Below are 144,179 nucleotides of genomic sequence, written 5' to 3' on the forward strand. Positions count from 1 at the left end.
CAGCACAGGAAGTGGCCACAGAAACTTTGCCCTTCCAAGACCTGCCAAGAGGACCAATGGAATGTGCTGCAGAGCCTGAGCACATGACCCTCGATCTCCAACGGGAGATCTTGCCCTGGGCATGCTCAGTGTGTGCAGACAAGGACTTAGTCCCAGAGAAGTCCGCTCGCTGCTGACCAGCACTGGCTTTAATGGCAGAAGCTGAAGAAGCAGCAGTAACTCTCTGTACAGAGTGAGACTGAGCAAGACGCTGGGAACGACGTCCATGCTGAGCAGACTCCACTGCGGCTGGATAAGAATGGGAGACCGCAGCGGAGATGGCTCGAGATTCCCCCTGTGCAGAAGCGGGAACTCGAGACCTAACATTACCCCCCCTCCTAGGGCCTCGCTACGCTCGAAGGCAGCAATGAGCTGTAGGGCCCGAATGTTTTCAGCAGGCTCTCATAACATGTCCTCTGGGCCATAACCCTTCCAATCCACCAGATAGAACTTTTTGCCGCGTACCACCTTGCACCCCAAAATAGCGTTCACCTCGTAATCGTCCGTAGACGAACCCGATGTCCCGGCAGATGACTCGGAAAACCGGGACATGTATACGGGTTTCAAGAGGGACACATGAAAGGTGTCGGTGATACCCAAGCGTGGAGGAAGAGCCAAACGGTAGACCACAGGATCAACCCGTTCGAGAACCTTGAAGGGACCCAAGTAGCGAGGAGCAAACTTAGTGGACTCAACTCGCAGCCTGATGTTACGGGCGGAGAGCCACACCAAGTCGCCAGGAGCAAAGGTCGGAGCGGGGCGCCGATGAACATCGGCGGAGGACCTCATTCTCTCCTTGGAGGCCCGAATGGCATCCTGCGTGCGGTCCCAAATGTCCCGTGCCTCCACAGCCCAATCTGCCACCCTGGAGTCAGCAGAAGACACAGGCATGGGCACAGGAACACGCGGATGCTGGCCGTAATTTAGGAGGAATGGAGTCTGACCGGTGGAGTTGGCTACGGCATTGTTAAGTGCAAACTCTGCCCACGGTAGCAAGGATGCCCAGTCATCCTGCCTGGCAGAAACAAAATGTCGTAAATATGTGACCAAGGTCTGGTTGGCCCTCTCTACCAACCCATTCGTCTCGGGATGATATGCCGAAGATAGATTCAACTCAATACTGAGTAGATGACAAAGCTCTCTCCAGAATCGAGACGCAAACTGGGGACCCAGGTCACTAACAATCTTGTCTGGCATACCGTGTAGGCGAAAGATATGCTTGACGAACAAGACAGCCAACGCCCGTGCAGAAGGTAGCCGTGGAAGAGGCACCAAGTGCACCATTTTGGAAAAATGGTCGGTGATCACCCAGATAATGGTGCAGTTACGAGACTTGGGTAAGCCCACCTTAAAGTCCATCCCGACCATCTCCCAGGGCCTGTCCGCCACCGGCAGAGGATAAAGCAAACCAGCTGGCCGTTGCCGAGGAGTCTTGTTCTTGGCGCAAGAGACACACGCCCGAACATACTCTGCGACATCACGAGCCATATGCGGCCACCAGTATGTCCTCGCCAGTAACTCAGATGTCCTTTTGGTACCAAGTGTGCCCAAGAGAGAACCTCCGGTCGCAAACTGGATGGAACAAAAGTCTTACCCGGGGGCACAGACTCTAGCGAAACCGGGGCCACAGTTCTCAAGCTCTCGGTGGGGACAATAAGCCGAGGCTCCTCCTCCTCCTCCGCAGATGACACAACGGAGCGAGAGAGAGCGTCGGCCCGAATGTTCTTCTCCCCAGAAAGAAAATAGAGGGTGAAATGAAACCGGGAGAAGAATAAGGACCATCTGGCCTGGCGAGAATTCAACCGCTGGGCTGTCTGCAGGTACACCAAATTTTTATGGTCTGTGAAGACTTGGAAGGGAAAACGTGCTCCCTCCAAGAGATGTCTCCACTCCGAGAAAGCCAACTTCATGGCTAGCAACTCCCTGCCCCCGATGGAATACTTCCTCTCTGCTGGTGAGAAGGTCTTGGAGAAAAAGAAGCAAGGATGCTTCCGACCTTGAGCATCCTTTTGGAAGAGGACTGCTCCAGCACCAACAGAAGAGGCATCCACCTCCATGATAAATGGCTTATCAACATCGGGGCGATATAGGATGGGAGCGCTAGCGAAGTGTGACTTTATAGAGTTAAAGGCCTTGGAGACCTCCTCAGACCACAATTTGGGATTCGCCCCCTTCTTGGTGAGGGCAACCAAGGGAGCTACCAAAGTTGAGAAGTGCGGAATGAACTGGCGATAATAATTAATGAACCCCATAAAGCGCTGCACCGCTTTAAGAGAATGGGGTTCCTGCCAGTCCATCACAGCCTGTAGTTTGGCAGGATCCATAGCCAATCCCTGGGCAGAGATGATGTAGCCTAGGAAAGGTAAGGACTCCTGCTCAAACATACACTTCTCCAACTTGGCATAGAGGGAGTTTGCCCGTAGGAGGTCGAAGACTTTGCAAACATCTCTCCGGGGGAGTCAATATCTGGAGAGTAGATGAGAATATCATCCAGATAGTGTTAGGAGTCGAGTTTCCTCTGCTGCACAGGGGGAATCTCGATCCGTCTCCGCTGCAGTCTCCCATTCTCCTCCAGCTGCAGTGGAGCCTGCTCAGCAGGGACGTCAATCCCAGCGTCTCGCTCAGTCTGACTCTGTGAGAAGAGTTACTGCTGCTTCTCCAGCTTCTGCCTTTAAAGCCAATACTGGTCAGCAGCGAGTGGACTTCTCTGGGACTAAGTCCTTGTCTGCGCACACTGAGCATGCCCAGGGCAAGATCTCCCGTTGGAGATCGAGGGTCATGTGCTCAGACTCTGCAGCGCATTCTATTGGTCCTCTTGGCAGGTCTTGGAAGGGCAAAGTTTCTGTGGCCGCTTCCTGTCCTGCAGCTATATAAACTGCGCATGACCGCACGGCCATGCGCTAGTGTACAACTTTATACGTGTGTTTGTTGTGAGTGCAAGTCGTCCTTTAAATACCCCTACCCCTACCCTACTGTATGATTGTTCGCGTATGGTGTATGGCTGCTATCTAGCGCCCAACTTAACACTCAACGTGTCACACACTTGTCAGCGTCTTCTGCTGTGACCGCCAGTGCGGCGCCACGCGCCTGTGTGCGCTTCCTGACCCATGTCTGGGTACTTAGTGGTGCCTGCCAGCACGGCACAGTTTGCACTTCGGTGCCTCTATTGTATATACTTTTCACACCCAGTTGTGGTGTAGTGCCAGCAAGGGTCTAATCGGACTACTATCCCTGTTGGGGTCTAGTTCGCTGACCACTTGCTCGCGCTCTATGTGCGGTACCGCGATCCTGTGACGCAACAGGATCGCTTTCTTCACGCTGGGTGAGGTTTAACCCACGCGTGTATACTTATGAGTACCGCCATATCGTCTGTCATGTCCTAGCAGCAGGTTTCACCTGCACGGTGGACCCCGGACTGCGAACGCATCCATTACATCTCTCTTGGTGCGTTCCGCCAGTCCTAACATTACACTAGCGCCAGGGTCTGGCTAGTGATGACAGACATACAGCAATCTCTGCGGCATATCCAGCAGCTGGAGGGTAGGTTGGCGGCTCTCGAGAGCGCGACCTCAGCTGTGGATGTTACTGCAGTAGCTGTACAGGCTGCCAGCGTGGCTGCAGCTACTATGTCCATTGCCACCCCTGTTCCGACATTTTCTCACCTCCCGCTGCCAGAAAATTTTTCTGGTGATAGCAAGTTTTGTAGGGGATTTGTGAGCCAGTGCTCTATTCATCTCGAGCTCCTGGCTACACGTTTTCCCACAGAGCGGGCTAAGGTGGGATTTATTTTGTCTCTATTGTCGGACAGGGCGTTGGAATGGGCTACGCCGCTGTGGGAGCGTGGCGATCATGTGGTGCAGAGTGCTCCGCTGTTTCTGAGCGCTCTGAAACAGGTCTTTTTAGGACCTCAAGTCACCCATGATACTGCGCTCCAATTGCTGGCATTAACTCAGGGTGAGTCCTTGGTCAGTCATTTTGCCGTCCAATTCCGCACCTTAGCATCTGAGCTGGATTGGTCGGATAAAGCTCTTATCCCCATATTTTGGAGGGGCTTGGCTGACCACGTAAAGGACGCTCTGGCCACTATGGAGATTCCTGCCACACTGGAGGAGTTAATAACTGTCTCCACTCGAATTGACCTCCGTTTTAACGAGCGGAGGTTAGAGCGAGCCCAGTGTAGGCAGAGGTTTCGGCTGGCTCCTACTTTTGCCAAACCTCTTGAATTTCCAGTCCTGGTTCCTGAGTCACATGAGGCCAGGGAGGTGTCACAAGCAGGATCTAAGTCCCGGACCGCTTGTGCACTCAGGGTCTGTCATGTTTGCCAGCAGTCAGGACATCTAGCCACCAGATGTCCTCAGCGGTCGAGGAAACGTCAGCGTCTAGTGGTAGTTGGTGGAGGTACACTAGACACGGCGACGTTTGCCTCTAAGTTGTCCTTTAAGGGGACAATTACTATTGGCTCATTTTCCCACTCGGTAGAGCTCTGCGTGGATTCTGGGGCGGAGGGCAACTTTATGTCTTCTGCCTTCGCCCAACGTCACGCAATACCCTTGGTTATGCTTGCTCAACCAGTAACGGTGCGAGTGGTGAATGGGTCGACATTGCCCTCACAGATAACACACCAGACCATCCCTTTTACTCTGTCCATGTCGCCATCTCATCAGGAGATAATTTCTCTGCTCGTCATTCCGGAAGGAATTGATGAGATCCTGTTGGGAATACCTTGGCTACGGTACCACTCTCCTCATATCGAGTGGTCCTCAGGCAGAATTCTGGGTTGGGGTGAATCTTGTGGGGGTAGGTGTCAGAGGGAGTGCGTTCAGGTTGCTACTACTGAGGTATCCGCAGATCTATCCTCTCTCCCCAAGCAGTATTGGTCATATGCAGACGTATTCTCCAAAAAGGCGGTGGAGACCCTTCCGCCCCATCGCCCCTATGACTGTCCTATTGACCTCTTGCCTGGTGCTGAGCCTCCCCGGGGTCGAGTCTATCCGCTATCTCTCCCGGAGACGGAGGCAATGTCACAGTACATACAGGATAATCTGGCAAGAGGGTTCATCAGGAAGTCAGTGTCACCTGCTGGGGCAGGATTCTTCTTCGTGCAGAAGAAGAGTGGGGAATTGCGTCCATGCATAGACTACAGGGGTCTTAACGCCATCACCGTTAAGAATAAATACCCTTTGCCTTTGATATCTGAACTGTTCGATAGGCTTCGGGGAGCAAGGGTATTTACTAAACTAGATCTGCGGGGTGCTTACAACCTGATTCGCATCCGTGAGGGGGACGAATGGAAGACGGCTTTTAACACCAGGGATGGGCACTATGAATATCTGGTGATGCCCTTTGGGCTCTGTAATGCCCCAGCCGTTTTCCAAGACTTTGTGAACGATATCTTCCGGGATATGCTTTCCACCTCGGTCGTAGTCTATCTGGATGATATTCTCATCTACTCTCCAGATATTGACTCCCACCGGAGAGATGTTTGCAAAGTCTTCGACCTCCTACGGGCAAACTCCCTCTATGCCAAGTTTGAGAAGTGCATGTTTGAGCAGGAGTCCTTACCTTTCCTAGGCTACATCATCTCAGCCCAGGGATTGGCTATGGATCCTGCCAAACTACAGGCTGTGATGGACTGGCAGGAACCTCATTCTCTTAAAGCGGTGCAGCGCTTTATGGGGTTCATCAATTATTATCGCCAGTTCATCCCGCATTTCTCAACTTTGGTAGCTCCCTTGGTTGCCCTCACCAAGAAGGGGGCAAATCCTAAATTGTGGTCTGAGGAGGTCTCCAAGGCCTTTATCTCTATAAAGTCACACTTCGCTAGCGCTCCCATACTTCATCGCCCCGATGTTGATAAGCCATTTATCATGGAGGTGGCTGCCTCTTCTGTTGGTGCTGGAGCAGTCCTCTTCCAAAAGGATGGTCAAGGTCGGAAGCATCCTTGCTTCTTTTTCTCCAAGACCTTCGCACCAGCAGAGAGGAATTATTCCATCGGGGACAGGGAGTTGCTAGCCATGAAGTTGGCTTTCTCGGAGTGGAGACATCTCTTGGAGGGAGCACGTTTTCCCTTCCAAGTCTTCACAGATCACAAAAATTTGGTGTATCTGCAGACAGCTCAGCGGTTGAATTCTCGCCAGGCCAGATGGTCCTTGTTCTTCTCCCGGTTTCATTTCACCCTCCATTTCCTTTCTGGGGAGAAGAACATTCGGGCCGATGCTCTCTCTCGCTCCGTTGTGTCATCTGCGGAGGAGGAGGAGGAGCCTCGGCTTATTGTCCCCACCGAGAGTTTGAGAACCGTGGCCCCGGTTTCACTGGAGTCTGTGCCCCCGGGCAAGACTTTTGTTCCATCTAGTTTGCGGCCGGAGGTTCTCTCTTGGGCGCACTCGTCCAGGGTGGGTGGACATTTTGGTACTAAAAGGACATCTGAGTTACTGGCTAGGACATACTGGTGGCCGCATATGGCTCGTGATGTCGCGGAGTACGTTCGGGCGTGTGTCTCTTGCGCCAGGAACAAGACTCCTCGGCAGCGGCCAGCTGGTTTGCTTTACCCTCTGCCCGTGGCTGACAGGCCCTGGGAGATGGTCGGGATGGACTTTGTGGTGGGCTTACTCAAGTCTCGTAATTGCACTATTATCTCCCTAGTGGCCAGAGCGTCCTTAACGTGGTCAGCCAGGCCCCTCCAAAATATGGAGATAAGAGCTTTATCCGACCATTCCAGCTCAGGAGCTAAAGTGCGGAATTGGACGGCAAAATGACTGACCAAGGACTCACCCTGAGTTAATGCCAGCAGTTGGAGCGCCGTATCATGGGTGACTTGAGGTCCTAAAAAGACCTGTTTTAGAGTGCTCAGAAACAGCGAAGCACTCTGCACCACATGATCGCCACGCTCCCACAGCGGCGTAGCCCATTCCAACGCCCTGTCCGCCAAGAGAGACACTATAAATCCCACCTTAGCCCGCTCTGTGGGAAAACGTGCAGCCAGGAGCTCGAGGTGAATAGAGCACTGACTCACAAATCCCCTACAAAATTTGCTATCACCAGAAAATTTTTCTGGCAGCGGGAGGCGAGAAAATGTCGGAGCAGGGGTGGCAATGGACAGGGTTGCTGCAGCCACGCTAGCAGCCTGTACAGCAACTGCGGTAACATCCACAGCTGAGGTTGCGCTCTCAAGAGCCGCCAACCTACCCTCCAGCTGCTGGATATACCGCAAAGATTGCTGTTTGTCCGTCATTACTAGCCAGACCCTGGCGCTAGTGTAATGTTAGGGCTAGCGGAACGCACCAAATAATAAGACAGATAGAGTATGGTGCGTTCGCAGCCCGGGGTCCACCGTGCAGAGATGGAGCCTGCTGCCAAGTAATGACGGACTCTATGGCGGTACTCATAAGTATACACACGTGGGTTAAACTTCACCCAGCGTGAAGGAAGCGATCCTGTTGCGTCACAGGACCGCGGTACCGCACATAGAGCGCGAGCAAGTAGTCAGCGAACTCAACCCCAACTTGGATTGAAGTCCGATTAGACTCTTGCTGGCACAACACCGCAACTGGGTGTGTAAGGAAACCAAATAACAATATTAAGGCACAAGAGTGCATGCGGTGCCGCACTGACGAACGCCACTAACCACCCAGGCTTGGGTAAGGAAAGCACAGAGGAAGTGCACGGCGCCGTACTGGCGGTCACAGCAACTGGACGCTGTAATGTGTGATTCGTGCTGTAGGATAAGTCGGGCGCTAGATAGCAACCATACACCTTCCGCGAACAGACATTCAATAGGGTAGAGGTATCCAAGGACGACTTGCACTCACAACATACACACATTAACAATTGTACACTAGCGCATGGCCGTGCGGTCATGCGCAGTTTATATAGTTGCAGCACAGGAAGTGGCCACAGAAACTTTGCTCTTCCAAGACCTGCCAAGAGGACCAATGGAATGTGCTGCAGAGCCTGAGCACATGACCCTCGATCTCCAACGGGAGATCTTGCCCTGGGCATGCTCAGTGTGTGCAGAAAAGGACTTAGTCCCAGAGAAGTCCGCTCGCTGCTGACCAGCACTGGCTTTAATGGCAGAAGCTGAAGAAGCAGCAGTAACTCTCTGTACAGAGTGAGACTGAGCAAGACGCTGGGACCGACGTCCATGCTGAGCAGACTCCACTGTGGCTGGATAAGAATGGGAGACCGCAGCGGAGATGGCTCGAGATTCCCCCTGTGCAGAAGCGGGAACTCGAGACCTAACACACAGCCCTCCTGAATGCAAATGTGAAACCAGCCTTACTACTATTTACTTACTACAGGGGATTTATTTATTGCTTTTATTCTATGTTGTACTTGTCTGTTTAGGACCAAAGTTTGAAAGTGCACCTACATATTAAACTTACATTAGTAGGTATTCTGGCACATTTTTCTGGCTCCCCCCACACCTTTGGCTATGCACCTTGTCTTTTTATTTTTCCGCAGGAAGGTGAAAAACACAGTCAGGCTAAAATCTTTCTCTGCCCCCATCTACACTATGTGCCTATCTGCCATAGTGTAGTGATTTGCTTGAGTTAGGGCTCATCCCGATATGTAACACCTTGTTGCGGTGCGATGACTTTTGCGCTTTTTTGATTAAAAAATATCAACCAAGTTCACAATTACTTTTACATGTATTAATGCTATTTTCTTACTTCTTCACTTCTTTTATTCTAGACTAGCTGAAGAGTGACTGTGCAAAATTTTGTGGCTGTAGCTGCGACGGTGCAGATGCCAATCCCGGACATACACACATACACACATTCAGCTTTATATATTAGACTAGCTGAAGAGCCCGGCGTTGCCTGGGCATAGTAAATATCTGTGGTTAGTTATAGCACCTCACTTCTCTTATTTTCCCATCACACCTCTCATTTTCCCAATCGCATCTTTCATTTTCCCCCTCACATCTCTCATTTTCTCCCTTACTCCTCTAATTCCCCCCTAACACTTGTCATTTCAACCTCACATCTGTCATTTTCTGATCACTCCACTATTTTTCCTCACTCCTCTCATATTGCACTCACACCTTTTCATTTTCACCTCACACCTCTTATTTTCACCTCATCACCTCAGTATATACATGTTTGTCATCTCCCTTATATATAGTATACATCTGTATGTCATCTCCTGTATATAGTATATACCTGTATGTCATCTTCCCTGTATATAGTATATACCTGCTGTGTGTCATCTCCCCTATATATAGTATATACCTGAATGCCATCTCCTTCTATATATAGTATATACCTGTATATCATCTCCTCCTGTATATAGTATATACCTGTGTGTCATCTCCCCTGTATATAGTATATATCTGTGTGTCATCTCCTCCTGTATATAGTATATACCTGCATGTCATCTTCTATATATAACATATACCTGTAGGTCATCTGCTCCTGTATATAGTATATACCTGTGTGTCATCTCCTCCTGTATGTAGTATATACCTGTATGTCATCTCCTCCTGTATATATATGTACCTCTATGTCATCTCCTCCTCTATATAGTATATACCTGTGTGTCATCTCCCTTGTATATAGTATATACCTGTGTGTCATCTCCTCTGGTATTAGACCTCGTTCACACGTTATTTGCTCAGTATTTTTACCTCAGTATTTGTAAGATAAATTGGCAGCCTGATAAATCCCCAGCCAACAGGAAGCCCTCCCCCTGGCAGTATATATTAGCTCACACATACACATAATAGACAGGTCATGTGACTGACAGCTGCCGTATTTCCTATATGTTACATTTGTTGTAGTTTGTCTGCTTATTAATCAGATTTTTATTTTTGAAGGATAATACCAGACTTGTTTGTGTTTTAGGGCGAGTGTCGTTTGTCAAGTTGTGTGTGTTGAGTTGCGTGTGGCGACATGCATGTAGCGACTTTTGTGAGATGAGTTTTGTGTGGCAACATGCGTGTAGCAACTTTTTGTGTCGAGTTGCATGTGACAGGTTAGTGTAGCAAGTTGTGTGCAGCAAGTTTTGCGCATGGCGAGTTTTGCGCGTGGCGAGTTTTATGTGTGGTGCCTTTTGAGTATGTGCAAGTTTTGTGTGAGGCAACTTTTGCATGTGTTGCAACATTTGTGCATGGGGCAATTTTTCCGCGTGTGCAAGTTTTGCGTGTGGCGAGTTTTCCATGAGGTGAGTTTTGCGCTTGTGGCGAGTTTTGCAAGAGCCTAGTTTTTGCATGTGGCGAGTTCTGCGCGTGGCGAGTTTTGAGTGGCAACTTTTGTGTTTCGAATTTTATGTGGCCAGGTTGGTGTATTTGTGGTGAAATGTGTGCTGAGGGTAATATGTGTTCAAGCACGTGGTAGTGTGTGGCGCATTTTGTGTGTGTTCATATCCCCGTGTGTGGTGAGTATCCCATGTCGGGGCCCCACCTTAGCAACTGTACGGTATATACTCTTTGGCGCCATCGCTCTCATTCTTTAAGTCCCCCTTGTTCACATCTGGCAGCTGTCAATTTGCCTCCTACACTTTTCCTTTCATTTTTCCCATTATGTAGATAAGGGCAAAATTGTTTGGTGAATTGGAACGCGCAGGGTTAAAATTTCACCTCACAACATAGCCTATGACACTCTCAGGGTCCAGACGTGCGACTGTGCAAAATTTTGTGGCTGTAGCTGCGACGCCTCCAACACTTTTCCTTTCACTTTTTTCCCCATTATGTAGATAGGGGCAAAATTGTTTGGTGCATTGGAACGCGCGGGGTTAAAATTTCACCTCACAACATAGTCTATGACGCTCTGGGGGTCCAGCCGTGTGACTGTGCAAAATTTTGTGGCTGTAGCTGCGACGGTGCAGATGCCAATCCCGGACATACACACATACACACATTCAGCTTTATATATTAGACTAGCTGAAGAGCCCGGCGTTGCCTGGGCATAGTAAATATCTGTGGTTAGTTATAGCACCTCACTTCTCTTATTTTCCCATCACGCCTCTCATTTTCCCAATCACATCTTTCATTTTCCCCCTCACATCTCTCATTTTCTCCCTCACACCTCTCATTTTCTCCCTCACTCCTCTCATTCCCCCCTAACACTTGTCATTTCAACCTCACATCTGTCATTTTCTGATCACTCCACTATTTTTCCTCACTCCTCTCATTTTGCACTCACACCTTTTCATTTTCACCTCACACCTCTCATTTTCACCTCATCACCTCAGTATATACATGTTTGTCATCTCCCTTATATATAGTATACATCTGTATGTCATCTCCTGAATATAGTATATACCTGTATGTCATCTCCCCTGTATATAGTATATACCTGCTGTGTGTCATCTCCCCTATATATAGTATATACCTGAATGTCATCTCCTTCTATATATAGTAAATACCTGTATGTCATCTCCTCCTGTATATAGTATATACCTGTGTGTCATCTCCCCTGTATATAGTATATATCTGAGTGTCATCTCCTCCTGCATATAGTATATACCTGCATGTCATCTTCTATATATAGCATATACCTGTATGTCATCTCCTCCTGTATATAGTATATACCTGTGTGTCATCTCCCCTGTATATAGTATATATCTGAGTGTCATCTCCTCCTGCATATAGTATATACCTGCATGTCATCTTCTATATATAGCATATACCTGTATGTCATCTCCTCCTGTATATAGTATATACCTGTATGTCATCTCCTCCTGTATATATATGTACCTATATGTCATCTCCTCCTCTATATAGTATATACCTGTGTGTCATCTCTCCTGTATATAGTATATATCTGTGTGTCATCTCCCCTGTATATAGTATATACCTGTGTGTCATCTCCTCCTGTATTAGACCTCGTTCACACGTTATTTGCTCAGTATTTTTACCTCAGTATTTGTAAGCTAAATTGGCAGCCTGATAAATCCCCAGCCAACAGGAAGCCCTCCCCCTGGCAATATATATTAGCTCACACATACACATAATAGACAGGGCATGTGACTGACAGCTGCCGCATTTCCTATATGGTGCAATTGTTGTAGTTTGTCTGCTTATTAATCAGATTTTTATTTTTGAAGGATAATACCAGACTTGTGTGTGTTTTAGGGCGAGTTTCGTTTGTTAAGTTGTGTGTGTTGAGTTGCGTGTGGCGACATGCATGTAGCGACTTTTGTGAGATGAGTTTTGTGTAGCAACATGCGTGTAGCAACTTTTTGTGTGTCGAGTTGCATGTGACAGGTTAGTGTAGCAAGTTGTGTGCAGCAAGTTTTGCGCATGGCGAGTTTTGCGCGTTGCGAGTATTATGTGTGGTGCCTTTTGAGTATGTGCAAGTTTTGTGTGAGGCAACTTTTGCATGTGTTGCAACTTTTGTGCATGTGGCAATTTTTCCGCGTGTGCAAGTTTTGCGTGTGGCGAGTTTTTCATGAGGAGAATTTTGCACTTGTGGCGAGTCTTGCAAGAGCCTAGCTTTTGCATGTGGCGAGTTCTGCGCATGGCGAGTTTTGAGCGGCGACTTTTGTGTTTTGACTTTTATGTGGCGAGGTTGGTGTATTTGTGGTGAAATGTGTGCTGAGGGTAATATGTGTTCAAGCACGTGGTAGTGTGTGGCGCATTTTGTGTGTGTTCATATCCCCGTGTGTGGTGAGTATCCCATGTCGGGGCCCCACCTTAGCAACTGTACGGTATATACTCTTTGGCGCCATCGCTCTCATTCTTTAAGTCCCCCTTGTTCACATCTGGCAGCTGTCAATTTGCCTCCTACACTGTTCCTTTCATTTTTCCCATTATGTAGATAAGGGCAAAATTGTTTGGTGAATTGGAACGCGCGGGGTTAAAACTTCACCTCACAACATAGCCTATGACACTCTCAGGGTCCAGACGTGCGACTGTGCAACATTTTGTGGCTGTAGCTGCGACGCCTCCAACACTTGTCCTTTCACTTTTTTCCCCATTATGTAGATAGGGGCAAAATTGTTTGGTGCATTGGAACGCGCGGGGTTAAAATTTCACCTCACAACCTAGCCTAGGACGCTCTCGGGGTCCAGACGTGTGACTGTGCAAAATTTTGTGGCTGTAGCTGCGATGGTGTAGATGCCAATCCCGGACATACACACATACACACATTCAGCTTTATATATTAGATTTTACTTGTCTGTTAAGGGTCACAGTGTGAATGTACACTTTCACATTATCCTGACACCAAGTGCGCTGGCTCATGTTTTCGGTTTTGTTTTCTAAATTAAAGCAGCAAAACTCCTTGATAAATTTAATTAACATAACAATATATGAAAATAGCTAAGGCTATAAATATTAGTTAACTTTATTGATAGTATCCAAAATGTTTTTGTTCATTAAAAATTATAAACGCATATTTATGACTACCTTATAATATGTGAATGATGATTGATTTTGCTCAGGGCAGCAATTATCATACAGTAGGTTCCCAGCAACAGAGGTAACAAGCTTTTATTTTTCCTACTGTGCAATTTAGTGAAAGGCTATTACAGGTCTAATATATTATTCATTTTCATTAAAAGTTTGGCTGCTTAAAAAAAGAAATAGTCAAGGAAAATATTTGTTACTTTAATATTTCTTTGTCTGGCTTCTTACTTGATAAAGGAAAAATCTGGACAAGCATTAGGTTTGTGATAAAGAAGATCAGTTTGGGGATTTGTGCTGAGAATCATATGCAAGGTTGTGTCATTAAGGGGGGAAGGCCTACTCTCTTTGGAATTACCTATTGCAGTTAGTGAAGAAATTGGCAGTAATCAAACCCTGCTGAGCTGTCGTGAGTGTTGAAAATAGACTACGTGAACTAGACTATCTTTCTCCTAACATGCTGAGCCAAAGCTTTTATTGCACATTCCAACTTAATTTCCACACTTTTTATTGTGCTTGGTTTTCTCCTGCGTGCCTGAAAGGGGTAGCAGAAAAATGAAATACGCTTTTCATCCTCTTGAGACAGATAAGAACACAACTTATGAGGCTAAGAAGCTGAGCTGCAAATCTTCTCGGCACATGACAACAGAAATAAATAATATGGTAAAGTCCATATACTATATATTCTGTTTTTCGTGTGTTGGGGAAAGGTGATTTGTTTCTTAAGATAGCATCATCAAAGGTAACCTTTCTTTTGTGATAAATATGATAAATATTAAATATTAGATGCAGGTCGCATAGATATTTTCTTGTTATCCAAGGGTTTCTTTAGAGTGACAGAAATGTCATAAATTTCCGTAAAATGGTGATGCAACTAAAAAATACATAAATGCATAACTGTATGGTGTTTTAAAAAAAATGAACTGAGCTTGTGTTTACATTTTACTGAAATGTCACTTACATAAACTCCTCAATCTTGAAATTTCAACATCAAGAAGGAAAAGTTGTGGAATTATGAAAATGATAGGATGGAGACTTGTTAATGATATGTAAACACTGAAAAAAAATTCAAAATATCTTGTTTTTTAAAAGTATTGAGATTGAGTGTCAGGTGCAGAAATACATGCATTTACAAACTTTGGCTGCTATTAATAAGGTTAATAATGGAGGTCTAAGGAATGTTCGGCCACCCTGAATGCACTTTGGAGGGCAAATCATCAAGATCTACTGCTGGCAGCTCTCTTAACAATTGCTGACCAATGATGACACAGATGTGTGCACTAGTAGACAAGTCCACAGATGCTGCAGGCCTTCAGTGTCTCTGGACTTGTCTCTCATCAACCACATCTGGCATATCATAAGTTGCAGTTGAAAAGGGAGCTACAGTGTGGCAGAGCATTCTTCACCATTAATAACCTCAGTAATAGCAAGCAAAGGCAAAAAGTGTGTGCATTTTTGTGTTTGCCAAGAATACTTGATACTAAATAAATAAAAATGATTGGAAAATTTTGTTTAATTTTTTTCATAATTTGAATATCATTAACATGTTTATTAACCTTGTTATTTCAATAATTTTGCAACTTTTCCTACTTGCAGTTGCAATTTCAGGAGTGTTTAAGAAATAATGATTAGTGATGGGTGAACCTGACCAGTATAGTGTCCTTTACATGGACCCCAAACATGGACTTTTCCAGAAAGTCCGTGGTAGTGTTCTTGTTTGGCAGCCAGAACATTGGGTCTTTCCCATGCTGTCTCTCATCAGCCGATGCCTGTGACTGGAAGTAACCTTTTTATCATCGGTCACAAGTGCTGGCTCACATGCCGTCATCTGACAGGGCAAGAAACACCTGTGGCTTGGATCGACAGAAAGTTTTTTACCACCGGTCATAGCACTGCGGTTACCACACTGTCAATGTGAGCCAACAATTGTAATCTGTGGTATAAAGGTTTCAGCCAGTCACAGGCATCGGCTGATGAGAGTACTATTCTCATCATCCTACAACTGCTCTCGCTGATAACAGTGAGAGCAGGTGAGGCTGATGAGAGTATTCATCAGCTGGCGCCTGTGCAATAAATAAATAAATTAAAAAAATTCCATGGGTTCCCCTCTATTTTTGTGCACATCAAGCTGACAGCTGAGAGCTGCAACCCCCAGCTATTAGGTTTATATTGGTTGGTTATGAAAAATAGAGGGGCCTTATGCAGTATTTTTAAATATGTAGAATAAAGACTTTTCTCACAATGTGAGCAATGCCATAAGTAAGGTGACAGGAGTTTATCAGCTATGAACACCAGTGACCTTCCTCACGTCAGCGCTACACACTGCAAGAGCATTATCATGCTCCTGTCTCAGTGCGTTCAGGCTGGCATGGGGAGCTGACACATCACTGATGTGACCGCTATCCAAATCATCCAGATCATTGTGGGACAATCTATTAATGGATTTTTTTTGTCTTTTACAGTGGGACATGGACAGCAATGGATTATCATCAGACAGGTGAGGAATATGGTGTTCTATTATTTTTTTGTTTGTTCGGAAATGGGTATCAATAGATTATTGACAGAAAGGTGAGTATAATTTTGCTTGTTTGCTTTTATTTTTTGCGAATAAATGGGTAATAGAGGGTGGTGAATTTTAATTTAAATTTAAAGAGTATGTTTACTTTAATTAAAGGACCATATTCTGGCGGTGTTTTTTACAATATGACTATGGGGTTAGTAATGGGGTTATTTCATAGGCACCTCTCCATTACTAACCCCTTGGCTTAATGTCAATGTCAAGTAAACAGCTGACATCAACCCCACAACTATTACCCCACTTGCCACGGCACCAGGGCAATTGGAAAAGAGATGGTCAAAGTGCCAGAAGAGGCGCATCTAGTAGATGCACATTTTCTTAGGCAGTTTGAGGCTACTATTTTTAGGCTGAGGAGGGACAATATCCATGGCCCCTTCTCAGTATGAGAATACAAGCCCACATCTGTCTACTTTAGCTTGGCTGGTTGTCAATAATGAGGGGGACACCACATCATTTTTCAAAAATATTTATTTACGGAAGTAAAAAAACCACATGCGAATCTCTATATTTTTGATAACCAGCCAATATATAGCCAAAAGTTGTGGGTTACAGTCCACAGCTGTCAGCTTTATCTGCGCTGGTTATAAAAAACTAGATAGTGGCCCGATTCTAACGCATCGGGTATTCTAGAATATGCATGTCCCCGTAGTATATGGACAATGATGATTCCAGAATTCGCGGCAGACTGTGCCCGTTGCTGATTGGTCGAGGCAACCTTTATGACATCATCATCGCCATGGCAACCATTATGACATCTACGTCGATACTGTGCCTGTCGCTAAATCAGAAATGTGGGATTTCTACGTCCTTTATGACATTATCATCGCTGTGCCCATTGCTGATTGGTCGAGGCCTGGCGGCCTTGAACAATCAGAAACGCGGGATGTCTACTTCCTTTATGACATCATCGTCGCTGTGCCCGTCGCTGATTGGTTGAGGCCTGGAGGCCTCGACCAATCAGAGATGCGGGATTTCTACGTCGATACTGTGCCCGTCGCTGATTGGTTGAGGCCTGGAGGCCTCGACCAGTCAGAGACGCGGGATTTCCAGGACAGACAGACAGACGGAAAAACCCTTAGACAATTATATATATATAGATAGAGGGATTGCCATTTTTTTAATTAGTTTATTGCACAGGTGCCAGCTGATGAATACTCTCACCAGTCTTGCCTGCTCTTGCTGCTATCAGCGAGAGCAGGTGTAGGATGATGATAGTATTACTCACATCATCCGGTGCCTGTGGTCGGCGGTAAATTTATTACCACCGGTCAAAGATGCTGACTCACATGCTGTCATTTAACAGCATGGGAACCGAAGCGCTCTAACTGGTGGTAATGATCTTACCGCCGATCAGAGCCATTGTTTCTCGCACTGTTATGCAGATGGGAAGCAACAGATGTTTGGGCCTCTAATTCATCTGATTGGGGTCCGAGTTCGGGTTCAAGTTTGGGTACCTTTCTGGTACACAAAAAACATTTTTTTCAAATGTTCAGCCAAAGCTGCCGGACCCAAACATCTATGGTTCGCTCATCACTAATGATAGATAGATAGATAGATAGATAGATAGATAGATAGATAGATAGATAGATAGATGGATAGATAGATAGATAGATATGGAATAGTTAGATAGATAGATAGAACAAGTGGGGTCTATGAATCTTTGTCCTCAAGTGAAGTATAGTCTAGTACGCATACATGTTGCACTGATAGATAGCCCCACAAATTATCTTTCATTTTCCAACAGAAATACAGTTAAAAGAGTCTCAACTGCTGCTTTAACACAACAAATTATAGCCCATTCTACGTGGTATTATATTATACTAGCTATTGAACCCGTTCTACGCCCGGGTGGCGAGCATTTAAATTGGTATATGGTCTCCATCATGTGCTGCTGCCATCCTGCGCCCGTTCTGTCATGTGCTGCTGCCATCCTGCGCCCGTTCTGTCATTTGCTGCTGCCATCCTGCACCCGTTCTGTCATGTGCTGCTGCCATCCTGCGCCCGTTCTGTCATGCGCTGCTGCCATCCTGCGCCCGTTCTGTCATGTGCTGCTGCCATCCTGCGCCCGTTCTGTCATGCGCTGCTGCCATCCTGCGCCCGTTCTGTCATGCGCTGCTGCCATCCTGCGCCCGTTCTGTCATGTGCTGCTCCCATCCTGCGCCCGTTCTGTCATGCGCTGCTGCCATCCTGCGCCCGTTCTGTCATGTGCTGCTCCCATCCTGCGCCCGTTCTGTCATGTGCTGCTGCCATCCTGCGCCCGTTCTGTCATGTGCTGCTGCCATCCTGCGCCCGTTCTGTCATGCGCTGCTGCCATCCTGCGCCCGTTCTGTCATGTGCTGCTCCCATCCTGCGCCCGTTCTGTCATGTGCTGCTGCCATCCTGCGCCCGTTCTGTCATGTGCTGCTCCCATCCTGCGCCCGTTCTGTCATGCGCTGCTGCCATCCTGCGCCCGTTCTGTCATGTGCTGCTCCCATCCTGCGCCCGTTCTGTCATGCGCTGCTGCCATCCTGCGCCCGTTCTGTCATGTGCTGCTACCATCCTGCGCCCGTTCTGTCATGTGCTGCTGCCATCCTGCGCCCGTTCTGTCATGTGCTGCTGCCATCCTGCGCCCGTTCTGTCATGTGCTGCTGCCATCCTGCGCCCGTTCTGTCATGTGCTGCTCCCATCCTGCGCCACTATTGTATTATATGCCCCCGTATGCTGCTGCCATATAAAAATAAAAAAATACCATACTCACCTATCGTCCGGCTCCACTGCAGGTGTGTCTTCAAGAAAATGGCGCCGGAAAGCGCGGACTGCGCAGGCGCAGATTCCGGCAGCAGGAATCGGAGCCTGCCCAGTCCGCGCTCTCCGGCGCCATTTTCTTGAAGACACACCTGCAGTGGAGCCGGAGTGTGTCTTCAAGAAAATGGCGCCGGAAAGCGCGGACTGCGCAGGCGCCGATTCCGGCAGCAGGAATCGGCGCCTGCGCAGTCCGCGCTCTCCGGCGCCATTTTCTTGAAGACACACCTGCAGTGGAGCCGGAGTGTGTCTTCAAGAAAATGGCGCCGGAAAGCGCGGACTGCGCAGGCGCCGATTCTGGCAGCAGGAATCGGCGCCTGCGCAGTCCGCGCTTCCCGATGCCATTTTCTTGAACACATACTCCGGCTCCTCTGCCTGTGACTGGACTCTGTCACAGCAGAGGAGCCGGAAGACGGAGCCGCACGCAGCGCTGGAACGGAGGACAGGTGAATATACTTACCCTCCCTCCTGGCGCGTCCACGGTCCCTGACTCTCCGGTGGAGATCGCGGTATGCGTTCAGTGCTTACGCATACCGCGATCTCCTGGGAGCGTCACTCTGTGGGGGCCAGACTGCGCCGTCGCTTGCGCCGGCGCAGTCTATAAAGGCTTCGGACAGAGTGACGCTCCCAGCGTTATATTATAGATTTAAGAGCACATACTCTTTTATTCCCATGTCTAAAGAATCACATAGTGATGCAGGATTTTCTGTAGAGCCTAATTTTAGGCTTTTCCCTCAGTGTTATTAAATAAGCAGCAGAAAAATCTAGAAACCTATATATTAGTGATGTATTCTGTTCTCAGTATCAGAAGAGTATTCGTCTGGCAGTCAGTGTTGACGTCACAAACAAGTCCAACAGGTAATCAGTTTTGACACCTCTATCATCTTTCAGTCTGATAACTGTTGTGACATTACTGCTATTTCAGGTATTGGAATTTTTGCAATATCATAACACTATTTCATTTATTACTGCGCAATACCCCTTTCTTCAACTTGTTAATTAGTTAATGATAATTTCTTTTGCTATCCAATTAGTGAGGTAGGACATAACAGGTAGGGTACAGTAAGGAAAACTTCTGTGTATTACGTACAGTATGTAGAGGGCTGTTACTCATCATTCACCATTCCAGTATTGTTCTATTGCTGCATCTATAATATATTGCTAGTTAACCAGAATGCACCACTTACATAACTGATGGGATTCCCTTAAATACTGGTGGTCAATTCGAATCTGGCTTTTGTTCTTGAAAGCAATAACTAACTCTTCTAGGTCATCAGTTTTGTTGCAGTTATTATTCAATATAGGGATCTCAAGAAGCAAAGTCCAAACTTTATTTTGAGGGTTATGGATGAAAACCATGGGGATGCCATAGATGACACCACAGTAGGGTCAAAAGTGGGTACCAGGCAGGTGTAATATTATTCCATCTACAATGTATGCCACTTATGTGGGCTACTGTGCCAAAATAATAAGTCAGGTAAACTACTGTGATATCCCAACTCTCCATCTCTCAACTAGGCCCTGGTTTGAAAACAAGCAGCCTGTATGCCACTCTTGTACAGACGGAGCCATAGCTAAGATTCTTTTCTTCTGTGGCAAAAGTTTTGTCCTAGCTTTGAGCCCTGCATCTAAATGCTATCTCAAAGTGAAAATGGCTTGTTTGAAAACCGCCTAGCACTCTTGCTACATGCCCCGATACCCCTATCCCTTAGGTATGAATTTATAAAGGAAGTTTCTATTAGTCTTCACTCCAAATATTGCCGGTTGGCATTACATTGACACTGGAGGAACTATTAGCTATCTTTGCATGTCGTAATATGAGACATTAATATAGAGTTATTAATGTTCTCATTATGTTTCTTACCATACTCCTCCTCACCCGAGTGTAGCTGCTTTAATCTTACATTTCCTTTTTATCAGAAATAATTCTTTGCTGATCACTGGAATTCTGTATGATAGCTCAGCAAGTGATTTGATTATTCAGTCTGTTAGCTATTTTACGTCTCCTATATCCTTTTTTGTATTAATTTTTAATGTGCTTACTCGAGTTTGCTCTAGGTGGGTGGTACATCTAGTATAACCAGGACAGGCAAATTAATGCACTCAATAAATAAATCAGTACAATTTTCCGCAGCCTGCTATCTTAACTTCTAATTATATGAAACTTTTCATTGTAACAGTTCGTTCAGACTTTTTACACACTATAAAAGGTTGCTGAAATGTGTTACATTAATATTTTAAATCCATTTTTGTATCAATGAATGACTAGCAGTCTGGTTTGACTGGGCAGATTATCCTTCTTTTATTAAGATAAATGTTTAGTTCTTGTCAAGGAGAAGGAGAAAAGGACAAAGGAAAGTAGCCCACCGAATTAAAACTCCATTTAACTAATGCTTTCTAATTTGCATGTCATGAAATAGAATACAATTTTTTCTCCTAACTGCATACCTCGTCATTACTAATTAGGCAAAACATTCTTTATCAACTACTCAGTGGTCTAATTGAGATGTAAATTCAAAGATATACCCTGCTGAGTGGTAAAGAAACTATTATTGTCCAAGAAATCTGTTCAATTGCCTTGTATTAATATTAATGATTTTTTTTTTCTTAGAGCTTGACTATATGTGGACCACGGGCATAGTCTTGGGCTTAAGATCTTAAATGTTGCATTGTCTCCAATTATTTCTCACAGCAGATTCAAAGCAATGATAAAAGATGTGACTGTAGATTGTAGATTGGCAGCAGAAAACACAACTATGGCATGCTGGCACAATAGTTATCTCTGCTGGCAGAATGTGGTCATACACTTTCAATAACTGTTAACTGAACAAACAGAACAGCTATTCCTAATGAAAACCCTGCCAAAATTAGCAGATTTTATCATAATAAGTCATCTGATTTTTGTTCTACCCCATCTGAGAGTAGCATCATGTAGGGGCAGAGAACCTAGATTCCACTTATGTGTCACTTACTGGGCTGTGTATTGTTTTATTTGCCATATGCCAGTCTTTCAGTACTCTGAATGCTGAAATCTGTACAACACCACCTACACCACTGATTGTCAGCTTTCTGTGTACCCTGTGCATAGGCATAAAGCTGCCAATCAGTGGTGGGAGCAGGGAGATATACAGCTCATATATATGAAAGACTACATGGCTGCAGGTATACTACTCCTCTAGTGATAATATCCTGCTGATAAAATAGTGAACTTATCAAAACTACAGCAAAGAGACCAGTATGTGACCCAGTGCAGGAATAAGGGACTCTGACACTACATGGTGACAGATTCCCTTTAGACTAATCTGATAAAGATAGCTTAATGGCATATTGTTTCTGTAATATTTTCCATCAATTCTAATGCACCTACCAAATGTACCAACTAGGCAACTGTGGAAATGATGGTATTATGGAAACTCCTTAATACAACACAACGTGTTTTGTGCATTTGAGAGGAGAATGTGCACTCAGGTCAAAATAATGGAGGTGCTGGTAAAACGGACTGTGTGGCCCAAAAAGTCATATACCAAAAAAATTACCGCACACTCAGACTCAATATGATGCAAAAAAAGTTCAACAAATTTATTGTCATAACAAAAAAAGGAAAGGTTGCCACAGGGTAACAAGAGCAGTACGTGTAAGACAAAACCAGTCCAACGCTTCGACCCACCAGGGTCTTATTCATCGGGTTACTGAGGAGATAAAGAGACAGTGTAAATAACTCATAATAGTAAAGCAACAATTTCAAAAAGAAGAAAATATACAGTGAGAAGTGGATGAAAGAATTAAATATACGCCAATGGTATCGCTGGACCGGAAGCCATATCACAGCAGCGTAACGTAATTTCCGGTCTAGAGACCGCACTTCCGGTCCAGCGATACCATTGGCAGCATATAAACCCGCCACCTGTCCCCATCCCAGCACACCACTTCAAGCAGGGCACGGGAGTGCCACTACTACTTGAGATCCAGGACACCGCAGGTATCCCAGCTACTTATTTTCGCTGCGCCACCACTGCTTTCCCTCTCTTACGTATTATGATCTCACCTGCAGGTCCAGTACTCCTGGTACAGAAATACATTTGGGGACACATAGAACCGCTATCTCCCTTCATCTATATGAACCAAATCTAACTTGGCACATATGGGCCACTATTCCAGGATACCGCAGGTACCTCATTTATCCATCTACGCTGCGCCACTACTATTGTCTTTTATCTCCTCACTACACATAGTTGTTTAGATATATCCTAGCTACCTTTCTACACTTTCTCTCCCTCACAATGGATACTGGAAGCCTGTGCTAGTATTTCTTCTGCAGTGTTGCTATCAGTGTGTCAAGAGAGGCAAAAGAGGGTTGCATTGACAATCCAACACAATGGGCAGCACTTTGAACACATTTTATAAGTGGTCAAAAACTTGTAGTTAACTCATGAAAGAATAAAGGTACATTAAAACCAAGCACACCATTGTTTTTCTTGTGAAATTCTAAATAAGTTTGATGTGTCACATGACAATAAAGTTGGATCCAAAATTGTCAACTTGAAAATGGCTGCCATGGTCACCACACATCTTGAAAAGCTTTCCCCCTCCCTTATGCTAATGTGCCACAAACAGGAGGTTGATATCACCAACCATTTTATTTAGGTGTATCTATATAAATGGGCCACCCTGTATATATATATATATATATATATATATATATATATATATATATTTAGTACAGACCAAAAGTTTGGACACACCTTCTCATTTAAAGATTTTTCTGTATTTTCATGGCTATGAAAATTGTACATCCACACTGAAGGCATCAAAACTATGAATTAATACATGTGGAATTATATACTTAATAAAAAATGTGAAACAACTGAAATTATGTCTTATATTCTAGGTTCTTCAAAGTAGCCACCTTTTGCTTTGATGACCTGCTTTGCACACTCTTGGCATTCTCTTGATGAGCTTCAAGAGGTAGTCACCGGGAATGGTTTTCACTTCACAGGTGTGCCCTGTCAAGTTTAATAAGTGGGATTTTTGCCTTATAAATTGGGTTGGGACCATCAGATGTGTTGTGCAGAAGTCTGGTGGATACTGGGTCAGTCACCAGACCTGAACCCAATCGAGATGGTTTGGGGTGAGCTGGACCGCAGAGTGAAGGCAAAAGGGCCAACAAGTGCTAAGCATCTCTGGTAACTCCTTTGAGATTGTTGGAAGACCATTCCCGGTGACTACCTCTTGAAGCTCATCAAAAGAATGCCAAGAGTGTGCAAAGCAGTCATCAAAGCAAAAGGTGGCTACTTTGAAGAACCTAGAATATAAGACATAATTTCAGTTGTTTCACACTTTTCTGTTAAGTATATAATTCCACATGTGTTAATGTGTGTGTGTGTGTGTGTGTTTTAACCACTGAGGCTTATTTTTTAGGCTCTACCTGGCTTTTTTCCTGTCTTCAAGCATAATGGTAAAGTTTCTGTGACTTTACCACTTCTTGGCTTATTTGCTTGCAGAACAACTTGTATTTCACCTATAGATTTTCTTTAATTTGATTTGTGCACAGTGCACACAGAGGAAAGTCACCAACCAAGTCAAAACAAATGTTAATACAATATAAAAAGCAAAATCGAATCCATATATTGTTTCCTTGTGTGCATAAATGAGGAGTTTGTTTAATGATGTATTCTAGCATGGCAGGGTACAGAAATATGCAAACACTGGATATTTATAGACTAGGCTGGAATTGCAGAGATGGAAATTATACAGTAATCATTAACCTTCACATCATACTGAGCCTCTCAGACACACACTGTATATTGACGTGGAGGATTTTACAAAGGCGCGCTTTGCAAGCAGGTTTAGAGCTATATAGAAATCCTGATTTTATTTGACTTTATAAAATGTATGACATCTTTGGGAAAAAAGGAGTAAAATAGAATTGCATTCTCCTCCACTCGCTAAATATACTCAGCCTAATGAAATCATCATTGACTTTATATTGGATTACTTTAGCTTGAGAAAAAAAAGGCTTAGAAGAAAAGTCAGGGTTGATTGTCATTCCGAGGCTGCTCTGCTAAGCCTTATCAATTATCATTTCTCAAGGCTATTGAATATTAATATATGGCAATATACTGCAGTGATTCCTGGGAACTAAAAATGGGCATCCACAGTTATTAGGCATTTCTTTATTTAACAATGTAATTGTGTAAACTGAGCTATGTCCTTCACATTTCAGAGCAAGATCATTTGTCTACTCAGTAGACTCTACTGGCTATAATAGGAACATATAAAGTGACCATATATGGTAATAAGCAGTTATCAATTACTGGATAGGTTATCACTTCAAAACAGGTGGGGGTCTGCCTCCTGAAGCCCCTGATCATCAGAACAGGAGTCTCATGTATACTTATTTAAATGGAGGTGTGCCTACATATGTGTACGTCAGCTCTATTCAATCTATATGGGACTGATGGAAATAGCCAAGCACTACGGTTGGCCATCTCATCAATCCTACAGACTATTTATGAAGAAGAAATGTTACGGATCTGCAACACAGGACTAAGGTAGAAGGGGAAAAACTGACCCTGCACTATGACTAGGCTGAAACCCTACGATGGAGTGGGCGGCACATTCCTTGCGAGAAGACCCACCGACGATCCAAGTTAATCTCAAATGAAGACCTATAGATTAGGGGAAGAGGTTCCCTAAAATAACTAAGGACTGGGTACAAAAAAGGGTCACCTCCTAATAGAAAATACAAAGAAGGCTGCAGAAACCAATAGAAAACAGAAACTAAGGCTAGCAGAGCCAAAGGTAAATGGCACTGCACAAATAACACACACAGAACACAAAGCAAAGCACCAAGCTAGAGCTCAAGTAGATTAACACTGTTGTCCAGCAAGGACTGGGAGGAAGGTGCTGGTTAATAAAGAGTGATACAAACATCTGACCCAAGACAAACCCAGCACCAGAGGAAAAAGACCAGCAGCCAGAACTCCACAAGAAAATAGCGGATAGTCACAAACTAAACAGATTCTAACAGTACCCCCCCTTTAATGAGGATCCCCCGGATCCTCTAGGCTGGGCCTTATTTGAAAATCTCCTGTGAAAAGCCTTAATTAACCTTGAGGCTGAGACATCCACAGCTTTCACCCAGGAATTGTCCTCGGGACCGAAACCCTTCCAGGACACAAGATACTGTAACCCTCCTCTATGCCACCTGGAATCAAGAATGCGTGAAATCTCAAACTCGCAATCCTCATCAATTGGAGGAGCAGATGGCATAGCCACCTTATCTGGCGTGTCAACCTTCTTCAGCAAAGATACATGAAAAACCAAATTAATTTTCCAGGATGAAGGAATGTCTAATCTCACCACTGCCGAGTTGACAATGTGAACCACTTTGAAAGGTCCTACAAACTTCGGCTCCAACTTTTTAGAAGGGATCTTTAAAAGCAGATTCCTAGAGGACAACCAAACCATGTCCCCAACAACAAACCTCGCCTCCCTTCTTCTCTTGTCAAAATATTTCTCAGACCTCCTATTAGCCTGTTTAAGATTATGGTTCACACTGGTCCAAACCCTTTCCAAATTTCCAGAAAAACTCTCCTCCTCGGGCATGGCTGCCCCAATCTTAGAAAAAGGACCAAAAGATGGATTCTTCCCAGTACAACAAAAGAAAGGAGAACACCCAGCCGAAGAAGACATATGATTATTGAGAGAAAACTCAGCTAATGGTAAATATTCCGACCGCATCTCCTGATTGTCCGCTACAAAAATCTCAAAAACTGCTCAATGTCCTGGTTCTTCCTCTTGGTCTGTCCATTGGACTGTGGATGATAACCCAACGAAAATGACAAATGAATCTTAAGTCTGTCACAAAAGGCACGCCAAAAGTAAGCCACAAACTGTGGTCCCCTATCGGAGACAATGTCCGTGGGAATACGAACGGAGTCTGACAATCTCTTTCACAAATGCCCTGGCAAGTGTCTTAGCGCAGGGTAATTTATTGAATGGGACCAGATGACACATCTTACTAAACCGGTCCACAACAACCCAGATAACAGAAAAACCCTCAGAGACCAGCAGGTCGGTGATAAAATCCATTGCAAGAGGCGTCCACGGAGAACTAGGAACCTCTAACGGGCAAAGCAACTCTGCTGCCGGAGGATGAGAAGCCTTAGACCTAGCGAACACGGTACACTGACACACCCACTTGAAATTTCTCTTAGCCACTCCAGTCACCAGAAACTTCGACAGATCGACTTTCTTGTTTTGGCAATCCCTGGATGATCCGCCAAACAAGACTCATGACATTCCGTAAACAAAGCTCTCCTCACGGCTTTAGGCACAAATAATTTCCCATATGGAGTGTTAGTTGGTGCCGCATCCTGGGCTTTAAGAATGCTATTTTCCAACTCAGAACCTAATGCTGCCACCACCACCCCTCTCTGCAGAATAGATCCTTCTTTTTCAGTATTAAACGCTGGGGAGAAACTTCGAGACAAAGCGTCAGCTTTACATTTTTTTGTCCCAGGGATTTATGTCACAGAGAAATGGAACCGAGCAAAAAGCAATGCCCACCTAGCCTGATGGGAATTCAAACGTTTAGCAGCATCCAGATAGATCAGGTTGTTATGATCAGTAAAGACTTGTATAGGATGTCTAGCGCCATCCAAAAAATGTCGCCAATGCTCAAACGCAAGCTTAATAGCCAGCAATTCTCGGTTCCCAACATCGTAGTTGAGCTCCGCCTCTGAAAATTTCTTAGAAAACAAAGCACAGGGAAGCACCCCATCCTCTCCCTCCTGGGACAGAACAGCCCCAACTCCGATTGATGAGGCGTCCACCTCTACCAGAAAGGGCTAAGTCTCATTCATCTGTTTGGATCAAAACAGGAGTAGAGCTAAACCTCTCCTTGAGATGCTCAAAAGCCATAACAGCCTCAGGGGACCATTGGACAGTATTGGAACCCTTCTTAGTAAGATCAGTAAGGGGTTTTGCGATAACAGAAAAATTCTTTATGAATTTTCTATAATAATTAGCAAACCCCAAAAATCTCTGATTCGACTTCAAGCACTCAGGTCTAGGCCACTCCAATACCGCATGAACCTTCACCGGGTCCATCTCAAAGCCATCACTGGAAACAAAGTACCCCAAATAACTAATTTTCTGTACTGTAAACTTGCATTTCTCCAGTTTAGGAAAGAGTTTGTTTTCTCTCAGAATCTGCAGAACCTCACAGACTCTCTGCCAATGTGACTCCAGATCGGGCGAATAGATCTAAATATCATACAAATAAACAATCACGCTCCTACCGATCAACAGCCTCAGGATGTCGTTAATGAAATTTTGAAAGAACGCCGGAGCATTTGTAAGGCCGAAAGGCATAACGAGATACTCAAAATGACCTTCTGGGGTATTAAAGGCTGTCTTCCATTCATCTCCTTCTTTAATCTGTAGCAAATTATATGCCCCACGGAGATCGATCTTAGAGAACCTCTTGGCTCCAACTAATTGGTTAAACAAATCCGGAATTAGAGGCAAGGGGTAAGGATTGCGCACAGTGATCTTATTAATCTCCACGAAATCCAGGCATGGCCTAAGACCCCCATCTTTTTTTTACAAAAAAGAACTCCACAGCCACAGGGGACTTAGAGGGTCTTATATGACCTGCAGCAAGACTAGTTTCAGTTTTTCCTTTAAGGCCTCCCTCTCGGGAATCATAAGATTAAATAAACGACTCTTAGGGAGAGTAGCACCTTGGACGAACTCAATAGCGCAATCGTAATCTCTATGAGGCGGTAGAGTTTGTGACTCCACTTCTGAAAATACTTTCCAGAATTCCTGACTGGCTTCAGGTAGCTCATTTTTTACAACAGCAGCAATGTGTACATCACAACATTTCCCTTAACACTCCTGACCCCAGGATCTTATCGTACTTGATGAGCGGTCCAGTACAGGATTGTGCATTTTTAACCAGGGTAACTGCAGGGCAACTGGAAAAGGCAATTTATCAAGTACAAACAAATCTAAAGATTCCTGGTGTTCCATATTCACAGTGAGTAGAAACCTGGCAATCTTTCGAGAAATCACCCATGCTCTAGAGGAGTGTTATCAATCAAAGGGCATGTTAAAGGTACAGAATCAATCTGATACTTGTCTAGAAATTGTTGATCAATCAAATTAAGTGCAGAACCACAGTCTACCATCACTTGAAAATCAATCGAATGACCACGACAGGTAGAACTATCAGAAAAAGAAACTCCTGATGACAGTAAAAATGCAATGCAAAAGGGAGGGTTATTCTGATTGACCTTTTTTGTTTTGTTTTCCTTGTTTGTGTCCTTCACATTGCTTAATAAAATGGTCAGCCTTACCACAATAAAGGCATAGCCCCTCAGAGAATCTTCTTTGCCTTTCTGGGGAACGAGAGGACCAAGTTGCATCGGCTCCCCACAGTCAAAGGATAGCTAATTGCATAGCAGCTTAAAGTGTAGCAGGTGCAGGATATGCAATGAGCAAATCTTTAACCCTGTCATTCCAACTTCCTAAAAAAAAAACTGACTCTTGTGTGCTGGATCATTCCAGCTGACCTCTGCAGACCACTGTCTGAACTGGGTACAATATCTCTCAGCGTCGCCAGAACCCTGTTTAAGCTGCCTGAGTTCTGCCTTGGCTGTAGTGACCTGATAAGGATCATTATATAATTCCCCCATAGCAAAAAATACACTTCTACTTACATCAAACAAGGGTCATCCGGATGCAATGAAAATGCCCAAACTTGTGGTTCACCTCGCAATAACGACATAATAATCCCTACACGCTGTAATTCAGCCCCTGAAGACCTGGGTCTTAGCCGAAAATAAAGTAATCATGCATTTTTAAACAAAAAAATTTCTGCCGTTTACCAGAAAAACATTCAGGCAAACCCACCCTAAGTTCTTCAGAGCGGATTCCAGGGCAATTACTCAAGTGCTTTTGTAAGCTGGCAACTTCCAACGTTAACCCTGGAGCAGAACAATATTGTATCATACAATTAGGTTCTGTAGAAGGACGAAGATCTGGGGATTTATTATGATGGAATATAGGCTGAACTGGATGGACAAATGTCTTTTTTCGGCCTTACTAACTATATTACTATGTTACTATGTAACCCTTGCAGATGCTGAGCAAGATCTTGGACGCTGTTCATATTGCAGAAATCCAGGATTTTTTTTTTCTATATATACTTCTTCCTGGCTGGACAAACTGTTACAGATCTGCAGCACATGACTAAGGTAGAAGGGTAAAAACTGACCCTGCACTATGTCTAGGCTGAAACTCTAAGATGGAGTGGGCGACACATTCCTTGCGAATAGACCCACCGACGATCCTAGGTTAATCTCAAACGAAGACCTATAGATAAGGGGAAGAGGTTCCCTAAAAGAACTAAGGACTGGGTACAAAAACAGGTCACCTCCTAATAAAAAACACAGAGAAGGCTGCAGAAACCAATAGAAAACAGAAACTAAGGCTAGCAGAACCAGAGGTACCAGTACTGCACAAATAAAACACACAGAACACAAAGCAAACCAAGACAAACCCAGCACCAGAAGAAAAACACCAGTAGCCAGAAGTCCACAAGAAAATGGCGGATAGTCACAAACTAAACAGATTCTAACAAGAAGTTCACATGCGTATTCAACACTTCATTCAGTAGATGGACACAATACCTCAGTACTGGTGTGGAGTCTTAGCTTCAGAAGTAATTACTATCCCGTTACCTTTCCGCTTTGATTTATATTCTATTTTATGTTAGAATTATCTATTTAAAAATAGTATCAAAATGTACAATTGCATATATATAATAAATAACTATTTGGGACAAATATATAGCCAAAACCAAAACGTCACTGCAAGGAACATTATGTGTGGACCAATTCAGGATCTTGAGTTGGCCAACACTTATTTCACTGCAGTGTCGTCACTCTTATCAGGACTCGTGATTGATGCAGTACTTGTAGCGTACCTCCGGCCAGCACATGCTACCTTCCTCATTTTCCTATTAAGCATATATGGAATGGGAGTTATCCCTATCCACACTCAGGATCTTATTGTGGGCTGTGGATACCAAGGACCTGATTCACACCAAACTAAAGTTCCAGTTAACTTCATAGTATTTCCAGGTACGTGAATCTTCATTAGATCAGTACTTGGTTTTGATTATATATTTATTCCATATACGTCGATAATTATTTATTTTTTATAGTTTTTCAATTATATTTACCCTAAACTTCCATTAATATTGATAAGGTATTTAATTTGTCACAAGAAACTTGGTATGTATCCCCAGTCAGATACATTAAGCATTAACCATACATTACATGACAAAGTAGTTTAAAAGCATTTTTCTGTTTTATGCCTTTCATCTGCTTACCTTGCTCCATTCATCCCTGGCTAACTTGATCCAAGCTAATGAAGGACACATAATGTAATGTGTTTATGCTGTTTAAAAAGGCAACATTAATATAAAAATGTTATTGTAGTAATAAATTATATTTTTGTAATAAAAAAACGGTAAATCATAATTTGAGCAAAATCTCAGAACGTTAAAATTCATAGAAAAATGATCTGGTCCTCTTAAACATATTTTAATTATTAAATAGGAAAACATTACCCCAAAATCCAAATGTAATGTAATGTAAATGTACTGTATGTTAATGTATAAAGTCAAAAAACAAAATGGTTCTTATTTGACCCAGTGAATACTGATAACAGTCACCTGGCAGGATCTACTGTACAACAATAAAGGTAACATAGTAACATAGTAACATAGTAACATAGTTAGTAAGGCCGAAAAAAGACATTTGTCCATCCAGTTCAGCCTATATTCCATCATAATAAATCCCCAGATTTACGTCCTTCTACAGAACCTAATAATTGTATGATACAATATTGTTCTGCTCCAGGAAGACATCCAGGCCTCTCTTGAACCCCTCGACTGAGTTCGCCATCACCACCTCCTCAGGCAAGCAATTCCAGAATCTCACTGCCCTAACAGTAAAGAATCCTCTTATATGTTGGTGGACAAACCTTTTCTCCTCCAGATGCAAAGAATGCCTCCTTGTGCCCGTCACCTTCCTTGGTATAAACAAATCCTCAGCGAGATATTTGTATTGTCCCCTTATATACTTATACATGGTTATTAGATCGCCCCTCAGTCGTCTTTTTTCTAGACTAAATAATCCTAATTTCGCTAATCTATCTGGGTATTGTAGTTCTCCCATCCCCTTTATTAATTTTGTTGCCCTCCTTTGTACTCTCTCTAGTTCCATTATATCCTTCCTGAGCACCGGTGCCCAAAACTGGACACAGTACTCCATGTGCGGTCTTGTGGCTCCATGTGGCTCCATGTGGTACCTTCACACATAACGATTTTGTTAATGATATCGTTGCTTTTTGTGACTTAGCAACGATATCGTTAACGAAATCGTTATGCGTGACAGCGACCAACGATCAGGCCCCTGCTGGGAGATCGTTGGTCGCTGGGAATGATCAGGACCTTTTTTGGTCGCTGATCACCCGCTGCCATCGCTGAATCGGCGTGTGTGACCGTGTTTACTGGTAACCAGGGTAAATATCGGGTTACTAAGCGCAGGGCCTCGCTTAGTAACCCGATATTTACCCTGGTTACCATTGTAAAAGTAAAAAAAAAAAACAGTACATACTCACATTCTGATGTCTGTCACGTCCCCCGGCGTCAGCTTCCCGTACTGACGTCACCGCTGTGCTCTGCTTTTCGGCCGGCCAGCGCTGACACAGTCAGTGCGGGAAGCTGACGCCGGGGGACGTGATAGACAACGGAATGTGAGTATGTACTGTTTTTTTTTTTTTTACTTTTACATTGGTAACCAGGGTAAATATTGGGTTACTAAGCGCGGCCCTGCGCTTAGTAACCTGATATTTACCCTGGTTACCCGGGGACTTCGGCATCGTTGAAGACAGTTTCAACGATGCCGAAGTCTTTCCCCTGATCGTTGGTCACTGAAGAGAGCTGTCTGTGTGACAGCTCCCCAGCGACCACACAACGACTTACCAACGATCACGGCCAGGTCGTATCGCTGGTCGTGATCGTTGGTAAGTCGTTTAGTGTAACGGTACCTTAACTCTTTTAGTGGAAACAATGAATCAATTGCTTTCACTTCACATGGTTATTTCCAGCATTGGAAGTTATCACCTATACCCTTTCTATTGTGTGAGACTCTGAAAAGCTGTACTCTGTTATTTCCAGTAGTTCCAGTTTTCGAAGTGATGTTTATACATGTTCAGCACTCCATTCCCATATTTCAGAACCCTGTTCTCCCAATCAGTGGGGTTTCAGCAGTGGGATGTAGATTTCCATTTGATGTTCAACTTGTAATCACCAATAGATAAGCAGAATGATTAGGAAGTGGAACTGCAGTTCACAGATTTAAGAAAACTGATTGAAATTGATCTACACCACCAGTGTTAACAAACCGCTACTGTATATGGACATTGCTGTAGTACAGTGATGGAACCTAAATGCTTCTATGACAATTGCTACCATACCTTTTCATTTTACTTATTAGGTAAAGTCACTTCAACCTGTCATAGTATGATGGCCCATTCTAAGGAAAGCCAACAACTGGAAATATTGGAGAACCCCTTTAACCCCTTTACCCCCAAGGGTGGTTTGCACGTTAATGACCGGGCCAATTTTTACAATTCTGACCACTGTCCCTTTATGAGGTTATAACTCTGGAACGCTTCAACGGATTCCAGTGATTCTGACATTGTTTTCTCGTGACATATTGTACTTCATGACAATGGTAAAAATTCTTTGATAGTACTTGCGTTTATTTGTGAAAAAAACGGGAATTTGGCGAAAATTATGAAAATTTCGCAATTTTCCAACTTTGAATTTTTATGCAATTAAATCACATATATATGTCCCACAAAATACTTAATAAGTAACATTTCCCACATGTTTACTTTACATCAGCACAATTTTGGAACCAAAATTTTTTTTTGTTAGGGAGTTATAAGGGTTAAAAGTTGACCAGCAATTTCTCATTTTTACAACACCATTTTTTTTAGGGACCACATCTCATTTGAAGTCATTTTGAGGGGTCTATATGATAGTAAATACCCAAGTGTGACACCATTCTAAAAACTGCACCCCTCATGGTGCTCAAAACCATATTCAAGATGTTTATTAACCCTTCTGGTGCTTCACAGGAATTTTTGGAATGTTTAAATAAAAATGAACATTTAACTTTTTTTCACAAAAAATTTAATTCAGCTCCAATTTGTTTTATTTTACCAAGGGTAACAGGAGAAAATGGACTGCAAAAGTTGTTGTACAATTTGTCCTGAGTACACCGATACCCCATATGTGGGGGTAAACCACTGTTTGGGCGCATGACAGAGCTCGGAAGCGAAGGAGCGCCATTTGACTTTTCAATGCAAAATTGACTGGAATCAGATGGGACACCATGTTGCGTTTGGAGAGCCCCTGATGTGTGATGTGCTTAAACATTGAAACCCCCCACAAGTGACACCATTTTGGAAAGTAGACCCCCTAAGGAACTTATCTAGAGGTGTGGTGAGCACTTTGACCCACCAAGTGCTTCACAGAACTTTATAATGCAGAACCGTAAAAATAAAAAATCATATTTTTTCACAAAAATTATCTTTTCGCCCCCAATTTTTTATTTTCCCAAGGGTAAGAGAAGAAATTGGACCACAAAAGTTTTTGTACAATTTGTCCTGAGTACGCTGATACCCCATATGTGGGGGTAAACCACTGTTTGGGCGCATGGGAGAGCTCGGAAGGGAAGGAGCGCCGTTTGACTTTTCAATGCAAAATTGACAGGAATTGAGATGGGACGCCATGTTGCGTTTGGAGAGCCACTGATGTGCCTAAACATTGAAACCCCCCACAAGTGACACCATTTTGGAAAGTAGACCCCCTAAGGAACTTATCTAGAGGTGTGGTGAGCACTTTTACCCACCAAGTGCTTCACAGAAGTTTATAATGGAGAACCGTAAAAATAAAAAATCATATTTTTTCACAAAAATTATCTTTTTGCCCCCAATTTTTTATTTTCCCAAGGGTAAGAGAAGAAATTGGACCCCAAAAGTTGTTGTACAATTTGTCCTGAGTACGCTGATACCCCATATGTGGGGGTAAACCACTGTTTGGGCGCATGGGAGAGCTCGGAAGGGAAGGAGCGCCGTTTGACTTTTCAATGCAAAATTGACAGGAATTGAGATGGGACGCCATGTTGCGTTTGGAGAGCCACTGATGTGCCTAAACATTGAAACCCCCCACAAGTGACACCATTTTGGAAAGTAGACCCCCTAAGGAACTTATCTTGATGTGTGGTGAGCGCTTTGACCCACCAAGGGCTTCACAGAAGTTTATAATGCAGAGCCGTAAAAATAAAACAACATTTTTTCCCACAAAAATCATTTTTTAGCCCCCAGTTTTGTATTTTCCCGAGGGTAACAGGAGAAATTGGACCCCAAAATTTGCTGTCCAATTTGTCGTGAGTGCGCTGATACCCCATAAGTGGGGGGGAACCACTGTTTGGGTGCATGGGAGGGCTCGGAAGGGAAGGAGCTCCATTTGGAATGCAGACTTAGATGGAATGGTCTGCAGGTGTCACATTGCGTTTGCAGAGCCCCTAATGTACCTAAACAGTAGAAACCCCCCACAAGTGACACCATTTTGGAAAGTAGACCCCCTAAGGAACTTATCTAGATATGTGTTGAGCGCTTTGACCCACCAAGGGCTTCACAGAAGTTTATAATGCAGAGCCGTAAAAATAAAACAAAAATTTTTTCCCACAAAAATTATTTTTTAGCCCCCAGTTTTGTATTTTCCCGAGGGTAAGAGGAGAAATTCGACCCCAAAAGTTGTTGTCCAATTTGTCCTGAGTACGCTGATACCCCATATGTGGAGGGAACCACCGTTTGGGCGCATGGGAGGGCTCGGAAGGGAAGGAGTGCCATTTGGAATGCAGACTTAGATAGAATAGTCTGCAGGCGTCACATTGCGTTTGCAGAGCCCCTAATGTACCTAAACAGTAGAAACCCCCCACAAGTGACCCCATATTGGAAACTAGACCCCCAAGGGAACTCATGTAGATGTGTTGGGAGAACTTTGAACCCCCAAGTGTTTCACTACAGTTTATAACGCAGAGCCGTGAAAATAAAAAATCTTTTTTTTTTCCCACAAAAATTATTTTTTAGCCCCTAGTTTGTTTTTTCCCAAGGGTAACAGGAGAAATTGGACCCCAAAAGTTGTTGTCCTATTTGTTCTGAGTACGCTGATACCCCATATGTTGGGGCAAACCCCTGTTTGGGCACACGGGAGAGCTCGGAAGGGAAGGAGCACTGTTTTACTTTTTCAACGCAGAATTGGCTGGAATTGAGATCGGACGCCATGTCGTGTTTGGAGAGCCCCTGATGTGCCTAAACAGTGGAAACCCTCCAATTATAACTGAAGCCCTAATCCAAACACACCCCTAACCCTAATTCCAACGGTAACCCTAACCACACCCCTAACCCTGACACACCCCTAATCCCAACCCTATTCCCAACTGTAAATGTAATCTAAACCCTAACCCTAAATTTAGCCCCAACCCTAACTGTAGCCCCAACCCTAACTGTAGCCCCAACCCTAACCCTAGCCCTAACCCTAGCCCTAACCCTAGCCCTAACCCTAGCCCTAGCCCCAACCCTAACCCTAGCCCTAACCCTAACCCTAGCCCTAACCCTAGCCCTAACCCTAGCCCTAACGGGAAAATGGATATAAATACATTCTTTTCGTTTTTCCCTAACTAAGGGGGTGATGAAGGGGGGTTTGATTTACTTTTATAGCGGGTTTTTTAGCGGATTTTTATGATTGGCATCCGTCACACACTGAAAGACGCTTTTTATTGCAAAAAATATTTTTTGCGTTACCACATTTTGAGAGCTATAATTTTTCCATATTTTGGTCCACAGAGTCATGTGAGGTCTTGTTTTTTGCGGGACAAGTTGACGATTTTATTGGTAACATTTTCAGGCACGTGACATTTTTTGATCGCTTTTTATTCCGATTTTTGTGAGGAAGAATGACCAAAAAACAGCTATTCATGAATTTCTTTTGGGGGAGGCGTTTATACCGTTCCGCGTTTGGTAAAATTGATAAAGCAGTTTTATTCTTCGGGTCAGTACGATTACAGCGACACCTCATTTATATCATTTTTTTATGTTTTGGCGCTTTTATACGATAAAAACTATTTTACAGAAAAAATAATTATTTTTGCATCGCTTTATTCTCAGGACTATAACATTTTTATGTTTTTGCTGATGTTGCTGTATGGTGGCTCGTTTTTTGCGGGACAAGATGACGCTTTCAGCGGTACCATGGTTATTTATATCCATCTTTTTGATCGCGTGTTATTCCACTTTTTGTTTGGCGGTATGATAATAAAGCGTTGTTTTTTGCCTCGGTTTTTTTTTTTTTCTTACGGTGTTTACTGAAGGGGTTAACTAGTGGGCCAGTTTTATAGGTCGGGCCATTACGGACGCGGCGATACTAAATATGTGTACTTTTATTGTTTTGTTTTTTTAATTTAGATAAAGAAATGTATTTATGGGAATAATATATTTTTTTTTTCATTATTTTGGAATATTTTTTTTAATTTTTTTTTACACATTTGAAAAATTTTTTTTTTACTTTTTTACTTTGTCCCAGGGGGGGACATCACAGATCGGTGATCTGACAGTTTGCACAGCACTCTGTCAGATCACCGATCTGATAGGAGTGCAGGCTGCTTCACAGTGCCTGCTCTGAGCAGGCTCTGTGAAGCCACCTCCCTCCCTGCAGGACCCGGATCTGCGGCCATCTTGGATCCGGGGCTGGAGGGAGCAGGGAGGGAGGTGAGACCCTCGCAGCAACGCGATCACATCGCGTTGCTGCGGGGGGCTCAGGGAAGCCCGCAGGGAGCCCCCTCCCTGCGCGGTGCTTCCCTGCACCGCCGGCACATCGCGATCATCTTTGATCGCGGTCCGTGACCGCTCCTGGCACATAGTGCCGGATGTCAGCTGCGATAGGCAGCTGACACCCGGCCGCGATCGGCGGCGCTCCCCCCGTGAGCGCTGCCGATCGCATATGACGTACTATTGCGTCCTTGGGAAGTAAAGCCCACCCCACATGGACGCAATAGTACGTCTAATGGCAGAAAGGGGTTAAATTTATTTTTTAAACAAAGTTGCCCACATTTTCCCAGATATTTCCTATCTATTTATATAATTGCCTTGTAATGTTTTCTTTTCCTTTTTTATCCAGATGTCACCATATCCCAGACTTCCAAGCGGAGGAAGTTCACCGACTGCCATATTGGGACACCCAAGTGATGGGTGTCTCAGTATGGAAACTGCTGCTGGTACCAACCTATTGTGTGGTACCACCAGCGGAACACCGTCTCACAAAACACACACATACTATATGCTGTACGCACCACACACACACACTCACACACTTGTGGAATTGTGAGCCTTCGCGGGCAGGGTCCTCTCTCCTCCTGTACCAGTTATGACTTGTATTGTTTAAGATTATTGTACCCGTTTTTATTATGTATACCCCTCCTTACATGTAAAGTGCAATGGAATAAATGGCGCTATAACAGTAAATAATAATAATAATAATAATTCAAACTCTCACACTCACAATCACACTCATTCACACTCACACACTCACGCAGCCTCTTGTGCGGTACCACCAGCAGAACACCATCGCAAACATGCCGCTGCCGGGATCAGCCAAATGATTTACTGACTGCCGCCATCTTTGTACAGGAGGATTACGCACAGGTGCAGTGAATGATTCGGCTGGTTCTGATGGCAGATGCGCGACGTGTCTACAGGCAGGGGAAGCCGGTCATACTAAAGGGGTTTTCCCACGCACGAAAGCAGGGGATCACAGTGGATTCATTTTGTGAGGTAAAATATTTCACTGACTGTGTTTAAAAAATATTTTACCTCACAAAATGTATCCTCTGCGATCTCCTGCTGTAATGTCTGTATAATATTTTGCTTCCTCCCCTGCCCAGGAGCTGTGGTATGTTCGGTACATGGTCAGACACAGACAATTTTTAAAATTAACTTTTGTTCATGGGAAAACCCCTTTAAAAAGCAAATATCAACGCCAACATGGCTCCTCATAAAAAGTATGCCAATGACAACGAAAGGAAAGCAGCAAATGCACAACATCAAAGACAGCAAAGGGCAAATGAGACTCTTGAAGAGCAACAGCATCGCTGGGACAAAAACAATGCATATAAGTGTAGGCGTCAAGCACATGAGTCCCCAGATACAAACATCATTACATTATTACAGGATGCCATTAGGCAACAATAGCGCAGCATGCCTTGGGCCTCCATTTAGTTTATTTATATAATTGCCTTGTAATATTTTCATTTTCTGTTTTGTCAAAATGTCATTGTATCCCAGAATTCCAAGCAGAGGAAGTTCACCGACCGCCATATTGGGACACTCAAGTGATGTGTGTCTTAATATGGAAACTGCTGCTGGTGCCAACCTATTGCGCAATACCACCAGCGGAACACTGTCGCACCACACACACACACTCTATACGTCGTACGCACCACACACACTCACTCTCACACACACACTTCCATCACATTCACACACTCACACAGCCTCTTGCGCGGTACCACAAGCGGAGCACCATCACGAACACACCGCTGCTAGGATCAGCTGAACGATTCACTGACTGCCACCATTTTTGTGCAAGAGTGCATGAGCAGTATTAATGTGACTGCTGCTATCTGTCTGCACAATGATGGCGGTGGTCTGATTTACTGTGCCTGCACGAATTACACGCAGGTGCAGTGAATCATTCGGCTGATCCTGGGGGCAGATGCGCGACGTGTCTATGGGCAGAGGAAGCCGGTCACATTAAAGGGGTTTTCCCAATAATGAAAGTTCATTTTAAAAATTGACTGTATCCGACCATATATGGAGCATACCCCATCTCCTGGGCAGGGGATCAAGAGGTCAGACACAGGGGTGTGTGTATCTGACCGTGTGCGGAGCATATCACATCTTCTGGGCAGGAGAGGAAGAAAAAGACAATACTGACATTACTGCAGGGGATCACAGTGGATTCATTTTGTGAGGTAAAATATTTCACTGCCTGTTTCTAAAAAATATTTTACATCACAAAATGTATCCTCTGCAATCTCCTGCTGTAATGTCTGTATTGTCTTTTGCTTCCTCCCCTGCCCAGGAGCTGTGGTATGTTTGGTACACGGTCAGACACAGACAATTTTTAAAATGAACTTTTGTTCATGGGAAAACCCCTTTGAAAAGCAAATATCAATGTCAACATGGCTCCTCATAAAAAGTACGTCAATGACAATGAAAGGAAAACAGCAAAGGCAGAACATCGAAAACAACAAAGGGCAAATGAGACTCATGAAGAGCAACGGCATTGCTGGGATGAAAACAATGCATATAAGCGTAGGCGTCAAGCACATGAGTCCCCTGACGCAAAAGTCATTAGATTATTACAGGATGCCATGAGGCAACAACAGTGCCGCATGCCTGCCCCCATTGTGCCATTACTGCCCTCCCCATGCGAAAGCACCGGGCCTCCATCTAGTTATTTCATATTTATCAAAGATAAAGATCAGTAATGATGTCTACCAAGACTCATGTAAAAATGTAATTTCCCTCATTTCACCTTTTTTGCAACAAAAGATTTAATTAAAATCTGTTTTCCATATCTTAATTGAATCAAAACACCACTGTACATTCAACTTTGGTAGGAATTTGTCATTATTTACACAGTAGTTCATAATGGCATAGCGTAAAAAGACTAATACAAAAATCTGTTCAAGTCTCACAGTCTGGAAAGCATTACAAAAGCATTTCTTGGGCTCTGGAACAGCATCAAAACAGAGCAAGATATATACAAAGATGGAATTCATGGGAGAGTAGCAAGTCGTAATCCACTGATATCTATGAGAAACATCAATGTTTGTAATGAAAAAAAAAATCTGGACGATTCTCAGGCCATTTTGCATATTGCACAGACTGATGAGTTAGAATGGAATCTCTGGAAGAAATATTTTGTATCAATAGACAAACACTCTTGATAGTGTGACTGCATAACTATATGTACTTTTCTCTGTACCCAGACAACATACATCATTAGACAAAAATTCTACTTCCACTAAAGCTACACTAGTCATGTCTTAAGGGTTAATCATTGAATTAGAGGAAATGTACTGTACTTGAAGCTGAAACTTTTTTACAAGGATTTTTGCAATTAAAGAAAATTTGTCAGCAGGCATTTGCTATGTAATCTGATGACGGCCTGAGATAGGGATTAAAACAGATTTCAGTGATGTGTCACATGTTAGGCTGCGTGCTGTTGTTTACTTAAACTGAAGGTTTTGTAATCTGGTGATTATCATACATCGTTGGATTCAGGGTCTCTTTGCCTACATCATGCTGTTCAGATGAGGTTGCAAAAACCTGCTGACAATTTCCCTTTAAGACACTCCAATAGTTAGACCTTTAAAACTAAAAATTTGTAAGACAATATCTGGTCATTTGAATTTTAATTTTCTCAAGTAGCAAAACATTGTTCCAAAACACAAATACAAGAATATATTTGATTGGATACATACAAACAGATGGGTTCTTATTTGACCCAGTGAATCCTGACTTAAAGGGATTCTGGCAGCAGGTTTTTCTATGCAATATGAGAGCAGCCTGACGTGGGGAGACAGACCCTGATCAGTTTGATCTGTCACTCACTAATTTACTCGGTGTAGTTTTGATACAATCACCCTTCTCCCTGCAGCAGATCCACCAATTCTCTAATTCTGAGCTCTGTATAACCCACACCCCACCACTGATCAGCAGTTTTCTGTGAACAGAATGTCTTTATGGCACAAGACAACGAGTCCTCTATTGAAACTCTCCTGCTGATGAAACATTAAAACTACATCAAGAGCCCAGTAAGTGATACATCACTGGAATCAAGCTCTCAGCATCTACATCATGCTGCTCTCAGATTACATATCAAAAACCTACTTATAGATTCCCTTTAACAGCCATTTTGCAGGATCTAAATCAATAAGTTTTGAGATGAAAGTTACTCCGATTTGCTTTCAACTTAAAGCCTTACTCTCAATATTGAAAGTTACCACCTGTCTGCTGCGACCCCACCAGTGGTGACCATGTGCAGCTATCACTCCGATCCGACCGGGCTTTTCAGTGCCCTGTTCTTCGGTTCAGCTTTTGAAACCCACCCCAACGGAAAGTTAGCACCAATCCTGAGGATGGGCTACTAATCTTCAATATTGGGAATAACTCTTTAAGTTGACAGCGGCTCAGTAAAAGGGTCAATTTACATCAAAATGTAGAACCTGCGCACCATTGTTTCTCCAAAATCAATCTAAAAAATAGATTGTAAGGGGCAGCTAATTATAGGGAAAAGGATAGAGAAGTAAAAAAAAATTAAAAGTATTCCATCAAGGCATTTCTGGTGCATAAGCACCGTTAATCACCAGAAACGCATTGATGAGATGTTTTTAGTTATTCTTTGTACATTTTAATTCCATGTTCTATATGACTATTTTTGTACTCATCCACTTAATAAATATTTTGCGCCATCGGGAAGATGGACATTTTCCCTTTCCCTCTGTTTCACGCTATAGACGGTTCCTGCGCTCCGATTTCTGCAATCATTCATGCGGCTGAGCTTGACCCGCCACACAACTACTTATACCCTGCAAAGTCAGTATTTATGAAATCTAAGATACCGTAGTCTTCAGCATCAGGCTTTGATAATACAGCTTTTTCCCTACGCATGTTAATATGGACAAACCTGTCAATCATACGGCTGATTAGCGGGAAAGTATAAAACATTCTGAATAATTAGTTTGCAGCCGTAACATTTTTTTCCCCTTATTTTACTAAAAAATTAAATCTCTCTGCAAAACAATTAGAATCTAATGAAATATAATTTTACATTTTCTTTAATGTAACACATTTCTGAAACAGTTGGCTATTATGTTTTATTATGGTTTGTGAAGAATATTCTGTTGAATAGATCACGGTTTCCCTGCCAATGTCTGTATGACATGCTGTACGTGTAGTGATTGTGCCGCAGTTCAAGTATTACTCTCATTAATGAAAGCTGGAGAATCACAAAGTTACATTTTTGAGGATCTTGCCTTTTTTGGGCAGAGAATGCATTGCTTTTTGTGATCTTACAGAATGTAGTCCCCAGAGAGAGAGAATCATCTGTATAAAGCATATACAATGTGTCATCTCTTGAAACATAATGGTAAGTACATTCATTGGAGCGATAGCCTATATTTATGAAAATGTCTCCTCTAATAAAGCAATCTTTATAAAAAGGGAAAGTAATCAATTCTTTGTCACATTTCTGCCCCTACATAATTGTTTGTGTTTGAGCGTTTGAAGGAAAATGATTTTTATTGGCATAAAGAAATATGAGGCATGGTCTGATTCTGAATCTCAGCCATATCCTTGTCTCGCTATTGATTCAAGTGGTTACTATGAAAATGCATTCACTTCCTGATTAAAACTAAGCTGCAGGATTAAATACATGCAGCTCCTCTTTAATGAAGTAATGCTTTACAAAACAAGCTTCAAAGTGAAGGTCACCAGTCTTCCTTGGCATGATTAGCACAGGCCATCTTTCTACTTAATTTCAGCAGTTGTAGATTGGTGCAAAACTGCTCGTGCTGCCATTATTTAAAAGGCAAGGCAAATGCTAATAGAAGCTTCAGTTCCAAACTCTTTGAAATATATTAACCTTAAAAGTGACTTAAGGTGGTTGGCTAAAACTTCGGGCTCGTCCTATAGACACATATTGCAAATCCAAAGGTTTGAGCACTCAGGGATCTCAAAAAGCTTCTAAAATGAATGGGACCAAAAGGGGTCATTTTAGGTTCTGATCAACATATTTTTTTTTAGTTTGGAAAATTAATGCACATTGACATTGAGAATTGTGAAGGAATCAGATTGTAATGTGCCTAAAATACTGAAAGTCATGTGCGAACATACCATTGGTGCAGTCCATGCAACTGTACACGGTCTCAGAGATGGAAGGGGGCCCATGATAGTTATAGAGTTTAAAGAAGCCAATCTGGCCTACTGCCCTTGGCCAGATTAACTTCCTTATACTCTTTTCACACTCCACTACTCCTCATGGCATACATTGAGGGCAGGGAGTGTTCCTGCAGCTCCGCTGCTGTAAATGGAAGATGAAGTAGCAGCCATGCGCCATGATGCTGCTCTCAGTTTCCTGCTCAGTGCATTGCCTATGACTCAACTTAGGTGATGACATCATTATGCTGGCTGAGTCACTTTGAAGAGGAAGCAGTGCGACAGGGGATCATTTGGAGAGGTGAGTGTTTTTAAAAATTAAAAATTACAAAAAGGAAGACGGGCCAATTCAAAAGTTTGGGCTCCCCTGGAGATTAGTATGCTCAGATAACTTTGACCAATGTTTATGACCTTAATTAGCCAGTTAAGGTTATATGTTGTTCACTATCCTCATTAAGAAAGGCTAGATGATGCAAATTTCCAGCTTTATAAAGCTCAGGCTCATTTCACCTTGTGCCAAAAAAAAGCAGCCATGGGTTCACTTAAGCGCTGCCTAGCACTCTGAAAATGAAAATAGTGTAGGTCCACAAAGCTTGACTGCAAAAGCTTTTTAAAAAGATTTAGCAGACTGTGGAGTTATGGTACATTGTTCTACTGCTCAGAGACACATGCACAAATATGATCTTCATGGAAGAGTCATAAGAAGAAAACTTCTCCTGTGTCCTTATCATAAAACTCATAAAGCCGAGATTTTCAGCACATTTTTTTGTGCTGAAAACACCCCTCTTGGCTTATACACGAGTCATTGCCGGTGGAGGAGCAGATAGATTATACTCACCTTCCTGGTGTCATTGCTGCATATCAGTCCCTGCATCTCGGAAGCCGGCATCTCTCTTCCTGTCTTCCTTCATGTGCTTAGTGGTCACGTGGTACCGCTCATTAAAATAATGAATATGCACGAGTCTCCATTCCCTTAGGCGTAGAGCAGATATCTGTTACTTTAATGAGCGATGTCACTGACCGTTCAACACAGGAAGGAAGACAAGAAGATAGATGCTGGCACTCGAGATGCAGGGACTGATATGCAGCACCAGGAGGGTGAGTAGGACTGGGTGAGGGTGAGCCATGCGATATTCACCTGTCCCCGTTCCACCGCCATGCTCTGTCTTCCGGGTCCTCTGGCTGTGACATTCAGGTCAGAGGGCACGATGACGTGGTCAGTAAGCGCCCTGTGCCTGAACAGTCACTGCAGAGAACCGGCGACGCTGAGGAGCAGCGGGCAGCGACGAGAGCGGAATATGTAATTTTTTTTAATCTCAGCAGCAGCATTATATGGGGCATATTTTAAGATGGAGCATCTTATGGGGCCATCATTATCCTTTATGCAGCATTATTTGGGGCATATTTTAATATGGAACTGCAGCGCCCCAGAGATCTGGTTGTGGCAGTATGACACTCTGCCGCTAAGGGGAGTGATGGTACGTCTGATGGCACTGAAGGAATTCTACTGACCAGGTATCACCAGCACACATTACACTTCACACTCCGGCCACTAGGGGGAGAAAAAGGCTTTATTTATTGGGCCACTCCTCACACTGGTAAAACTAGGGGTTGGATAGGAAGTTAGCCAGAAGCTGACTGGGTTCGATTCAGGCAACATCCCGTGGCAGGGGGTGTTGCAGGGAGAAGATTCAGGGGGGTGCCTGTCAGGCGTGGGAACCTGGCAAGTACCTAGCGAACCGAACAGAACGTTATGGAACCGCGCCTGCACTACCTTGCGGCGGTATCCTAGGAGAGAGACACGAAGCGAAGGAAAATGTGGAACAGTGAGAAACGAGATCAAGCACAAAGGAGAGCCAGTAGGAGTCGTGCCCCGAGAACGGCAACATCCTACTGAGGCGCGTAGCCGGTGGCCGGAACACCGAGGAAGTAACTGACTCCATGCCTTACTTCAAACTCCGCAGGACAGTTAATTATAGGTTGGCTGTCTACCTTAAATTTCCTACGCAGACATAGGGGGCAACGTGTGGAGAGGGGCGTCTCTAGGGTCCCGGAAGAGCTCCGAGCCTTCCCGTCATAAGGGTGCGTCCTAGCCATAACATACCTGGGGGACGAGAAACTAGTAACATCTGGAACGAAATAGAAAGAAAGAGAAAGAACTAGAAAGAACAAACGAACTAGAACAGAAGTTGTGAGGACTATACCGAATGCTCAGCAGTGTAGCACTACAACACACAGGCGCTATTGGTAGGCAACGATTTCCACCTGCAAAGGGAACTCTGGAGGTGCCATCGGACCGGCCGGTCTCAGACAGCCCTGTTAACTGTGCTCCGCATTGAGGATCCTGAAGTCTTCAGTAAAGAGGTAAAGAGACTGCAACCCTGTGTCCTCGTTATTGTCTGTACTTCACACCATCTCCATCCACCCTACTTGGAAGCCCTGGGGACATACTTCACCTGTGGGAAGGTATACCATTTAGCTGCCATTCCATCACCCCAGTGGACCCCACAGCAGCGTCGGTCACCCTGACCGAACACCACAGGTGGCGTCACGAAACCTTGACAGACTCCTATCACCTTTTATTGGACGCCCCTTAGCAGGGTCACGGACCGGGTCCAGCCACCGTGACAACCCCAGAACTGAGACAGAAAGGACCGGTACCGAGTGACCTGTGGCCCTGTGTTTGGGGGCGATCCAGAACATCTTACGGGGACATCATTGTCCTTTGTGCAGCATTGTATGGGGCATATTTTCATATGGAGCATCTTATGGGGCCATCATTAACCCTTGTGCAGAATTATATGGGCATATTTTAATATGGAGCATCTTTTGGGGCCATCATTAACCTTTCCGCAGCATTTTATGGTGCATATTTTTCTTTGGAGCATCTTATGGGGCCCATCTTGAACTTTATGGAGCATTATATGGAGCGTATTTTGTTTGGAGCATCTTATGAGGCTCCCAATTCAATATGGATATTCAAAAACATTTAACCTACTGATGTCTCAATTAATTTTACTTTTATTGGTATCTATTTTTATTTTGGAAATGTATCAGTAGCTGCTGCATTTCCTACCCTAAGCTTATACTCGAGTCAATAAGTTTTCCCTGTTTTTTGTGGCAAAATTAGGTGCCTTGGCTTATGCTCAGGTCAGCTTATATTCTAGTATATACAGCACACATATTTGGCATCACTGCATTTAGAATCACCCGATCTATCATTAAAAAAAGCGTTAACCTGATCACTAAATGGCGTAGCGAGAAGAAAAGTCAAAACGACAGAATTAAGTGTGTTTGGTTGCCACGACAATGCATTAACATGTAATAACGGGCAATCAAAAGATCGTATCTGCACCAAAATGGTATCGTTAAAAATGTCAGCTCGGCACGCAAAAAATATTCCTTCACCCAACCCGAGGTCACAAAAAATGGAGACACTACAGGTATCGGAATATGGCACTTTTTTTTTTTTTTTTACAAAGTTTGGATTTTTTTTCACCACTTAAATAAAAAAGAACCTAGACATGTTTGTTGTCTATGAACATGTAATGACTTGGAGAATCGTAATGGAAGATCAGTTTTAGCATGTACTGAAACTAGTAAAAAAGCCAAACAAAAAACGAGTGTGGGATTGCACTTTTTTTTTGCAATTAAATAAATTACCACACATTACTAGATATGTAAAATTTTTGTGTATCACCTTTGTGAGGGTACTTGTCAAAAATAAAGCAAGGACATTTTTTTCATAAGCATCAATATGAGAGAGCGTAACGTTGAGGGACGTGGATGTAGTGGTGCCCGCCAAGGCCGTCTTACAGATCAGTAGGTGACAGGATCTCGTTCTAGCTTCCTGTCAAAATGTGGTCAGCAGGGTACACCACTGGTGAACCCAGACAATTGCCAGTATGTTGAGGGTAGGATGACAGACAATAGCTCCAGTGTGTGGACTAGCAGCACCACAAAGTCTTCCACATGGTCCAGTCTCAGTAGCCAAAAGGCTGGGCCTCTGAATCCTTAACCTGGTTCTCCTGTGCAGTGATGCCCAAACATTTGAGCACCCACGACCTGGAGAAAGCCACGTTGGGTAAGGTCAATTTATGTCTGGAGAGGTGGAGGAAAATCATGACGCAGAGTTGCTATGAGGTCAGCCTAAAATCGCAACTCAAAAGGAGGATCAGATTGAAGAATTGAAAAATGACATGATCGATGATGAGGCCATTGATCCAACCTGTCATGGTGGCACACCTAGCGAGCACAGCAGTGCGGGCAATGATGGATCCGCAGCACAAAAACAGGCAAGAAGAGGTAGTGGCTTGACCAGAGGAAGAACTCAGTCAACTGTTCTACAGAGCCCCTGCACTTGGCTAGATAATAGGCCAAGGTTGCATTATTCCCCTGTATGGCAGTGTTTTTCTGAAATTCCTTCAGACAAAACAACTGTTATTTGTGTTATCTGCCAAACCAAGCTAAGAACAGGCAAGAACACTGCCAACCTGAGTACCATCAGCATGCAAAAGCACATGGCAGCCAAGCAACCCAGTAAGTGGATGGAAAACCTGGGTACAAAATCTATGTCTGATGGTGAAATAACTGCCCCTTCCCCTGTGTTATGACCTTCCAAATCTGCTGTCCATGAAGCAGGTGCTGATGCCTCCTGCCCACAACCTGCAGTTGCACCGACACAACAGTCAGCAACCACGTCCAGTTCATTGTCCCAATGCAGAGTTCCATTGTCTCTGCCCCAGACATTTAACAGAAAGTAGAAATATCCACCCATCCTGATACAGGCAAAAACTATAAACACCCATATTGGCAGATTCAAGAAAAGCACATCCAGCCCATGAATGGCAGCGTTTCCCAGGACTCACATCCAAAGATGATATTTTATATTTTTTTATTTCATAACTTAAAATAGAAGAGATACTAGTTTCTCTTCTATTTTAAGTTATGAAATAAAAAAAAATTCTTGAATTACTCATCCTGTGTGAGCCTTACTCTGGCTCTTTCACTTGGATCCACCCGAGGCAAGCTGCAAGCCCTGTATATTGAAAAGTATCTCAGAGGGAATTTTGAGGATACACAATCTAAAGCCGTTCTAGTCTTTTATCAGGTGAGTGCATAAAATTGTGCACCCTTTAAACCCTATAATATTGTGTTTACGCACTTAGGGCGCCGCGATTTGTCTGTTCTTCTCTCCCAAACATGGTTGTTTTTTTTTGCATATTGGCAGATTGTTAGCCCTGGAAATTTTGCTGTTTTGACTTGTGGGAATTGAGTCTTTCCGCGACCCCTTGGCGGTGGCAGCAGCACAGTACTCGATTTCCATGTGACTATTTTTTGTGGTGTGCTGTCAATGCATTATATAAGCAAGCACGTGTTACACAATATTATTATTATTATTTATTGTTATAGCGCCATTTATTCCATGGCGCTTTACATGTGAGGAGGGGTATACATAATAAAAACAAGTACAATAATCTTAAACAATACAAGTCATAACTGGTACAGGAGGAATGAGGACCCTGCCCGCGAAGGCTCACAATCTACAAGGGATGGGTGAGAATACAGTAGGTGAGGGTAGAGCTGGTCATGCAGCGGTTTGGTCGATCAGTGGTTACTGCAGGTTGTAGGCTTGTCTGAAGAGGTGGGTCTTCAGGTTGTTTTTGAAGGTTTCGATGGTAGGCGAGAGTCTGATGTGTTGTGGTAGAGGGTTCCAGAGTAGGGGTGATACGCGAGAGAAATCTTGTATACGATTGTGAGAAGAGGAGATAACAGGGGAGTAGAGAAGGAGATCTTGTGAGGATCGGAGGTTGCGGGTAGGTAAGTACCGGGAGATGAGGTCACAGATGTATGGAGGACACAGGTTGTGGATGGCTTTGTACGTCATGGTAAGGGTTTTGTAGTGGAGTCTCTGGGCAATGGGGAGCCAGTGAAGGGATTGACAGAGGGGAGAGGCCGGGGAATAGCGGCAATATCAGCCGTGCTTTGGCCAACGCAGTCACCGGGAAGGTTGACTTTACCACAGACATGTGGACAAGTTCTTGTGGACAGGGATGCTAAATTTCCCTTATGGCACACTGGCTGAATTTGGTAGTTTCAGATAGAGTCAGAGGCTGGGATATCACACATCTTACCCACACCAAGAATAGCTGTTCCAACTGTCTCAACTCCTCCTCACCAAAAGTATCCTCTTCATCACTCCCAAGCTGGGAGGTCTGCAGCCTTGCCTTGGTGAAGTGGCAGCATGCTCTGCTGTAGCTCATCTGTTTAGGCAATAAAGCTCATAACGCAGACGAGCTGTTGAAGTTGATTAAAGAACAGACCGATCAGCGTCTCTCCCCACTGAACCTCCAACCAGGTCTGGTTGTGTGCGATAATGGGTGTAAATTGGTGGTGGCTTTAAAGCTCGGTAAGCTGGTAAACATGTTCCATGCATGGACCACGTGCTGAACTTGGTTGTACAGTGTATTTTAAAAACATACCCTGACTTAACGGACCTACTTGCCAAGGCTTTCGCCGGACTAGCTTTGCTGCAGCAGCGCTTTGCCTCATCACCAACTGATTTGTGACCTGCCCAAGCGCTATAATTTGACCTTTAACGATGAAAATAATTCATAATAATTTTATTTCTATAGCACCAACAAATTCCCCAGCACTTTACAGTTTAGAGGGGAAATGCAAAGACAATAAACACCATTACAGAATAACAGTAATCGTATAAACAACAGATGCCAGGAATGAGGGCCCTGCTCACAAGCATAAAATATATGAGGAAATGGGGGAGACACGAAAGGTGGATGGTAACAATTGCTTTCATTGTTCCGACAAGCCATAATGAAATAAATTGGATGTTCATGTAATGCTGCATGAACCGGTTACCAACCAGCATGTGTAAAAGTACAGACACAGAGGGCTATTAAATGCATAATGTGTATGAGAGCAAGATAAAAGGATCCTGGTTATGAAGAAAATTTTAAATGGGCAGCACAGGGGTAATTAAATAAATGTGTTGAGGAGGTAGGCAGTTCATATGCTTTCAAGGCTTAGTGAGCAGCACAGCGCAGAATCTGAATTCCAGCTTCTCAATGGCCATCGGAGTAAACCTCAGCCCCCACACATAACTGCCGAGTGGGAGTGGATCGATGACATTTGTGAGGTTCTTCAAAACTTTGAGTACTGCACCAAGATGGTGAGTGCTAATGATGATATTGTCAGCACAGCAGGGATGCTTACCAGCGCTTGCTCTGAGCAGGTGCTGGTAAGCCACCTCCCTGCAGGACCCGGATGCAGCCCTGCAGCCATTTTGGATGTGGGCCTGCTGCAGGGAGGAGGAGGAGGTAAGAGACCCTTGCAGCAACGCAATCACATCAGTCAGATGACACCCGGCCGTGATCGGCCGCGCTCCCCCTGTGAGCGTGGCTGATCGCGCTGGATGTACTATTCCATCCTTGGGAAGTAGGGCCCACCCCACATGGATGGAATAGTACGTCCAATGGCAGAAAGGGGTTAAAGTGAACTTTAGAAATTATTAACGTAGAACATTTGTAAAAGTGCAAAATTTGTAGCATATTACACAGCCCATGTAGTATATAACACATGCCATGTAGCATATAGCACAGCTACATAGTACATATCACAGCCATGTAGCATATAACACAGTCAACATATATAAAACAGCCCACATAGCATATAGCACAGCCCACCTAGTGTTGCACAGCCATATAGTATATAACACAGCCACGTAGCATATAACACAACCCACGTAGTATACAGCACAGCCCACCTAGTATAGCACAGCCACGTAGTAGATAGCACAGCCACGTAATATATAACACAGCCACGTAGTATATAACAGTGTGGGCACCATATCCCTGTTAAAAAAATAATTAAAATTAAAAATAGCTATATACTCTCCTCCTGGCGGCCCCAGGATCCAGCCCAGGCCTTAGCAATGCTCCCAGTAGCTCCCGTTCCCAGTAATGCCTTGCAAGACAATGACCTGTGATGACGCAGTGGTCTCGCATGATCCTACATCACCTGGGGTCATTTCGCAAGGCATCACTGGGAACGGGAGCTGCCGGGAGCATCGCAAGGATCTGGAAGGCTGCAGGGGACGCGGGAAAAGGGGAATAGCACCATTTTTTATTTTTTTATTATTTTTAACCAGGAGCGCTTGGTGCTGTCACCTGCCCTTTGCATATTGATACTCAGTCGAGCACCGAGTAGTGGCGAGTACGTTCGCTCATCACTATACAGCACCTCTCTAATACATTCTGCAGTTCGTTTTTCAGTCTGCATATATTTTCTTGCAAAATAAGTTTGAATAATATTCCAATTATAGGTCTTTACTTGGATTCAGTTTTCCATTTCCTTTACTCAGTTATTTACATATTCAGTTATTTCAACCACATCCATTTTGCCAGTCCCTTAGGCAAGTCATGCACATGTTGCCAAGTCTGTATTCAACTTGATGACTGTCTTGTTATTCTTTCTTAGCTTTAAAACTAGCATGCCCAAACCTTTTCAATTTACAGTATATACCAACCTCACAGGCTTACATAAACTTCGCTAAGTTACATTGACATCTCTTTATTTTTGCAACAGCAATCACATTTTCCATGTAGACAAATGGCACCTTTTACAACAAAAGACCAAATGAAAACACTCAAGTTATACATAAAAAGGCTACTTTTTATGAATTAGTAACATAGTAACATAGTTAGTAAGGCCGAAAAAAGACATTTGTCCATCCAGTTCAGCCTATATTCCATCATAATAAATACCCAGATCTACGTCCTTCTACAGAACCTAATAATTGTATGATACAATATTGTTCTGCTCCAGGAAGACATCCAGGCCTCTCTTGAACCCCTCGACTGAGTTCGCCATCACCACCTCCTCAGGCAAGCAATTCCAGATTCTCACTGCCCTAACAGTAAAGAATCCTCTTCTATGTTGGTGGAAAAACCTTCTCTCCTCCAGACGCAAAGAATGCCCCCTTGTGCCCGTCACCTTCCTTGGTATAAACAGATCCTCAGCGAGATATTTGTATTGTCCCCTTATATACTTATACATGGTTATTAGATCGCCCCTCAGTCGTCTTTTTTCTAGACTAAATAATCCTAATTTCGCTAATCTATCTGGGTATTGTAGTTCTCCCATCCCCTTTATTAATTTTGTTGCCCTCCTTTGTACTCTCTCTAGTTCCATTATATCCTTCCTGAGCACCGGTGCCCAAAACTGGACACAGTACTCCATGTGCGGTCTAACTAGGGATTTGTACAGAGGCAGTATAATGCTCTCATCATGTGTATCCAGACCTCTTTTAATGCACCCCATGATCCTGTTTGCCTTGGCAGCTGCTGCCTGGCACTGGCTGCTCCAGGTAAGTTTATCATTAACTAGGATCCCCAAGTCCTTCTCCCTGTCAGATTTACCCAGTGGTTTCCCGTTCAGTGTGTAATGGTGATATTGATTCCCTCTTCCCATGTGTATAACCTTACATTTATCATTGTTAAACCTCATCTGCCACCTTTCAGCCCAAGTTTCCAATTTATCCAGATCCATCTGTAGCAGAATACTATCTTCTCTTGTATTAACTGCTTTACATAGTTTTGTATCATCTGCAAATATCGATATTTTACTGTGTAAACCTTCTACCAGATCATTAATGAATATGTTGAAGAGAACAGGTCCCAATACTGACCCCTGCGGTACCCCACTGGTCACAGCGACCCAGTTAGAGACTATACCATTTATAACCACCCTCTGCTTTCTATCACTAAGCCAGTTACTAACCCATTTATTATATTGGGTTAATTAATTAATAAAAACATCGCATTAGAGAGGAAGAGGGCTAGAACGCTAGTGCCACCTATTGGAAGTAGCAATCCTATCAGTCAATGTCGACCCTTTAAGGAGCCTTGTCACATGACTTAATATAAAAGCCAAACCAGAATCTCAATTTGAAGACATTGTGTTTTGAGGTACTGCCCTTCGTCAGTGCAAAGGGTGAGATCTGATTTGGCTGTGTGAGAAGCGTTTCTAGTCTTCTAGTCCTCTTCTTCTCTGAAGAGACAATTTGCATAATTCCCAGAGGAGAATTGCAACTTTGTCTCATCTCGGCATGCTTAACATGTCACTCTCCGCAAGGAGAAATGATACTTCTTGGATTATTAAAACGTCAAAAGGCACATACAGATAAATTGTTTATGTCTGTGGCAGTAGCTGTTGGGTGATGATGTGCCCATATTAGTATTTTATATAATGTTGTGCTCAACTCAAGGATGGTGAAAAAAATGCAGACCATTCAAGAGGAATTTTACTCACAAATAGACAATATGCTAGTCTCAGCAGAGAAAACAGCTAGAAGATTTTTTAAAAATACAAAACGGTAGGATTGTGCTTGTAACTAGTGATTAGCGAATACATTCGGCATTGTTCGTTATTCTCATGAATAGTACGGTATTCGGGCTATTCGTTACTCAGTGACTAATGAGGTATTCACCTCGGTTTATTCGAGTGACCCACTCAGCCTGTGTGGTGCTTTATTTGCAGCGAATGAACATGCTAGGCTGGCTTGCCAATCACAGTAATGCCAACGCCAACTTTGGTGTGGTATTACTGTGATTGGCTGGTCTTCCATAGTCATAGATAATATTTAAAGGCTGCCGAAGCCATCTTGCACACATTACAGCTGGAAACAAAGTAGGGAGAGCACAGTTCGAGTATAGGGACAGTAAAAGTAGTGTAGGGAGAGTGATATGGGTTTATACTGAGTGTTTATTCCATCCAAAAAGCTCTTTTAAGAGCTGAAGATTGCGAAGAGATTAGATGACTTGTTTGTTAGGTGGGAATTTCAGTAGTAGTGAGAGATTTAATAAGATTGAAAGGCAGGCATCTGTGTTGGTGTTCTGATCATTGCAAATACATGCTGCAGATCTCTGCTATTTTCCACTGTGTTATATAATAATTATTATTAGGAACAGACTGTGAGATTAGGCTGAAATATGGAGGGTTTCTTCCACTACCATAATATATAAATCAGCTCTTTGTAAAGGGAAATAAATATTAGGAAGTAACAGCATATACAGTGCAAACACTTTTTTGGGGAGCTACATAATATTCCTGTCTAGCAGCTTGTTTTTTGTTTGTTTTTTACGCAAAATACTACTCGTCTGTGCCCACATATAGTAACATGCATTTTTTATCTAATTATCTAATTGCTAAATAATATTCCTTGCCTATTGCTTAAATACTTAATATTTGTCTAGCAGTTGTGCGACTGGAGCAAAGCCTCTTGAGCTACGGAAACATCACTATATCTCATTAAATTCCCTGAGTCTGCTGTTGACGAGCATCTCAAAGGCATTTAAAAAATCCCCCCCAAAAAAATATTTGTTTAAAAAATAATGTTTCTTTTTCTAATAGTTGTGCAACTGGCACAATCTGGATACAGATAATCTTACGTGACAATTTAGCGGGGGCAATTATCTTCACTATGCCACATTTAAAGTATGTCAGCAAGGTGATTGCAAATTTTTTTTATAATTTCTGTTGTTTTAAAAAAAGTGCATTTCTTTATCTAGCAGTTGAGCGACTGGTGCAATCAGGGTAGAAATAAGCTTACATAACAATTTAGCAGGAGCAATAATCTTCATTACTCCGTACTTGGAGTATGTCAGCAAGGTGATTGAAAAAAAATTATAATTTTCTCTTGCCTTAAAAAGTAGCATTTCTTTATCTAGCAGTTTTGCCACTGGTGCAATCTGGGTAGAGATAATCTTAAGTGACAATTTAGCAGGGCAATAATCTTCATTACTCTGCTGTTGGAGTGTGTCAGCAAAGCAATAGATAGAGAGTACAAGTTTCACCATTGCACAATGTTCTAAGTTTTTACAAAGCACAAAACATTAACCACGTGGGGAAAACCTACATGACCACTAAGTACTTGTTGCAGAAGCAGGAGGAGGACGAGGAGGTAATTTTATGAACAAAATGGGTTTGGATGGTAAGGGATGGATGCTAAGACAACTTCCCAAAACAAATAGATGAGCTTCTTTTACATTACATTGCTGTCATCCGTAGGGCTTGCAAAGTCGCAGTAAATGCAGCCCTTGCTCAATTTTAGAAGAGTCAGCCTGTCTGCATTTTCTGCTGACAGGCGTGTGTGCCTATCTGGTATGTTTGTACTAGTGGAACTAAAAACCCACTCAGACTGGCATGCATGCAGTGAAAATTAGGGTTGAGCGACCTTGACCTTTTTAGAGTCGAGTCGGGTTTCGCGAAACCCGACTATCTCAAAAGTCGAGTCGAGTGGAATCGGCCGATTATCGCGAAAAGTCGGGGATCGACCGAAACACGAAACCCAATGCAAGTCAATGGGGGAGCATAGTCGGCAGTGAGTAGAGGCCAGGAAAACATGTACAGAGCCCATGTTAATGGCAAAAACATCCATTCTTGTTACTGAAGCTTGTCAATCTTAATTTAGCTTATAATAATTGTAAGGCATTTGAAATTGGGGGTCATTTGGCTAAAGTTGTGGGGGGTAGGGCTGGTTCAAGTAATTAGTGTGCCCAGTAAATCTGGACCACGTCACGGCAGTGGAGCAGGGAGAGGTAAGTATTTCAACTTTGCAAGTGCTGTGATCCTGAGCAAGCAGGGGGGGCCCACTCGTTGGCATTGGCACTGGCACAGGGCCCCTCAAAGTACAGCGGTGTGTTTGCACGACGGGGGCGCCTCCCACCGGCAGCAACACTTTTGCGTACTATGAGGGGCCCTCTGCCAGTGACGTCGCCAACGAGTATTCCTCCCCCCACCTGATGAAGGAACCTGCACCTTCATCTGCACCTTCGTCTTTGTCCCCGTGTAAGGTGGTATGGTATGCGGGAAGGGGGACCTGACTTTCAGCAGGGTCACAATCTTGCAGTGTAGCGTGCACGTGGAATGTTGCATTATGGGTCAATGTACCAGCAGACTCATCTATCACTGGCTGGGCAATGGGCAGGATGAGGGGGAAACAGATATGGGCCCAAAGAATAAAGTGGGCTAAATGCAGTTCAATATTGGTAACAGGACTAACCAGGGGGCATTGTTTTGTTCAGTGGAGGACAACTGGAATGAGAGGCTGACACAGAGAGTAGGCCCAAATCAGTAAGTATTCTAAATGCAGTTCAAAATTGGCAACAGTAGTAAACCGGCGGCACAGCTTTGTTCACTGTAGGAGAACAGCAAGGAGCGGCAGACACAGATAGAAGGCCCCAACCCAACTAGTAGGCCTAATGCAGTGTTGTTTTCAACAACTACTAAACGAGAGCCAGAAGATCGAAGCAATGGAGAGGAAACCTGGGGAACACCTTGGAGTGGAAGACACCATCTCTACACCCCAGACCCAACTTGTAGGCCGAATGCAGTGTTGTTTTCAACAACTACCAAACGAGAGCCAGAAGATTGAAGCAATGGAGAGGCAACCTGGGGAACACCTTGGAGCGGAAGACACCGTCTCTACACCCCAGACCCAACTTGTAGGCCGAATGCAGTGTTGTTTTCAACAACTACTAAACGAGAGCCAGAAGATTGAAGCAATGGAGAGGCAACCTGGGGAACACCTTGTAGCGGAAGACACCGTCTCTACACCCCAGACCCAACTTGTAGGCCGAATGCACTATTGTTTTCAACAACTACTTAAGAAGAGCTTTAAGATTGAAGCAATGGAGAGGAAACCTGGAGAACACCTTGGAGTGGAACACACCGTCTCTACACCCCAGACCCAACTTGTAGGCCGAATGCAGTGTTGTTTTCAACAACTACTAAACAAGAGCTTTAAGATTGAAGCAATGGAGAGGCAACCTGGGGAACACCTTGGAGTGGAACACACCGTCTCTACACCCTAGACCCAACTTGTAGGCCGAATGCAGTGTTGTTTTCAACAACTACTAAACGAGAGCCAGAAGATTGAAGCAATGGAGAGGCAACCTGGGGAACACCTTGGAGCGGAAGACACCGTCTCTACACCTCAGACCCAACTTGTAGGCCGAATGCACTGTTGTTTTCAACAACTACTTAAGAAGAGCTTTAAGATTGAAGCAATGGAGAGGAAACCTGGAGAACACCTTGGAGTGGAACACACCGTCTCTACACCCCAGACCCAACTTGTAGGCCGAATGCAGTGTTGTTTTCAACAACTACTTAAGAAGAGCTTTAAGATTGAAGCAATGGAGAGGAAACCTGGAGAACACCTTGGAGCGGAAGACACCGTCTCTACAACCCAGACCCAACTTGTAGGCCGAATGCAGTGTTGTTTTCAACAACTACTAAACAAGAGCTTTAAGATTGAAACAATGGAGAGGCAACCTGGGGAACACCTTGGAGTGGAACACACCGTCTCTACACCCCAAACCCAACTTGTAGGCCGAATGCAGTGTTGTTTTCAACAACTACTAAACAAGAGCTTTAAGATTGAAGCAATGGAGAGGCAACCTGGGGAACACCTTGGAGTGGAACACACCGTCTCTACAACCCAGACCCAACTTGTAGGCCGAATGCAGTGTTGTTTTCAACAACTACTAAACAAGAGCTTTAAGATTGAAACAATGGAGAGGCAACCTGGGGAACACCTTGGAGTGGAACACACCGTCTCTACACCCCAAACCCAACTTGTAGGCCGAATGCAGTGTTGTTTTCAACAACTACTAAACAAGAGCTTTAAGATTGAAGCAATGGAGAGGCAACCTGGGGAACACCTTGGAGCGGAACACACCGTCTCTACACCCCAGACCCAACTTGTAGGCTGAATGCAGTGTTGTTTTCAACAGCTACTAAACGAGAGCTAGAAGCTCTAAGCTATGGAGAGGAAACCTGGGGAACACCTTGGAGCGGCAGACACCGTTAGTAGGCCCTACAGAAGTAGTAGTAGTAGCCCCAATGCAGTTTTCAAATTCCTATAGGCTGAAAACCAGACTATTGACGCTCAGCTTTTTTAAAAGGAGGACAGCTGAATTGAGTGGCGCAGACAGACACAGGCAGTAGGCCTTAAACACAACATTTGGCTCAATGCAGTTTAAAATAGGTTACAGGGGTACACAGGCAGCATTGGTCTGTTCAGTGGAGGACAATTTCAATTATGGGCCACAACAGAGTTTGTATGCCTACTATTAAAAAAAGGATGCTCTATGCAATTTAAAATAGGTTCCAGGGGTACACGGGCAGCAGTGGTCTGGTCAGTGGAGGACTAGTGGAAGGAGGGACCGCAGACAGGCGTAGTAGGCCTAACATAACAAAATTTGGCTGTAGGCACTTTTAAATTGGTTCCAGGGGTACACGGGCAGCAGTAGACAGGTCACTTGAGGACTAGTGGCACGAGGGACCGCAGACAGGCGTAGTAGGCCTAACATAACAAAATTTGGCTGTAGGCACTTTTAAATTGGTTCCAGGGGTACACGGGCAGCAGTAGACAGGTCACTTGAGGACTAGTGGCAGGAGGGACCGCAGACAGACGTAGTAGGCCTAACATAACAAAATTTGGCTGTAGGCACTTTTAAATTGGTTCCAGGGGTACAAGGGCAGCAGTAGACAGGTCACTGGAGGACTAGTGGAAGGAGGGACCGCAGACAGGCGTAGTAGGCCTAACATAACAAAATTTGGCTGTAGGCACTTGCAATTCTCTTGCAGGGGTACGCAGGCAGCATTGGTGTTGTCAGCGGAGGCCGATTGTAATGAGTGTCTGCCAGTTAGTACTCCAAAAAAATAAATAAATGTTAATGTCTCGCATTACAACAAAACCAAAACACAAAAGGGTGGAATACTTAGGTACAGGGGTGGGCTCCTCTACTGAGTTTTAGACCTAGTAATTTGGCGCTAATTATTTACTGGTGTAAATATAGGACACTGCCCCTGACTATGTTAAGTACCATCATACATGTCAACACATTGGTATTGTCAGTGCCAGGCATTGAATGATGTCAGCGCATAGACTAAACATCGGTGGAACTGTGAGAGATAATTGTGCAAGTGGTAGAGCAATGTTTGAGCTGGGGGGGAACTCTCTTGTGGCCGGCGGTACAGGCCCAGGGCCCCTCATGTTACAACAGTGTTTCTGACGTTGGGTGCGCACCACCACCGCCAGAGACACTTTATTGTACTATGAGGGATCCAGTGGCAGTGCCGTCGACCAAAAGCGGGCACACCCACCTCTTCAGACAAACGGCACTCTCACGGGTGCTTGCGCCAAGTGGCAAGACCACGGCCCCGTGGGGGGGATTTTGGCCATTTAGGGAGCTGTAAACATGTCGTATGCTGGACAATCAGCTGCTGCAAATTACGCGATTGGAAAAGTCAGTCAGAGTAGTCCACAATCAAGACTTTTTCATAGGAAAGCTAGGTGTCAGCCGGGCAAGGTGGGGCTAAAGAATACGAAATCCAGTTGTGGTTCATTTTAATGAATGTTAGATCATCAACATTTTGGGTAGCCAGACGAGTCCTTTTTTCGGTTAATATTGAACCTGCAGTACTGAATACTCTTTCTGATAGGACACTAGCTGCCGGGCAAGCAAGCTCCTGCAATGCATATTCTGCCAATTCTGGCCAGGTGTCTAATTTGGATGCTCAGTAATCAAATGGGAATGACGGTTGAGGGAGAACATCGATAAGAGATGAAAAATAGTTAGTAACCATACTGGACAAATGTTGTCTCTTGTCACTTTGAATTGATGCTGCAGTACCTGTCCTGTCTGCGGTCATGGCAAAATCACTCCACAACCTGGTCAGAAAACCCCTCTGTCCAACGCCACTTCTGATTTCTGCACCTCTAACACCTCTGGTCTGCTGGCCCCTGCAGCTCGTGTGAGAACGATCACGGGCGCTGTGTGCTGGGAATGCCTGAAGCAAACGGTCAACAAGAGTTGATTGTTTGGTTGCTAATATTAGTTCCAAGTTCTCATGTGGCATAATATTTTGCAATTTGCCTTTATAGCGAGGATCAAGGAGGCAGGCCAACCAGTAATCGTCATCGTTCATCATTTTAGTAATGCGTGTGTCCCTTTTGAAGATACGTAAGGCATAATCCGCCATGTGGGCCAAAGTTCCAGTTGTGAAATCTGCGGTTGTGCTGGGTTGAGGGGCTGTTTCAGGCAAATCTGCGTCACTTGTGTCCCTAAAAAAACCAGAACCCGGCCTTGCCACGCCACCAATTTCCCGTGGCCCCGGAAAAGCCTTCTCATTAAAAAAATACTCATCCCCATCATCCTCCTCGCCCTCCTCCTCCTGTTCGCCTGCTACCTCGTCCTGTACACTGCCCTGACCAGACAATGGCTGACTGTCATCAAGGCTTTCCTCTTCCTCTGCTGCAGACGCCTGCTCCTTTATGTGCGTCAAACTTTGCATCAGCAGACGCATTAGGGGGATGCTCATGCTTATTATGGCGTTGTCTGCACTAACCAGCCGTGTGCATTCCTCAAAACACTGAAGGACTTGACACATGTCTTGTATCTTCGACCACTGCACACCTGACAACTCCATGTCTGCCATCCTACTGCCTGCCCGTGTATGTGTATCCTCCCACAAATACATAACAGCACGCCTCTGTTCGCACAGTCTCTGAAGCATGTGCAGTGTTGAGTTCCACCTTGTTGCAACGTCTATGATTAGGCGATGCTAGGGAAGGTTCAAAGACCGCTTATAGGTCTGCATACGGCTGGAGTGTACGGGCGAACGGCGGATATGTGAGCAAAGCCCGCGCACTTTGAGGAGCAGGTCGGATAACCCCGGATAACTTTTCAGGAAGCACTGCACCACCAGGTTTAAGGTGTGAGCCAGGCAAGGAATGTGTTTCAGTTGGGAAAGGGAGATGGCAGCCATGAAATTCCTTCCGTTATCACTCACTACCTTGCCTGCCTCAAGATCTACAGTGCCCAGCCACGACTGCGTTTCTTTCTGCAAGAACTCGGACAGAACTTCCGCGGTGTGTCTGTTGTTGCCCAAACACTTCATAGCCAATAAAGCCTGCTGACGCTTGCCAGTAGCTGCCCCATAATGGGACAACTGGTGTGCAACTGTGGCAGCTGCGGATGGAGTGGTTGGGCGACTGCGGTCTGTGGACGAGCTCTCGCTTGTGCAGGAGGATGAGGAGGAGGAGGAGGGGTGCGAACAGCTACAGCCAACTGTTTCCTAGACCGTGGGCGAGGCAGAACTGTCCCAAAATTGCTGTCCCCTGTGGACCCTGCATCCACCACATTCACCCAGTGTGCCGTGATGGACACGTAACGTCCCTGGCCATGCCTACTGGTCCATGCATCTGTTGTCAGGTGCACCTTTGTACTCACAGATTGCCTGAGTGCATGGACGATGCGCTCTTTAACATGCTGGTGGAGGGCTGGGATGGCTTTTCGCGAAAAGAAGTGTCGACTGGGTAGCTCGTAGCGTGGTACAGCGTAGTCCATCAGGGCTTTGAAAGCTTCGCTTTCAACTAACCGGTAGGGCATCATCTCTAACGAGATTAGTCTAGCTATGTGGGCGTTCAAACCCTGTGTATGCGGATGCGAGGCTAAGTACTTCCTTTTTCTAACCAGAGTGTCATGTAGGGTGAGCTGGACTGGAGAGCTGGAGATCGTGGAACTAGCGGGGGTGCCGGTGGACATGGCAGACTGAGAGATGGTTGGAGACGGTATTGTTGCCGCCGGTGCCCTAGATGCAGTGTTTCCTACTACGAAACTGGTGATTCCCTGACCCTGACTGCTTTGGCCTGGCAAAGAAACCTGCACAGATGCTGCAGTTGGTGCGGAAAATGGTGGCTTTACACTGACGGAAGGGATGTAGCGTTGCTGACTAGCTTCATTGACCGAGGGTGCTACAACCTTAAGGGACGTTTGGTAGTTAGTCCAGGCTTGCAAATGCATGGTGGTTAAATGTCTATGCATGCAACTTGTATTTAGACTTTTCAGATTCTGACCTCTGCTTAAGATAGTTGAACATTTTTGACAGATGACTTTGCGCTGATCAATTGGATGTTGTTTAAAAAAAATGCCAGACTGCACTCTTTCTAGCATCGGATCCCTTTTCAGGCATTGCAGACTGAGCTTTAACCGGATGGCCACGCTGTCCTCCAACAGGTTTTGGCTTTGACACGCGTTTTGTGCCATCTACGGGCCCGGCAGATGGAACCTGTTGCGATGTTGATGCCTGCTGCGGCCCCTCCTCCTCCGCTTCAGAACTACTGCCACCTGCACCCTGTTCCCCCAATGGCTGCCAATCGGGGTCAACAAGTGGGTCATCTATAACCTCCTCTTCTAGCTCATGTGCAACTTCGTCTGTGTCACCGTGTAAGTCGGTGGTATAGCGTTCGTGACGGGGCAACATAGTCTCATCAGGGTCTGATTCTGGATCAGTACCCTGCGAGGGCAATGCTGTGGTCTGAGTCAAAGGACCAACATAGTAGTCTGGCTGTGGCTGTGCATCAGTGCACTCCATGTCAGATTCAACTTGTAATGGGCATGGCCTGTTAACTGTTTCACTTTCTAAGCCAGGGACGGTATGTGTAAAGAGCTCCATGGAGTAACCCGTTGTGTCGCCTGCTGCATCCTTCTCTGTTGCTGTTTTTGCTGAAGAGGACAAGGAAGCAACTTGTCCCTGACCGTGAACATGCACTAACGACGCGCTGCTTCTACATTTACCAGTTTCAGAAGGGGAGGCAAAAGAGCTAGAGGCTGAGTCAGCAAGGTAAGCCAAAACTTGCTCTTGCTGCTCCGGCTTTGAAAGCGGTTTTCCTACTCCCAGAAAAGGGAGCATTCGAGGCCTTGTGTAGCCAGACGACGAACCTGGCTCCACAGCTCGAGACTTAGGTGCTATATTGTTTTTCCCACGACCACCCGATGCTCCACTACCACTACCATCATTACCAGCTGGCAATGAACGCCCACGGCCACGACCTCTTCCACCAGACTTCCTCATTGTTTTAAAAACGTCACCAAACTAACGGTATTTGTTACTGTCAAACAACTTACAAGGTGGACTCTAACTTCTGTATGATTTAGATATCCCTTTATAGGTGGGTGAGACCGCAAGGAAAATCAGGCACGATGTTACACACTGTTTTCTGTGGCACCAAATGAGAGAGATGCCACACACGCAGGACTGTCACTCAAGCACAAAGGCCAATATTAATCTCCCACTGTTTTTTTTTTTTTTCAGGGAGAATTTAGATACCAAATTTTTTTAACAAAAAAAGTAGGCTTTCTAAGGCCCACTATTTAAGAGAGATGGCACACTCAGGACTGGCAGACAAGCAGAAAGTTAAATATTAATCTCCCACAAGTTTTTTTTAATTTGTTCAGGGAGAATTTAGATACCAAATTTAAAAAAAAAAAAACTAGGCTTTCTATGGCCCACTATTTAAGAGAGATGGCACAATCAGGACTGGCAGACAAGCAGAAAGGCCAATATTAATCTCCCACAGGTTGTGTTTTATTTTATCAGGGAGAATTTAGATACCAAATTTAAAAAAAAAAAAAACTAGGCTTTCTATGGCCCACTATTTAAGAGAGATGGCACACTCAGGACTGGCAGACAAGCAGAAAGGCAAATATTAATCTCCCACGTTTTTTTAAATTTTTTCAGGGAGAATGTAGATACCAAATTAAAAAAATAAATAAATAAAAGGCTTTCTATGGCCCACTATTTAAGAGAGATGGCATGCACAGGACTGGCAGAAATGCCAATCTTAATCTCCCACAACTTATTTTTTAGGGAGAATTAAAAAAAAAAAAAAAGGGACTGTCCTACAATTACTATCTCCCAGTAATCTCAGCCAGGTATGGCAGGCAGCAATAAGAAGGAGTGGACTGCTGCACAAATTACATCAAAAGTGTGGACAAACAAAAAAGATAGCTGTGCAGAAAAGAAGGAACAACAGGATTTGTGCTTTGAAAAAGCAGTTGGTTTGCACAGCGGCGTACACACAGCAATGCAGCTATCAGGGAGCCTTCTAGGGCAGCCCAATGAGCTACAGCGTTGAGGAAAAAAAAATGTAGCTTCCACTGTCCCTGCAAACAAAAGGTGGTGTTGGACAGTGGAAATCGCTACAGCACAAGCGGTTTGGAGGTTAATGGACTCTGCCTAACGCTATCCCTGCTTCTGACGAAGCGGCAGCAACCTCTCCCTAGGCTCAGATCAGCAGCAGTAAGATGGCGGTCGGCGGGAATGCCTCTTTATAGCCCCTGTGATGCTGCAGACAGCAAGCCAATCACTGCAATGCCCTTCTCTAAGATGGTGGGGACCAGGACCTATGTCATCACGCTGCCCACACTCTGCGTCCACCTTCATTGGCTGAGAAATGGCGCTTTTCGCGTCATTGAAACGTGACTTTGGCGCGAAAGTCTCGTACCGCATGGCCGACCCCACACAGGGATCGGGTCGTGTTTCGTGAAACCCGACTGTGCCAAAAGTCGGCAACTTTTGAAAATGAACGATCCGTTTCGCTCAACCCTAGTGAAAATGACTCGTCTGCCTCTCACATGAAAGATGCAAATTTTTCCTTGCACCGTGAGTCAAAAAAGTTGAAAAGCCAGTATTTCATGGTGGACAAAATGTCTTTCACACAAGGGTCTTGGGAAAGGCATCTGGACATGAATTCTGCCATTTGTGGCAGACTACAAAGAGTCAAACATTCAGTATCCTCAACAGAAAGAACACTAACCATCTCTCCTTCTCACGATGCTGGACAGACATGAAGCTTGGGATTGGGAGTCCCTACTGTTCTTCCTCCTCCTCCTGTTCCTCATCATCACCCAATGTGGCTTGAGAACATTGTGTGAGATTTGGCTACTGTAAAATCTTACCCTATAGCCACCTGCTTGGCATTCAAAGTTTCCGCTTTGAGATTCTGCAGCAAACTTTTTAATAGACAGAGCAGCAAAATGAGGTATCGCTGTAATCGTATTGACCCGAAGAATAAACTGCTTTTTTAATTTTACCAACCGAAGAACGGTATAAAGGCCCCCCCCCCCAAAAGAAATTAATTAATAGCTGGTTTTTGGTCATTCTGCCTCACAAAAATCAGAAAAAAAAGTGATAAAAAAATGTCACCAATAAAACGTCAACTCGTCCCGCAAAAAACAAGACCTCACATGACTCTTTGGACCAAAATATGGAAAAATTGTATCTCTCAAGATGTGGTAATGCAAAAAAATACTTTTTGCAATAAAAAGCATCTTTTAGTGTGTGATGGCTGCCAGTCATAAAAATCTGATAAAAAAACACTATAAAATTAATTCAAACCCCCCTTCATCACCCCCTTAGTTAGAGAAAAATAAAAAAAATAAAAAAATGTATTTATTTCCATTTTTCCATTAGGGTTAGGGCTAAGGTTAAGGCTAGCGTTATGGTTAGGGTAAGGGCTCGGGTTAGGGCTAGGGTTAGGGCAAGGGTTAGGGTTAGGGCTAGGGTTAGGGTTTGGGTTAGGGTTAGGGCTAGGGTTAGGGATAGGGATAGGGTTAGGGCTAGGGCTAGGGTTAGGGCTAGGGTTAGGGCTAGGGTTAGGGTTATGGCTAGGGTTGGAGTTAGGGTTGGGGCTAGGGTTAGGGCTACCATTAGGATTGGGGCTAAAGTTAGGTTTGGGGCTAAAGTTAGGGTTAGGGTTGGGGCTAAAGTTGGGGTCTGGATTACATTTACGGTTGGGAAAAGGGTTGGGATTAGTGTTAGGGCCGTGTCAGGTTTAGGGGTGTGGATAGGGTTACCATTGAGATTAGGGTTAGGGGTGTGTTTGGATTAGGGTTTCAGTTATAATTGGGGGTGTTTCCACTGTTTAGGCACATCAGGGGCTCTCCAAATGTGACATGGCATCCGATCTCAATTCCAGCCAATTCTGCGTTGAAAAGTAAAACAGTGCTTCTTCCCTTCCGAGCTCTGCCGTGCGCCCAAACAGGGGTTTACCCCCACATATGGGGTATCAGCGTACTCAGGACAAATTGTACAATAACGTTAGGGGTCCATTTTCTCCTGTTACTCTTGGTAAAATAAAAGAAATTGGAGCTGAAATAAATTTTTTGTGAAAAAAAAGTTAAATGTTCATTTTTATTTAAACATTCCAAAAATTCCTGTGAAACACTTGAAGGGTTAATAAACTTCTTGAATGTGTTTTTTAGCACCTTGATGGGTGCAGTATTTATATTGGTTTCACACTTGGCTATTTTCTATCATATAGACCACTAAAAATGACTTCAAATGAGATGTGGTCCCTAAAAAAAAATGGTGTTATAAAAATGAGAAATTGCTGGTCAACTTTTAACCCTTATAAATCCCTAACAAAAAAATTTGGTTCCAAAATTGTGCTGATGTAAAGTAGACATGTGGGAAATGTTACTTATTAAGTATTTTGTGTGACATATCCCTGTGATTTAATTGCATAAAAATTCAAAGTTGGAAAATTGAGAAATTTTCAAAATTTTTGCCAAATTTCTGTTTTTTTCACAAATAAATGCAGGTAATATCAAAGAAATTTTACCACTATCACGTATTACAATATGTCACGAGAAAACATTGTCAGAATCACCGGGATCCGTCCGTTGAAGCATTCCAGAGTTATAACCTCATAAAAGGACAGTGGTCAATATTGTAAAAATTGGCCCGGTCATTAACGTGCAAACCACCCTTGGGGGTAAAAATTATCATATTCAATGTATGCAGTTTTTGCTTTGCAGCAAGTTTAGCTAACAAGAATATGCCTACTAGTAACCGAGGAAGAGGGAGCAGGTAACAAAAATTGGCATATAAGGGGTTGAGTTATGTATATAAAGCCCCTCTGCTATATGGTATTGTGGAATTTACAATAGCTATCACTCATGTAGAAAGTGAAATTTGGCATTGTACTATACCTATATTTCTCTGCTATATCTGTACATCATAAATTGTGGTATATGTTAAATGGGGGACCCACTGAGACTTTTTCGCCCGGGGCCCTCAAAAACCTGGAGCTGTCAATGACTATGCTCAGTGTACTTGGCGAGCACCGAGTATTTCTGGGATTAACCCCTTTCTGCCATTGGATGTACTATTCCATCCATGTCAGGTGGGTCCTAATTCCCAAGGATGGAATAGTACGTCCAGCGGGATCGGCCGCGCTCATGGGGGGAGCGGGGCCGATCGCGGCCAGGTAAGCCTGCAGCGCTGTAAGTCAGATCACTGAGTGCTGTGCAAACTATCAGATCAGCGATCTGTGATGTCCCCCCCGTGACAAAAGTAAAAAAGTTAAAAAAAATTTTTCCAAATGTGTAAAAAAAAAGATTCCTAAATAAAGAAAAAATAAGAGAGAAAAAAAAATATATTGTTCCCATAAATACATTTCTTTATCTAAATAAAAAAAACAAACAATAAAAGTACACATATTTAATATCGCCGCGTCCGTAACGACCGAACCTATAAAACTGTCTCACTAGTTAACCCCTTCAGTAAACACCGTAATAAAAAAAAAACGAGGCAAAAAACAATGCTTTATTATCATACCGCCGAACAAAAAGTGGAATAACACGCGATCAAAAAGACAGATATAAATAACCATGGAACCCCTGAAAATATCATCTTGTCCCGCAAAAAACGAGCCGCCATACAGCATCATCAGCGAAAAAATAAAAAAGTTATAGTCCTCAGAATAAAGCGATGCAAAAATAATTTCTTCTATAAAATAGCTTTTATCGTGTAAAAGCGCCAAAACATAAAAAAATATATAAATGAGGTATCGCTGTAATCGTACTGACCCAAAGAATAAAACTGCTTTATCAATTTTACCAAACGCGGAATGGTATAATTACCTCCCCCAAAAGAAATTCATTAATAGCTGATTTTTGGTCATTCTGCCTCACAAAAATCGGAATAAAAAGCGATCAAAAAATGTCACGTGCCTGAAAATGTTGCCAATAAAAACGTCAACTCGTCCCGCAAAAAACAAGACCTTGCATGACTCTGTGGACTCAAATATGGAAAAATTATAGCTCTCAAAATGTGGTAACGCAAAAAATATTTTTTGCAATAAAAAGCGTCTTTCAGTGTGTGACGGCTATCAATCATAAAAATCCGCTAAAAACCCGCTATAAAAGTAAATCAAACCCCCCTTCATCACCCCCTTAGTTAGGGAAAAGTGAAAAATTTTTAAAAATGTATTTATTTCCATGTTCCCATTAGGGTTAGGGCTAGGGTTAGGATTAGGGTTAGGATTAGGGCTAGGGTTAGGGTTAGGGTTAGGGTTAGGACTAGAGTTAGGGTTAGGTTTGGGGCTAGGGTTAGGGTTAGGGCTAGGGTTAGGGTTGGGGCTAGGGTTAAGGCTACAGTTAGGGTTGGGGCTAAAGTTAGGGTTAGGGTTGGGGCTAAAGTTAGGGTCAGCGTTTGGATTACATTTACGGTTGGGAATAGGGTTGGGATTAGGGTTAGAGGTGTGTCTGGGTTAGAGGTGTGGTTAGGGTTGCTGTTGGGATTAGGGTTAGGGGTGTGTTTGGATTAAGGTTTCAGTTATAATTGGGGGGGTTTCCACTGTTTAGGCACATCAGGGGCTCTCCAAACGCGACATGGCGTCCGATCTCAATTCCAGCCAATTCTGCGTTGAAAAAGTAAAACAGTGCTCCTTCCCTTCCGAGCTCTCCCATGTGCCCAACCAGGGGTTTACCCCAACATATGGGGTATCAGCGTACTCAGGACACATTGGACAACAACTTTTGTGGTCCAATATCTCCTGTTACCCTTGGGAAAATAATTTTTGTGGGAAAAAAATATTTTTTTATTTTCACAACTCTGCGTTATAAACAGTAGTGAAACACTTGGGGGCTCAAAGCTCTCACACCACATCAAGATAAGTTCCTTGGGGGGTCTAGTTTCCAATATGGGGTCAATTGTGGGGGATTTCTACTGTTTAGATACATTAGGGGCTCTGCAAACGCAATGTGACGCCTGCAGACCATTCCATCTAAGTCTGCATTCCAAATGGAGCTCCTTCCCTTCCGAGTCCTCCCATGCACCCAAACGGTGGTTCCCCCCACATAATGGGTATCAGCGTACTCAGGACAAATTGGACAACAACTTTTGGCGTCCAATTTCTCCTGTTACCCTTGGGAAAATACAAAACTGCGGGCTAAAAATAATTTTTTGGGAAATTTTTTTTATTTTATTTTCACGGCTCTGCGTTATAAACTGTAGTGAAACACTTGGGGGTTCAAAGTTCTCACAACACATCTAGATAAGTTCCTTGGGGGGTCTAGTTTCGAATATGGGGTCACTTGTGGTGGGTTTCTACTGTTTAGGTACATTAGAGGCTCTGCAAACGCAATGTGACGCCTGCAGACCATTCCATCTAAGTCTGCATTCCAAATGGAGCTCCTTCCCTTCCGAGTCCTCCCATGCACCCAAACGGTGGTTCCCCCCACATAATGGGTATCAGCGTACTCAGGACAAATTGGACAACAACTTTTGGGGTCCAATTTCTCCTGTTACCCTTGGGAAAATACAAAACTGCGGGCTAAAAATAATTTTTTGGGAATTTTTTTTTTTTAATTTTCACGGCTCTGCGTTATTAACTGTAGTGAAACACTGGGAATCACTGGGATCCGTTGAAGCATTCCAGAGTTATAACCTCATAAAGGGACAGTGGTCAGAATTGTAAAAATTGGCCTGGTCATTAACGTGCAATCCACCCTTGGGGGTAAAGGGTTTAATAGGCGGGAGCTCGTTTTTTTTTAATTTTGGTGCTTTTTAGGCCAAACATTTTTGCATGCCTGATCATAGCACCATGGACCTAAAATTACTTGTGTTGAAATGTAACTTCAAATCTCAGAGAGACAGGAGAATTTTTGTGCAAGGGTGTCTATGATGCCCATAAATAATTTTTTTAAAATGTACCCCCCATGGGGGAAATGTTTGTCAGCCCATGCACTATGTATATGGGCATTACAAATCTGGGAGACGCGTGCCTTTTTATAGGGCCTAGTTTTTAATGAGGCCTTCCTCACCATGTCATCATTCTCCACCACTAGATCACCAGGGTTAACGTGTTCTGTGCTGCTACAGCCAGTCCAATTTTTGGCAAGGGTGTCTATAATGTCCATAAATATTTTTTTTTAAATGTACCCCCATTGGGGAAATGTTTGTCAGCCCATGCACTTAGATTATGGGCATTACAAGTCTAGGAGTCGCGCTCCTTTACGTAGGGCCTAGTTTTTAATGAGGCCTTCCTCAATCTGTCATCATTGTCCGCAACTAGATCACCAGGGTTAATGTGTTCTGTGCTGCTACAGCTAGTCCAATTTTTGGCAAGGGTGTCTATGATGTCCATAAATATTTTTTTTTAAATGTACCCCCCATGGGTAAAAGTTTGTTAACACATGCACTTAGTGTATGGGCATTACAAGTCTAGGAGACCAGCTTCTTTACATAGGGCCTAGTTTTTAATGAGGCCTCCCTCAATCTGTCATCATTGTCTGCCACTAGATCTCTAGAGTTAATGTGTTCTGTGCTGCTATAGCCAGTCCAATTTTTGGCAAGAGTGTCTATGATCCCCATTAGTGATCAGCGATCACTAATATGCCTGGGCTCTCGTTGCTCTGGTCGAGCAGATTGGAATGCTTGGGTACTCGACCAGAACAACGAGCCCAATATAAGTCTATTGGACTATTGGAGACCCGAGTATTTTTACCGCGATCCCCCCCGGGGGTCTTTTTAAGGTCTAAAAATGTCTGAAAATGATGGAAACACTGCTTAAATGACACAGGCGCATCAAGAGGATCACCCCTGGAAGCATTCCTAACTCCTAGTTCACAGCTTTAATCAATTTTTTCAGAGATTCATGGCATTTTTCCCAGTGCAACAAAAAACACATTAAAACAAAACCAAAAAGGATTTTGCTGGGAAATATGTCAAGGTACATCCTTTGCAGGTTAATGAATTGTCTGTAAGGCCAACAATTTAACCCCAGACCGAAAATTTTCTCACCCACTTAGGCTTAGTTCAGACGCAGCGTTTTTGAAGCGTTTTTCAACTTTAACATTGCTTTCAACCACTATAAATGCATTCACTGGGAAATGTCATTGTAACATTTAACAACCCTAGCTGGCTATGTGGTGTGTGATACATAAGCAAACCCATCTTGTTTGATTTACGAAGCAGGGACTCTTAATGCCACAGGGCCTATTTTTACTGGTGCATCAGGCGGCATTAATCTTTTTAAAGGGCCATTGTGAAACAGTGGGTCTCCTAAGGTGTTGTATCCTATGCTGTGAGTGGATGGGCTGCCAAGAATTAAGACGCACCACAATACCCCTTTCATAAGATGTCCAGGGGGGGACTCCTGAAAAAGTGTTGCATTAAATTCAAGGCCTGCCCTGCTACCAATTCATATGCAACCCATTATGCCTTTGAACCCACATACTGGATGGGCCCCTGAAGATCCACTTCACAATATGTATTTTTGACTCCCTAACTCCTTTGTTTTACACATTGGCAGCAAGGCCAGCCCTGCTGCATAGTCATATGCACTAGGGTTGAGCGACTTTTACTTTTTTGGGATCGAGTCGGGTTTCACGAAACCCAACAATCTCAAAAGTCGAGTCGAGTGAAATCGGCCGATTATCGTGAAAAGTCGAGGATCGACCGAAACACGAAACCCAATGCAAGTCAATGGGGAAGCATAGTCGGCAGTGGGTGGAGGCCAGGAAAACACCTACAGTGCCCATTTTAATGGCAAAAACATCCATTCTTGTTACTGAATCGTGTCAACTTAATTTACCTTATAATAATAGTTAGGCATTGGAAATTGGGGGTCATTTGGCTAAAGTTGTGGGGGGTATGGCTGGTTCAAGTTTTTAGTGGGCCCAGGAAACGTGGACTATGTCACGGCAGTGGAGCAGGGAGAGGTAAGTATTTCAACTTTGCAAGTGCTGTGATCCTGAGCAAGCAGGGGGGGGGGCACTCATTCGCATTGGCACTGGCACAGGGCCCCTCAAAGTACGGCGGTGTGTTTGCACCGCGGGGGCACCTCCCACCAGCAGTGACACGTTAGCGTACTATGAGGGGCACTGAGTCAGTGACGTCGCCAACGAGTATGCCCCCCCACCTGATGAAGGAACCTGCACTTTCATCTGCACCTTCCTCTTTGTCCCCGTGTAAGGTGGTATAGTATGCGGGAAAGGGAACCTGACTTTCAGCAGGGTCAGATTCTGGCTGTGTAGCGTGCAAGGGGAATGTAGTGGTGTGGGTCAATGTACCAGCAGACTTATCTAGCACTGGCTGGGCAATGGGCAGGATGAGGAGGAAACACATATATAGGCTCAAATAATAAAGTGGGCTAAATGCAGTTCAAAATTGGTAAAAGGTCTAACTAGGCGGCATTGCTTTGTTCAGTGGAGGACAACTGTATGGAGAGGCTGACACAGTGAGTAGGCCCAAATCAGTAAGTAGGGTAAATGCAGTTCAAAATTGGTAACAGTAGTAAACAGGCGGCACTGCTTTGTTCAGTGGAGGAGAACAGCAAGGAGCGGCAGACACCGTTAGTAGGCCCCAACCAAACTAGTAGGCCAAATGCAGTTTAATATTAAAAATATTTAATGAAAGCCTGAAGATAGAAGCTCAGGAAAGGAAACCAGGAGAACACCTAGGAGCGGCAGACACCGTTAGTAGGCCCCAACCAAACTAGTAGGCCAAATGCAGTTTAATATTAAAACTACTTAATGAAAGCCTGAAGATAGAAGCTCAGGAAAGGAAACCAGGAGAACACCTAGGAGCGGCAGACACCGTTAGTAGGCCCCAACCAAACTAGTAGGCCAAATGCAGTTTAATATTAAAACTACTTAATGAAAGCCTGAAGATAGAAGCTCAGGAAAGGAAACCAGGAGAACACCTAGGAGCGGCAGACACCGTTAGTAGGCCCCAACAAAACTAGTAGGCCAAATGCAGTTTAATATTAAAACTACTTAATGAAAGCCTAAAGATAGAAGCTCAGGAAAGAAAACCAGGAGAACACATAGGAGCGGCAGACACCGTTAGTAGGCCCCAATAAAACTAATAGGCCAAGTGCAGTTTAATATTAAAACTACTTAATGAAAGCCTGAAGATAGAAGCTCAGGCAAGTAAACCAGGAGAACACCTAGGAGCGGCAGACACCATTAGTAGGCCCCAACCAAACTAGTAGGCCAAATGCAGTTTAATATTAAAACTACTTAATGAAAGCCTGAAGATAGAAGCTCAGGAAAGGAAACCAGGAGAACACATAGGAGTGGCAGACACCGTTAGTAGGCCCCAACAAAACTAGTAGGCCAAATGCAGTTTAATATTAAAACTACTTAATGAAAGCCTAAAGATAGAAGCTCAGGAAAGAAAACCAGGAGAACACATAGAAGCGGCAGACACCGTTAGTAGGCCCCAATAAAACTAGTAGGCCAAGTGCAGTTTAATATTAAAACTACTTAATGAAAGCCTGAAGATAGAAGCTCAGGCACGTAAACCAGGAGAACACCTAGGAGCGGCAGACACCGTTTGTAGGCCCCAAACAAACTTGTAGCCCCAATGAAGTTTCCAAATTCCGATATGCTGAAAACCTGACAATTGAAGCTCAGCTTTTTCAAGAGGAGGACAGCTGTATTGAGTGGAGCAGACAGAGACTGGTAGTAGGTCTTAAACACAATAGTAGGCTCAATGCAGTTTAAAAAAGCTTACAGGGGTACACGGGCAGCATTGGTGTGGTCAGCAGAGGAAAATTGCAAGGAGGGACCGCAGACAGACTTAATAGGCTTCTATTGCCTATTCTATAGGTTTCTATTGCCCCTGAGAAGCTTCCTCCTCCAATAAATATTCATCCCCATCATCCTCTTCGTCCGCCACCTTGTCCAGGAGACTTCCCTGAGCAGACAGTGGCTGACTGTCATCAAGACTACTCTCGTCCTTGGCTGCAGACGCCTGCTCCTTTATGTGCGTCAAACTTTGCATCAGCAGATGCATTAGGGGGATGCTGATGCTTATGATGGCGTCGTCTGCACTAACCAGGCGTGTGCATTCCTCAAAACACTGAAGGACTTGACACAGATCTTGTAGCTTTGACCACTGCACACCTGACAACTCCATGTCTGCCATCCAACTGCCTGCCCGTGTATGTGTATCCTCCCACAAATACATAACAGCACGCCTCTGTTCGCACAGCCTCTGAAGCATGTGCCGTGTGGAGTTCCTCCTTGTTGCAACGTCGATTATTAGACGGTGCTGGGGAAGATTCAAAGATCGCTGATGGTTCTGCATACGGCTGGAGTGTACGGGCAAACAGCGGATGTGCGAGCAAAGTCTTCGCACCTTCAGGAGCAGGGCGGGTAACCCCGGATAACTTTTCAGGAAGCACTGCACCACCAGGTTCAAGGTGTGAGCCAGGCAAGGAATGTGTTTCAGTTGTGAAAGGGCTATGGCAGCCATAAAATTCCTTCCGTTATCACTGACTACCTTGCCTGCCTCAAGATGTACACTGCCCAGCCATGACTTAGTTTCTTGCTGCAAGAAGTTGGACAGAACTTCCGCGGTGTGTCTGTTGTTGCCCAAACACTTCATTTTCAACACAGCCTGCTGACGTTCCCACAAGCTGTTCCATAATGGGACACCACGGTTGCAACACTGGCAGCTGCGGATGGAGTGGTTGTGCGACTGCGCTCTGTGGATGAGTGTTTGCTTCTGGAGGAGGAGGAGGAGCAAATGCCTACAGCCAACTGTTTCCTAGACCATGGGCTAGGCAGAACTGTGCCACTATGGCTGTCCCCTGTGTACCCTGCATCCACCACATTAACCCAGTGCGCCATGATAGAGTTGTAACGTCCCTGCCCATGCCTACTGGTCCATGCATCTGTTGTGAGGTGCACCTTTCTACTGACTGATTGCCTGAGTGCATGGACAATGCGGTCTTTGACATGCTGGTGGAGGGCTGGGATGGCTTTTCTCGCAAAGAATTGTCGACTGGGTAGGTCATAGCGTGGTGCTGCATAGGCCATCAGGGCTTTGAAAGCTTCACTTTCAACCAACCGGTAGGGCATCATCTCTAACGAGATTAGTCTAGCAATGTGGGCGTTCAAACCCTGTGTACGCGGATGAGAGGATGAGTACATCCTTTTCCTGGAGAGAGTCTATTGTAGGGTGAGCTGGACTGGAGAGCTGCATATGGTGGAACTAGTGGGGGTGGTGGTGGACATGGCCGACTGAGAGGGGGTTGGTGATGGTATTCTTGCTGTTGGCCTACATACAGTGTTTCCTACTAAGAACCTGGTGATTCCCTGACTGCTTTGGCCATGCGATGATACCTCCACATTTGCTGCAGGTGTTGTCGTAAACGGTGGGCTTACAGTGAGGGAAGGAATGGAGCGCTGCTGACTAGATTCATTGTGAGCGGGTGCAACAACTTTACAGGACGTTTGGTAGTTAGTCCAGGCTTGCAAGTGCGGGGTGGTTAAATGTCTACACATGCAACTTGTATTTAAATTTTTGACATTCTGACCTCTGCTAAAGGTCCTTGAGCATTTCTTACAGATCACTTTGCACCGATCATTCGGATCTTGGTTAAAAAATTGCCAGACTTCACTCTTCCTACTATCGAATACCTTTTCAGGCATTGCACACTGAGCTACTTTAACCGGATGGCCACGCTGTCCTACAACTGATTTTGGTTTTGACACATGTTTTTGGCCAGATATGGGCCTGCCAGATTAAAGCTGTTGCGATGTTGATGCCTGCTGCGGCTCCTCCTCCTCCGCTTCAGAGCTACTGCCAGCGGCACCTTGTTCCCCCAATGGCTGCCAATCGGGGTCAACAATTGGGTCATCTATCACCTTCTCTTCTATGTCCTGTGCACCTACCTCTGTGTCACCGTGTAAGCCGGTGCTATAGCTTTCGGGACGGGGCACCATAATCTCATCAGGGTCAGATTCTGGCTCAGTACACTGCGAGGGCAATGTTGTGATCTGAGTCAATGGAACAGCATAATAATCTAGCTGTGGCTGTGCATCTGTGCACTCCATGTCCGATTCATCTTGTAATGGGCAAGGCCTGTTAACAATTTCCCTTTCTAACCCAGGTACTGTATGTGTAAAGAGCTCCATGGAGTAACCTGTTGTGTCGCCTGACGCATCCTTCTCTGTTGTTCTGGGTGAAGGACACAAGGAAACGACTTGTTCCTGACTGGGAGCATCCACTGACGACGCGCTGCTTTTAAATTTTGCACTTTCTGAAGACGAGGTGAAAGAGCTAGAAGCAGAGTCAGCAAGAAAAGCCAAAACTTGTTTCTGCTGCTCCGGCTTTAAAAGCGGTTTTCCTACTCCCAGAAAAGGGAGCGGTCGAGGCCTTGTGTAGCCAGACGATGACGCTAGCTCAACAACTCGAGACTTAGGTGCTATATTGCTTTTCCCATGACCACCTGTTGCTCCACCACCACTACCATCATTATCAGCTGGCAATGACTGCCAACGGCCACGACCTCTTCCACCAGACTTCCTCATTCTTGGAAAAATGTAACCAAACTAACAAACATTATATGGTACTGTAAAAGCAGTTAGAAGGTGTACGTAAACTTGTTATTAAAACATGAGGAGATGAATGAAAGCAGCACTCACCCGTGATCTTCAATGATAATATAGTCCTTTATTGACCGTGGCTCAACATTCCCAGCTAGGAACAAGGCAGGTTACAACATGAGGAGGGAGCGGTGAGGGAGGGTGCAGAGACGAGACAGACGACGGCCGTTTCGCGAACAATCGCTTCAACGGGTCCAGTGAGTTGTGTTAGTGATGTCATATCCTTTTATAGGAGTTGACGCCCTACTTACCACATATGCGTGCAATTAACAAATACTAAAAACAACATAACTCATTCTACTATCTCCACATTTTAACGGATCTAAAGGAAAACCTCTTGTGACTGTGTAAACTTGTTATTAGTTTAACCCCTTCCCGACCTTTGACGCATACGCTACATCATGAAAGTCGGTGCCATTCCGACCCATGACGCAGCGTATGCGTCATGGCGGAATCGCGTTCCTGCAGGCCGAGTGAAAGGGTTAACTGTAATTTCACCCGGCGTGCAGGGACAGGAGGAGTTGTACTTTAGCCCAGGGGGGGTGGCTTCGCCCCCCCGTGGCTATGATCGCTCTGATTGGCTGTTGAAAGTGAAATTGCCAATCAGAGCGATTTGTAATATTTCACCTAAAAAACTGGTGAAATATTACAATCCAGCCATGGCCGATGCTGCAATATCATCGGCCATGGCTGGAAACACTAATGTGCCCCCACCCCACCGATCGCCCCCCCCAGCCCTCCGATCTGTGGTCCGCTCCCCTCCGTCCTGTGCTCCGCTCCCCCGTCCTCCTGTCCGCTCCCCCCGTGCTCCAATCCCACCCCCCATGCTCCAATCCCACCTTCCTGCACTCCGATCCACCCCCCTGCACTGCGATCCACCCCCCCGCACTCCGATCCACCCCCCCGTTCTCCGATCCACCGCCCCGTGTTACGATCCCCCCCATGCTCCGATCCACCCCCCGTGCTCCGATGCCCCCCCCCGTGCCCTGATCTCCCCCCCTTATACTTACCTAGCCTCCCGGGGTCCGTCCGTCTTCTTTCCTGGGCGCCGCCATCTTCCAAAATGGCGGGCGCATGCACAGTGCGCCCGCCGAATCTGCCGGCTGGCAGATTCGTTCCAGAGTGAATTTTGATCACTGTGATAAAACCTCACAGTGATCAAAATAAAAAAAAAAACAGTAAATGACCTCCCCCTTTGTCACCCCCATAGGTAGGGACAATAATAAAATAAAGAATTTTTTTTTTTTCCCCCACTAAGGTTGGAGTTAGAACTAGGGTTAGGGTTAGGGTTAGGGTTAGGGGTAGGGTTAGGGTTAGGGGTAGGGTTAGGGGTAGGGTTAGGGGTAGGGTTAGAAATGTGCACACGTATTCTAGTCCTCTGCGGATTTTTCCGCAGCGGATTTCATTAATCCGCAGTGCTAAACCGCTGTGGATTTATCGCGGATTTACCACGGTTTTTCTGCGCATTTCACTGTGGTTTTACAACTGCAATTTTCTATTGGAGCAGTTGTAAAACCGCTGCGGAATCCGCAGAATGAAGTGACATGCTGCGGAATGTAAACCCCTGCGTTTCCGTGCAGTTTTTCCGCAGCATGTGTACAGCGATTTTTGTTTCCCATAGGTTTACATTGAACTGTAAACTCATGGGAAACTGCTGCGGATCCGCAGCGTTTTCCGCAGCGTGTGCACATACCTTTAGAATTAGGCTATGTGCACACGGTGCGGATCCGCAGCAGAGTTCCATCAGGTTTACAGTACCATGTAAACATATGGAAAACCAAATCCGCTGTGCCCATGGTGCGGAATATACCACGCGGAAACGCTGCGTTGTATTTTCCGCAGCATGTCAATTCCTTGTGCGGATTCCGCAGCATTTTACACCTGTTCCTCAATACGAATCCGCAGGTGAAATCCGCACAAAAAACACTGGCAATCCGCGGTAAATCCGCAGGTAAAACGCAGTGCCTTTTTCCCGCGGATATTTCAAAAATGGTGCTGAAAATCTCACACGAATCTGCAACGTGGGCACATAGCCTTAGGGTTAGGGTTGGGTTGGAATTAGGGTTGTGGTTAGGGTTAGGGGTGTGTTGGGGTTAGGGTTGTGGTTAGGGGTGTGTTGGGGATAGGGTTGTGATTAGGGTTACGGCTACAGTTGGGATAAGGGTTATGGGTGTGTTGGAGTTGAGGGGTTTCCACTGTTTAGGCACATCAGGGGGTCTCCAAACGCAACATGGCGCCACCATTGATTCCAGCCAATCTTGTATTCAAAAAGTCAAATGGTGGTCCCTCACTTCCGAGCCCCGATATGCACCCAAACAGTGGTTTACCCCCACATATGGGGTACCAGCATACTCAGGATAAACTGCGCAACAATTACTGGGGTCCAATTTCTCCTGTTACCCTTGAGAAAATAAAAAATTGCTTGCTAAAACATCATTTTTGAGGAAAGAAAAATGATTTATTTTCACGGCTCTGCGTTGTAAACGTCTGTGAAGCATTTGGGGGTTCAAAGTGCTCACCACATATCTAGATAAGTTCCTTGGGGGTCTAGTTTACAAAATGGGGTCACTTGTGGGGGGTTTCTACTGTTTAGGCACACCAGGGGCTCTGCAAACGCAACGTGATGTCCGCAGACCATTCCATCAAAGTCTGCATTTCAAAAGTCACTACTTCCCTTCTGAGCCCCGACGTGTGCCCAAACAGTGGTTTACCCCCACACATGGGGTATCAGCCTACTCAGGAGAAACTGGACAACAACTTTTTGGGTCCAATTTCTCCTGTAACCCTTGGGAAAATAAAAATTCTGGGCTAAAAAATTATTTTTGAGGAAAGAAAACGTATTTATTATTTTCACGGCTCTGCGTTATAAACTTCTGTGAAGCACTTGGGGGTTGAAAGTGCTCACCACATAACTATATAAGTTCCTTTCGGGGTCTAGTTTCCAAAATAGGGTCACTTGTGGGGGGTTTCTACTGTTTAGCCACATCAGGGGCTCTGCAAACGCAACGTGACGCCCGTAGAGCATTCCATCAAAGTCTGCATTTCAAAACGTCACTACTTCACTTCCGAGCCCCGGCATGTGCCCAAACAGTAGTTTACCTCCACATATGGGGTATCACCGTACTCAGGAGAAACTGGACAACAAATATTGGGGTCAAATTTCTCCTGTGACCCTTGGGAAAATTTAAAAATTCTGGGCTAAAAAATAATTTTTGAGGAAAGAAAACGTATTTATTATTTTCACTGCTCTGTGTTATAAACTTCTGTGAAGCACTTGGGGGTTCAAAGTGCTCACCTCACATCTAGATAAGTTCCTTTCGGGGTCTAGTTTCCAAAATGGGGTCACTTGTGGGGGGTTTCTACTGTTGAGCCACATCAGGGGCTCTGCAAACGCAACGTGCCCGCAGAGCATTCCATCAAAGTCTGCATTTCAAAACGTCACTACTTCACTTCCGAGCCCCAGCATGTGCCCAAACATTGGTTTACCCCCACATATGGGGTATCAGCATACTCAGGAGAAACTGGAAAACAACTTTTGGGGTCAAATTTCTCCTGTTACCCTTGGGAAAATAAAAAATTGCGGGCTAAAAAATCATTTTTGAGAAAAGAATTTTTTTTTATTTTCATGGCTCTGCGTTATAAATTTCTGTGAAGCACTTGAGGGTTCAAAGTGCTCACCACACATCTAGATTAGTTCCTTTGGGGGTCTAGTTTCCAAAATGGGGTCATTTGTGGGGGATCTCCAATGTTTAGGCATACAGGGGCTCTGCAAACGCGACATGGTGTCCGCTAATGATTGGAACTAATTTTCCATTTAAAAAGCCAAATGGCGTGCCTTCCCTTCTGAGCCCTGCCGTGCGCCCAAACAGTGGTTTACCCCCACATATGGGGTATCTGCGTACTCAGAACAAACTGGACAACAAAATTTGTGGTCCAATTTCTCCTATTACCATTGGCAAAATAGGAAATTCCAGGCTAAAAAATCATTTTTGAGGAAAGAAAAATTATTTTTTATTTTCATGGCTCTGCGTTATAAACTTCTGTGAAGCACCTGGGGGTTTAAAATGCTCAGTATGTATCTAGATAAGTTCCTTGGGGGGTCTAATTTCCAAAATGGGGTCAGTTGTGGGGGAGCTCCAATGCATAGGCACACAGGGGCTCGCCAAACGAGACATGGTGTCCGCTAACAATTGGAGCTAATTTTCCATTCAAAAAGTCAAAAGGCGCGCCTTCCCTTCCGAGCCCTGCCGTGTGCCCAAACAGTGGTTTACCCCCACATATGAGGTATCGGCGTACTCGGGAGAAATTGCCCAACAAATTTTAGGATCTATTTAATCCTATTGCCCAGGTGAAAATGAAAAAATTGAGGCGAAAATATATTTTTTGTGAAAAAAAAGTACTTTTTCATTTTTACGGATCAATTTGTGAAGCACCTGAGGGTTTAAAGTGCTCACTAGGCATCTAGATAAGTTCCTTGGGGGGTCCAGTTTCCAAAATGGGGTCACTTGTGGGGGAGCTCCAATGTTTAGGCACACAGGGTCTCTCCAAACGCGACATGGTGTCCGCTAACGATGGAGATAATTTTTCATTCAAAAAGTCAAATGGCGCTCCTTCCCTCCCGAGCCTTACCATGTGCCCAAACAGTGGTTTACCCCCACATGTGAAGTATCGGTGTACTCAGGAGAAATTGCCCAACAAATTTTAGGATCCATTTTATCGTGTTGCCCATGTGAAAATGAAAAAATTGAGGCTAAAAGAATTTTTTTGTGAAAAAAAGTACTTTTTCATTTTTACGGATAAATTTGTGAAGCACCTGGGGGATTAAAGTGCTCACTATGCATCTAGATAAGTTCCTTGGGGTGTTTAGTTTCCAAAATGGGGTCACTTGTGGGGGAGCTCCAATTTTTAGGCACACGGGGGCTCTCCAAATGTGACATGGTGTCCGCTAAAGAGTGCAGCCAATTTTTCATTCAAAAAGTCAAATGGCGCTCCTTCCCTTCCAAGCCCTGCCGTGCGCCCAAACAGTGGTTTACCCCCACATATGAGGTTTCAGCGTACTCAGGACAAATTGGATAACAACTTTCGTGATTCAGTTTCTCCTTTTACCTTTGGGAAAATAAAAAAAATTGTTGCTGAAAGATCATTTTTGTGACTAAAAAGTTAAATGTTCATTTTTTCCTTCCATGTTGCTTCTGCGGCTGTGAAGCACCTGAAGGGTTAATAAACTTCTGGAATGTGGTTTTGTGCACCTTGAGAGGTGCAGTTTTTAGAATGGTGTCACTTTTGGGTATTTTCAGCCATATAGACCCCTCAAACTGACTTCAAATGTGAGGTGGTCCCTAAAAAAAATGGTTTTGTAAATTTCGTTGTAAAAATGAGAAATCGCTGGTCAAATTTTAACCCTTATAACTTCCTAGCAAAAAAAAATTTTGTTTCCAAAATTGTGCTGATGTAAATTAGACGTGTGGGAAATGTTATTTATTAACTATTTTGTGTCACATAACTCTCTGGTTTAACAGAATAAAAATTCAAAATGTGAAAATTGCTAAATTTTCAAAATTTTCGCCAAATTTCCGTTTTTATCACAAATAAACACAGAATTTATTGACCTAAATTTACCACTAACATGAAGCCCAATATGTCACGAGAAAACAGTCTCAGAATCGCTAGGATCCGTTGAAGCGTTCCCGAGTTATTACCTCATAGAGGGACACTGGTCAGAATTGCAAAAAATGGCAAGGTCTTTAAGGTCAAAATAGGCTGGGTCATGAAGGGGTTAAATCACCCTTTATAGGTGTGGGAGACTGGTGGGAAAATCAGGCCCACTGTATTACACAACACAGTTTGAGTGGCAGAAAGTGGATGGCAGATATGCCACAAACAGGACTGACGCAGATGCACTCAGTGGCAATATAAATCTCCCTTTTTTATGTGTGGGAGAATGCAGGAAAAAAATCAGGCCCACTGTATTACACTACACAGTTTGAGTGGCAGAAAGTGGATGACAGATATGCAACAAACACAACTGACGCAGATGCAATCAGTGGCAATATAAATCTCCCTTTTTATGTGTGGGAGAATGCAGGAAAAAATCAGGCCCACTGTATTACACTACACAGTTTGAGTGGCAGACAGGGGATTACAAATATGCCACAAACAGGACTGACGCAGGTGCACTCAGTGGCAATATAAATCTACCTTTTTTATGTGTGGGAGAATGCAGGAAAAAATCAGGCCCACAGTATTACACTACACAGTTTGAGTGGAAGAAAGTGGCTGCCAGATATGCCACAAACAGGACTGACGCAGGTGCACTCAGTGGCAATAGAAATCTCCCTTTTTTATGTGTGGGAGAATGCAGGAAAAAATCAGGCCCACTGTATTACACTACACAATTTGAGTGGCAGAAAGTGGTTGGCAGATATATAAAAAAAATACAAGGGCTGTAGTAGAATTTCAATCTCCCTACAATGATCAAAGGACAAGTATGGCAGCAATAGAAAGGACTGCTGCACACAAGAGTGTGGACAAAAAACAAGAGAACTGTGCAGAAAAGAAGGAGCAACAGGATTTTTGCTTTGAAAAAAGCAGTTGGTTTGCACAGCGGTGTACAAACAGCAATTCAGCTATCAGGGAGACTTATAAGCTACAGAGCTGATGCACAGAAATCTAGCCTCCACTGTCCCTGCAAAGAAAAGGTGGTGTTGGACAGTGGAAATCGCTACAGCACAAGCGGTTTGAGGGTAAATCTTCCCTTCCTAACAATATCCCTGCTTCAGACGAAGATACAGCAACCTCTCCCTATGCTCAGATCGACAGAAGTAAGACGGCGGTCAACGTGCACGCCCCTTTATTGCCCCTGTGATGCCGCAGAAAGCAAGCCAATCACTGTAATGCCCTTCTCTAAGATGGTGGGGACTGAGACCTATATCATCACGCTGCCCACACTCTGCGTCCACCTTCATTGGCTGAGAAATGGCGCTGAACGCGTCATATGAAACGTGACTTTGGCGCGAAGATCGCATACCGCATGGCCGATCCCACACTGGGATCGGGTCGGGTTTCATGAAACCCGACTTTGCCGAAAGTCGGTGACTTATGAAATTGGCCGATCCGTTTCGCTCAACCCTAATATGCACCCCATTAGGCCTTGGAACCCACATACTAGATGGGCCCCTGAAAACCCACTTCACAATATGCATTTTCTACTCCCTTACTCCTTTGTTCTACATTGGCAGCAAGGCCAGCCCTGCTGCATAATCAGTCATACTGTATGCACCACATTATGCCTTGGAACCCACATACTGGATGGGCCCAGGAAAATCCACTTCACAATATGCATTTTGTACTCCCGTTCTCCTTTGTTTTACAGATTGGCAACAAGGCCAGCCCTGCTGCATAGTCATATGCACCCCATTACACCTTTGAACCCACATACTGGATGAGTCCATTAAAATCCACTTCACAATACACATTTTGTACTCCGTACTCCTTTGTTTTACACATTTGCAGCAAGGCCAGACTTGCTGCATAGTCAGTCATATGCACCCCATTACGCATTTGAACCCACATACTGGATGGGCCCATGAAAATCCACTCTTATTTTTTAATGGTATGATGGTTCCCTCTTTGCACAATTATTTACAGGAGAATTTGGCAAGTTAACTTGACATGTTTTTAACACAAAGGTTCAGATACGGCTTTAAAAAAGGCTAACACTTGCAATACAAGGCAATTTTATTGCAAACTATAAAATTCAAGGAATAGTATGATTGAATAGTGTGAGTGCTTACACTTTTGCATATGTTAACAAACACAGGTTAATAAGTATATATAAGGATTAAATAATTATAGTGATTACGTATATACGAAGATTAACTGCATACAGTATACTTAGATCATCACCAAAAGGATTTTAAACCTCATCCGTCTGGAATATCAGAGAAGCAACACCAAGACAGAGAACTCCTGGGAGATTACCTACACTGCATGGGCATCCCCAATTATGCAGGTATCAGCACACTGTACATGTACAGTACCCCAGTTTTGGCATCTGTCTTAGTCATGTTTCTCTGGTCTTATATAGTGAATAACACTATGTAGTAACTCTAGTTTCACCCATACCTTCAAGTGGCCACTTTTCAAGGTTGGATGAAACTGAGATATCATGGAGTCATCAGACGAGGAACCATAAACCCCTAAAAAATAAAAGCCACAAGGATTTAGATCAAACCACCACCGGCATAGTTTCAGTAAACCTTAATGTTTTACAATGCAAACAGCAAACATATAGAAGCTTAGAACTGTTTGTGAAGTGAATAAACAAACATTTATCAAGATTTTGTCACTACGAGCATGGTCTGTCACATCTGTAAATGTTTTACAAGAAATGCAGCTATGAGATTGTCTGAATGCATTAGGTATACCGTATTTTAATCTTGGTTACAAATCGCCATTTGTATATTCCCCATTTGTACATTTGAGGCAGCCAAAGTTATGACTCTCAAGGAGAGAAACTTATTATAGTGGACAAAGCTCTATTTTTAATGAACTATTGAGCCAAACTAACAGCATTGCTTTATCAAATTTATATGAAGTGTATTGTGTCCAATGTGAGCAACCAGGCAACACAAATAGGAGCTTTTTAAGGGAGCTCTTTAAGGTACACAAATGTTATCAAGTCTTTGCCAACAAGGATGTGGTTTCACCAATGTGGGGTACCTTTTTTAAAATTAGACTAGTGACATCGCAGGCCCCTTACCCAAAATTCACCGGCCTATAACAGTACAAAGCACGTTCACCCTGGTGATCTAGTGGCAGTTAAACAAGAGACATTGCAGGAGACAGAGTTATGAAGTACGCCCAATGTAGTGGTGTGGGTCACTGAGACTTGTAATGCAGTGCATGAGCTGCCAAACAATTCCCCAATGGGGTACCTTTTTTAAAAAAAGACTAGTGCCATCACAGCCTCCTTGCTCAAAATGCACCATAGATAGCACATTCACCCTGGTGATCTAGTGGCAGGTGAAGGACACACTACAGGAGTTAAGAAGTAGGCCCAATGCAATGCCCAATTCCCCAATGGGGTTGCTTTTTTTACTAAATAAACTAGTGCAATCACAGCCCCCGTGCCCAAAAATTCACTGGCCTATAACAGTACAGAGCACGTTCACCCCGATCATCTAGTGTTTGTGGATGATGAGGATGAGGAGGATAAGGAGGAGGATAACAACAAACATTCCAAATGTGGAAGTGTATACCCATGTGTGGTTGTGAAGAGGTGTGTTAGGAGTCGAGTTTCCTCTGCTGCACAGGGGGAATCTCGATCCGTGTCTGCTGCGGTCTCCCATTCGGTATCGGCCGCAGTGGGCTCTGCTCAGCGGAGACGTCGCTCCCAGCGTCTCGCTGGGGCTGATTCGGTGCATAGGGTCACTACTGCCTTTTCTGGCTTTCCTATGGTACCCTGCACTGATCTGTGGCGAGCGAGCCTCTCTGGGACTAAGTCCTTGTTTACTCACACTGAGCATGCCCAGGGCAGGGTCTCCCATTGGAGGTCGAGGGCCACATGTTCGGTCACATGCTCAGGTGCTGCAGTACATTCCATTGGTCCTTCTGGAAGGTCCTGAAAGGGCAAAACATGCTCAGGTACTGCAGCACTTTCCATTGGTCCTTCTGGAAGGTCCTGAAAGGGCAAAAACTTCAGTAGCAGCTTCCTGTGCTGCAACTATATAAACTGTGCATGACCGCACGGCCATTCGCTAGTATCGTCTTATGCTATATGCTTTGCGCCAATGTGGTCATGTGTTTGAATGTGTTCAGGGACCCAGCTGAAATAAGCCCCTAGAATGCTGGCACCTCCAGCGAGGAGATTGTGTTTAAGTGTGTTCAGGGACCCGGCTGAAATAAGCCCCTAGAATGCTGGCATCTCCGGCGAGGAGTTTTGTATGCATGCATGACCACTCACTGCTCACATCTGGGTAGTTGGCCTGTGCCTCTGTGAAAGTCTAACAGGGCACAGAGCTTTCCTCTCGCGGTTACTCTGTGAAGCTAACAGAGTTGGTATATACCGCCATATAGAGCTGCCATTATTTAGCAGCAGGTGCTTTCCTGCACGGTGGATCCCGGGTTGCGAACGCACCAATGCCATTTAATAAATTATATATTTGGTGCGTTCCGCCAACCCTAACAGAGGTGCATGAGAATACATCTCCCTACAAGAGAGAATGTAATTGAGGTTATGTTTCGCTGGTTTCACTTGGTGGTGTACAGAAGTCTTTCCCAGTCCAGCCCTTGTTCATTTTTATAAGAGTCAGCCTGTCAGCTTTTTCAGTTGACAGGCAAATTCGCTTATCTGTGATAATTCCACCAGCGACTCTAAAAACTTGCTATGACAGAACACTAGCAGCAGGGCAGGCCAGGACCTCCAAGGCGTAGAGAGCCAGTTCATGCCACGTGCCCAGCTTGGATACCCAATAATTAAAAGGCACAGAGGAATCACGGAGGATGTTTGTACAATCTGCAAGGTACTCCCTCACCATCTTCCCAAACATTGCACTTTTTGTGACAGCACCCTTTGCCTCTGTGGCATCTTGATGGGAGGGTCTGAGAAAACTGTCCCAGAACTTTGCCATTGCTCCCCTGCCTGAGCTGGATTGTACTTCTGTCTCTCTCGCTTGTACTCCTTGGTTGTACAAAAAACTCTGACATCTGCTGCCAGCGTTCTCACAAGGGAATTTTTAAAGTAATTCCGATACAAGGGCCCTCTGGTACTGCAACATTTTCGTACACCTCTCTGCCTCTGGTAGAAGAGATTGAAAGTTCTCCTTGTAGCATGGGTCTAGAAGTGTCACCAACCAGTAATGAGTGCCACCCAAAACTTTTGTAATGTGAGGATCACGTGAAATGCAGCACAAAATAAAGTCAGCTATGCGTGCCAGACATCTAACAGACAAGACTTACATGTCCTCACCAACAGGACGACTGACCATGCTGTCCTCCTCCTCCTCCTCCTCCTCCTCCTTTTCCTCAGGCCATCCCTGCTGAACAGATGCTAATACAGATATGCTTGTAGTATCGTCTATAGAGCATGAATGTAGCTCCTGTTCCTCCTCCTCCTTCTCATTGACTACTAATCCACGATGAGAAGACATGAGGCTGGACTGAGTGTAATCCCCCTTTATGATACCTTGATCCATGTCCTCGTGCTCTGTCTGCAATGCATCCTCTTTAATTGTGAGCAGAGAGGTTTTCAGAATGCTGAGAAGCGGGATGGAGATGCTAATTATGGCGTCATCACCGCTCAACATCTTGGTGCAGTCCTCAAAGTTTTGGAGGATGGTACATGTTATGATTAGGTAAGGCTACGTTCACATTGGCGTTCCGCCAATGTGCGTCGCTGTTGTGCCGGCGACGCGCCGGCAACGCAGCGGCGACGCAGCGGCGACGCGCCCCTATGTTTAACATAGGGGACGCGTGCGTCGTTTTGGTGGCGTTTTTCGCCACGTGCGTCGTTTCCGACGCTAGCGTCGGACGCAAGAAAACGCTACATTGTAGCATTTTCTGTGCGTCCGATTTTCGTCAAAAACGACGCACGCGTCGCAAAACGCGCGCGTTTTTGCGCGCGTTTGCGCGCGTTTTTACGTGCATCGCGCGTTGCGTCGCCGACGCAGGGCGGCGCAACGCTAGTGTGAACCTAGCCTAATTCAGTACTACAATGGACATAGAAGTCAGAGCACATACAGTGACCTGACAATAATCCAAAAACATAGAACGAGCTCTGAGACGTGGGAACTCTGCTGACCGCAATCCCTAATCCTCTCCAACCACACTAAAGGCAGCCGTGGATTGCGCCTAACGCTCCCTATGCAACTCGGCACAGCCTGAGAAACTAGCTAGCCTGAAGATAGAAAATAAGCCTACCTTGCCTCAGAGAAATACCCCAAAGGAAAAGGCAGCCCCCTACATATAATGACTGTGAGTAAGATGAAAAGACAAACGTAGAGATGAAATAGATTTAGCAAAGTGAGGCCCGACTTTCTGAACAGGGCGAGGATAGGAAAGGTAACTTTGCGGTCAACACAAAACCCTACAAACAACCACGCAAAGGGGGCAAAAAGACCCTCTGTACCGACTAACGGCACGGAGGTACACCCTCTGTGTCCCAGAGCTTCCAGCAAGCAAGAAAAAACCAAATAAGCAAGCTGGACAGAAAAAACAGCAAACAAAAATAACAAAAGCGGAACTTAGCTATGCAGAGCAGCAGGCCACAGGAACGATCCAGGAAGAAGCAAGTCCAATACTAGAACATTGACTGGAAGCCACGATCAAAGCACCAGGTGGAGTTAAATAGAGCAGCACCTAACGACTTCACTACATCACCTGAGGAAGGAAACTCAGAAGCCGCTGTACCACTTTCCTCCACCAACGGAAGCTCATAGAGAGAATCAGCCGAAGTACCACTTGTGACCACAGGAGGGAGCTCTGCCACAGAATTCACAACAGTACCCCCCCCTTGAGGAGGGGTCACCGAACCCTCACCAGAGCCCCCAGGACGACCAGGATGAGCCATATGAAAGGCACGAACAAGATCGGGAGCATGGACATCAGAGGCAAAGACCCAGGAATTATCTTCCTGAACATAACCCTTCCACTTAACCAGATACTGGAGTTTCCGTCTTGAAACACGAGAATCCAAAATCTTCTCCACAATATACTCCAACTCCCCCTCCACCAAAACCGGAGCAGGAGGATCAACAGATGGAACCATAGGTGCCACGTATCTCCGCAACAATGACCTATGGAATACGTTATGGATGGAAAAAGAATCTGGAAGGGTCAAACGAAAAGACACAGGATTAAGAACCTCAGAAATCCTATACGGACCAATGAAACGAGGTTTAAACTTAGGAGAGGAAACCTTCATAGGAATATGACGAGAAGACAACCAAACCAAATCCCCAACACGAAGTCGGGGACCCACACAGCGTCTGCGATTAGCGAAACATTGAGCCTTCTCCTGGGATAAGGTCAAATTGTCCACTACATGAGTCCAAATCTGCTGCAACCTGTCGGCCACAGTATCCACACCAGGACAGTCCGAAGACTCAACCTGCCCTGAAGAGAAACGAGGATGGAACCCAGAGTTGCAGAAAAACGGCGAAACCAAGGTAGCCGAGCTGGCCCGATTATTAAGGGCGAACTCAGCCAAAGGCAAAAAGGACACCCAGTCATCCTGATCAGCAGAAACAAAGCATCTCAGATATGTTTCCAAGGTCTGATTGGTTCGTTCGGTCTGGCCATTGGTCTGAGGATGGAAAGCCGAGGAAAAAGACAAGTCAATGCCCATCCTAGCACAAAAAGCTCGCCAAAACCTCGAAACAAACTGGGAACCTCTGTCAGAAATGATATTCTCTGGAATGCCATGTAAACGAACCACATGCTGGAAGAACAATGGCACCAAATCAGAGGAGGAAGGTAATTTAGACAAGGGTACCAAATGGACCATCTTAGAGAAGCGATCACAAACCACCCAAATGACTGACATTTTTTGAGAGACGGGAAGATCTGAAATAAAATCCATAGAGATATGTGTCCAAGGCCTCTTCGGGACCGGCAAGGGAAAAAAGCAACTCACTGGCACGAGAACAGCAGGGCTTAGCCCGAGCACAAATCCCACAGGACTGCACAAAAGAACGCACATCCCGCGACAGAGATGGCCACCAAAAGGATCTAGCCACTAACTCTCTGGTACCAAAGATTCCAGGATGAATAGCCAACACCGAACAATGAACCTCAGAGATAACTTTATTCGTCCACCTATCAGGGACAAACAGTTTCTCCGCTGGGCAACGATCAGGTTTATTAGCCTGAAATTTTTGCAGCACCCGCCGCAAATCAGGGGAGATGGCAGACACAATTACTCCCTCTTTGAGAATACCCGCCGGCTCAGATAAACCCGGAGAGTCGGGCACAAAACTCCTAGACAGGGCATCCGCCTTCACATTTTTAGAGCCCGGAAGGTACGAAACCACAAAGTCAAAACGGGCAAAAAACAGCGACCAACGAGCCTGTCTGGGATTCAACCGCTTGGCAGACTCGAGATAAGTCAGGTTCTTATGATCAGTCAAGACCACCACGCAATGCTTAGCTCCTTCAAGCCAATGACGCCACTCCTCGAATGCCCACTTCATGGCCAGCAACTCTCGATTGCCAACATCATAATTTCGCTCAGCAGGCGAAAACTTCCTGGAAAAGAAGGCGCATGGTTTCATCACCGAGCAATGAGAACTTCTCTGCGACAAAACAGCCCCCGCTCCAATCTCAGAAGCATCAACCTCGACCTGGAATGGAAGCGAAACATCTGGTTGACACAACACAGGGGCAGAAGAAAAACGACGCTTCAACTCTTGAAAAGCTTCCACAGCAGCAGAAGACCAATTGACCACATCAGCACCCTTCTTGGTCAAATCGGTCAATGGTTTAGCAATACTAGAAAAATTGCAGATGAAGCGACGATAAAAATTAGCAAAGCCCAGGAACTTTTGCAGACTTTTCAGAGATGTCGGCTGAGTCCAATCATGGATGGCTTGGACCTTAACAGGGTCCATCTCGATAGTAGAAGGGGAAAAAATGAACCCCAAAAATGAAATCTTCTGAACACCAAAGAGACACTTTGATCCCTTCACAAACAAAGAATTAGCACGCAGGACCTGAAACACCGTTCTGACCTGCTTCACATGAGATTCCCAATCATCCGAGAAGACCAAAATATCATCCAAGTATACAATCAGGAATTTATCCAGGTACTCTCGGAAGATGTCATGCATAAAGGACTGAAACACTGATGGAGCATTGGCAAGTCCGAATGGCATTACTAGGTACTCAAAATGGCCCTCGGGCGTATTAAATGCAGTTTTCCATTCATCGCCTCGCTTAATACGCACAAGATTATACGCACCACGAAGATCTATCTTGGTGAACCAACTAGCCCCCTTAATCCGAGCAAACAAATCGGATAACAGCGGCAAGGGGTACTGAAATTTAACCGTGATCTTATTTAGAAGGCGGTAATCTATACAAGGTCTCAGCGAACCATCCTTCTTGGCCACAAAAAAGAACCCCGCTCCTAATGGCGACGATGACGGGCGAATGTGCCCCTTCTCCAAGGACTCCTTCACGTAACTCCGCATAGCGGCGTGCTCAGGCACAGATAAATTAAACAGTCGACCTTTTGGGAATTTACTACCAGGAATCAAATCGATAGCACAATCACAATCCCTATGCGGAGGTAGGGTATCGGACTTGGGCTCATCAAATACATCCCGGTAATCAGACAAGAACTCTGGGACCTCAGAAGGGGTGGATGACGAAATAGACAGAAATGGAACATCACCATGTACCCCCTGACAACCCCAGCTGGACACAGACATGGATTTCCAATCTAATACTGGATTATGGACTTGTAGCCATGGCAACCCCAACACGAGCACATCATGCAGATTATGCAACACCAGAAAGCGAATAACCTCCTGATGTGCAGGAGCCATGCACATGGTCAGCTGGGTCCAGTACTGAGGCTTATTCACGGCCAAAGGCGTAGCATCAATTCCTCTCAATGGAATAGGACACTGCAAGGGCTCCAAGAAAAACCCACATCGCCTAGCAAACTCCAAGTCCATCAAATTCAGGGCAGCGCCTGAATCCACAAATGCCATGACAGAATAAGATGACAAAGAGCAGATCAAGGTAACGGACAAAAGAAATTTTGACTGTACCGTACCAATGGTGGCAGACCTAGCGAACCGCTTAGTGCGCTTAGGACAATCAGAGATAGCATGAGTGGAATCACCACAGTAGAAACACAGCCCATTCTGACGTCTGTGTTCTTGCCGTTCAACTCTGGTCAAAGTCCTATCGCACTGCATAGGCTCAGGTTTATGCTCAGATAATACCGCCAAATGGTGCACTTATTTACGCTCACGCAAGCGTCGACCGATCTGAATAGCCAAAGACATAGACTCATTCAGACCAGCAGGCATAGGAAATCCCACCATGACATCCTTAAGGGCTTCAGAGAGACCCTTTCTGAAAATAGCTGCGAGCGCACCTTCATTCCATTGAGTGAGTACGGACCACTTTCTAAATATCTGACAATATACCTCTATCTCATCCTGACCCTGACACAGAGCCAGCAAATTTTTCTCTGCCTGATCCACTGAATTAGGTTCATCGTACAGCAATCCGAGCGCCAGGAAAAACGCATCAATATTACACAATGCAGGATCTCCTTGCGCAAGAGAAAACGCCCAGTCCTGAGGGTCGCCACGTAAAAAAGAAATAATGATCCTAACTTGTTGAACTGGGTCACCAGAGGAGCGAGGTTTCAAAGCCAGAAATAGTTTACAATTATTTTTGAAACTCAGAAATTTAGCTCTATCTCCAAAAAACAAATCAGGAATAGGAATTCTTGGTTCCAACATAGAATTCTGAACCACAAAGTCTTGAATATTTTGTACTCTTGCCGTGAGCTGATCCACACATGAAGACAGACCTTTAATGTCCATCGCTACACCTGTGTCCTGAACCACCCAAATGTCTAGGGGAAAAAAAAGGCAAAACACAGTGCAGAGAAAAAAAAATGGTCTCAGAACTTCTTTTTTCCCTCTATTGAGAATCATTAGTACTTTAGGCTTCCAGTACTGTTATGATTAGGTAATTCAGTACTACAATGAACATAGAAGTCAGAGCACATACAGTGACCTGACAATAACCCAAAAACATAGAACGAGCTCTGAGACTTGGGAACTCTGCTGACCGCAATCCCTAATCCTCTCCAACCACACTAAAGGCAGCCGTGGATTGCGCCTAACGCTCCCTATGCAACTCGGCACAGCCTGAGAAACTAGCTAGCCTGAAGATAGAAAATAAGCCTACCTTGCCTCAGAGAAATACCCCAAAGGAAAAGGCAGCCCCCCACATATAATGACAATGAGTAAGATGAAAAGACAAACGTAGAGATGAAATAGATTTAGCAAAGTGAGGCCCGACTTTCTTAACAGAGCGAGGATAGGAAAGGTAACTTTGCGGTCAACACAAAACCCTACAAACAACCACGCAAAGGGGGCAAAAAGACCCTCCGTACCGACTAACGGCACGGAGGTACACCCTTTGCGTCCCAGAGCTTCCAGCAAACAAGAAAAAACCAAATAAGCAAGCTGGACAGAAAAAACAGCAAACAAAAATAACAAAAGCGGAACTTAGCTATGCAGAGCAGCAGGCCACAGGAACGATCCAGGAGGAAGCAAGTCCAATACTAGAACATTGACTGGAAGCCAGGATCAAAGCACCAGGTGGAGTTAAATAGAGCAGCACCTAACGACTTCACTACATCACCTGAGGAAGGAAACTCAGAAGCCGCAGTACCACTTTCCTCCACCAACGGAAGCTCATAGAGAGAATCAGCCGAAGTACCACTTGTGACCACAGGAGGGAGCTCTGCCACAGAATTCACAACAGGTACATATGTCGGACATCCATGTCCACTCCTGAGGTCTTATGTGTGGAGTCTAAACTGAATATCGATGGCCTTGTTGATGTTGGTAGTCAACAGCTGCCCTTTTCTGCTCACAAAGCCTTTCCAACAAAAGCAGCGTAGAGTTCCAGCGTGTGGGGACATCACACACCAGCTGGTGAGCTGGAAGCTGCAAACGCTGCTGAAGCACCGCAAGGGCGGCTGAAGCTGTAGCTGACTTTCTAAAATTGGCAGACATTCAGTGTACTTTCACTAGCAGATCCGGCAGCTCTGGGTAGCTTTTCAGAAACGGTTGAACCACGAGGTTAAGCACATGGGCCAAGAAAGGTACGTGTATGAGCTCACCTTGCCTCAGCCGCCACCAGGTTACGGCCATTGTCACACATGACCATGCCTGGCTGTAGGTTCAGCGGTGTCATGGAAACATCTGACTGCTCTTTCAGCGCTGTCCGCAACTCTTCTGCATTGTGTGGTTTGTCACCTATGCAGATTTGGTTCAGCACAGCCTATTGCTGCTAGGCTGAGGCAGTGCTGCAGTGCTTCCAGCTTCTGAGTTATGTGATGATTTCAGAGATGGAGTATGACGAGGAAGAGGAGGTGCAGGAGCTGTAGACTGTGGGGGCAACCCTGATTGACGTAGGGCCAGCAATCCTATGTGTGGGGAGGATGTATTTCATCCCAAGGTCCGACTGGGTCCCGGCATCCACTATGTTAATCCAGTGTGCCGTCAGTGAGATGTACCGTCCCTAGCCACAAGCACTTGTCCACATGTCCATAGTTAGGTGGATTTTCCCTGTAACAGCATTGTTGAGGGCACAGGTGATGTTGTGGGACACATGCTGGTGTAATGCCGGTACGACACACCGGGAGAAATAGTGGCGATTGGGGACCGAGTACCTTGGGACGGCCACCGCCATCAGGTGCCTAAATGAGCCTAAAAGGCAGCATTTCTTGTGCAAGCAGAAGAGAAATATTAGAATTTATGACTGTGGCCTGTGGGGTGTTGGCAGGATATTTCCGCTTGCATTCCAAAGACTGGGTTATAGATAATTGAAGGCTGTGCTGAGACAAGTACCTGGACGGGCTTGATGATGATGCTGCTTGACTGTGGGCCACAGCAGGTGCAGTGGTGGAGGCATCTTTACATGCACGATGTACTGGGGACTGGCTTCTCCACAAAACAGTGGAAGAAGCAGTGGTGTGACCTGCAGGCAGTTGTCCTGGAGCCTTGGATTCGGTTCACAAAGTCGGGTGCTTTGCTGCCTGATCATGCTGGTGGTGGTCAGGCTGGTTGTTTTGCTACCCGGCTGATGTGCGCAAGGCAGGTACTGCAAATGGCCTGTTTGGGGTTATTGGCAGAGTCTTTAGAAAATAACCAGACTCAGGAAGATCTCACAGGTGGAATAGCAACTTCACTCATGTTGGTGTTATGGGGAACTGATGCACGCCTTCTGTCTGTGGCCATCACACTGCCTCTTCCTGCCTGTTGGGGGGATATATCTCCTTCCCCCTGTGTGCTGCTGTCCTCGCCATGCATGTTCTCCTGCCGGGTTGGGTCACTCACCTCGTTTTCCACATCCGCACCCTGCTCCTCCTCCTGACTTTCTGGCAATTGTGTATCATCATTTTCCACCTCTAGTGACACTTTCCCACCATCGCTTTCATGTGACCGGGGCTTGTCAAAGCTTTGGGCAGCTCTACATGTGATATCACCTGTTCCCACTTGAAGTTGACCAGCAGAGAGTCCGGAATCTTGAAATTGAAAATTGAACAGCTCTTCAGAGTGTCCAAGTGTGGGATCAGTTGTCTCAGGGCACTCGGCATGGTGGGTGGAAGGAGGATCAGGATGAGGAATATCCGGGCCACACTCACGACTACTCTGACTTGACCGTGTGGAAGACATGGTGTTGGTTGTGGTGGCTAAGTGACTAGAAGCATTATCCGCTATCCAACCAACAACCATTTCACACTGGTCTGGTTTCAATAGTGGTGTGCTGCGTTCCCCTAGAAATTGGGACAGGAAGGTCGAGCGAGAAGATGAGGGTCTTTGTTGTTGCCCACTTTCACCTTGGCCACGGCCTCGTCCTCTGCATGCACCATCATCATCACGTCCACTTCCCCGTCCCTTGCCCCTTGCCTTGCCCATTTTAAATGGACTACTGCATTATTTCAAATCCTCAACACAAATATATTTATTAGTAGCGAAATAATATCTGATCAGTATGCCTGCAAATCAACGATTTTTCCAACTCAAACACCAGCCAGGCCTCAGCCTGATAGAACAGACTGTATTGAATTTTTGGGGCCTTTTTGTGAAGTAAATTAATGCTAAATAGTGCTGTATATAATTAGAGTATCAGACAGCAAAAAAAGGGGTACATCGGCCTACAATGACCAAACTTGGAGCACGCAGATATATCAGGGCTGTCACAGAAATACCACACTGGCAAATATGTTGCCTTTTTTATATGCAAAATAGTGCTGTATACAGTTAGAGTATCGGACAGCAAAAATAGGTGTACACCGGCCTACAATGCCCAAACTTGGAGCACGCAGATATATGACGGCTGTAATGGAAATATCACACTGGCAAATATGTGGCCTTTTTCATTTTGGAAGCTAAATAGTGCTGTATAGAATTTGAGTATCAGACAGCAGTAAAGCGGTACATCGGCCTTCAATAATCAAATTTGGAGCACGCAGATTTATGGCGGCTGTAACGAAAAATACCACACTGGCAAATATGTGGCTTTTTTTATTTTGGAAGCTAAATAGTGCTGTATAGAATTAGAGTATCAGACAGCAAAAAAAATGGGTACACCAGCCTACAATGACCAAACTTGGAGCACGCATATATATCAGGGCTGTCGCGGAAATAAAAAAAAAACCACCAGTACACAGGCAGAGATGCTTACCTGTCCAGGGCCTCCAAACAATTGCACTAACCAAGGTGCAGCGGACCCAAATAAAGATGGCAAATACACAGGTGCAATAATACCGATAAGGCAGCCAGCCTACAATCAGGAATTGGCCGCTTGGTACACCTGTGCAAACAAATAATCTGTATGTGGCATGTTCACATAGAAATGCAGAGCATATGGCTCAGAACCTATTAATGATGCCATATAGCGGGCTAACCATTGCTGACTATAATGCATCCTGTGTGAACAGAGGCCACAGTTTTCAGAGCCATCTAGGGCCCAGCTGCACCCTGAAAAAATATAAAGTGCACAAAAACATAACAATGTATGCAAGGTATTGGTTGATATTATGGCCACAATACTTAAGCCGGCAACCCACGTCAAGGGTCCTTACATGTTGCCAGTCCTAATCTAACAAAAAACACCATAAGAGGAAAAACCTCCACTATTCTAGACAAAAAACACATACAGATTATTTGCACAGGTGTACCAAGCGGCCAATTCCTGATTGTAGGCTGGCTGCCTTATCGGTAGTATTGCACCTGTGTATTTGCCATCTTTATTTGGGTCCACTGCACCTTGGTTAGTGCAATTGTTTGGAGGCCCTGGACAGGTAAGCATCTTTGCCTGTGTACTGTTTTTTTAATAGAATAGTGGAGGTTTTTCCTCTTATGGTGTTTTTCTGTCATGGCAATACCACACTGGCAAATATGTGGCCTTTTTTTGTTTAATATGCAAAATAGTGCTGTATAGAATTTGAGCATCAGACAGTAAAAAAAGAAGTACACCGGCCTACATATTAAAACAGTCTGTTATCTCAGTCACATGTCTGGTCTATCTGTGGTCTTCAAATCTTGGTGGTTTTAGGCATACATTCCAGTTTTTGGTCTGCTACCCTTGGTGTATACAATATTTCGTTGTTTTTAAAATTTTAGAAAACACAGGCCACATATTGAAAGTTTGTTATCTCAGTCAGATGACTGGTCTATCTGTGGTTTCCAAATCCTTGCTTTTCAGGCATACATTCCAGTTTTTGGTCTGCTACCCTTGGTGTATACAGTATTTTGTGGTTTTAAAACTTTTTAAAAATACAGGCCACATATTGAAACAGTCTATTTTCTCCGTCCGACACCCGTTCTATGTCTGCTCTAAAAATAGTTGTTTTTCATGCATACATTCCAATTTTTGGTCTGTCTAATACCATAGGTCTATACACTATTTTGGTTAAAAACAAAACACAAAAATATATATATTTTACAGTGTGGTAGTTCCGTGACACGCCTCGTCTATCTGTGGGCTAAAAAGTGTGTTTTTGAGGCTTCCATTCTTCTTTTTTGTGGTGTATTATAGTAAAAAATAAATATACAGGCCAAAATTGAAGAGCCTGGTATCTCAGTCAAACCCCAGATATATCTGTGGCCTACAAATTGTGGCATTTCAGGGCTACATTCTACTGTATTTGCTGTGCTTGACCTGATTTCTATACACTATTTCTGGGGTCAAAATAAAACACAGGCCACATATTTTACAGTGTGGTATCTCCATGACATGCCTCATGTATCTTTGTTCTACAAAGTTTGTTTTTCAGGCTTCCATTCACCTTTTTTTGCTGTGTGTTACCTTAGCTCTAAACAGTAAACACTATTTTAGGCTGAATTTTTTAAAATAAAAATTTACCCCCCATGGGGAAATGTTTGTCAGCCCATACACTTAGTGTATGGGCATTTCAAGTCTCGGAGACCCGCTCATTTAAATTGTGACATTTTTAAATGAGGCCTTCCTCCACGTCTCATTATCCACCACCACTAGAACATCAGGGTGAATGTCAATTTTTTGGCAAGGGTATCTATGATCCCAATAAAAAATTGTTTAAAAAATGTAACCTCCATGGGGAAATGTTTATCAGCTCATACACTTACTGTATGGGCATTACGAGTCTAGGTGACCCACTCTTTTGTAATTTAATTTTTTTTTTATGAGGCCCTCCTCCATATTTCTTCCAAGGGGAGATTGGGGTGCATGCAAATTTGGGTCAAGGCGGCCCTTGCATTTAATGCATAAGGAAACTGTATGGCAGGACCAACTGAAGACTGTGCAGTGGGTTTTCCTGTAGCTATCCAGTAACTGGGTTCAAAGGCTTATTGGGGTGCATATGACATGATAGCAGGGCAGGCCTTGCATTCAATGCAATAGATTTTTTCAGGAGGCCTTCCTGTACCTCTCATGAAAGAGGTATTGGGGTGCATTGTAATTCTTGGCAGCCCAGCCACTCACAGCATAGGCAATAACAGAATAGGAGACCCACTGTTTAATAATGGCCCTTTAAGAACTGATGCCCCTCTAAAAATAGGCTTTGTGACTTTAAGAGTCCTTCCTTCATAAATAAAACAAGATGTATCTCCTTATGTGTCACACACCACATGGCCAGCTAAGGTTGTTAAATGTTACAATGACATTTCCCAGTGAATGCATTTGTATTGGTTGACAGCAATGTTAAATTTGAAAAACACATAAAAAACGCTGCTTGTGAACAAGTGGTGGAAGAACATTTTGATCTGGGGTAAATTATTTTGCCATATATACAAGTCATTAGCCTGGAAAGGATATACCTTAACATATTTACCAGCAAAATCCATTTTCGTTACGTTTTTGTATTTTTGTTGATGCACCTGTAAAAATGGTGAGAAACTCTGATAACCTTGCTTACAGCTGGGACCTAGGAGTCAGAAATGCTTCCAGGGATGATCCCCATGAAGTTCCTGTGTAATTTGAGCAGTGTTTCCATTATTTTCTGATGTTTTTAGACCTTAAAAGGACCCCAGGGGGATCGCAGTAAAAATACTCGGGTTTCCCATAGACGTACATTGAGCTCGCTGTTCGGGTCGAGTACCCAAGTATTCCAATTTGCTCGACCCGAGCAAGGAGCACCTGAGCATTTTAGTGCTCGTTCATCACTAATGCTGTAGTTTTGGGGAACAGCAATTAGGCTAGCTTCATACTAGCATTCGGCAGAGCTGCGGACCGCAGCCTTCTTCCTCCGTGAAGCCCCACCCTGTTCCGCACCTTTTCCTTCAGCTCCGCCTACATCTGCATGCTTTCTGCATACCCTTTCTTTAACATTCGGTATGCAGGCCATGCAGATGTATGCGGATGTCTCCACATGTGTCGTTTTGAAGCTGCACTGACTGCAACAAAATCCTAACATGTTGTGTTTGATGCAGGTCAGCGCAGCTTCAAGGCGATGCATGTGGAAGCATCTGCACACATCCGCATGGCCTGTGTACCCAATGTTAAAGATAGTGTAAGCAGAATGCATGCAGACATAGGCGGAGCTGAAGGAAGAGGCGCGGCAGTGGGCGGGGCTTCACAGAGGAAGAAGGCTGGCATCCGCAGCCCTGCCGAACGCTAATGTGAAGCCTGCCTTAGCTAACTAAAAAATTAGTAAAATGTATGATAATATTGGACGTTCCAGTCCAGTTTAGATTTTCATAAACTGAGCATACCACTGTTCCTCATGTTGCGTTATCTGTGCCAGCTTTAAGAAAATGAAACTGAGGGAGTATTTCATGTCTATATATTCTTCACCTACCCCATTTAGCTTTCAAAATACAGTGGTGAAATGTGCAAAACTGTTTCAGCAGAATTCTAGAGTTGCAATGACTTGCATCACACTTATTTAACGTTTTAAACACATTTTTGGTGCACACTATCGGTACAGTGTAAACCAAAGAATAGATGGTGTAATGTTAGATAAATACGTGTAAAGATAAACTAAATTTGTCATTCAGATACTAAATTATGCATTATAAAATTAAACGGGATATGTATATCTCTCTTACTGTGTGAAAACCTTCTTAACGCCAGTTTCTCCAAGATCTTACTAAATGGGTTGAGCTGGTGAGCGTCGGGTTGGGATGCCACATCTTGTCTAATTCATGGCAAGCTGTGGTGCTCCTTGACTGGAGTAAGATATCTGGCCTGATGCATGGAGGCACACCCCACTCGACAGGCGCTCCAAGTTCTTGTAGAAGCAATCATCCCATCATGAATCAGGAGAACATCTAACTCCATCACATCTCCTCATCAAGACTGACATAAAGAATGCCAGTATTGATGAATTGGGATTATTGTTTGTCCATAAACAACTAATCAGAGGTCAACATTTTTAAACTGCTATGAAGAAAATAAACCTTGCTTACTATTATTTATTTATTTTTAAGTAGAGGTGTCTTAAATGTTCACGGAGGCCCATAGCAAAACATAGAAATGGGTCAATTTTCACAAAGACACAAAAGATTTAACCCCTTCACCCCAAAGCCTGTTTTCACCTAAGTGACAGGGCCAATTTTTACAATTCTGACCACTGTCACTTTATGAGGTCATAACTCTGAAACGCTTCAACGGATCCTGGTGATTCTGACATTGTTTTCTCGTGACATATTGTACTTCATGATAGTGGTAAAACTTCTTCGATATGACTTGCATTTATTTGTGAAAAAAACAAAAATTTGTCGGAAATTATGAAAATTTAGCAATTTTCAAACTCTTAGTTTTTATGCCCTTAAATTAGAGAGTTATATCACATAATATAGTTAAAGGGAACCTGTCACCCCGTTTTTTGAGATTGAGCTATAAATACTGTTAAATAGGGCCTGCGCTGTGTGTTCCTATAGTGTATGTAGTGTACCCCGATTCCCCATGTATGCTGAGAAATAACTTACCAAAGTCGCCGTTTTCGCCTGTCAATCAGGCTGGTCAGGTCGGGAGGGCGTGGTGACATCGCTGGTTCTTCCTCAGCTTCAGGAAAATGGCCGCGGGATGCCGCGCGTGCGCATTAGAGATCGCGGCGGCCATTTTCCCAAAGCCGAGTTTGCATCTCGGCTTTGGGAAAATGGCCGCCGCGATCTCTAATGCGCACGCGCGGCATCCCGCGGCCATTTTCCTGAAGCCCCGTGCAGCAGAGCACTCGATCTGCGCACGCGCGGCCCCAGGAAGATGGCCGCCCCCACCGATGAAAGGGATGACAGCGCAGATCGCGCGCTGTGTCTTCACCACTACGCCACTACGCCACCAACGTAAAGCTGAGGAAGAACCAGCGATGTCACCACGCCCTCCCGACCTGACCAGCCTGATTGACAGGCGAAAACGGCGACTTTGGTAAGTTATTTCTCAGCATACATGGGGAATCGGGGTACACTACATACACTATAGGAACACACAGCGCAGGCCCTATTTAACAGTATTTATAGCTCAATCTCAAAAAACGGGGTGACAGGTTCCCTTTAATAAACAACATTTCCCACATGTCTGCTTTACATCAGCACAATTTTGGAAACATAATTTTTTTTTGTTAGGACGTTATAAGAGTTAAAAGTTGACCAGCGATTTCTCATTTTTGCAACAAAATTTGCAAAACCATTTTTTTACGGACCACCTCACACTTGAAGTGACTTTGAGGGGTCTATATGACAGAAAATGCCCAAAAGTGACACCATTCTAAAAACTGCACCCCTCAAGGTACTCAAAACCACATTCAAAAAGTTTATTAACCCTTCAGGTGCTTCACAGGAATTTTTTGAATGTTTAAAAAAATTGAACATTTAACTTTTTTTTCACAAAATTTTTACTTCAGGTCCTATTTGTTTCATTTTAGCAAGGGTAACAGGAGAAATTGGAAAACAAAAGTCGTTGTACAATTTGTCCTGAGTACGCTGATACCCCATATGTGGGGGTAAACCACTGTTTGGGCACATGGCAGAGCTCGGAAGGGAAGGAGCGCCATTTGACTTTTCAATGCAAGATTTGCTGGAATTGACATCGGAGCCCATGTCACGATTGGAGAGCCCCTGATGTGCCTAAACAGTGGAAACCCCCACAAGTGACACCATTTTGGAAAGTAGACCCCCTAAGGAACTAATCTAGATGTGTGGTGAGCACTTTGAACCTCCAAGTGCTTCACAGAAGTTTATAATGTAGAGCCGTAAAAAAAAATTTATATTAATTTTCACAAAAAATGATCTTTTTGCCCCAAATTTTTTATTTTCCCAAGGGTAAAAGGATAAATTGGACCCCAAAAGTTGTTGTGCAATTTGTCCTGAGTACGTTGTTACTTCATATATGGGGATAAACCACTGTTTGAGCGCATGGCAGAGCTCGGAAGGGAAGGAGTGCCATTTGACTTTTCAATGCAAAATTGGCTGGAATTGAGATCGGACGCCATGTCGCATTTGGAGAGCCCCTGACGTGCCTTAACAGTGGAAACCCCCACAAGTGACCCCATTTTGGAAAGAAGACCCCCTAATGAACTTATCTAGATGTGTGGTGAGCACTTTTAACCCCCAATTGTTTCACTAAAGTTTAGAATGTAGCATTGTGAAAATTAAAAAATCATTTTTTCTTTCCACAAAATGATGTTTTAGCCAGCAATTTTTTTTTTCCCAAGGGTAACAGGAGAAATTGGACCACAAATGTTATTGTCCAATTTGTCCTGAGTACGCTGATACCCCACATGTGGGGGGGAACCACCGTTTGAGTGCATGGCAGAGCTCGGAAGGGAAGGAGCACCGTTTGAAATGCAGACTTAGATGGAATGGACTGCAGGTGTCATGTTGCATTTGCAGAGCCCCTGATGTACCTAAACAGTAGAAACCCACCACAAGTGACCCCATATTGGAAACTAGACCCCCCAAGGAACTTATCTAGATGTGTTGTGAGAGCTTTGAACCAACAAGTGTTTCACTACAGTATATAACGCAGAGCCGTGAAAATAAAAAATATTTTTTTTTCCACGAAAATGATATTTTATCCCCTATGTTTTTATTTTCCCAAGGGTAACAGGACAAATTGGACCCCAAAAGTTGTTGTCCAACTTGTCCTGAGAACGCTGATACCCCATATGTTGGGGGGAACCACTGTTTGGGCACACAGGAGAACTCGGAAGGGAAGGAGCCCTGTTTTACTTTTTCAAAGCAGAATTGGCTGGAATTGAGATCGGACGCCATGTCACGTTTGGAAATCCCCCTGATGTGCCTAAACAGTGGAAACCCCCAATTATAACTGAAACCCTAACCCCAACCCTAACCCTAGCCCTAACCCTAACCCTAGCCCTAGCCCTAATGGGAAAATGGAAATAAATACATTTTTTTACATTTTATTATTTTTCCCTAACTAAGGGGGTGATGAAGGGGGGTTTGATTTACTTTTATAGCGTGTTTTTAGCAGATTTTTAGGGTTGGCAGCCGTCACACACTAAAAGACGCTTTTTATTGCAAAAAATAGTTTTTGCATCACCACATTTTGAGAGCTATAATTTATCCATATTTTGGCCCACAGAGTCATATGAGGTCTTGTTTTTTGCGGGACGAGTTGACGTTTTTATTGGTAACATTTTCGGGCAGATGACATTTTTTGATCGCCTTTTATTCCGATTTTTGGGAGGCGGAATGAACAAAAACCACGTTCCACGTGTGGTAAAATGGATAAAGCAGTTTTATTCTTCGGGTCAGTACGATTACAGCGATACCTCATTTATGTAATTTTTTTTATGTTTTGGCGCTTTTACACAATAAAAACTATTTTATATAAAAAAATAATTGTTTTTGCATCGCATTATTCTGAGAGCTATAACTTTTTTATTTTTCTGCTGATGATGCTGTATGGTGGCCTTTTTTTTTGCGGGACAAGATGACGTTTTCAGCGGTACCATGGTTCTTTATATCCGTCGTTTTGATCGCGTGTTATTCCACTTTTTGTTCGCCTGTATGATAATAAAGCGTTGTTTTTTGCCTTGTTTTTTTTTTTTTGCAATGTTCACTGAAGGGGTTAACTAGTGGGATAGTTTTATAGAGCGGGTCGTTACAGACGCGGCGATACCAAATATGTGTACATTTATTGTTTTTTTTTTTTTTTACATAAATAAATGGATTTATTGGGAAATTTTTTTTTTTTTATTTGGGGATTTTTTTTTTTTTTTTTTTTTTACACATTCTATTTTTTTTTTTTTAACTTTCTAACATTGTCCCAGGGTGGGACATCTCTGTATTAGATCAGATCGTTGATCTGACAGTGTGCATAGCACACTGTCAGATCAACGATCTGACAGGCAGTTTAGCTGGCTTTCCAGCGCCTGCTCTCAGCAGGCGCCAGCTAGCCAGGTCACTTCATGACCCGGAAGGAGTCCGGCGGCCATCTTGGATACGGGGACTCCTTCCGGGTCACCGGAGCAACGCGATCTCATGGCGTTGCTCCGGTGGGAGAGCGCAGGGAGCCCCCGTCCCTGCGCGATCCCCCTCTATGCCGCTGTCACTACTGACAGCGGCATCAGAGGGGTTAAATGCCCACGATCGGTGATAGCGCCGATCGTGGGCATTGCTGCGGGGTGTCAGCTGTCATATACAGCTGACACCCGCACCCGATCACCGCGGCGCTCAGCGCGAGACCGCGGTGATCGGTGCGCCGTACTAGTACTGCTGCTGGCACTAATGCAGTGCCGGCAGCGCAGTACTAGTACGGCGCATGTCACAAAGGGGTTAAGATTACTTTGGTCCCCACTACCTGTGCATTTTCCTTTTTGTGGTCAGTCACATTAATCTGTTACTGCCTGTAAGTCAAGGAGAATGACTTACATTTCTTTAGCAGGGGGCTACCAATAAAATTCATCTGTCTATGCCCAAGGTTCACAAAAAACTTGTTTGAACCATGCAAAAGGCCTTGATGGCAATCATCCATTTTGTTGTCGCTGCCTTCCAAATTTACTTTGCATTCCACTTTGTGTGGCTAGCATGGTATCCAGACCATTGCAAGGCAGAATAATGGTTCGACTCCTCATTCTGTTATACTCTTGGACCTCATATTCACAGTTCTTTTATCCAGGGGGCAATCCTGTGCAGGTGTGCAGTAAGTTGCTAGACTGGACTGAGATCAATCCAAACCTAGAGCAGTCAGTTATACCTTGCCTTAAAGGGGTTGTGCATCTGTAAGGGTGTGACAGGAGATGTGATACACCTCTCCCCATAAAGACAACGTCTGCATGGAGTATATTTAAATATGTGCTGTGACGTGGTTTTATAGTAATTTGTGACTAGGGTGATTTGTGAATCTGCATAGAGTTCTATAGGCACGCAATGATACAGTTACTGTAATGTAATGTGATTAATGTATAATGTGAACTATCTATAGTATACAGGGAAAGCCTATGGTTAGATTTAGATTATACGGTATGGCATTAGACTAAGGTATTAAGTTAGAAAGGGAAAACATATTCAGTTGTTGGCATGCTAGATATAGGAAGTATAATACACAGGTTAAGCTTGTCCGGAAACCAATTGCTGGTGCAAACAGAGTAAAGAGTCAGTTATTGATTTGTCCATCACAAAGTGGAAGGGGTTAAGGCTAGAGATGAGCGAACCTTTTGACATTCGGTTGGACTCGACAAAGATTTAAATGTACTAATGTCAAAAGCCAAGTCTAACCTCCTGCAAGTGGGGTGATAGTTGAGGGGTTGATGTCACCTTTGTATTGTCAGGTGACATTTTGTATTGTCAGGAGACATGAAGCCCGGAGGTTAGTAATGGAGAGGCGTGAATAAGAAGCCCCCATTACTAGCCCCATGGTCATATTGCATAAAAAACACACATCCAAAATAAAGTCCTTTAATTGAAAGAATGACAGAGACTCCTTAATGAATTTAAATTAACCCATACTCTTGTCATCATTCAGTCCACTGAAGTCATGGACTCCAGTAATAAAACAAACATAAAAAATACCATAACCCTCACCTGTCTGTTGCTCTGTCCCATGCAGTATTCCACGTCTAGGGATAAACAGTTTTCAACCTGGACAGTGCCAAGATGCGTCCTGTTGTGAATTCTGCTCTTGGGCTCCCTCCAGTGGTTGTTGATGGTAATGCAGTTATTCCTGAGCAGCAGTCTTGGACAGGTGTTTCTGCTAATTGCAATTTGGACTGGGGTATTTAGCTATGCAGGACTCATTAGTCCTTGCCAGTAGTCAATGTTCCTTTGGAAGTGATGGTCCTCTGCCTGGCCCCTCCTGTTTGCTGCTAATTCAGCTAAGATAAGTGTTTTCTTCATTTTTTTAGACACACTGCTGTGTGTTTATTTTCTGTTCTTATCTTGTTTCTATTTTGTTCCTGCTAGACTGTGCCTGATGTTTTTCTCAGTCTAGTTGGACTCGCTGGAGTCGCAGATATACTCTCCATATCTTTAGTTAGGTGGTGGAGTTTTTGTATTTTTCTGCTGTAGATATTTTGTAGTGTTTTATGCTGACCGCATAGTATCCTGTACTATCCTTTCCTATCTAGGTAGAATTGGCCTCCTTTGCTTATCCCTGTTTTCTGTCTGCGTGTGTCTTTTCCTCTCCTACTCACAGTCATTATTTGTGGGGGCTACCTATCCTTTGGGGGTCTACTCTGAGGCAAGAGAGTTTTCCTATTTCCATCTTTAGGGATATTTAGTCCTTAGGCTGTGTCAAGGTGTCTAGGTCTGGTTAGGCACACCACACGGCTACTTCTAGTTGTGGTGATAGGATCAGGGATTGCGGTTAGTAAAGTTACCGCTGCTCCAGCGAAGGTCATTTCATGCTGCTCCAAAGCCACCTGATCATAACAGCGTCCTCCCAGACTGAGAACCATTGAAGAATGAGCTACTGCAAGCTCAGCCTCTGTGACTAGTGGTGATGTCATCAAGGTTACTGCTGGTCATTAAGGCTGTACACAGCCAGGCCCTAGAACTGTGGGGACCTCGCTGAGACCAGTGCTGCACCATGACACATGCATGGTGCATCACTGAACTCAGTAGGTTCACCTCAGTGAGTTCACTGGCTGAACTGCATTTAATCATGGTACTAGCAGTGACCTCAGTCAGGTAACCACAGTTCATTGGCCCAGCAGGGAATTCATCCTCAGTGACCTACTTTAACCTTGATGACATCACCGTTAGTCACTGAGGCTGTGTTCACAGCAGCGCATTCTCTGGTTTTCAGCCTGGAAGGTTACATCTTGGCACTGTTAACTTGAAAACTGATTATCCACAGACATGGAATATGGCGTGGGACAGAACTATGGACAGGCGAGGGATATGTTTTTTTTTGTTTTCTTACAGGAGATAAGGGCTTTACTGGAATGAGTGTTAGGTTAGTATAACTGTGTTTGTTAATTTTAAAGAAAAAAGTAAAACTCTGGGTGTTTATTTCTAATAGAGGACTTTATTCTAGCTGTGTGTTTATTTTCAATTTGACAGTGGGGTTAGTAATGGGGGCGTCTTCTAGACGCCTCTCCATTACTAACCCCTGGGTTTGATGTCACCTGACAATACAAAGGTGACATCAACCCCACAACCATTACTTGATACCACCAGAGGGCAAGTGGGAATAGCTGGGCAAAGTGCCACAATTGACGCAACTAATAAATGCGCCTTTTCTGCTGTGGGCTGTAGGGGCTGTGGGCTGCTATTTTTAGGCTGGGGGGCCAATATCCAGGGCCCCTTCACAGCCTGAGAATACCAGCTCCCAGCTCTCCACTTTAGCTTGACTGGTTGTCAAAAATGTGGGGACCTCACACCATTTTTTAAAATTATTTATTTAAATAATTTAAAGAACAGTGTGAGACCCTCTATTGTTGATATCCAGCAGCTGACAGTTTTGTCTGGCTAAATATCAAAAATAGAGGGGAACCCACATAATTTTTTTTAAATGTATTTCTTTATAGCACAGATGCTGGCCAATGAATACTCCACTCCCATCAGCTGCACCTGCTCTAGCTGTTATCTGGCATATTCTTATGGGAGCAGTAGTCCCATCAGTTGACACCTGTGACTGGAGGTAAACATTTTACCTCTGGTCACAGTTGTGGGCTCACACTGTCATCTGACAGCATGTGAACCGCAGCACTTTGACCGGCAGTAAGATCGTACCACCTATCAGAGCCGATGGTGTTTCTCGTGCTGTCACGCAGATGACAGCATGGGAAACATCACACAGTTATACTGATTAGAATGATACCTTGGTTTGATGAAATCAATTTTATGGTTGTTGTTTAATCTTTATTTTCAGTTTTGAGTTAATGATATACTCATGCTTCAGGGCAGACCTGTAGGGAGGGTCTGCATGTGGTGCTCTGCTTAGGTATTAATGTGTATGACTTCTGACAGGTCACTGATCCCTCAGTGATCTGGCCCTGGTTTACATAATGAATATTATATATATCTTATAAAAAAAGGAAAAATCTTAAGGCAGGTGTGATCGTCGACAGCTGCTACTGTAGAGGCACTGGTGATGCCATCTTGGAGGAGGATATTTTTCTCTCTAGCAAGATGGCGCTGCCGGCGCCTGCGCAGTAGCAGCTATGTGCAGGTGCTGGAAGTGCCATCTTGCGAAGACAAAGAAATTTCCTCCTCCAAGATGGGTCCACAGGCAACTGTGCAATAGCAGCTATCGGCAATCACAGATAGCTGCTACTGCACAGACGCTGGCGGCACCATCTTGGATGAGGAATTTGTATTCGCTAGCAAGATGGCGCTTTTAAGGAAGTTCAGGATTACATCAAACAAATGTGTATATAATTCATTAAATATGCGTTCATGCTGCAGCGCAGGTGCCACCGCTGGCTCTTGCTTGCAGAATATTTTTTTTCCAAGATATATGTAATATTCATTATGTAAACTCCCAGGGGGCAGGTCACTGAGGGATCAGTGACCTGTCAGAAGCCATATACATGAATACCTAAGCAGAGCACCACATGAAGACCCTGCCCACAGCCCTGCCCAGATCACAGGCATATCATTAACTCAAAGCTGAAAATAAAGATTAAACAACAACTACAAGATGGATTTCATCAAACCAAGGCATCACTTTAATCAGTATAACAGCTGCTGGCCATTACATATCAATTAGGATGCTTCATCTTACTAGATACTACAGTTTGTGAGTTTAGGTGCCATGTTAAGCGTAAGGAAAGTACCATCTAGACAAAGTTCTGGGCATGCGCAGAGCAGTGCACAACGTTCCCAGAAGCAATTTTGATAAAGAGAAACAAAAGTAATAAAATAAGTACAAAGTCGATCATACTATAATCATAAACGTGATAAGCTAATGGAGTAAAATGTTTGTGTGAAAAATTTGTAATATACTGAAAATTCATGAACTATGAAAATAAATAGATAAGTGGTAATTAGTTATGAATTGCATATGAAGATGAAATACCATATATACTCGAGTATAAGCTGAGAATTTCAGCCCATTTTTTTAGGCTGAAATTGCCCCTCTCGCCTTATACTCAAGTCATACCCAGGGGTCAGCAGGGAAGGGGGAGCGGCAGCTGTCTAATAATACTCACCTGCTCCTGGTGCGGTCCCTGGTTCCCTGGCAGCTTCTTCCTGTAGTGAGCGGTCACATGGTACCGCTCATTACAGCAATGAATATGGACCCGACTCCACTCCCATAGGAGTGGAGTTGCAGGGTTTGCAGGGTTTGCTTCCTTCACACGAGGTGAAGTTAACCCGTGTGTGTATCCACATTGTAAAAAAAGCATAAAGAGAATACAGTAAATCCAATGATAATTGCTATAAAAATGACCTATTATATACACACAGTATATATGCAGCATTTAAATTTACTATTGAACATGTCACCAATTTAAGTATATTTCTAAAGGTGCTATTGAAATGAAATTCTCATTAGATGTCGATAACAACCCATACAATTCACAAAGTAAAAGAAATCAAAGCACAGATATCAATAAATTAAGTTTTGTGTAATAATGAAAAATGACACAGGGAGAAAGTATTGAACATACTTACTGAAATTTATTTAATGCTTCGTACAAAAGACTTTGTTGGTGGTGACAGCTTCAAGATGCCTCCGTTAGGGAGAAACTAGTCGCGCAAATTGCTTAGGTGTCATTTAGGCTTATTCTTCCACAAACTCATGTACACATGTCTTACAAATGGCCAACGACAATCTGCAAGCATGGCTGGATTAAATTTCTCGTGATATCGTTTCTCCATAGCCATAGTATCTTGGTGGAATCTCTCACTATGCTAGTTGCTCACTGCTCCACAGTTTGTTGGATAAAAAGTTTATATGCAAATGTAAGAAATTAATCTTTAAAGATATCTTACTGCTAAGATCCTTGTATATTTTGAATAGATTTTCCACCAAATCTTCATTGTTATCTGGAATTGTGTTTACAAAAAATTAGGTACCACTAATGTGAATGCTACCCATGCAGCCTTCTACTTGACCCACAAAAACACAGATAATTCATCATATTAATAATCTTTATTTTTATATAGCGCTAACATATTACGCAGCGCTTTACAGTTTTGCACACATTATCATCACTGTCCCTCATGGGGCTCACAAGCTAAATTCCCTATCAGTACGTCTTTGGAATGTGGGAGGAAACCAGAGTGCCCGGAGGAAACCCACGCAAACACGGGGAGAACATACAAACTCCTTGCAGATGGTGTCCAAGGTGGGATTAGAACCCAGGACTCCAGCGCTGCAAGGCTGTAGTGCTATCCACTGAGCCACCGTGCTGCCCTATTGCTCATATTGACAAAGCTTAGGAATCTGAGGTGCAATAAAGACTTATTTCTTTATCTTTGCTTCACACAACCATGGAAATGTATCAATGATTTAGTTGACTACTTTTGCATTTTTATCCATTGCCTTTACAAAGGTCTTCATGAAGCCCATCTTGATATGCCACAGTAGAAACAAAATCTCATGTGGTCAACAAGTGCTGAATGCAGGACATTTTACTCCCTGGTTGAAGTGAATGTCAGAGAGGTTTGCCTCTTTTATTTTACAGTCATGGACAAAAATTTTGAGAATGAGACAAATATTAGTTTTTCCAAAGTCTACTGCTTCATTTTTTCTAATGGCAATTTGCATATACTCCTGAATGTCAGAGTGATCAGCTTAACAGCATTTACTGTACTTGCAAAGTTAATATTTGCCCAGAAAATGAACTTTAACCCCCAAAACACATTTCAACATCAATGCAGTCCTGCCTTAAAAGGAGCAGCTAACATCGTTTTAGTGATTGATCCATTAACACAGGTGTGGGAGTTGATGAGGACAGGGCTGGCGATCAATCAGTCATGATTAAGTAAGAATGACATCACTGGACACTTTAAAAGGAGGCCGGTGCTTGGTATCATTGTTTCTCTTCAGTTAACCATGGTTATCTCTAAAGAAACACGTGCAGCCATCATTGCACTGCACAAAAATGGCCTAAGGCTACTTTCACACTAGCGTTAACTGCAATCCGTCACAATGCGTCGTTTTGCAGAAAAAACGCATCCTGCAAAAGTGTTTGCAGGATGCGTTTTTTCTCCATTGACTAACATTACGCGACGCATTGCGACGGATTGCCACACGTCGCAACCGTCGCGCGACGGTTGCGCCGTTTTTCGGCCGACCGTCGGCCGCAAAAAACGTTCCATGTAACATTTTTTGCAGCCGACGGACCGTCTTTTCCGACCGCGCATGCGCGGCCGGAACTCCTCCCCCACCTCCCCGCACCTCACAATGGGGCAGCGGATGCGCTGAAAAGCAGCATCCGCTGCACCCGTTGTGCGGCGGAGGCAACGCTAGCGTCGGTAACCTCGGCCCGACGCACTGCGACGGGCCGGGCCCGACGCTAGTGTGAAAGAAGCCTTACAGGGAAGAGTATCGCAGCTACAAAGATTGCACCTCAGTCAACAATCTATCGCATCATCAAGAACTTCAAGGAGAGAGCTTCTATTGTTGTCAAAAAGGCTCCAGGGCTCCCAAGAAAGACCAGCAAGCGCCAGGACCATATCTTAAAACTGTTTCAGCTGCGGGATCGGACTCCCAGCAGTGCCGAGCTTGCTCAGGAATGGCAGCCGGCTGGTGGGAGTGCTTCTGCACGCACTGTGAGGCGGAGACTCTTTGAGCAAGGCCTGGTTTCAAGGAGGGCAGCAAAGAAGCCACTTCTCTCCAGAAAAAAAACATCAGGGACCGACTGATATTCTGCAAAAGGTTCAGGGAGTGGACTGCTGAGGACTGGGGCAAAGTCATTTCCTCTGATGAATCCCCTTTTCGATTGTTTGGGACATCTGGAAAACAGCTTATCCGGAGAAGAAGAGGTGAGCGCTACCACCAGTCTTGTCTCATGCCAACTGTAAAGCATCCTGAAACCATTCATGTGTGGGGTTGCTTCTCAGCCAAGGGAATCGGCTCACTCACAGTGTTGCCTAAAAACACAGCCATGAATAAAGAATGGTACCAGAATGTCCTCCAAGAGCAACTTCTCCCAACCGTCCAAGAGCAGTTTTGCGCCCAACAATGCCTTTTCCAGCATGATGGAGCACCTTGCCATAAAGCAAAGGTGATAACTAAATGGCTCATGGAACAAAACATAGAGATTTTGGGTCCATGGCCTGGAAACTCCCCAGATCTTAATCCCATTGAGAACTTGTGGTCAATCATCAAGAGACAGGTGGACAAACAAAAACCAACAAATTCTGGCAAAATGCAAGCATTGGTTATGCAAGAATGGACTGCTATCAGTCAGGATTTGGTCCAGAAGTTGATTGAGAGCATGCCAGGGAGAATTGCAGAGGTCCTAAAGAAGAAGGGTCAACACTGCAAATATTGACTTGCTGCATTAACTCATTCTAGCTGTCAATATAACCTATTGGTACTCATAATATGATTGCAATTATATTTCTGTATGTGATATAAACATCAGACAAACACTAATAAAAACCAGAGGGCAGCAGATCATGTGAAAATATAATTTTGGTGTCATTCTCAAAACTTTTGGCCATGACTGTAGTGATACACTCTTGCACGACTATCCCATTCACACAGAAAGCAGAATTACTGTTGGTAATAGTTCAGTAACTTCAACAGCTGTTTCAGGTTTCTTTAATGTGGACTGCATAACCAACTGGAATAGAAAGTAGAACATTGCCATTATGCAGCAAGACGGCTTTTAAGCATATTTTGTACGAATCAATGAAGAGCCTCCATTCATCTGGATTATGACTTATCTTCAGAGCTTTCATTAAATGTTTAATGCTGCTGCTTGGCACAAGATCGCTCTCCATGAAGAAGTATAGGACAAGACCTCTATCACGGTTCTGCAACAAAGAAATTCTAACATTGTCGATTAATAGATTCCACTTCTGTAGCCTGGAACCTAAGAGCTCAGCCTTACTCTTGGACAGATCCAAGATCATTCAGCTCACTTTGTGTTATAAGGTGTGGTTCCATTAAGGTTGCTGATAAAAAGTCTGGGTCGTAAGAGGAAGATGCTTCATGACACCAAGCGAGTTCTTCTTCCTTACTTGACTCGGCTGAATTTGTTTATGGAAATTTTGCAATCAGATATTCTTCAGTATGTAGTACTAGGCCTATAAGAGATGTAATGTTTGGATACTAAACTGTGTATAGAATTATTAGGCTAGTTTTATTTTGATCACATGATACTTTTTATACATGTTGTCCTACTCCAAGCTGTTCAGGCTTGAGAGCCATTTACCAATTAAAGTAAATCAGGGGATGTGCATCTCTGTAATGAGGAGGGGTGTTGTCTAATGACATCAAAACCCTATAAAAAGGTGTGCTTAATTATTAGGCAACTTCCTTTCCTTTGCAAAATGGGTCCGAAGAGAGATTTGACAGGCTCTGAAAAGTCCAAAATTGTGAGATGTCTTGCAGAGGGATGCAGCAGTCTTGAAATTGCCAAACTTTTGAAGCGTGATCACCGAACAATTAAGCGTTTCATGGCAAATAGCCAACAAGGTCGCAAGAAGCGTGTTGTGCAAAAAAGGCGCAAAATAACTGCCCATGAATTGAGGAAAATCACACATGAAGCTGCCAAGGTGCCATTTGCCACCAGTTTTGCCATATTTCAGAGCTGCAACGTTACTGGAGTAACAAAAAGCACAAGGTGTGCGATACTCAGAGACATGGCCAAAGTAAGGAAGGCTGAAAAGCGACCATCCTTGAACAAGAAACATAAGATAAAACGTCAAGACTAGGCCAAGAAATATCTTAAGACTAACTTTTCAAAGGTTTTATGGACTGATGAAATGAGAGTGACTCTAGATGGGCCAGATGGATGGGCCAGAGGCTGGATCAGTAAAGGGCAGAGAGCTCCACTCTGACTCAGACGCCAGCAAGGTGGAGGTGGAGTACTGGTATGGGCTGGTATCATCAAAGATGAACTTGTGGGACCTTTTCGGGTTGAGGATGGAGTGAAGCTCAACTCCCAGACCTACTGCCAGTTTCTGGAAGAAAACTTCTTCAAGCAGTGGTACAGGAAGAAGTCGGTATCATTCAAGAAAAACATGATTTTCATGCAGGTCAATGCTCCATCACATGCCTCCAACTACTCCACAGCGTGTCTGGCCAGTAAAGGTTTCAAAGAAGAAAAAATAATGATATGGCCCCCTTGTTCACCTGAATCTGAACCCCATAGAGAACCTGTGGTCCCTCATAAAATGTGAGATCTACAGGGAGTGAAAACAGTCCACCTCTCGGAACAGTGTCTGGGAGGCTGTGGTGGCTGCTGCACGCAATGTTGGTCGTAAACAGATCAAGCAACTGACAGAATCTATGGATGGAAGGCAGCTGAGTGTCATCATAAAGAAAGGTAGCTATATTGGTCACTAATTTTGGGGGTTTTGTTTTTGCATGTCAGAAATGTTTATTTCTAGATTTTGTGCAGTGATATTGGTTTACCTGGTGAAAATAAACAAGTGAGATGGGAATATATTTTGTTTTTATTAAGTTGTCTAATGATTCTGCACAGTAATAGTTACCTGCACAAACAGATATCCTCCTAAGATAGCCAAATCTAAAAAAGAAAACACTCCATCTTCCAAAAATATTAAGCTTTGATATTTATGAGTCTTTTGGGTTGATTGAGAACATAGTTGTTGATCAATAATAAAAATAATCCTCTAAAATATAACTTGCCTAATAATTCTGCACACAGTGTAAAAGTCCATGTCGTCCTTTAAATTCCTTTCTTAATGGAGGGCACCATGCAGCAATAGCAATAGATAGTGTGATCGGTTGACTCACTCCAGATCATTGGGACTGCTAAAGGCATGAGTTGCCTGTTCCTTTGCAACCACTAGGTAAAATGTGATGCACATCTATTGTAGCATATGTGTAGAGACCAACTCTTGTCCTAATCTACTATTCTGCAGCCAAAATACAGGTTGCAGGCTTTATTTATCATGGTAGTCAAGTTTCACCTTTGTGACTCAAAAGTGACTTTTCCCCATATGTAGCAATCTGCTTTGTTAAAGCAAGAACGAGGGATATCTGAAAAAACCTATATAAACATGTCAATATGCTTAGAAACTAAGGTAAGAAATCCTAAAACTATATACCGTACACAGAGAGTGTTTATAAAAGAAGGTGAAAACACGAAAAATTGCAAAGTTTTTGTGCAACTTCAAATTGCGTAAAAGTGTTGCAACTTTTGATAGTCTTTTATCCCAGAAAACTAGCAAAAACACTAGGGCTAATAATATATTGAAAATTTGTTAATTTTTAGATACTCGCACACAACTGAAACATCACTTAAAACAACAGGTACAGCAAACATGCCATTTCGTCAGTATGACAGATTCAGATTCCATAATAATTACTCATATGATATTTAGACAGATCTGTTCATTTCTAGTATTAAATTGCGTGTATGCCTAAGTGGGTCAGGTCTTCACAAGAGGGAAGCAGCATCTGGCTCTTGTTCTATGGAAACTTTGTATTTTCCACTCCAAGGAATCTTAACAAATAGTTTTTGTTCTTTTTTTATTCAGATCAGAATTTTTTTTTTTCATGGTTGTTTCATTGTCCATCTCCTGAGTCCACTCCAGATATATTCTGAGCGTGTGGTTTTAACACAGCTGTTTCACTGTGGACCCTGTTCTTCCAGCTGTCAAAGGTCTATGCACTGTGAAGTATATATTTCTAGTCTCAGTGGGGAAAAGTCAGTGGACTGGTCTGGACTATGTTTGTGCCACTTACAAATATTTCTGCTCATAAATTGTTTTCAGAATTTTTTTGAACACTAAAAATAGTCTAAATCCTGCAGCAACTAAAATAGCATTCTGTAATTTGTAAACTAACACATCATTAAACACAATTCGATGCTTAGAGGAATTATGGTGACATTTTGTTAATAGGATAGCAAAGGAAGAAAACGCAACCTTGCATCTCTCAATTTCCTCTGTTTCTAATACCACTGTTTTACAGGGTGGTTACAGGTCCCTTTTCAAGGGACTATAAGAACTTACACACTGGGTAAGAGAGAACGAGTGAGAGAGAGAGAGAGGCCCTTGCTGACAATAATGGAAACCCAAAAGAGAAATGGACACTAGAGCTAAAATTTATCAATTTTATTGAAGAACCATATTAAAAAGTACAGATAATACGAATAGAAACCAAGTAACGAGATGCAATGAAGAAAATAATAATAAAAAGGCGACACTAGTGCCACACACGGGCAAAATGTTACACTGTAGAGCAAAAAAATGGTCAGTTATACTGATACCATAAGTGCAAATAACATACACCAGTCAATAGGATAGTACATAATGCGTTGTGCAAAAAATAAGAACCATACAGATGTATTATATATACGTGACCGGACACATGGCAACCAAAAGCAATAGACATATAATAAATGCTCTCAAATAAAGTGCTGATGCAGGGAGATATACAGTATGCAGGAGAATATCATGTAAGGTGCCTGGTGCGATAAAACGTATACTGAGCGATACCAATAAAGTGCTTAGTGCAAGCTAAATGTAGCAGGGTATATTATATGGCTCAAGCTCACCAAGAGCAAAGGCATAAATCAATCATAGAGGGAAAATCCCATATAGTAGAATAGGTAAAACCTAAAGTATGCCTGCATACTACTGATGAGAGGGTACGTACAGGGAGTACCAACCTGCAGCCGTGTGGAGAGAGGGCTTTATTTGAGAGCATTTATTATATGTCTATTGCTTTTGGTTGCCACCAATCCCGGGTTGTGAACTGAGAGCACTGTATTTTGGCTTCTACCTAGAGTTCCTATACTGTATGACTGTGGATTGAAGAAATAAACCTAAATGCAATGTCAACCTGCCTAGGTGATTAATGCAACCAACAACCTCAGATCTTCACACACTCCACAGGGGAGATAACCCTGCTGACAATAATAGCTTACAAGCTGCAAAAGAGAAAAAGAGAGGACCCTGCTGATCATAAGAGTATACAAACTTAATTACAGTGATTTAGGCCATATTCACACGTTCAGTATTTGGTGAGTATTTTACATCAGTATTTGTTAGCCAAAGCCAAGAGTGGGTTAAAAATTGCAGAAGTGGTGACGTGTTTCTATTACACTTTTCCTCTGATTGTTTTACTGCTGATTTTGTCATACAAATACTGATGTAAAAAACTCACCAAATGCTGAATGTGAGAACATGGCCTTACCCAATGACTCTGGAGTGGGAAACCAACTCTGCACAAGATGTGCTCTGCTAGAAACCGCTGATCTCAGATGGCCCAGGTACTGACCACCATAGCACAATGCATCTAAGATGTCATAGCTGCAAGACATTATAGCAAGGTCCGTGCGGTAATACAAAGTTATATTATCCTGCTCTCTGATGCTTCAGCAGTGTGGGAAAAGGTTCAGGGCACTGTTTTTCTGTGAACCACAAATCAAATGTCAAAATGTTCAAATTTGCGCAAAAAACATGAATTTCAGGAAATTCAACACAATGTGATCCTTCCTGGATTAACCTGCATATCTATGCAGCTAAAGCCAGCCCTGCTTGTGAATGCAAGCTTAAAGAGAATTTTTACAGGTTGATTGAAGTTACCTTACAGTTTGGGTAAGGCCAAACTCAGTTGCCATAAGGTTTGTGATAAGGAATTAATTGATTTAGCAAGGAAACAGTTGCTTCATTTACAAATCCAAGCAGCTAATTGGAAGGGTCAAGTGTCTGCAATCCTGCTCCTCCATTTGGCCTTATGCTTATGGTTCCAAAAATGTTACAATTACAGAGCACAATATTATAACTTGTGCCTTATGAGCAATGTAGATCATGGCAGATTGTAATTAGATCTTGGAACCCTACAATTAATCTTTAAATGTACATCTTCCAGCAGGTGCATGTTAAACTGCGGTATGTTTTAGCTATTTGCAACTCAATACCTCTACGAGAATCACTATACATTTGCATTGCAAATATGTTAAATACAATTTAACCTACTTAAAAAGCTTTCCATAATATCTGACTTTCATAATGAGAACAGTCAGAGCCAGAGTTGGCTTTGTGCCAGTAAGAGGGAATGTGTTTTGCTGTCATTACCTGCCCCCTGGACACTTTACAACTGCTGGATCAGGATTTAATCAAGGAGTTGGGCAAGGTGAATAAAACTAGATAGTTTTCTTTTTAGTTCTCCTTCTAATTCTCATTTGTTGCTCTAGTGCTTGATCTGTCTTTTCAATTACTGTAGGTGCCATTTCGCTTAGAGGCTCCCTGTAACTAGCACACATCAGCAAGGTTAAAATGCCCGATAGAAGCCAAGAAAGCTTCGAATAATATGTGTCGTGTTTGGTAGCTACCCAGATACGAGTGAATAATTGATTATAACAAAGAAACACAAGAAATAGATGCCCTCAAGTGCTATTAACATACTTGAAAAACTTTGAATAGAGCAAAGGGATTTTAAAAGCTCAGTTCCACATAAAGACAATTCCTTTTGTATTAAAGACTGTAATGCATTATTTAATCAGTTCAACATTTATTTGTGTGTGCATGTATTTATGTAACGGGGAACTGTTCATAGCCCAGATTCTTGCCTTGTGGGGGACACTGTCATCCTGAAGATTGATATTTGAGACAAGAGGCATTGTCCAATGTAAACCCTCTCGGGCTGTAAGCAGTGAAAGCTTTGCCTCTGCAACATATGAGAACCACAGGAGTACTGAAGTTGGTTGGATCCAGTTATCCTTCAAGCTTCCCTGCGACATAAGCAGACTTTGATACACAGAGTGTGCTGACTTCTGAGGCTTGCTAAATAAGTGGCAGAGAAACTAGTGGGACTTAAAAACAGGGGTTGAAAGATGGAGTTTAAGATCTGTAAGTACTTAAAGGAGACCTGTCACCAGGTCAAAGTTGGTCAGTTTGGTTCCTTTTTTTATTCCAATTGCTCCCCTGAATATTCAGTTTTTCTTTGTTTTTTTGTTAATATTTATTTAACATTATTTAGTGTAAATGTTATGGTCCAAACCAAGGGTGAATCCTGTTAGCCACATTACCAAATAAAGACCATAAAAATTATCACTTAATAAAAAGGCCTATATCTCTAGAACTTTATCACAAATCTAAAAACAAAGAAACAATAAAAACAAACGAAAATATTCAGCGGTAAAATGGGAATAAAATAAAAGCAAAAAATGGAACCTTTAGTCATGGTGACAGTTTCTTGTAAATCACCACCAGCACTTATTTTATTTTACCACTAGAGCGGTGCTAATAATGAGAGTTCTGCAAACAGACTTGGTGGTGGAGTCGGCAAACTCCTGTCATCACTATGCACTTTCCAGGTCATTCCCACAGTTCCATCACTCCTATTCCTTTCTATTGAGGTCCACACCATCAGGCTCTTCCATCCCCTCACCCTCATAGTAGCAGTTTTATGCCATACCCCAGGCTCACCCACCAGTTCCTTGACCATTTTTCTGCCTTGCTGCCGCGCTTCATGTCCTCTGAATTACCAACCTTTATTCTGACTTCAACATCCCCATAAACAGTCACACCTCCCCATCTGGATCCCAGCTTCTATCTCTAACCACTTATCTTGGCTTCTCACAGCTCTCAAACTCTGAGACAAAGATGGCAGCTATGCAAATGTACGGTGTCTGTATATAAGGGGATGTCTGTATATAAGTAAGATAAGTAAGTGCATGTGATAAGTAAGTGCCCCCGTCCTGTGTGTGATAAGTAAGTGCCCCCTATCCTGTGTGTGATAAGTAAGTGCCCTCCATCCTGTGTGTGATAAGTAAGTGCCCCCATCCTGTGTGTGATAATTAAGTGGACCCCCATCCTGTGTGTGATAAGTAAGTGCCCCCCATCCTATGTGTGATAAGTAAGTGCCCTCCGTCCTGTGTGTGATAAGTAAGTGCCCCCATCCTGTGTGTGATAATTAAGTGGACCCCCATCCTGTGTGTGATAAGTAAGTGCCCCCCATCCTATGTGTGATAAGTAAGTGCCCCCCATCCTGTGTGTGATAAGTGCCCCCATCCTGTGTGTGATAAGTGCCCCCATCCTGTGTGTGATAAGTAAGTCCCCCCCGTTCTGTGTGTGATAAGTGCCCCCTGTCCTGTGTGTGTTAAGTAAGTGCCCCCCATCCTGTGTGTGATAAGTGCCCCCGTCCTGTGTGTGATAAGTGCCCCCCATCCTGTGTGTGATAAGTGCCCCCTGTCCTGTGTGTGTTAAGTAAGTGCCCCCCATCCTGTGTGTGATAAGTGCCCCCGTCCTGTGTGTGATAAGTGCCCCCCATCCTGTGTGTGATAAGTGCCCCCTGTCCTGTGTGTGATAAGTAAGTGCCCCCCCGTCCTGTGTGTGAAAAGTAAATGCCCCGCATCCTGTGTGTGATAAGTGCCCCCCGTCCTGTGTGTGATAAGTAAGTGCCCCCCCGTCCTGTGTGTGATAAGTAAGTGCCCCCGTCCTGTGTGTGATAAGTAATTGCCCCCCGTCCTGTGTGTGATAAGTAAGTGCCCCCCGTCCTGTGTGGGATAAGTAAGTGCCCCCCGTCCTGTGTGGGATAAGTAAGTGCTGCTGTAAAGCTGGCAGCGCTGTTCAAGCACCATGTATTTCTTTCAGGAAATGCCCATCTAGTTATTGTTATTATTCCTTGACCCTAGTGTTATACTCAGTAGCCGCTTTCTTCAGCTCTTTCCACTTCATTTCTTTCTCTTTTCAATCTGGATCTGGCTCTCATAGGCTTACCTTGAGTTGTGACTTCCAGATCACACAGCAAACACTGGAGAGATCTGGCAAGTCTCAACCTGCAGAATACTGATAGGAGAAGCACAGATAAAGGAGTATGTGCTGGTGAGTATATTACTATGTGCTGGTGAGTATATTACTATGTGCTGGTGAGTATATTACTACGTACAGGGAACTTAGATTATTGGCATCACTCCAGGGGCAAAAACAAAATGTTGGCGTGGTGCTGTAATGTTTCCCATACTTTTATTATTATTTACAGCTTGTCTGGATGGTAAATAGCAGGATTGGAAGTTCCTTTCAGTGCACAGTAAACCACTTATATACACAACTGGAGTAAAGGTACCGTCACACTAAGCGACGCTGCAGCGATACCGACAACGATCCGGATCGCTGCAGCGTCGCTGTTTGGTCGCTGGAGAGCTGTCACACAGACCGCTCTCCAGCGACCAACGATCCCGAGGTCCCCGGTAACCAGGGTAAACATCGGGTTACTAAGCGCAGGGCCGCGCTTAGTAACCCGATGTTTACCCTGGTTACCATCCTAAAAAGTAAAAAAACAACCGCTACATACTTACCTACCGCTGTCTGTCCTCGGCGCTCTGCTTCTCTGGTCTGGCTGTGAGCGCCGGGCAGCCGGAAAGCAGAGCGGTGACGTCACCGCTCTGCTTTCCGGCCGCTGTGCTCACAGCCAGACCAGAGAAGCAGAGCGCCGAGGACAGACAGCGGTAGGTAAGTATGTAGCGGTTGTTTTTTTTACTTTAACGATGGTAACCAGGGTAAACATCGGGTTACTAAGTGCGGCCCTGCGCTTAGTTACCCGATGTTTACCCTGGTTACCAGCGAAGACATCGCTGAATCGGTGTCACACACGCCGATTCAGCGATGTCTACGGGGAGTCCAGCGACCAAATAAAGTTCTGGACTTTCTTCCCCGACCAGCGACAGCACAGCAGGGACCTGATCGCTGCTGCCTGTCACACTGGACGATATCGCTAGCGAGGACGCTGCAACGTCACGGATCGCTAGCGATATCGTCTAGTGTGACGGTACCTTAAGAGTTCTAGTGTGAATACCACTGTGACAGATGTGAGCTTGTTGTCCACCGGCAACAATGTATCCAACCTCATGATTATCCATAATGGTGAAACGCGTAGAGGTTCTATAAACATCTAAACCATAAGTATCCCATATCAATGCTGTTATCATGATGAGATTTCTTATTAATATTTTTAAACATGGTGAATTCTGACATCATATATTTTGTCTGCTTAGAGTGTATGATTTAAGGGAGCACTGTTCTATAGAGACTCCCAAGTTCAGAGGAGTATTTAAAATGTAATACCTCTTATCTATGTTGTCATCATCATGAGATTTCTCGGTTTATGTCTTTGAACATGTATCTGTTTGGAGTTTGATATAATTGTTTCACCTGCCTATATTATATTTTGAGAGACAGCCCTAATGCATATAATGTTATTTATCAAAATGGGATTCTCAGAGTCAACCTCACAAGTAAACTTTTTTTTCAGTTTTAAGAGATTTGTAATTGCAATTATCTGATGATGACTTGTGTTATAGTGTACATAGCAGTGTATCAGCTCTGCCATGTATAGAGAAAATCATGATCTCCTATGAACACCGGCCACACTCTGACATTCACAGGAGCATCATGATGACAGACAAGGGGGTCATCAACAGACCACTAGCTGTTATGCAACCCATCGATGCCCTGTGATGGCGTGACAGAGGAGGATGAGTGACAGCGGAATTTAACTGGTTAACAGCAGGGGATAGAGCACCGCTCTACCTGCAGCTGTTAAAGGCATATGTTAGCTGATTAATTCAGTCATCGTGTGGGTAAAGCTGTGGGTTTGGCGTGTGAGCCCACCTCAAAGGCAGGGACATAGCCTTTGACATACACTGGGTACAGAAAGAATTCAGACCCCATTAAATTTTTCACTCATTGTTTCATTGCAGCCATTTGGTAAATTCAAAAAATGTTCATTTTTTCCTTATCAACCCCTTTACCCACAAGGGTGGTTTGCACGTTAAAGACCGGGACAATATTTACAATTCTGACCACTGTCCCTTTATAAGGTTATAACTCTGGAACGCTTGCATGGATTCTGGTGATTCTGACAATGTTTTATCTGATATATTGTACTTCATGTTAGTGGTAAAATTTCCTTGACATTACTTGAGTTTATTTGTGAAAAAAATGGAAAATTGGCAAAGATTTTGAAAATGTCGCTATTTTTCAACTTTGAATTTTCATGGCCTTAAGACATAGAGATATGTCACACAAAATACTTAAGTAACATTTCACACATGTCTACTTTACATCAGCACAATTTTGGAACCAAATTTTTTTTTGTTAGGGAGCTATAAGGGTTAAAATTTGACCAGCAATATTTCATTTTTACAACACCATTTTTTTAGGGACCACATCACATTAGAATTCACTTTGAGGGGGTCTATATTATAGAAAATAACCAAGTGTGACACCATTCTAAAAACTGCACCCCTCAATGTGCTTAAAACCACATTCAAGAAGTTTGTTAACCCTTCTGGTGTTTCACAGGAATTTTTGGAATGTTTAAAAAATATGAAGATTTAACTTTTTTTCAAATTTTTTTTATTTCAGGCCCACTTTGTTTTATTTTACCAAGGGTAACAGGAGAAAATGGACCCCAAAAGTTGTTATACAATTTGTACTGAGTACGCCGATACCCTATATGTGGGGGTAAACCACTGTTTGGGTGCATGGCAGAGCTCGGAAGGGAAGGAGCGCCGTTTGACTTTCCAATGCGAAATTGGCTGGAATTGAGATAGGACGCCATGTCGCATTTGGAGAGCCCCTGATATGCCTAAACGGTGGAAACCCCCAAAAAGTGACACCATTTTGAAAAGTAGACCCCCTAAGGAACTTATCTACTTGTGTGGTGAGCACTTTGAACCCCAAAATGCTTCACAGAAGTATATAACGCAGAGCCGTAAAAATAAAAATCTTATTTTTTTCACAAAAATGATTTTTCGCCCACAATTTTTTATTTTCCCAAGGGTAACAGGAAAAATTGGACCCCAAACATTGTTGTGCAATTTGTCATGAGAACACTGATACACCATATGTGGGGGCAAACCATTGTTTGGGCGCATGGCAAAGCTCAGAAGGGAAGGAGCGCCATTTGACTTTTAAATGCAAAATTGGCTGGAATTGAGATAGGACACCATGTTGGAATTGGAGAGCCACTGATGTGCCTAAACAGTGGAACCCCCCAAATGTGACACCATTTTGTAAAGTAGACCCCCTAAGGAACTTATCTAGATGTGTGGTGAGAATCTTGAACCTCGAAGTGCTTCACAGAAGCATATAATGTAGAGCCGAAAAAATAAAAAATCTTGATTTTTTCACAAAAATTATTTTTTGCCCCTAATTTTTTATTTCCCCAAGGATAACAGGAGAAATTGGACCACAATCGATATAGGGCAATTTGTCCTGAGTACGCTGATACCCCATATGTGGGGATAAACTACTGTTTGGGCGCATGGCAGAGCTCAGAAGGGAAGGAGCGCCATTTGACTTTTCCATGCAAAATTGTCTGGAATTGAGATAGGATGCCATGTCGCGTTTGGAGAGCCCCTGATGTGCCTAAACGGTGGAAACCCCCCACAAGTGACACCATTTTGGAAATCAGACCCCCTAAGGAACTTATCTAGATGAGTGTTGAGCACTTTGAATCTCCAAGTGCTTCACAGAGGTTTATATTGTAGAGCCGTGAAAATTAAAAAATCATTTTTGTTCCACAAAAATGAATTTTAGCCCCCAATTTTGTATTTTCCCAAGGGTATCTGGAGAAGTTGGACCCCATACGTTGTTGTGCAATTTGTTCTGAGTACACTTATACCCCATATGTTGGCATAAACTACTGTTTGGGTGCATGGCAGAGCTCGGAAGGGAAGAAGTGGCGTTTTGGAATGCAGATTTTGATGGAATGGTCTGCCGGCATCATGTTGCATTTGCAGAGCCCCTGATGTACCTAATTAGTAGAAACCCCCACAGGTGACCCATTATTGGAAACTAGACCCCCCAAGGAACTTATCTAGATGTTGTGTGAGAACTTTGAACCCCCAAATGTTTCACTAAAGTTTATAACGCAGAGCCGTGAAAATAAAAAATCTTTTTTTTCCACAAAAATGATTTTTTCAGCCCCCAGTTTTGTATTTTTCCAAGAGTAACAGGAGAAATAGAACCCCAAAAGTTGTTGTCAAATTTGTCCTGAGTACGCTGATACGTCATATATGGGAGAAAACTACTGTTTGGGTGCATGGCAGAGCTCAGAGGGGAAGAAGTGGAGTTTTGGAATGCAGACTTTGATGGAATGGTCTGCGGGTGTCACGTTGCGTTTGCAGAGCCCCTGATGTACCTAAAAGTAGAACCCCCCACAAGTGACCCCTTATGAGAAACTAGACCCCCCAAGGAACTTATCTAGATGTATGGTGAGAACTTTGAACCCCGAAGTGCTTCACAGAAGTTATAATGTACAGCCGTAAAATTAAAATAATCTTTTTTTTTTCACAAAAATGAATTTTTGCCCCAATTTTTTATTTTTCAAGGATAACAGGAGAGATTGGACCCCAAATCTTGTTGGGCAATTTGTCCTGAGTACACTGATACCACTTATGTGGGGATAAACCACTGTTTGGGTGCATGGCAGAGCTCAGAAGGGAAGGAGTGCCATTTGACTTTTCAATGCAAAATTGGCTGGAATTGAGATAGGTATGCCATGTCGTGTTTGGAGAGCCCCTGATGTGCCTAAACAGTGGGAGACCCCAAAAATGAACACATTTTGGAAAGCAGACCCCCTAAGGAACTTATCTAGATGTGTAGTGAGCACTTTGAATCCCCAAGTGCTTCACAGAGGTTTATATTGTAGAGCCATGAAAATTAAAAAATCATTTTTTTCCACAAAAATTATCTTATAGCACCCAATTTTGTATTTTTCCAAGGGTATCTTGAGAAATAGGACCACAAACATTGTTGTACAATTTGTCCTGAGTACACTGATACCCGATATGTGGGGGTAAACCACTGTTTGGGCGCACAGCAGAGCTCAGAAGGGAAAGAGCACTGTTTTATTTTTTCAACGCAGAATTGTATGGATTGAGATGGGACATCATGTTGCATTTGCAGAGCCCCTGGTGTGCCTAAACAGTGGAAACCTCCCAATTCTAACTCCAACCCTAACCCCAACACACCCCTAACCCTGATCTCAACTGTAACCAACCCCTAACCTTAACACACCCCTAACCACAACACACCCCTAACCCTAACCCCAACCCTAACCACACCCCTAACCAAAAAACACCCCTAACCCTAATCCCAACCCCAACACACCCCAAGCCCCAACACACCCCTAACCCTAATCCCAACCCTAACCATACCCCTAACCGTGACACATCCCTAGCCCAACCGTAAACGTAATCCAAACCCTATCCCCAACTCTAGCCTCAACCCTAACTTTAGTCCCAACCCTAACTTTAGCCCCAACCCTAACCCTAACTTTAGCCCCAACCCTAACCCAAAATTTAGCCCCAACCCTAACTTTAGCCCCAACCCTAACTCTAACCCTAATGGGAAAATGGAAATAAATACATTTATTTTATTATTTTTCCTTAACTAAGGCGGTGATAAAGGGGGGGTTGATTTACTATTTATAGTGGGTTTTTATAGCAGATTTTTATGTTTGGCAGCTGTCACACACTACAAAACACTTTTTATTGCAAAAAAATATTTTTTGCGTTACCACGTTCTAAGAGCTATAATATTTCCATATTTTGGTCCACAGAGTCATGTGAGATTTTGTTTTTTGCGGGACGAGTCGACATTTTTATTGCTTCCATATTTGGGCACATGACATTTTTTCATCGCTTTTTATTCTGATTTTTGTTAGGCAGAATGAACAAAAACCAGCAATTTGTGAATTTATTTTTAGGGGGCCTTTATACCGTTCTGCGTTTGGTAAAATTGATAAAGCAGTTTTATTCTTTGGGTCAGTACGATTACAGTGATACCTCATTTATATCTTTTTTTATGTTTTGGCGCTTTTATACAATAAAAACTATTTTATAGAAAAAATAATTATTTTTGCATTGCTTTGATCTGAGGGCTATAACGTTTTTCTTTTTTTGCTGATGATGCTGTATGGCAGCTTGTTTTTTTGCGGGACAAGATGACGTTTTCGGCGTTACCATGTTTATTTCTATCCGTCTTTTTGATTACGTGTTATTCCACTTTTTGTTCGGCTGTATGATGATAAAGCATTGTTTTTTGCCTTGTTTTTTTTTAACGGTGTTCACTGAAGGGGTTAACTAGTAGGACAGTTTTATAGGTCTGGTCATTACGGAAGGTCGATACTAAGTATGTTTACTTTTATTGTTTTTTTTATTATTTACATGAAGAAATGTATTTATTGGAACAATATATTTTTTTAATTTATTTAGGATTTTTTTCTTTTTTACACATGTAAATATTTTTTTTTTACTTTTTTACTTTGTCCCAGGGTGGGACATCATGCTATAGTGTCAGATGGCTGATCTGACACTTTGCACAGCACTGTGTCAGATCAGCAATCTCACAGGCAGTGCTGCAGGCTTGCAAGCCACCTCCCTGCAGGGAGGTGGCTTGCAAGCGCCTGCTGAAAAGGGAACAAGGGAGGAGGATGGATCAGACGCTCAGAACAACGCAATCACTTAGCGTTGTTTAGAGGATCTCAGGGAAGCACCAGGGAGCCCCCTCCATGCGCAATGCTTCCCTATGCCGCCGGAACGCTGAGATCATGTTTGATTGTAGTGTTCCCGGGGTAAATGTGTCGGGAGCGGCCCGTGACTGCTCCTGGCACATAGTACGGGATGTCAGCTGTGATAATCAGCTGACACCCGGCCACGATTGGCCCCCATGAGCTCGGCTGATCGGTGATGACGTAATATCCCGTCGGTGGTCATAGGGGCCCAGATCACCTCGATAGTGGATAGTACATTTAATGTCAGATATGGGTTAATGTACACTCTGCATAGTAGAAAAACAGAAAAACTTTTCAGCTCACCCAGTAGAAACATTCTTCTGTAGTCCACATAATGTCCGAGCAAGGAAAAAACATCTCTGTCAGACGTTGAATCTTGTGCACATGGAAAGAAAAATCCAGCTCCAGGAATAAAAAGTATTAAAAATGTATTTAAACATATTAAAATATAGAAAACTGCTGACAAGCGAAAAATTACATCATTTGGATGAAAGCTACCATGTAGTTGCTGGACGCGTTTTGAGCACAAACGGCGCTCTTAGACTTCAGCATGAAGCATTGCTTCCATCTAAATGATGTAATTTTTCGCTTGTCAGCAGCTTTCCATATTTTAATATGTTTAAATACATTTTTGATACTTTTTATTCCTGGAGCTGGATTTTTCTTTCCATGTGCACAATGTACACTCTGTACCCCATCTTGACTGAGAAAAAAAGCAGCATATTTGCATATTTTTAAAAAAAGGAAAACTGAAATATCACAAAGTATTCACACCCTTTGCTCAATATTGAGTAGAAGTACCCTTTTGAGCTAGTACAGCCATGAGTCTTCTTGAGAATGATGCAACAAGTTTTTCACACCTGGATTTGGGGATCCTCTGCCATTCTTCCTTGCAGATCCTCTCCAGTTCCGTCAGGTTGGATGGTGAACGTTGGTGGACAACCATTTTCAGGTCTCTGCAGAGATGCTCAATTGGGTTTAGATCAGGGCTCTGGTTGGGCCAGTCAAAAATGGTCACAGAGTTTTTCTGAAGCCATTAATTTGTTATTATAAACATTCTTTAAAGGTTATGAAGGGTTTAAAGTTTAAAAAAATAGCTTAAATGGCATGTTTCAGTTTAGACGAATGCTTTAGATTATCCCTATTATGGTAAATACTGTATTTAATTGGAACCTGTCACTAGTTTTTCCTTATATATACTGTATCCACCGCCTTTATGTTTAAAAGCAACCTTGCAACAGGCTAACGTCTGCTATATGAATCAAGGGTGAATAGAGGAATCACAGGGCACAGGACAGAGACACCTATCCGACTACTGGTTAGCTGATTAGCATATAGAGAGGAAGAATTATAAAACTCCTTTCTTAGCTATGTGAGACACTGAGAACTTTTGCAGGAATATTTTTCTAGATGTCTGAAAGGTGATGAATACAGTTTTATATAGAAAATCTATACACAGGTTCCCTTTAATGGCAAAGAGTCTGCATTTCTGATTTGAAATACATCACTTATGTGTAATAGTCTGAGTATATGTGACAATTTGAACATGAGAGCAGTAAACCAGTGTAGCTGTGAGACCTTCTTCTTACATGGCTTCCTTCCTACTGCCATCAGATTTCTGGTGGCTTTGTCCATCATTTCATGTTTTTTAGGGCTTGTGCAGATGACTGTAAAAATCAGACGAGTGCTATGTAGTGATGAGCGAGCGTGCTTTGATAAGGTGTAATTCGAGCATGCTCATGTCCTATTTGAGTATTTGAGTATTATGGCGTGCGCGAAAAATATGCTTGAGTCATTGCAGTTGCATGTCTCATGGCTGTTTGACAACCTCAACACAAAAATGGATTGCCTGTTCAATAGGCTATCCCTGCATGTGTTGCGGCTGTCAAGCAGCCATGAGACTTGCAGCTGACGGGAACTCAAGCATATTTTTTGAGCATGCTGAAAATACTCGATTGGGACACAAGCATGCTCACTCATCACTAGTGTTGTCCGTCATTTTTATGGATATCATTCATCCCCATATTATTCTATGGGGCCAAGCTCATCTGACTTTTTTCTCGAACCGATTCAGTTAGAAGAAAAAAATCACAACTTGCACGTGTTGCTTCCGATTGTGAAATCATACTTGGCTATTCATGTCTATGGGTCTGTGGAAAACATCGAACCACACTCAGATGACATCTGCATTAAGAAGATGGAGAAACTTTTTTTTTTTCTCTATAGCCAAGAAATTTGGTTCACACTGTGATCTCAGTCTGATCAGAGTCTGATCATAGTGTAATTAGCATATTTGTACTGATTTTCTCAGATGAGAGACTGGTCCTGTGACCCTAGCCTTAGGCCACTTGCACACATTCACTATTTGGTCAGTATTTCACATCAGTATTTGTAAGTAAAACTAGGAGTACAACAATCAAAGGAAATTAAGTCTAATAGATACATGTGCACCACTTCAAAAATTTTCACCCACTACTGGTTTTAGCTTACAAGTACTGATGTGAAATACTGTCCAAATACTGAACACGTGTATGAGGCCTTAAGGTGAGATACTGCTGTGTATGTAACCCTGAATGCATTTAGTGGGCAGTAGCAGTGTGTATTTCAGTTCACATATATATGTGTCAATGTGGAATTACAGACACAAATGGTATGGGCATGATATATCCTGTAGTGTAAGAGTACCTACATCTACCCCTTACTTGTAACATCTCCATAATATAGACACATTTTAGATCCCTATTGTGGAGTTAAAAAACACAGATACCCTAGCAGGGTAACACTGAACTAAGCTTACATTTACCATACCCTTAAATGAGACAATATTTTAATCGCGAAAACATGCTTTAGATTCAGTTTTCCTAATTGAGTCCTTAAGCATTATTACATGACTGTGTCATCAGTCACTGTGAGCATGGTATACTTTGCAGAAAACAGCAGATTGGATTCCATTAGAAGAAAGAACTCTTCCTAATGGACAAATTTGGAAAAGGTTGACCTGTTTTTCTTTGATAGAATTCCAATCTTTTTTTTTAAATGAAAGACACATTACTCATGATAAGCAAATTGCATTTTGTTATTAACAGTTATTCACACTTCACTTTTTTACTACGCATTTTAACATTTCAAACATTTAATTATCTAGGGTCAAGACTCAAGACAAGTAAAGTTCCATCAAAACTGTGGTCAAATAGAAGGTCAAGGTTAGTGAAAGATGAGAATCAAGGTCAGAATAAAAGACTGATGGGAAATTGGTGGACAAGAGGATGGTCACCTGAGCATTAGTTTGGAAAGATGTGCTTGGGTGTACACTGGCTCTTAAGAAGACCAGAAGTTAGCAGGTGCATGCCCTAGCGGAGGCACCAATATCAGAGTGTCATCCAGAGGAGCATGTCAGCAGCCATGTGGCTACAACAGGAAAGCTGGAGCTAAGTGATCGAGGAATAGCAGCAGCAGCAAGCTAGGAACTATCTATCTATGAAAAATTCTTAGGACTGCACCAGGTAAAAATGTGTTTAATTTTCTTCCATGTCAAGAAAGTAACATGTTACTCCTATATCAGAAAGTTTCTTAATCGCAAAAGAGACCCTTTGAGTGGACTGAAATGTTGTTATTAAAAAAAAACATTTATATTGTGGAGTGCTGTGATTTCTGTATACTTAATTTGAGCCATAATTGACTGCCAACCAAGCTTAAAGAGTAATCATTTTAAAGAGAACCTGAGAGCTTATATGCTGCCAGACACAGTAACGTAGCGGGGGGTCCGATCGTTGCCATAGTGACCCAATGCCATAATGACATCCGGGTCACCAAGCTACAGCAAGCCCCTTAGAACATGCGAAGATCATGGTGTAAGGGGCTTGTGTCAGGGCATCACTGAAAGTTATGAATAGGGATGGGCGAACCCGAATGGTAAAGTTCAGGGTCCGTACCAAACACCTAGTGTCCATGTACAGACCCCAAACACGGACGTCTCCAGGTATTCTGTTTAATTGTTTTGGTTTGAAGGCCTGAACAAATCTTCTTGAAAGACTGCAGTACAGCCAATCAACAAGCTTTTATGTGTGGGCATATCAGGCTAAATCACATCCTTCACAAGTAATTGCATGGCTGTCATCTGCTGATTCACATTATTTAAAAAAAAACCGTTGTGCTGTCCCCTCTATTTTTGAGAACCAGCATAGGCAAAACCAACAGTTGTGGGCTGCAACCCCTAGCGCTAAGCCTTATTTTGACTGGTTATCAAAAATAGAGGAGTCGTCACGTCATTTTTGAAAATTATTTTAAAAAATACGAGAAAGAAAACATGAAATATGTAGCGGTGCTAATATAGGTGCATGAAGTCAGCTGCAGGTATAGCCCTAAACCACATAGGGAAATGATCAAACTACAAAGAAATATATATAATACCCGCACTACAAGTCATTATGAATTTATAAGACACCAGTACGATATTAATTACCTGTTGAGTAGGGAGAAGCTGTATAACGTTGAACACTGAAGGTAAATCAGACAGGTGTATGCTGACTCAGACTAGAGTGAGAGGTAAAAGGGTAATTAGTATACATACCACCTGTCCAGGTGCTGCAGGATAACTTGTGGGATAGTAGAGTCTTTTTCAAAATATGTATATCTGTGTATGTGCCGTGGCGTACTTCCACGGGCCAGCAATAGAGGATTTGATAACAAAAAAGGGCACAAGGTGTAGTGAGATGTAATAAAGGGCATACACCTTGATTATAAATACAATAAAATGGCAGAACTTCCGATATTAAAAGGTCACTACCTGTATGAGAGGTACAACTTGTGTCCAGAGAAGGTGTCCTTGTTAATAGAAATAGGATAATAAGATAGTAGAGTGATACTTAGCTTCTTTTTCCTTTTTCCTCAGCGGTCGGCTTATGAGAAAGTCCTGAGCGCACTGTCCCGGCCGGTGACAGGTGCTCGTTCGATAAGCAGTGTAGCGCCATTGTGGAGTGCTGTGCTGAGCAACAGCTAGCAGGACCTGCTTGACGTTTGGGTCATGTGACTCGCCCGGTCACATGGTGCCCCTGTGTGTAGTACAGAGTGCTGTAGGAGCCAATAACCAACACGTTTCGGAATGACAAGAGGTTCCTTCATCACCCTGATTAATATCGGAAGTTCTGCCGTTTTATTGTATTTATAATCAAGGTGTATGCCCTTTATTACAGCTCACTACACCTTGTCCCCTTTTTTGTTATCAAATCCTCTATTACTGGCCCGTGGAAGTACGCCACGGCACATACACAGATATACATATTTTGAAAAATACTCTACTATCCCACAAGTTATCGTGCAGCACCGGGACAGGTGGTTTTTATTCTAATTACCCCTTTCCCTCTCACTCTAGTCTGAGTCAGCGTATATTATATATATATATATATATATATATATATATTTTGTATTTTAAAAAATAATTAAAAAAATGATGTGGGATCCCCCCCCATTTTTTTTACAACAAGCCAAGCTAAAGCAGACAGCCGGATGCTGGTATTCTCAGACTTGTAAGTGGCCATTAATATTGGCCACCCTCAGCCTAAAAATAACCACCCAGAGCCACCACAGGCTTGCAGTAGCAATAGTAATCATTTTGAGTTTGTTAGTTATTTTATGCTTGCTGACATCAAGCCAAAGGGTTAGTGATGGAGAGGTGGATTTTAGACACCCCCATTACTAACCCAATAGTCAGATTTTATGAAATACAGATACACAGAAAAGTCCATTGACATAAAAACTCCCCGGCCGCCTTTTACCAGTTTATTCAACAAAACAAAATTTATACTCACCTTTCTGAAGATAACCTATATTACTGGCCAAGTGCTACTATGATCTGGATGGTTTGGAGAGTGGTCACATCAATGATGTAGGCCCCTTAAAAAATAGTGAGGAAAGAATGGTTGTAGATGACGAGGAAAAAGCTAACATATTAAACACCTTCTTCTCCACGGTATTCACGGTGGAAAATGAAATGCTAGGTGAAATCCCAAGAAACAATGAAAACCCTATATTAAGGGTCACCAATCTAACCCAAGAAGAGGTGCGAAACCGGCTAAATAAGATTAAAATAGATAAATCTCCGGGTCCGGATGGCATACACCCACGAGTACTAAGAGAACTAAGTAATGTAATAGATAAACCATTATTTCTTATTTTTAGTGACTCTATAGCGACAGGGTCTGTTCCGCAGGACTGGCGCATAGCAAATGTGGTGCCAATATTCAAAAAGGGCTCTAAAAGTGAACCTGGAAATTATAGGCCAGTAAGTCTAACCTCTATTGTTGGTAAAATATTTGAAGGGTTTCTGAGGGATGTTATTCTGGATTATCTCAATGAGAATAACTGTTTAACTCCATATCAGCATGGGTTTATGAGAAATCGCTCCTGTCAAACGAATCTAATCAGTTTTTATGAAGAGGTAAGCTATAGACTGGACCACGGTGAGTCATTGGACGTGGTATATCTCGATTTTTCCAAAGCGTTTGATACCGTGCCGCACAAGAGGTTGGTACACAAAATGAGAATGCTTGGTCTGGGGGAAAATGTGTGTAAATGGGTTAGTAACTGGCTTAGTGATAGAAAGCAGAGGGTGGTTATAAATGGTATGGTCTCTAACTGGGTCGCTGTGACCAGTGGGGTACCGCAGGGGTCAGTATTGGGACCTGTTCTCTTCAACATATTCATTAATGATCTGGTAGAAGGTTTACACAGTAAAATATCGATATTTGCAGATGATACAAAACTATGTAAAGCAGTTAATACAAGAGAAGATAGTATTCTGCTACAGATGGATCTGGATAAGTTGGAAACTTGGGCTGAAAGGTGGCAGATGAGGTTTAACAATGATAAATGTAAGGTTATACACATGGGAAGAGGGAATCAATATCACCATTACACACTGAACGGGAAACCACTGGGTAAATCTGACAGGGAGAAGGACTTGGGGATCCTAGTTAATGATAAACTTACCTGGAGCAGCCAGTGCCAGGCAGCAGCTGCCAAGGCAAACAGGATCATGGGGTGCATTAAAAGAGGTCTGGATACACATGATGAGAGCATTATACTGCCTCTGTACAAATCCCTAGTTAGACCGCACATGGAGTACTGTGTCCAGTTTTGGGCACCGGTGCTCAGGAAGGATATAATGGAACTAGAGAGAGTACAAAGGAGGGCAACAAAATTAATAAAGGGGATGGGAGAACTACAATACCCAGATAGATTAGCGAAATTAGGATTATTTAGTCTAGAAAAAAGACGACTGAGGGGCGATCTAATAACCATGTATAAGTATATAAGGGGACAATACAAATATCTCGCTGAGGATCTGTTTATACCAAGGAAGGTGACGGGCACAAGGGGGCATTCTTTGCGTCTGGAGGAGAGAAGGTTTTTCCACCAACATAGAAGAGGATTCTTTACTGTTAGGGCAGTGAGAATCTGGAATTGCTTGCCTGAGGAGGTGGTGATGGCGAACTCAGTCGAGGGGTTCAAGAGAGGCCTGGATGTCTTCCTGGAGCAGAACATTATTGTATCATACAATTATTAGGTTCTGTAGAAGGACGTAGATCTGGGTATTTATTATGATGGAATATAGGCTGAACTGGATGGACAAATGTCTTTTTTCGGCCTTACTAACTATGTTACTATGTTACTATGTTACTTCTTTCCAAGCCAAGCTGCCCAAACTGAGCAGAGTGTGAGAAGCTCTGCCTGTGACCGTTGGTGATATAAGTAAGGTTACTGCCGGTCACTGCAGCATTCTCACGCTCTGCTCAGTATCTCCTGGATGTATGGCTGTGCAGTCATATCATGCCACTGCTCAGCCATGCATCCTGATGTAGCTGAGTTGGGCTCTTTGTGAGGCAAAAGGATTATCTGCAGAGCGGTGACTAATAATGTGTTTTTTCATTGTTATTTTGAAAATTATAAATAGGTAAAGGAGGGCTGGGGAGTTTTTATTTCAAATAAAGGAATTTGTTTGTTTAATTACATAGTAACATAGTAACATAGTTAGTAAGGCCGAAAAAAGACATTTGTCCATCCAGTTCAGCCTATATTCCATCATAATAAATCCCCAGATCTATGTCCTTCTACAGAACCTTATAATTGTATGATACAATATTGTTCTGCTCCAGGAAGACATCCAGGCCTCTCTTGAACCCCTCGACTGAGTTCGCAATCACCACCTCCTCAGGCAAGCAATTCCAGATTCTCACTGCCCTAACAGTAAAGAATCCTCTTCTATGTTGGTGGAAAAACTTTCTCTCCTCCAGACGCAAAGAATGCCCCCTTGTGCCCGTCACCTTCCTTGGTATAAACAGATCCTCAGCGAGATATTTGTATTGTCCCCTTATATACTTATACATGGTTATTAGATCGCCCCTCAGTCGTCTTTTTTCTAGACTAAATAATCCTAATTTCGCTAATCTATCTGGGTATTGTAGTTCTCCCATCCCCTTTATTAATTTTGTTGCCCTCCTTTGTACTGTCTCTAGTTCCATTATATCCTTCCTGAGCACCGGTGCCCAAAACTGGACACAGTACTCCATGTGCGGTCTAACTAGGGATTTGTACAGAGGCAGTATAATGCTCTCATCATGTGTATCCAGACCTCTTTTAATGCACCCCATGATCCTGTTTGCCTTGGCAGCTGCTGCCTGGCACTGGCTGCTCCAGGTAAGTTTATCATTAACTAGGATCCCCAAGTCCTTCTCCCTGTCAGATTTACCCAGTGGTTTCCCGTTCAGTGTGTAATGGTGATATTGATTCCTTCTTCCCATGTGTATAACCTTACATTTATCATTGTTAAACCTCATCTGCCACCTTTCAGCCCAAGTTTCCAACTTATCCAGATCCATCTGTAGCAGAGTACTATCTTCTCTTGTATTAACTGCTTTACATAGTTTTGTATCATCTGCAAATATCGATATTTTACTGTGTAAACCTTCTACCAGATCATTAATGAATATGTTGAAGAGAACAGGTCCCAATATCGACCCCTGCGGTACCCCACTGGTCACAGCGACCCAGTTAGAGACTATACCATTTATAACCACCCTCTGCTTTCTATCACTAAGCCAGTTACTAACCCATTTACACACATTTTCCCCCAGACCAAGCATTCTCATTTTGTGTACCAACCTCTTGTGCGGCACTGTATCAAACGCTTTGGAAAAATCGAGATATATCACGTCCAATGACTCACCGTGGTCCAGTCTATACCTTACCTCTTCATAAAAACTGATTAGATTAGTTTGACAGGAGCGATTTCTCATAAACCCATGCTGATATGGAGTTAAACAGTTATTCTCATTGAGATAATCCAGAATAACATCCCTCAGAAACACTTCAAATATTTTACCAACAATAGAGGTTAGACTTACTGGCCTATAATTTCCAGGTTCACTTTTAGAGCCTTCTTTGAATATTGGCACAACATTTGCTATGCGCCAGTCCTGCGGAACAGACCCCGTCGCTATAGAGTCCCTAAAAATAAGAAATAATGGTTTATCTATTACATTACTTAGTTCTCTAAGTACTCGTGGGTGTATGCCATCCGGACCCGGAGATTTATCTATTTTAATCTTATTTAGCCGGTTTCGCACCTCTTCTTGGGTTAGATTGGTGACCCTTAATATAGGGTTTTCATTGTTTCTTGGGATTTCACCTAGCATTTCATTTTCCACCGTGAATACCGTGGAGAAGAAGGTGTTTAATATGTTAGCTTTTTCCTCGTCATCTACAACCATTCTTTCCTCACTATTTTTTAAGGGGCCTACATTTTCAGTTTTTATTCTTTTACTATTGATATAGTTGAAGAACAGTTTGGGATTAGTTTTACTCTCCTTAGCAATGTGCTTCTCTGTTTCCTTTTTGGCAGCTTTAATTAGTTTTTTAGATAAAGTATTTTTCTCCCTATAGTTTTTTAGAGCTTCAATGGTGCCATCCTGCTTTAGTAGTGCAAATGTTTTCTTTTTACTGTTAATTGCCTGTCTTACTTCTTTGTTTAGCCACATTGGGTTTTTCCTATTTCTAGTCCTTTTATTCCCACAAGGTATAAACCGCTTACAGTGCCTATTTAGGATGTTCTTAAACATTTTCCATTTATTATCTGTATTCTTATTTCTGAGGATATTGTCCCAGTCTACCAGATTAAGGGCATCTCTAAGCTGGTCAAACTTTGCCTTCCTAAAGTTCAGTGTTTTTGTGACTCCCTGACACGTCCCCCTACTGAAAGACAGGTGAAACTGTACAATTTTGTGGTCGCTATTTCCTAGATGCCCGACCACCTGCAGATTTGTTATTCTGTCAGGTCTATTAGATAGTATTAGGTCTAAAAGTGCTGCTCCTCTGGTTGGATTCTGCACCAATTGTAAAAGATAATTTTTCTTTGTTATAAGCAGAAACCTGTTGCCTTTATGGGTTTCACAGGTTTCTGTTTCCCAGTTAATATCCGGGTAGTTAAAGTCCCCCATAACCAGGACCTCATTATGGGTTGCAGCTTCATCTATCTGCTTTAAAAGTAGACTTTCCATGGTTTCTGTTATATTTGGGGGTTTGTAACAGACCCCAATGAGAATTTTGTTACCATTTTTCCCTCCATGAATTTCGACCCATATGGACTCGACATCCTCATTCCCTTCGCTAATATCCTCCCTTAAAGTGGACTTTAGACAAGACTTTACATAGAGACAAACCCCTCCTCCTCTCCGATTTTTACGATCCTTTCTAAACAGACTGTAACCCTGTAAATTAACTGCCCAGTCATAGCTTTCATCTAACCATGTCTCGGTTATTCCCACTATGTCAAAGTTACCTGTAGATATTTCTGCTTCTAGTTCTTCCATCTTGGTTATCAGGCTTCTGGCGTTTGCGAGCATGCAGTTTAGAGGATTTTGTTTTGTTCCAATCTCCTCGCTGTGGATTGTTTTAGAAATGTTCTAATGTTCTAACTCAATGAAAGGACTTTACACTTTCTCTGCTTTTATTAAACTTGACTATGGGGTTAGTAATGAGGCATCTTATTGATAATAATCTTTTAGAATCTTTATTTTTATATAGCGCTAACATATTCCGCAGCGCTTTAAAGGTTGCACACATTGTCGTCGCTGTCCCCGTTGGGGCTCACAATCTAAATTCCCTATCAGTATGTCTTTGGAATGTGGGAGGAAACCAGAGTACCCGGAGGAAACCCACGCAAACACGGAGAGAACATACAAACTCTTTGCAGATGATATTGATGCCTCTCTTCATTACTATCCCTTTGGCTTGATTTCAGTAGCAATAAAGCAACTGACATCAACCCTTCAACTTTTAACCTATTTTCCTCCGCACCGGGGCAAGTGGCAAAAAAGTCAGAATTAGCGCTTCTAATAGCTGCGCCTTTTCTGGAGTGGCTGTGTACTGCTATTTTTAGGCTGGGAAGGGCCAATATCCATAGGCCCTTCACAGTAAAAAAAAAAACAGAACCCATCGGTCTGCTGTAGCTTGGATAGTTAAAAATGGGGATGAGCCAAACCATTTTTTTAATTATTCATTTAAATAATAATAAAAAATGTTTGGGGATCCTTCTATTTTTCATAACCAGCAAGCATACAGCTGACAGCTGAAGAATGCATCTCAGAGCTGACATTTTTAACCTGTGCTGGTTATCAAGATTAAAGGGGACCTCACAGCATTTTTGTTATTTTATTGATTTATTTAAATACAATGAAGCTGCATTCTGTAAGACCCAGATGCTGGAAACTAAATAAATAAATAATCTTTATTTCTAAAGCGCTTTACAGGTTGCACACATTATCATCACTGTCCCCAATGGGGCTCACAATCTAAAGGTGACATCAGTTAAGTTATCTCAGTTGACAGTGCCACGTTCTCACAAGGATGGGGCCGCTGTAGACTGAAATGACTTTACTGTATGATCATCTGAGTTCATAGCAGATGGTTGTCATGCTGCTCAATGCCAGTTGCGGGCTGATGATATTGGTATTCTTCAGTTTGGCACTCAAGCTAACGTAAGATCCAGTGGCTGTAATGTCAAGTAAAGGTTACCAGAGTTCGCATCCACCAGTCTCCCAGCAGCTACAAGGCCTGGAAACTTCATGGGACACTTTGAGGGACACTTAAACATTACTTGTGTTTCCAGCTGTTGGAGCACCTGGTGGCTGTGAACTAAAGTTACCTTGGGTGTGTAATTTACTGTACTTATTAATACATAAAAATATAGCTAAGAAACAGCATTGAGTACCTCGCAATTTTCATAACCAGCTATGGGAAAGCCAACAGCTGGGGGATGATGTCAATATTCTGGGAAGGGGCCAATATCAATAAAGGTTCCGAGACTGTTAATATCAGCTCACATTTATTTGCTTAGCCTTTGATGCTTATATCTTGGGGATAATGTGGGATCCCCCTTATATTTACCAACCAGTAAATGCTATGCAGGCAGCTGCGGACTGATTTTAATAACCTAGGAAATGGCCATTGATATTGGCCCCTCCCAGACTAAGAACATCAGTTCTCAGCTGCCCCATAAATGGTGCATCCATAAGATGCACCAATTCTGGCACATAGCCTTGCTCTTCACACTTTCCTCGGTGCAGTGGAAAGTGAGGTAATATTTGGGTTGATGTCAGCTGTTCTATGATTGCTGACATCAAGCTCAGGGTTTAGTAATGGAGAAGTGTCTATAGAACACTCCCATTACTAATCTCATAGTTGAATGTAATAAAGACACAGAGTAAAGTCACTTAAAGAGAACCTGTCACCTGAATTTGGCGGGCTCTGTTTACGGTCCGATGGGCGGTGTTTTCAGTTCTTTCATGTACCCCTTCCTTTCTCGCTGGCCGCAATATTGTCTTGAATTTGATTAGGTTTCCTGCGTAGTACACGCCTGCGCAATGCAATCTTGCCTTGCGCACGCGCAGTATGCGCCAGTCACAGTAAGAAGTTCTCATGCTCTGCTCAGTGTGTTTCAGCTGGCATGTAGAGCAGTCACATCACTGATGTGACTGCATGCCAAATCATTTGGATCGTCGTGGGACATGGTCATCAATGAAGTATCGGCAAAAAATGAGTATAACAGCTTTCTTATTATAATTTTTAGTGATTAAATTGGTAAAAGAGGGTAGGGGAGTTTTTATTTCAATTAAAGAAGTGTGTGTTTATTTCAATTAAAGCACTTCACGTTGTCTGTGTCTTTATTAAATTTTACTATGGGGTTAGTAATGGAGGTGTCTGATAGACGCCTCTCTATTATTAGTCTGTGGGATTGATGTCAGAGGCTATAAAACAGCTGACATCAACCCCACAAATATTACCCCATTTGCCATCACCACAGAGCAAGCGGGAAGAGCAAAATGTCAAAATTGGTGCATCTAATATATGCACATTTTCTGAGGTGGTTTGCAGCTACTATTTTAACGCTGGGAGGCAATTTCCATGGCCCATTACAAGCCTGAGAATACCATCCCCAGCTGTCTTCTTTAGCTTAGCTGGTTGTCAAAAATAGGAGGGACCCCACACTGTTTTTTTAAATTATTTGTTAAAATAATTACAAAAAACAGCCTGGGACCCCTCTATTCTTGATAACCAACCATGATAAAGCTGACAGCTGAGAGTTGCAGCCCTCAGCTTCCAGTTTTGCCACCTCTGGTTATCAAAAATAGAACACATCAAAAGTGTATATGTTTTATGCTGCATTTTTCCAGCCAACACATCAGTATTTGCAGCAGATTTTTCAGTTTTTTTTTCTGTAGGTTTATAATTGTATGTTATGACATTAATAAAAAGCAATGTTTAGCGAAACTTTCTTATTTAACCGCAGTTTTTATGGAAACAGTCTAGACGAGCTATCCTTGAGTAAAATAATCTTTTGTGTTGTAATAAGTCAATTTCTAAATGCTTCCATTTTCCCATTACCACCTACACACATAAAGCTCACTGCCTGCTTTCCCAGGCCGCTCTACTAATGAGAGAACATATGCTTGTGTCTAACATACAATAAAGTGAGGGTAAGTAGAGCCACAGTTAATCAATAACAGTTGTTCCTATAAGTATCTGTTTCTTTTTTTAAATGTTTCCTTTTAACATTGATTTATTTCTATGCATATACGCTCTGTGCGCTCAAAAATCTGTCATAATAAGTGACCACTACGTCAGGCTGCGAACACATGTATCCACCATCTGTCTCTGGGAAAGGCCTAAATCGAATAGATATCTGATAAAGAGCAATTGCATTGGCTGTGAGTCACTAAAAGAAAATTGATGCTCCTTTGACCCTATTTAAACATTTAAGTATTCATCCCACAAGCTCTGAAAAATCAATGTAAAGTGGTCAGAAGACTATATGATTTACAAAGTGACAAGTTAAGGTGTCCTCTATGTGGTGGGTTATTTGGGAAGGTCACGGCCCATCAATGCAGAAGAATGG

This window comes from Ranitomeya imitator, chromosome 1 (genome assembly GCF_032444005.1).
Source record: "Ranitomeya imitator isolate aRanImi1 chromosome 1, aRanImi1.pri, whole genome shotgun sequence".
Lineage (NCBI taxonomy): Eukaryota > Metazoa > Chordata > Amphibia > Anura > Dendrobatidae > Ranitomeya > Ranitomeya imitator.